Source organism: Rhinichthys klamathensis, unplaced genomic scaffold (assembly GCF_029890125.1).
Source record: "Rhinichthys klamathensis goyatoka isolate OS25496 unplaced genomic scaffold, OSU_Roscu_1.1 h1tg000197l_1, whole genome shotgun sequence".
Classification (NCBI taxonomy): Eukaryota; Metazoa; Chordata; class Actinopteri; order Cypriniformes; family Leuciscidae; genus Rhinichthys; species Rhinichthys klamathensis.
Genome location: NW_026606723.1, coordinates 863543 through 987920, shown reverse-complemented (window position 1 = coordinate 987920; position 124378 = coordinate 863543). Strand labels below are relative to the sequence as shown.

General features: G+C 38.3%; 1 protein-coding gene across 7 annotated transcripts; it reads right to left on the bottom strand.

The window, feature by feature from the left end:
- Positions 1 to 6144: 6144 nt before the first annotated feature.
- On the bottom strand, positions 6145 to 111745 carry gria4b (glutamate receptor, ionotropic, AMPA 4b). Of its 7 annotated transcripts, none has more exons than XM_056262959.1 (16): positions 111392 to 111744; positions 108855 to 109013; positions 47107 to 47346; positions 40787 to 40971; positions 39189 to 39242; positions 38485 to 38643; positions 30005 to 30172; positions 28904 to 29008; positions 26540 to 26650; positions 23441 to 23647; positions 22175 to 22548; positions 13318 to 13516; positions 12340 to 12587; positions 8115 to 8229; positions 7275 to 7412; positions 6145 to 6585 (listed from the first exon to the last, which is right to left on the bottom strand). In XM_056262959.1, the coding sequence occupies exons 1-16, from the start codon at positions 111477 to 111479 to the stop codon at positions 6421 to 6423; spliced, it is 2715 nt and encodes a 904-aa protein (XP_056118934.1). In that variant the 5' UTR covers positions 111480 to 111744; the 3' UTR covers positions 6145 to 6420. The 7 variants fall into 7 exon arrangements, with proteins under 7 accessions (XP_056118934.1, XP_056118933.1, XP_056118937.1 ...); XM_056262958.1 differs by lacking the exon at positions 8115 to 8229 and adding an exon at positions 9073 to 9187 and having other exon boundaries at positions 111392 to 111743; XM_056262961.1 differs by having other exon boundaries at positions 6494 to 6585; positions 7079 to 7412; positions 111392 to 111745.
- Positions 111746 to 124378: the final 12633 nt, after the last annotated feature.

Sequence of the window (124378 nt, the reverse complement as noted above, 5' to 3'; positions counted from 1 at the left end):
ATAGAAAATCAAAGGAGGAGAAGAAAACCGAACACAATACTGAATCGGCCAGCTGCGATGTCAGCGTCTGTTGTTTCATGTTTGCCCGCAAACGCGGCTGATATCCCCTTCACAGTTAGGTACTTCACTTGATCTTCCATAATAGATCATAGCTGTCAACATTGAACATTGAATATAAGGGAGATTTCCCGGAATCCATCCCCAAAATAAGGGAATTTTTTTACACGATTCTTACCCACCACAAACTTTAAAAATGAAGCACTAATCATTAAAAGTCTAAAGAGTTTATAACTACAAATGAGTGAGAGAGAAAGAGACAGTGTGTGTGTGTGTATTAGAGAAAGTGTGTCCTTGCATTGTGAACCTCGCATTTTTTAAACATTTTTTATCAGAGAATGTTTAAATACTGATATCAGCTTACGAGGGAAACGGTACGTGGTGCTTCGGGGGCTGCTGGAGATGATTAGGGAGAGGTCTGAGTATGGCAAGCCGTTTTAGCTTAAATTGTACCCAGCCTTACTTGTTGTAATTTCATTTTTACTAGTAAAATTTCAATTAGAGAGCTCTGTAATTGCATTCTTACTAGTAAGAATTTAATTAGAGAGCTCTCTAATTGTAATTGTTACTAGTAATAATTGGATTAGAGAGCTCTCTAATTGTAATTCTTACTAGTAATAATTGAATTAGAGAGCTCTGCAATTGCATTCTTACTAGTAAGAATTGAATTAGAGAGCTCTCTAATTGTAATTGTTACTAGTAAGAATTGAATTAGAGAGCTCTCTAATTGTAATTGTTACTAGTAAGAATTGGATTAGAGAGCTCTCTAATTGTAATTCTTACTAGTAATAATTGAATTAGAGAGCTCTCTAATTGTAATTCTTACTAGTAACAATTCAATTATAGAGCTCTCTAATTAAAAATGAATGGAAGTCAATGGAGACATATGACTAGTAAAAATTCATTTGTAGAGCTCTCTAATTGCAATTGTTACTAGTAAGAATTGAATTAGAGAGCTCTGTAATTGTAATTCTTACTAGTAATAATTGAATTAGAGAGCTCTCTAATAATAATTGTTACTAGTAAGAATTGAATTAGAGAGCTCTCTAATTGTAATTCTTACTAGTAAGAATTGAATTAGAGAGCTTTCTAATTGTAATTGTTACTAGTAATAATTGAATTAGAGAGCTCTCTAATTGTAATTGTTACTAGTAATAATCGAATTAGAGAGCTCTCTAATTGTAATTGTTACTAGTAAGAATTGAATTGTAGAGCTCTCTAATTGAATTATTACTAGTAAAAATGTAATTACGACGCGTAAGGTTGGGTACAATTAAAGCTAAAACGGCTTGCCATAGTCTGTGCTCCTTTACCGATCAAAGCGCGCGCTGACACGAGTAAGGGCCTTTACATAGTCAACGCGAGCAACGCGAGCAAGCAACGCGAGCGACGCTCCTGTGCTCCTTTACCGATCAAAGCGCGCGCTGACACGGAGTATAATTGTTTATACTTGACGCGTCCGCACGAGCGCGGCAAAGATTACGCGTTGGGTGCGCAAGACCGGCAAGACCCCATTTCGCTTGGCTGTGTGCACAGCTTTTTTTGTAACAGCGCGCGCGGCGCCGCATCCGAGGATGAACGACTTCAAGCCGAATCTGCCCGAGCATGTACGTCTCACACAATCAGAGCGTAAAAATACGGGATATTTTACGGGAAAATAATAAAACGGGAAGACAGCGGGAAAAGAGCTAAAATACGTGAGAAACCCGGAAAAAACGGGAGGGTTGACAGCTATGTAATAGATAGGAGGGGACACACAACTAGTAAAGTTGGATCTGCTGGGAATCCTTATAAATGCTGACAAAGGGTCGGCCAGGCTTGGAAAATAATACTCTTCCCAAATCCCGTCGGCAAACAGGCTAAAATATCTCTTTTTGTCTCCACTAAGTGCCTCAAACAAAACTCCTGGACATCTCTTCAAGAGTCTACGCCGTGAACCTCGCATACTTTTGAGAATCCTACGTTTAGCTGATCTTGATAAATGCTCATTGTCACTCATGTAAACACAACAGTTTTTCTTCCGCAATCACACGTCTGCGCTTTGTTTCCCGGCAGACCGAAAATAAACGCGACACTCGCACCCCCCGGAAATCCGATAAAATTCAACCAATCAGATGACGACTTCGACACTCCTGAAGTGTTTCCAGTTAAGTGTACCATATGCATCAGACGTTTAGCCAACGTTCCGTGGGCGTGACGTCTGAGGCTGAGACTATAAGTACAGTAACGAATTACATTTACTTCGTTACTGTCCACCACTGCCTTTAGCATAATAAATAATAGAAGCTCAAAGCGAGACCAGGCATTGTCATCAAATACAAAATTCACAAAACACAAATCAATCCAGAGTTGAATACAGAATTGAAGGATTTTGCATCAGTATGATGATCATTTTACATGATGACTTCACATCAGGCATATGTTTCTTCCTGTGCCATGCAATAGTAGCATGCTATGGTACTAGTATGCATTGATTGCAGTATACTGTTTGTATGCAGTAGAATAGCCTACAGCATTCCATTTAGTATTGCGACCGTCTGGTTTCCTTAGAAGAGAATTACTTCACTATTTAATGTGTAGCTACTCGGTATTGCATAGTTTCTATAAATAATAAATGGAGCACTATGGATTATAACTTTATTTAATTTAACTAATGTTTCAAAAGCCATGTCTTAAACCCTACTGCTTGCTGGAGTATGTTCTGCATACTGTACACATTATGCAAATTTTCTGTAATCACAGAATACCCAGATGCACTGTACATTTGCCTAAATTGGAATACAAATGCAAAATAACCATTTTCTTTTATTTCCAAAAAGACAACAAAATGACCGCAGGAATTATAAAAATATGTCAATATGTTCTTCTGAACATCTGTCAACAAAAAGATCTGTGTTAGCGTCAGATCAGGTAGAAGTAGTTCCAAAAGTGTTGACGTCATAGAGACCGCCACGCACACAAATCATAGGCAGGAACGGACGCGCACATCACTTAAAACAATCTGCTCGGTTTGGATTCCTGCAAGCTCCACATTTAGGTGAAGTTTGTCCTACGTGACCTTGAGGGTTTGATAATGGTAGCTCGTTGTTAAAATGTCAACATTGCGTGCATCTGCTGTGATCGCTAGCTGAATTTGTCCTAGTAAACATCTATACTTCAAATAATAAATTTGCCATGTTACGATCCTGAATCTAAAGATAATAAATAGGCATGAAATGTGGGCTCAACACTTCGTGCTCTCGCTAGATAACACAAACTGATGATGAGTATCGTGAAGAGGTGCACATTTGAGATGGTCCTAAATGACATACTCCTCAAGGTCATTAGCTTGACTGTCTGTGTTCTAACATATGTGCCAACATCTGTTATAGGAGGGCATTTAGGTTTTCAGAGCCAACGCTGTTTCCCTGCAATATTTATTTGTATTCCCATCATGCACTACTTTGCCCTTTCTGTGTGGATTGCTGTAAGGGAAGAAAATAACACAATTAAAATTAAAATCAGTACTTTGTGGTTTTTCCTCCTAACAAGGTCATTTTTTACCCTCTGCTCTGCAAAAACACAAGTGAACCTCAGAGCACTTGCACGGTTCAATACTTTGCATCTAAAATAACATTTCTAAGTATTAGATTCTGTCCCTGAAAAATAATTGAGTATCTTTTTGGTCATGCACAGTCACGACCACATATATTGAGTTTTTAATGAATGCTCTCTGCGTGGATATTGATGCAAACTACCTATAATGCCTCTCTAAGGAACAATTACTGTCTATAAAAGTTGTTTTCTCCCTGTCAAAATGCATCTGTTCCAGTGTCACTGGATCTAACTCTCTTGACCATGGTATGTTGAGTGACAGTAGAGTACAGATACATACCAGCCCATCACATTTTACAGCATACATGAATGAATGAGGCATTTATATAGCGCTTTCATATGTACAGGGAATCTCTCCTCAACCAGCACCAGTGTGCAGCATCCACTTGGATGATGTGACGGCAGCCACAGTACAACGGCGCCAGTGTGCTCACCACACTCCAGCTATAGGTGGAGAGGAGAGAGCGTGATAGAGCCAATTCAGTGGATGGGGATTATTAGGAGGCCATAATTTGCAAGGGGCCAAGGGCCAATGGGTGGAATGTGGCCAGGGCACCGGGGTTACACCCCTACTCTTTTACGAGAAGTGCCATGGGATTTTTAATTACCACAGAGAGTCAGGTCCTCGGTTTAACGTCTCATCCGAAGGACGGTGCTCTTTGACAGTATAGTGTCCCACTGTCCCCATCACTACTGGGGCGTAAGGACCCACACAGACCACAGGGTGAGCGCCCCCTGCTGGCCTCACTAACACCTCTTCCAGCAGCAACCTGGTTTTCTCAGGAGGTCTCCCATCCAGGTACTGACCAGGCTCAGCCCTGCTTAGCTTCTGTGGGCAACCAGTCTTGGGCAACAGGGTGATATGGCTGCTGGCATACATCACCAACGTGTCATACATACGATGGTGTGATGCCAACAATTGTGCTATATTTCCAAGTTTATATACATGGATTTTCTCTATAATGAGTGTAAAATAGTCCTTTTTACATTGTATTTTCAGTAAACAGTTTGAAGAGAATCTTGTCTGGATTGGATCTTGTGGAGTCTAGTCTCTATTTTGTTCTTGGGAGTTCAAATAACATTAAACCAAATAAAGACACAGAGGTGCAATTTCATGTCCATTGATATTTTACTAAAAAATGATCAAAATAAATATTTACAATTTTAACATATTAACCTAGTAAGGACACCACTTTCATCACAGCTTTAGAAACCATGGGGGGAAAAAACCTAATGCCACTCTCCAGACACTGAACTTCAATAAGCATCAGGATCATTGTGTGTGTGTGTGTGTGTGTGTGTGTGTGTGTTTGAGACAGAATGAGAGTAGAAGGCAGAGAGGAAAAAGAGGGGAGAAATACAACAAGAGACAAACATTGTGTGCTTGAGTAAAAGTACGTGTTTTTATCAAGATGTGGTGTTGTTGGAACAGGAGGAGCCATAAATTGCACTTTCAGATTAAATGCAAGTTGAACAGAACTGGGCAGAGAAAGATTGATCCGTTTTCCACGATGGTGTCCTGAAGCTTTGAAATTGTCCATGTGCTGTCCTTTCGTCCAGATGTCCATTGCTACAGTTTCTGGAGAACATGCTAAAGGCCTGAATGAGGTTACACAGTGTTTTTCATAAAAAAGGCCAAAGCTGAACTCTGACAATGGCTCTCACGATACAAACAGTGTCTTCAGAGGCGGTCAGTAGAAAGAACACTTTCTATTCTATTGTATTTCTATACACATTTGCGCGATTGAGCTTGATTGGTTTCTCGTCCAATTGAATTTCTTTATATCATTCATAAAGACGTCTGCTCTAAAATGAATGGACAAACATTTAAATACTTCTCAATATTTCATTTTTTTTTCTCAGTAATCACATAAAATCAAAAATAAAATATGCTTCTGTGGAAATAAAATAAAACAGTCTAGAGGGTACCATGGTCTATGACTGCACAGTGATTATGCAGGGCATGGCTTGGGAAAGAGCAGCGGCTGAGATGCACTGAGAGTGTGTGCCACATTCCCGAGAATCATGGGCGCATAGGTCACTGGCACTGATAACATGCCCATGTTATTAAATCCATAAAAGTTCATGTACATCTACATATATCAAATCATCTTTTGAATGTTTTCTAACCATTATTGCGATGAATCCTTTGTCTAAAGATGGTTTAAAAAGAGAATTACACTCTGTCCACTACAGAATCGACTATTTACAAATTCGTTAAAAAGCAAGCGAGTTGTACAGTCTTCTATTTACAAAACGATGTAAATAATTTATTTTAGTTATGATTTTATAGAATATATATATATATGAACTCTTCTTCACAGTTTATTTAATAAGTATTCATTAATACCATATCCATGTTAATAATACCCTCTTGGGCAAACAAATGCCCATTTTTAACTATGTTAAGATGTCGAGTTGCGGTGTTTCGGTTTGGCGAGGGTTATGGCAGAGTGTTAGAACGAGCAGCTCATTTTTTTTCCAGTTGATTCAGTTGAGTTCGCTGTTCTTTCTTCCCACCTGCTTCATCCTCAAAGGCAGCACGAGTTCTTTGAATGTACATGACAGAAACACAGAAGTCTTTGCGATAACCACCCTTCATACAGTATAGTATCTTGCGGTGGCACCTCGGGGTGTGAGAAGATCCTTTCGAAATCTACCTTGTCAGCACGATTGCTCAGCTTGGTGGCGTCATTGCTGTAGGGTCGGTTTTTCTGATGTCTGTTTTGCGGTCTTGTGGAGTTTAAGGCACTTGAACGTTTTTGGTTTTCACGGTAAGTCGGACGACACCAGAGCCAGTCCGGAGCTCTGCCGCAGAGAGGGGCCGGAGTGGACAGCCTTCGGGCAGTCGGGGGTCAGGACGCGCCCGTTCTCGCCCACGCTCCCCGTAATGGACAGGCGCGCCTTGTTCCGCATGGCTTCGGTGAAGGTGAGCTGCGTCGGGAGAGAAAAGACAAAGCGGGGACAGGGAGAATGGGAGTCAGCTGTGCGTACTTAAAAGCCAGAGCATCATTATTTGAATGAGTGCACATTATCAGCAAGCACATACAAAAACACCAGATTATGACACAGTTCAGCGATGAAGCATCTCAAATACATCTGGCATAGTCATTTGGAGCCAAAAATGACTTGAAATTGACAACTAGGGGGTTTTTAAGACTATGCCTCTGGTGAAATGATCGTCTTAAGCCTTGTTTAGCTATTCTTCTTTACACGATAAAGAGAGGTTACCGCACTGGCGTGTGATTACAAACGTGTGCAGTCCAGGTATACCTCAGTCTTCAGCATGCACAAATATGTGAATGCAAGTCTCCGACTCGGAGCACACGTGGAGGAGACAGAACAAGGACGTCACAAACACAAGAAGCTGTACCACGGGCTCACATACGGCAAGCTACGGCAGCGAAAACAGAGGAACTCCACTTACGACTGCCGGGCACCTACGTACATCTGACCTCCTACATCTCTACTCCTTCAGTGGCGTAGACGTTGTAACCCTCTCTATATGTGGCTAAACTCTGAGTGCTGTGGGTGGGACTGGGGCCTGGTGAGGGATGGGGGCTGGGGAGGGGGACAGGACTGGGGAGAGGAGAGGAAGAGGGGCGACGTTCAGACTGTTCCACCTTCATTCTCTTGGCTTCGTTTCGGGACTTGTAGCAGAACTCGATGAGGGCCACCAGCATGGCCAGGCCCAGGCCCCCGACCAGAATGTAGAAGACCCCAGCCACATTACTGAGGCTGAGGGCCTGTGAGCTCTTGTCCTGGATGCGAGAGGAAGGAAAGGAACAGGAAGACAGGAAGTTAACGGGGCGGGAGCAGAGCGCACGTACGTACACGCACACACACATTCAGAGCGCTAGTCTACGAATCTACTTGCTACCACCAAACACATTCACAAACATTTACAATTTACAGACAAATCAATTCATATCCTCCCAATCAACCTTTCGCTTGCAGGCTAATCTGAAAAAGCTGATGTTTTTGTGGCGAATTCTGACAGGCATCAGTGCTTTGACAGCAATTGAAACAATTAATTTGTAATTAAAGGAGATGTTTTTCAATTTTATTTTTTGGCTAAGCTCTCAAATGGATCGCTAGCTCAATGTGCGATTACACACTGCGAGTTCTCCGAAACAGGATTTAACTTCTCGCTGTGTTGAAGCTCATCTCCACATGTGTCGCATTTCTCGCTTCACAAAAGTCAGGCTCGCTTGGCTTGTCATGCAAAAAGAAATCAATGGTACGCTCAGCTAAATAAACTTGGGACACCTTCAAAAAGCCCAGTCACTTCCATTCCTCTCCTAAAAAACAAATATCTATTTAGACATTTAGTGTGGAGAAGCAGGGCATGCTGGAACTATCTTGGTGCACATCTGAAATCTCCCTACAGATGAGCATGCGCTAGATACTGGTGACTTTCTACCTCACTGAGCATTAGACAACAGTGATGGTCCCAGACTGACCTTACTTCCCGAGTCCTTGGGTCCACACTCGCCCTTATCGTACCACCATTTGTTTTTCAGCTTGTCTAAGATGCCTGATTCGCTCAGTTTCAAAACGGCAAGGTTTACGGGGGTTCTTCAACCGCGCAGAGGAATGTAACACAAATAACATAAATAACATCATAGGACATGTTATTTTATGTTATTCACTCATAACAGCTGACACAGCAGTTGCACTGGCAAAGTGACCGAGCCAATGGTCCCGTTGTAATACATGTCTCTGCGCTCCGTTTAGGGGAACAGTGTTTTAGGGCCTTGCGCTGGAGCCACAGACATATGAACGGGACCTTGCTCCATCGCTTTAGGTAACGGGCGCATACTGCCACGGCCTTTTCTAATAATGCTGGAGGCAATTACTGTTAAACCACAACTATTGGAATATACCACAGGCACTAACCTTTCTGCATCCCTCTAACCAGGGTCTTTATAGTTATGGTTATTTGGTTTCATTCCAATCAGTTTTAGTCGTTTCTTGTACATTATCTACATTTATTTTCGTTTAGTTTCAATTTTGCAAGTATTTTGTTAAAACTGCCTCTGACTTTAGATCATGTCTTTAATGCATAATCATAATGCGACACTGCAGCCTCTTTCAAAAGGACAAGAAATGTTCTCTGCATTCCTATTAAAAAATGCAGCGGATGCGCCTCAGGAGGAGAATAACAGCAACTGAAGAACACAACTACTTCAAAGGAGAAAAAGTTTCCTTGACGGGAAACGTGATGGATGACACGAGATCGGCGAGGGAATCTGTGCCTAGTATCCACGGCGAATATTTGTGCTCTGACAGTAATTGCGTTCCTCTCTCTCTTCAGGCTAAATAGGGTCAGGATGAAGGTCAGGTATGCGACTGCGCCCCGGCAGATGCTCCCGTTACAGAGGAAACTGTTTACCCGCGTTGGTTGACATAGTGGCTAACCTTCTCACCACCTCCTCCGCTGCCACACTCTCCTTTGTCGTACCACCACTTGTTTTTCAATTTGTCCAACAGGCCTTGTTCATTCAGTTTTAAAACTGCCAGGTTAACGGCACTTCTTGAAACGATAAAACATAGTTTGTCAGTAGCAGCAGTTTGTCATAGTTGAGCAGAATCCAATCAGGTTAAGTAAAGAAAGAAAGGGGTGGAAAGCTCTAGAGATTAGTCGCAAGTTCCCTCCCCACTTCCCCCTAGAAAACACAGAACCACGGAGGACAAACCTCTCTTTCCCTGTTTTCATGTTAATTCACACCAGCCTTATTTGTCTACCCATAATACACACCTCCAGATGGAGGAATGGAAAAATCAATATCTGTTCTTCGCTTTGAACCCCTCCTCCCCAACCCAAGCTATCCTTATTTCCCCATCCTCACTAGACTGCTTTACAATGTACTCAATATTGCTGTGAGATGCGCAGAGGGACCTCAAAATATTGAATGCCTGTTACTTTCCCTATATGCTGCTTACAGACAGTTTAAATGAGCACTGAGGGTTTAAGCCTCTGAAAGTGCTGAATGAGTTTGATCCTATTCCCCAAACCCCTGCATTCCCACCTTTGGCTCAGCCACAAGCGAGCTGGCAATGCAATTCTGCTCCTAAACACCAGATTGCACCTTTCCCTGCAGTTCTTAGAATGCTTATAGTTTCTATAGGTAATGTTTTATACATAGCCTTTTAATTAATATCATGTTACGAACTTGCTATGTCACATACAATGCCGTCCAAAAGACCAGTGAAAATGCTTTTTTTTTTCATTTTCAATTTTTTTTCATTGTAAATTAGTGTAACAATCTGAAAAATAAAAGTGCAAATTCTAACATATTTACTAAATTAATACATTTAAATAAATAATAATACATTTGTTTTAAATCAATAATAATAATTGTATTAAATGTCAAAATCCTAATACTTTAGGATAATATGAATATCAATCAACAAACAAGCAAACAAACAAATGTTTGTGAACTAGAAATAGAGCAGAATATAAAATATTCATAAATCAAATTAATTAATAATTATGTTTAATATAATCAAAATAATTTTGTTTTAAACTACACAAACCTAAAATATTATATTTTCAATAACAAAAAATAAATAATTGTTAAAATTAATAGATTTAGTCATATTAATATGAACGTTAATAAGTACATTTAAATATGTAATAATAATAATATTTAGTTTTTAACATCAAAATCCTAAAACTTTATATTTCAATAAATAAATTAATATTAACATTTTTTAGATGTGGACTTTTTGGACATCATTGTATAAGTCTGATCTAGCTAATCCATCGTCTGGTTAAGTGTCAAATGTATATGATGGGAATGATTCAAGAGAGGTTTATCCTGAATGCAGTTTATCCTGAATGCAACATTAATAAACACACAGCCCACAGGAACAAAGAACGGGACAGGGAAATAATGTAGTGAGACACATCTGAGGAGGGGAAGAGAAAGAAGAGCATTAAGGGCACTGTGCTGTACATCTGAAGCCGTGTGAATCTCCTGCACTGGTCTGACATCACAACAGCAGGAGAAAAGCTGCTACGCCATTGGATGCTCTTCCCCCCGGTATCAGGAGAAGAGTCAGACAGACCACGGTAACTCCTCAACAAAATGGCTGATCATGGGAGCTACCGTCATCTGTCATTGACTCTTCTCAGCCTTACTGTACATGCTTCATGCTATACTTTAGTGCTTTTTTAAAGGGGTCATGAACTGAGAATTTTCCTTGATCTTTTGACAGTTAAGAGGTCGTTATACTATAAAAAAATATTCTGTACGTCTCAAAACTAAAAACGTCCTTGGTTTCAATAAAAGCTGTTTTTGGAATAACAAGGCTAGAAAACGACAGGATCTCAAAAGTGGTGACTTATGACATCATAGGGCAGCGAAACGGGAAACATCACCTACGCCTACGTCTACATCACCACGTCTTTGGCGCCGCCCACTGGAGCGTTTGAATAGTTACAATCATGAGAACGAGAAAAGATCGACACAGGATCAATGCCATTACCTTCCAAAGATCCTAATGTTAGGAAAGTGTTTTTTTTTTCAACAATGCAAATGTCTCAGCAGTGCATTATTTGTTTGTATTCGGTGCATTTTACTTTAATTATTTATTTATTTGGTAGTCGCAATTTCGATGCAGGCTTTGCAAACTGACTTTTACGAAATGGATCTGACAGCAACGCAACAAACATGTAAGTAACCATGTTTATTCTAATGCCTGATCTGTGATCAGTGATTTCTGATGTGTAATTATTCAAATTCAGATAGATCATCTTTCTCTCAAAATCGTTCAATACTGTTTATGCATCAGCAAATCAAGCTAGTGACTAAACGATCAACTTTACATTGTTTCTCTTAGTAGGATGAAAATAATCTCATTTAAACTGTGATTCAATTATATACAGAAAGTGATCAAAGAACGCTCCCTTTCCAACCGCCCAAGCTGTCAATCAGACAGCTCGAGTATATCTGGACACTTGCCAAAACTCATTATGAAATCAATTATGCTTTTACACTGCACAATGAAGCTCTTACTGCATTTACATCGTGTTTGATGAGATCACTTCATTCACGCGGTCAACAGACTGCCTTTCACCTGCAACCTTTCATGAGTTGGGAATTGATCTAAAAATAAGGGTATATTCATTACTTTTCACGATTTGTTAATCTCGATAGCTGCAATAGTAAAAACAAAGTAAAAGATTTCGAGAGAGAGAGAGAGTTCCACATGTAATGCTAGCTATTTCATGTGCAAAGATGTCAGCCAATACCCAGCATCATAACCCTGTAACCACAGCAGTGGGCGTTTACACTGAAGTCTCACAGCAGTCAAATCCAGTTCATGACCCCTTTAATGTCTGTACCTCCCAGTCTACGTGGGAAAGAGATTTAGGTAGCGTCAGACTAGGCAGAATATTCACAGGCTTGTCCGAAATTCACATTCTTTGTTAAACATCCAGACATTTCATCTCAAAAAGTCAGTGGCATTAACATGCATGCATTAGTTTGAAATTACCTGCGTTAAGTATAAAAAATAAATAAAAAAACAACATATAGCACTATGTATTCAAGACCTTTAACTGCACACAAGAACACATGAGAAAAGCAAAACGAAAGAAGAGAAAAATAGAAATAGGCACGCCAGGGAAGGTGGAATACCATAACAACACGTGACATATTGTTATACTACTCCACCCACCTTAACTGTGAGCCCTTGGGCGTGGCCACCCCGTAGCCTTTGGAGTCCAGGTTGCCTCCCACTTTCATGGTGTCGCAGGGTTTGCGCTGCTCCGTGTACTCGTTCATTGTGGACTCCAGCAGGAAGGCGTACTTCCCTTTGGACTTTCTCACCCGCGCCACGCCCTCTCCCGTGGTCTTCGTGAACACCGTGGGCTCGGCTGACTTCATGTAGCTCCACATTTTCTCATAAACGGCGATCTTTGACCTCTGAAAGTTGGGGGGAAAGGTATAGAATGCCAGTGAAGTGTGCAGGGGAAGTGTGGAGGGTGCCGATTATTTAATTAGACATTGAATTACAGATCAGAGGTTCTCAGCCTTGTGGGATCGTGGGAGATTTTCATGAATATATCTCATTTAACATTTATAAATGAACAAACTCATCTATGAATTAGAAATTAATATACACTTCAATTAATATACCGTTCAAAAATTTGACATCACTAAGATTGTTTTGAATACGCTTATTCAGCAAGGACACGTTAAATTGATCAAAAGTGAGAGTAAAACATTTATAATAATAATATTACAAAATATTTTAAATTTTAAAATAAATGCTGCTCTTAAACTTTCTATTCATCAAACAATCCTTTTCAACATTGATAAATATTTCTTGAGCAGAAAATCAGCATATTAGAAGGATCATGTGACACTGAAGATCACAGGAATAAATTACATTTATTTTAAATTGAAATAATATTTTCCTGTATTTGTTGATGTAATACAAGCAGCCTTGGTGAGCATAAGAGACTTCTTTAAAACACCAAAAAATGACATATTTTCTAAGCTTGGTTTATTAATCTGTGGGTTTTCACTGAATCTCTTTTTTTCTTCTTATACAGCACTTGAAGTCGTCTTGTTTTGGAGTAATTTATTCCTTTCACCCCCCTTAACAAAACACTGCCGCCCTCCCCTCAACCCATTAGCTTTGCCCACTCACCCTGAAGAACTCTTTGGTGGAGCCTGAGTCAAGAGTACCATACGCTATGTCAGTCTGCTTGGCCAGGTCCTCAGCGCTCTCAATGGGCGACACCATCCTCTCCACAGTGAGGAAAGCAGCCAGGTTGGCTGTGTAGGAGGAGATGATGATGAGGGTGAAAAACCACCACACTCCACCCACGATGCGTCCAGATAGAGACCTACACCGCCGGAAAGGGAGAGAGTGGAGAGGAAAATGACCATTCAAGGAGAGTTTGAAGGAGCGGTGAATGGCAGTGCAATGAAAGAAAGGATAACAATGGGAAAAAAAGAAGGTTAAAGGAGAAAAACATGTTGAGGGCGAGGACATTGAGGAAAGGAGGAGGAGAAAAGGAGAGAAATGTTTTGTCAGAAACATTTGTTAACTTTTAACCATTTAACAATTATTAAAAATAAATAAATATTGAATTAAAAATAAAATGCAAAGCAATTGTTTGTTCAAAAAACATGTGTGGGGTTATTTCTTCCATGTACACTATTGTTCAAAAGGCAATGTTTTTTTAAAAAGAAATTCAAACTTTTATTCAGTAGATATTAAATTGACCAAGGGCACGTTTACACGACAACGATGTACTGTAAACTGAGTTTTTTTTTCTTTGTACAGATGACAACGTTATCAAAATTATCCCCATTCCCACGGATACGCGAAAACGACTAAAAAGGCTGTATTATGCATGCCAGACGCCAAGTAGTTGGCGATGTCACTTTGTAAAGAAAGACTACGCGCCTGTACACACACGCATTCAAACACGCACGACTAAATACGTAACACGCATGTGCATGCCGTCACCGTTTTCACAGATTCACATTTTTGTAACGGTATCGTTTTCAAAAACGTGTACTTTGAAACCTGTTTTCTATTTGAAATAAATGCTGTTATTCTTTATCCATAAAAAAATCCTAAAAAAAAAATTTAAGACATGATGGTGAGTTAATAAATAACAAAAACATTTTGCTGAACTTTTCTTTTCAAAATCTATGGAAGCTTGTTTTCGCCACAGAATAAAAAAAAAGGTAATTGCGCAATTCTTTGCTTTTTATCTCGCAGTTCAGTCTTTTTTCCCCCAATTGGACTTTATAACTCGCAATTCTGAGAAAAGATGTCAGAATTGTGAGATATAAAGTCGCAATTGCATATTATAAAGTCAGAATTGCGAGTTTATTTCTTGCAATTCTGACTTTATAACATGCAATTGCGTTTTTATATCATGCAATTCTGACTTTATATCTAGCAATTCTGAGTAATAAAGTCATCTTTTAATCTTTTAATTGACTCTGCGTAGGTGAGGGTCTCCTCCACTAAAAGGGAGATCTCTCCGACCGGTTGCCATGAAGACAGATTGGCTATTTAGAGTGGGCTGGCAGGAACGTCAACCATGATGGGGGCGAAGTGCTAAATCCCAACGCTGTTTAAATTCTCACCTCACCCTGATCATGCATATCAGTTTACAGGATTTCATTGTGAATTTATGCAGGCCTGTGCTTCTTTTTCCACTGTCAATGAAACATTCCTGTGTTAAGACCCAGTGGTTATAATAATTCGCTTTTAAGAATGGACTCAAGGTGGGCCGTCACCCTCCTGAGGATTGAATCAGAGAACATCGTGTACCTCAAAATCCAAGAGAATTAGTCACTGCTAAACACCAACCTGCATGCAGACGCACCATTCAGGCCCGGTGACGTCCGGGTATCAGATGCGCCGGGGCTCGCGCTAACAGTGGCTAATCGATTTGACTTCATGAGACAAAGGCAATTTAATAAGAGCCTAAATTGAGTGGACGCGAAACCAGTGAGTCACCCCTCAGCCCGCTCTGATGCCCTGCCGCTTGGCATACAGTATCATTCATAAAGACATATGATCCATGAACAAATAGGAATTCTCTCTGGTCCTCATAATGTCATTTCTTGTAATACAGACCCTCTGATCACAGCTCAATGATAAGAATCAAACCGTCTCTGTGGATTTCACACATACTCACAAGCACAAAATAAGCAAACTATTACCAGTGTATCCCTCAAAGCAGTGCCATTAGAGCTGTGAAACGGGATGTGTTACTGTCAGTGAGACTCACTACGCCGCTTTCATGCAGATTTCTCGTCGAGAACAACACATCAGCATGTGTGTATTTGAGCAAAAGAATGCTTGGAGAATTTAAATTACATTCTGAAAGGTTTGTAGAGGTGTACCCGGGTAGACTCGTGGAGGGAGTCAAAGAGAGAGAGAGTCGGGAGAGAAAGGAGAGACCTTGACATGCCGTAGATAAATGGAAAGGTCACTGCCCGCAGCCACAGTGAGCCTCCAGCATTTTATTTATTCATGGCTTCCTCTCTACTGCTCTGATTAAGATTTAATACCTGCAAATCAATTTCTCCACGCATGAGACTAGAGTCATTCACAATCATACTCCACATTACTGATCTCCGCTTCCACTGGCAAATTGGAAAAATAAAAAAGCAAGCTCTTACATTAGCTCATTAAAAATACATCCATTCCTATTTGGGAGCAATTTCTGTCTCTTGGCATCGTCATATACAGCATGTGGCGTCTTCAAACACCTGGATGTCTCAGTATGGCCTAAACATTACAGAAACTATAACGTGTTACTTGTAAATTGCGCTATGCCGAAATGGTTTCTCATTGAGAATAGAAGGTATTTTTTTACATTGGAAGTGGTCAAGTGTTTATCCGCATAGTTTGTATGCATTTACAAACGTTTTGATGTCAAGAATCCTCGAATATGATGATCCACTTTCAAAAAAAAAAAAAAAAGTATCTACACCACTGTTCAAAAACTTGGGGTCTTTTAATGTTTTTAAAAGGAATATCTTATGCTCACATAGGCTGCATTTTTCAAAATAATAGGACAACATTATGAAATATTACTGTAATATAATATATTTATATATTTTATATGTTATTTATTCCTGTGATAGCATAGCTGAATTTTCAGCCTCATTCATTACTCTAGTTTTCAGTGTCACATGATCCTTCAAAAATCATTCTAATATGCTGATTTACTGCTCACGATACTTTTCTTATTATTATCAATGTTGAAAACAGTTGTGCTGCTTAACAGATTTTTTTCAGAATTCTTTAATGAATATAAAGTTCAAAAGAACAGTATTTATTTTAAATCAATTTAATACATCCTTGCTGAATAAAAGTATTAATTTCCTTTTAAAAACATTCTTACTGACCCCAAACTTTTGAATGTTAGTGTATATATTTTTATATGCCTAACCCATTTACACGTATCTGTATGAGAAATTATAATTTGAACTTTATATAATATTTAATTTCAATATTAATACAATAATAAAAATGCACTTTGTAAAATCTTTTTCTTTTCCTTAAATATTTCCGTGGAACTTCTAGCATTCCCTTTGTGTCAGCCTGGGGCCACTAGGCTATATCACTCACTTTTGCATTCCATGACTTTTTAATGTGGAATCAGTGTATTTACTCAAGAATCAAAACCGCTGGAAACAATGCTTCTCTCCATTTCGGACAAAAATTGTCGGTAACACTTTAGTTTAGGATCATATTCTCACTAGTTGCTTATTAGCATGCATATTACTAGGATATTGGCTGTTTATTAGTGCTTATAAAGCACATATTAATTCCTTATTCTGCATGACCTTATTCTACATCCCTTATCCAACCCAATTTCTAAACTTAACAACTACCTTACTAACTATTAATAAGCAGTAATTAGAAGTTTATTGTGGCAAAAGTCGTAGTTAATAGTTAGTTAATAGTGAGAATTGGACTCTAAACTAAAGTGTGACCAAACTGTCTTAACAGCTGTCATTTTTATTCTCAATCTAATGCACAACAAACAAAAAAAACAAGACTCACACTAATGGACCCTTTTCACAGACTGCGATGACGCGTTTTAACGGTCATCAGCATCGTAAATCCTGCAAAGTTTTTTATATTTAATTTTTTTTATGTACATTTATAACCATATACTTTGTATTATATTACCTTTGCATCAAATTACAAAAAAAGTTAACGCTGCGGTGAGGGTGTTTCTAATACAGCGGCTGTGGGAGTGAAGGTCAAACTGACATCTTTCTCTCTTCTGACTGCCATTATCAATATCTCTCTATTGTTTTTCCCTCTTTTTGAAAGTTGTGAAAACACTATTGTGGAGTTTTACTTTACCTATTTAAAGCAAATGGGAACACAAAAAAATATATTTCATGTGTTCTCTCATTCACCGCTATAAAAGTTTACCCAACTATGATGACTTCCGCTTCTGAGAAACCCATACATGTGAAAAGGGTCTATTACCATGACAACAGCTGAATTTAGGGCGGTTGCACCTGTGAGTTTAAGGGCAGAGAAATCCACCGCTGCTCTGAGACAACAGACAAATTATTGTCCACTACAAATACCTAGTTTGACTGGATTCCACTAAAGCATTAATAGCTTGTAGAAAATAAATCCAAACGTCACTGATAACCATGACACACATTCTCTAGTCTAGAACAATACCCATCATAGCCTGCTCCTACAATGCATGTCATGCGCACAATACCCCTATTGCTTCTAACATGGAGAAAAGAGAGGTATTCAACTGCACTTGTCTGTAAAAAAATTAATTATGCAAAAAATAACGTTATCTAGTTTGAAAAGGTCAGATTTAATGGCATTACTTGTGGCATCATCTGACTACGTCACATTACTTGTAATGCAACACATATCATATGCTATTTCAGGGATGCGTTTCATCTGTATATAGTCATAAATCTAAAAAGGAAATTACAGTTCAAGGGTATCAACTTTTATCCCAGAGTGTCTTATGTAGATAAATGATTTGTGGGCTGAAACGATCATTTTGGCATGGAGAAATCCTGGGGCAAAGCTTCCTCTGCTGTAGCGTAATCTCCTTTCTCTCATTTCCGTCACTGTTACAGCACTGGCCTGGTGAGTCAATCATATCCTTACATCACTCCCATGATCTCTCTTTCCTTCTAGCCCTACAATCGTTCCCAAGCCATCTGAGGAATAAAAGAAGTCACTGAATAGAGGCAATTACTGGAGCAAGATCGACCATAAAACACAAAAGTAGGGACAGAAGAAGAAAGCAAGAGAGAGAGGGGGATAGAGAGAGACAAAGAAGGAAAAAAAGGAAAAAGAAAAGTGTTATTTGACATATCAGGGAAAAAAAACATGTTTGTAAAACGAGAGATGAAATCCTGTCATAGAAAATATTGTTTTTTGACCAACAGCAACCTCACATTTCCCATACATCCCATCCTTTTATATACAGTACTACACCTGCATACACAAGCATTCTTAAAAACATTCGTCAGCTTCACACACACTTCAATAAATATTGCCCAGCCAGTGCAACCGAAGCACTTCAAGGACTTGACACTTCAAGAAAAGGCTTATCGAAAGGTTTTATAACTCGCGACACAATCTTACAAGCAGCATACCGAACCTATGACTATCATTAGCATATCTTAATTCCCCGCTCATCCCGCGATGCAATTCCATTCACTGAGGCTGCATGTGTTTGAATCTGAAAATTAGTTTTTTTTAATCTTCCCATGTCTGATAGGGTCCGCTGCCCACATGCATTACAACTACAAAATCACTGCAATAGCGCACACGCCAGATGCTGGCTGTTTCCGAGGCCCAGGAAGATGCTCTACCTGTCTGCTGATGACACCTGCCAGCCCGCCTGAGCCAAAAACACGACAGGGAAAACAGGCAAGAGTTATGACCCTGTCCGGCCCCATCACACAACACGCCCCTCAGCATTTTCATACCCCATCATTCCCACATCATCCTCATCAATCATCTCCCCTACAAACTGTGAACAAGAAGTATCCATGTAATAGAGTGGCGCTGAATGAAACTGAATTAATTACATGCGGATTGACTATAAAAAATTATTATGATAAAATAAAATGCCTCAAAATGACAAAATCAATGCCTCAATCCTTTAAAATCAAGTGCAGTGAATCAATATTTCAATGGTAAATGATTCAAGCTCAAACTGTGCACTGGCTTATCACACCACCAAAGCTGAAGTGGATCATTTCTAGCATCACAAAAATAGAATATAATAACGTATAACAAACTTTTCTTAAACCAAATATGATGATCCACTTGCTAAAATATAAAGGCAGCAATACAGTATCTTCCTGTATAAAGATTAATTAATACTGTGAGAACATTTTCTAAGTGTGATATTATGATGACAGACAGCATGATTGCAACATTTTATCAATGGTTTGTCATTCTACTAAATCCAAAACAAATAACAATAACAACAACAAAATAGTATTATTATTATTAGTAGTAGCAGTATTATTATTACTAAATCTGAAACGAATAATAATATTAATATTAGTAATAGAGTGATAATAATAGTAATAACAACAACAACAATTAAACATTATTATTTTCCTATATAAAACTACTTAACATATTAACTAAAATATTAATTGTGGTATTATGAAGACAACATCTTGACTACAAAACTGACTCTGTAAAACATGTACTTTTCATTATATTAAATGTGTATCGTTTTTCTCCACTAAAAGGATGGTGAAAAACGTTTTTCACAAAAAATATGTGCTACATTGGTTTTTATTTCTTACGGTTAAAAACTTGCCCTCCTAGCAACTGCTTGGAAAGTTCACAGAGCCCAGTTTGAAAAGCCCTGTCTTAGACTATAAACTGTCCTGTGACAGATGGGTTTGGCTCCATTATGCTCCAAGAGAATGGAATGTGAAAATGAATATGAATATCAAATCAATCAGTACAGTGCTGTGGGATTATAGGACAAAGTATTTTACCATCAAAAAATTACACACTTTAGCTGTTAAATATGCATAAAGCTATAAAGTGCTTAAGAAAAAGAAAAGCAAATCTGCACATTTGAATAACCAGTAGGCTATTAGACAGGGAAGAGGAGGAGGAGAAGGAAAGGACAAGTACCGGCACCCGGGTAACGCTGCTGTGCAACTGCGTCATCTTGTCTAAATCAAGAACGCTGAGGTAAAGGTACATGCTGGCTAAAGAGAATTAATGGCATGTACTAAAGAAAATGAATGGAAGTGCTGTTTTTCACCGCTTATTGGCTCCTATCCAATTCATGAATCCTTATTAGTTGTATGCAAAAACGATGAAGTGCATGATTCTTATAAGTCCTAAATGGGTCCTCTTAAGCCAAATCTAAAACCATAGGCCCTCTACAGCACTGTGATGTTCAGGCTATAGAGCAGTGAAGATAGACACTATGGTTTTGACGGCTCTCTAAGTACCTGCTGTCTTCCTCCATGTGCTGTGCTTTTTACTGCTCTTCTCTTCCCCTTGGCCTGTCATGAGTGATTTCTTATCTGGTGGGGGCTGAAAAATAAAGCCTGTTTTTTTTTTCTCTCTTCTCTTGATAACACTTCTTAAAGAGCTCTATCGTGGTCATGCAGGTGCTTATTACACAGAGAAAAGAGTGTGTGTGAGTGAGAGCCAGCACCGCAGCGAGCCCAATGTTTTAAACCCGCAGGCGAAGGAAGGAGCAAGAGACAAATAACAAAAACAAACTGCCACACAGAGTAACGATGAATGACTAGCACATTTCCCGTGAGATTTGAGAAGTAGCCGGAAGGACAGACAGGCGATATGTGGACATCAACGGGACATAGCAATGGGGCAATGAACGATCGCATTGTTCCGGAGCACACCGGACCGCCCACTGGCTTCACTAACGGTGAAATTCATCAAGGTGCAAAGTGGGATGACACCTCAATAACTTACTGAGGAACGGGTGAGACAAGGGTGATGTATTCAGTAAATACAGAGTAAGTTTCAAGGGATAATTCACCCAAAAATGATATTCAAAACCTGTTTGACTTTCTTCTGTGGAACACAAAAGAAGATATTTCGAGGAATGTTTCAACTGATTTTGTCCATACAATGAAAGTCAAAGGGGTCCAAAACAATATTGAACTTATTATCAATATTCAAACAATATTGAACTTCACTAACTTTCTTTAAATGGATAATGGATATTCCCAAAAATATATTGTTTTAGAACATAACATAATTTTTGGGTGAACTGCCCTTTTTAGACTGACACTTGCTAAATACAAATGGATATATGACCACATCAGTAAACACGTTTACATGCACTCTTTTCGATTTCAGTTGAAGTACAACAACAATAATTTGTCATGTATGTAATCCTTCAAATATTGTGTCATGTACACTACCAATCAAATATTTACACTACCATCCACTTAATATTTTTTTTTGTGGAAACCGACACTTTTGTTTTGCATTCTTTGATGAATAAAAATCTTTGTTTTTAAATAGAAATCTTTTGAAACATTATAAAAGTCTTTGTCACTTTTGATCAATTTAATGCATCCTTGCTGAATAAAAGTATTCATTTCAATAAAAAGTCAAATCTTTTTGAATGGTAGTGCATACTTGGAAAGACAGCAGCTCAACTACAAAAAACACAGTAGCATTATAATTATAATTGTGCATGTAAATGTTCTTAGTGATGCCGGTTGTGATTGGTTGTTTTCCCGCTCCCCAAAGATCCAAAGCAGATACAATGAATAAACACTGAGTGTTAATGCAAGTTCTCCCACTTGGCTTGCCTGTATGTTCTTTAATTCAGACTCGGACAAAATTCGTCATCAAATCACTATGGAAACTGCAGCAATGACTCTATTTCAGGTATCAGATATGACCATATCAGAGACATTAATTGTGTTCATTTCCACTGCAATATATGTTTTTTATTTTGTCCTCTCAAGTAATTTTTCTTTGGTGTTTTAAGTTTGCTGACCTGGGTGAGATGTCACAACCCTGCTGCATGAAGGCTCCCAGGGAGAACCAGAGACTGTTGAAGATCCCAAACTCATTGGGGGGCTGGTCGCTAGGCAGACCGTCAGTGCCCTCCTCGGGCTCCTCGGTGTGCCACTCGTACGGGCTGAAGCGGCTGACCAGGAAGAGCACTACGCTCACGCCTATGTAGGCGAACACAATGCACATCCAGATCTCGTAGGCCAGCGGGTCCAGGAAGGAGAAGACGCCTGGCTTGGATTTCTGGGGCTTTTTAATCATGATGGAGATGCCCAAGCTCATGAAGGGTTTCGAGAAGTCTATGACCTCCTCCCGGACCAAAGTGATAGTCAATGGGGCCACAGCGATTTCCGCTTTCTAGAACAAAAGAAAAGCATGTTTCATATCAATCTTTGTCTTTAATCACTTCCACTTTATTAACTAAGCCATTTGACTGGATAAGCTGATGCTCAACTAAATATTTGCCGTTTTTATATTCAAAGCTGAGATATCATATTTGAAAATTATATTCAGAGGAGAAAGGAGTGAATAAAAAGAGAAAATAAAGCATAATCTACTGATTTCCACTTCTTCTTGCATCACATTTTACAACTTCTCTAATTGAACAAGGCTTTGCATATTAATGTCAAAAATTCCAAGCAGTTAATCCAAGAGGCTTAATACTGAGGTTTAGTTTTTGGGGAGAGGGATAAACTAATCAATGCAAAGAAAAAAAAAAATGCTTACAGGACTAGAGAGAAAAAACTGTAGAGTTTAAAGTCTGGCTGCACGTTTTGCTGCATGGTAAATCCAAAAACTAGATTATTGTTGGTGACTTAGTGACACTTTAGACCTTGGCAGGGCTGCGTAAGACTAATCCAAAAAAGAAATTAAAGTTTCTCATAACTGCCCGACGCTTTCAAGAGGAAGAAAAAAAAAACTTCTGGGTTGCTTTTTCCAGGGCTCAGCAAAAACCGACAAGACGACAAGCATTGGCTGTATGCAGTGTTCATTAATAAACATCAGCCTCTGAAAGATTGTTGTCTTTCTTATTTTTTCCTCTTCACCAGACACAGAACTTAACGTTTACTCAAAAATTGACTTCCATAGTAGGAAAAAAAAATACTATAAAAGTCAATGAGTATCGTCAACTGTCTGGCTACCAACACTCTTTAAAATATCTTCTTTTGTGTTCAACAGAAGAAAGAAACTCATACAGGTTTGTATGCTGAAGTCAGAAGATTGCAAAAATAAGAGATAAATAATTTACCCCGTACACCAGCTCCCCAACCATCCCGTTCCAGATCTTTGTCTCTGGGTCCCGAGCTCCATACTTTCCATCAGGCACGATGGAGATCTTGTACTTGAAACCAATGTGTTTAGCAATTTCAAATGCCAGATCCACGCAGTATCCCTCATATTGCTCGTTCCCCTCGTACAACTCCCAGTTCTTCTTCAGCATTACATACGGCCCTTCCTGAACAAACAAAACAACAAAGTACTTTCAATGGGCAACATGTTACACTTTTGTAAACCAGCAAAATGTTTAAAGTGCTGAAAATTAGCCATGCCGTTATATTTCATTAGCATTCTATATTCTAAATATTCTATATTGTGGAGTTATAGACAAATTTAGCTGTTTTAGAAGAGTTATTAAAGATAATTACAGCCATTATGTTTGCATGTAGATGATTGATTTACTAATCAAATGTTAGCCATACAGAAACTATTGAAATAAGGACATATTGCTTTTTTAAATGAACATGAGTCAATATTCTCCACATTACTTAATAAAAACAATAAAGATTTTTATCTTGTGTATTATCTTCAGAGGAGAAAGGAGTGAATAAAAAGTAAATGTGTATAAAACCATAACAATAGGGTTCATAAAAGCATTAAGATATCATAAAAAAGCACACCAAATGTGCACTATGTACTGTACATGATTCAAAGCAATGATAACTGACCCATACAATTCATGACTACAATTTATTACAATTGCATTGCATGCCTTCAGACATTTTAACAGGAAACTGCTATTGCAAATCTGTTACACACAATGATGCAGAACTTTGCTCATAACTTTAAAATTTACATTGCTGAAGCCTATAAAGGATTACAGTTCAGATAAAAAAGGAACATCTGGGCAAATAAAAGCAACACCACGAACACAAACAGTCATTCTTAGTCATCAGTATGATGTACTGTCATACCAAACAATATCTAAAACAATACAGCAGCAAATAGAAATGTTTACTCGCAAGGAAACAGCAGAACATTTACATAAAAATCCTGAAAACCTGCTTCCCTTTTTACAAATATTTTCTAAGCCATATGGCTAGCCTAAAATGATGAAAGGCAGAAAGCCCAGTAGGGAGAATTAAATATTTCACACACAGCAAATTGAGCTCTCCGAACTGAATGTCAACGGAAGATCCGTTTCATCTCAAATTTGTTTGATGTATGAGAATGCAGCCTTCTCTTCAAATCTTTTTTCACAAGCACAGGGCAGTGATGTTCCTGGGCAGTGTTTTTCTACAGGTACATTTTTTTGTTGAAAAAAAGAATCTAGCGTTTGTCGCTGGTAACGCCTCAAGCATGGGCGATCTGTATTCTTGCGTCATGAAGTGGTGTATAGGCAAGTATACAAAACCATGTTCTTATAAAGACTACATAAAAATCCTTCATCACGCACAACCTCCAACCTTAAGGAACAATTCTGCCTAAAATGAAAACCATTTATTCACCATCTGAGTTTCGAAACCCTTGACTTTCTCTCCTCTGTGGAACACAAAAGGAGATAGTTAGGTAGAATAGCAAGCTGCTCTTTTTCACACAATGAAAGTGAATGGTGACCAAGTTAAATTTCATTCTATTGTTTTTAAGTCATTTTGAAGGCCTTTATGATGCTTTCATTTTATTCACCTTATTTTCCCACCTTTATTGTATGTCCAAGCTGAACTTTTCCACACAACGACGGTGAATGGTGACCACGGCTGTCTACCAAGATTTTCAAGGCAAGATATTCCATTGAATACAAATAGCGATTTAAATTTCATTGTATAACTTCAAAAGACTTTCAGATAGCACATATACTTTCATGGTGCTTTTTTTGGTCCCCATCCACATTCATTCTATAGAAAATGAGCAGCATGAACATTCTTCAAAGCTTCTTTTGAATTCCACAGACGAAAGCCATACAGGTTTGGAAAGACATGAGGATCATGATCATTTTCCTTTTTTGAGTGAACAGTACCTTTAATATCTAAGGCTATTATAAATCCGAAGTATATAGCACAATGGGAAAATGAGAATTCCTGATGAATATCCATTATATGCTTAATAAATGCAAATGGACAGTAATGATGATTTTATGTACAGTTTGCTATACATACAAAACCTACATGCTCTAAAAACCTGGTTCTTCTTTTTCGATACACGTGATATAAATGCTAAAGAAAAGACTTCATTTGGCTTCCATGTGTCCATCCAGTTTTCCAATTCTGGCATCACATCTTCTCCATTCATGATTGAGTTGCTTATTAGAGCTTGTCTTTGTCTTCGTCCACAGCTCGATTTCTCATTGTTCCTTTCATTTTGCCTCAGGTAGTAGAATCCATGTTTTTGCCCTCAGTCCTGATTTTTCTCTCTGCCTGTCCGTGCTTCAGTAAGTGCTTGATTTCACCTCTGCAGAGTCCATCATCTGTTCAGTTTCTTAATAAGGGGTTCCTCACCAGGGGCTGAAAAGAGGAGGATTTGGCTTCAGGTGCTACACTCCAAAACCTTAGCATTTACCAATTATGTGTCTGAACGTCCACTACATCCTTGAATCAGTGCATAAACATTGACAATACTGTAATTTACGATCTCCAAAATGTATAGGAAACACAAAATACAGAATGCATCCCATTCATGCAGTGTTTTGACTCACACATAAGATTACAGTCGACAAAAGTAACAAAACAAAATACAGTCCAAGACACCAGTTCTGGTAACTTTTTGACAGTGCGTGAGAAGGCACATGATGCACACGGCGTATTCACAATGCCATGGCACACATTTACACAGCAATGTTGAGAGATGCTATTCAGCACACGTAAAAACATTTGGGTTATCTAGATGGACAGCAGTATGACTGACAGGTCACAGAGAGAAAATGTGCTTTGATGAACAGCGCAGCGCGGCTGTGAATTTCTGCAGTGTTTGCAGATCATAATCTTTGTGTGTGCATGTTATGAAGAAATTAATCGCCGAAATTCATTTTTTCACCATGAGTATGAGAGGGACTTTTGGTATATGGAAGCTTTCAGATGAAGGACAAACAAAAATTGTAAAATGCGTCAAAGTCTCAGGAAATGCTGCTACTCACCATAATAGTCGTCACAATCACGGTTCTGTTCTCCATGCCAGATGTTTCATTGGGAAGTAAGGCTTGATCCTGGGTCAGAACCAACTTATCAGCATCATTCCAATATCCGATCTGGAGATGGGACAGTGATGAGAATGAGACTCCAGACCCAACAGAGAGCGAGTGAATACATTCAAGCCTGCCCATATGTGGAAGTGTGTGTAAATGAGCAGAAATAATTTGATGTCTAAACCGGGCTAACTATTCATCCTTTATCTCACGATAAAAGTAAATGGGGTCCAAAAAACCCCCCAAAAAACCTTAAACTTAAAATACATTTTTAAATTTTTATTTTGTGTTTCACAGAAGAAAAAAAGTCATATAGGTTTTTGAACTATCATTTTTGGCCGAACTATCCTTTAAGACTTTCAGAGCAGTAAAGACATTTGTAATTTTCCAAAATTTATTTTTTAAATAAATGCTGTTCTTTTAAACTTTAATTCATCAAAGAATAAAAAAAATAATAAAAAAAACTCAACATTGATAATAATAATATTTCTTGAGCACCAAATCAGCATACTAGAATGATTTTGCCATTAAATGAATAAATTACATTTTAAAATATATTAAAATAGTTGATATCTTTAATCAAATAAATCACTTTTTTCAAAAACCTTTGACCGGTAGTTCAAATTTATACTGTAAGTGATTATGTAGATGCTAAATATGAATGTTTTTATTTTGGTGGCTTAAGAAAACATTTTGCTGTGGGATGAAAAACTGCCATGCAGAAGAGACACGAGCAGCGGCGTGTGCCCGTGTCCTTACGAAACCCAGATGAACGGGAGAAAGAAGAGCCAGGCTCCAGCATCCGCCTAAAGCGGGGCTCACGACTGCCTGATAAATGACTGCCAAGCCCTGGCGGCTCGTTCCTGTGCTCCCCTCCTTCTTCTTTTCCCATCACTCTTCCCCCGGTGCACTGCTCAACAGCAGCCAGGAGCCGCCACACTCCATAAAGCACGCCAGAGGCAGAGGGCTCCTCATAACTTTAGAAGAAGGTGTGTGACACGAGACCTTATGGTACGTACATAGCTCTGCTGCTAAAACCACCAGACCATTCAAGGCAGACATTTGTGTATTATTTTAAAAACTGTACATTTGGTTGTAAATGACTGGAAACTTCTCCGACAATTTTGTCACAATTTAATAGCATTCAATCAATTTAAATTAGCAATATAAAATTTGAGTCCAGTTGGGACTTATTTACTTTTTTTTTTTTAAATACAAATTATCGTTCTGTGAGTGTATTGGAACACGACTCACTCCCAAAGCTGACATATATCAATGATCTGGCATCTCGCGTGTTTGGAATCTGCTATTCTGACCAAAGTAAGACAAAAGACTCGTTGTGTTTAGTAAAGTTAACTTGTGTTTTGTTTATGCTTGTAAAGGCTGCTTCACAGAGCACGCTCTTGCAGTGTTGCCATGTCCACTTATTATAAGCGTTTTGGGGCTTGTTGTTTAAGCTTGGCTCACAAAGCGATCTTTAATTATGAAGTTATTAAAGTGAGCAGTTACGCGTCGTGATATTTCGGTATTATTTTCAGCACAGCAATTCGATTTATTATGGGCTTGTTCTTGTTCGCCATTTTTCTAGCAAGATCTGGCAACAAGAATGAGTCAAGGCTCATGCTGCTTTCCCTGGGATTTCTTGCACCGCACACACAGAAGAGAGAAACATCTCAGACAGTTGTTTAGTTTGATTCCGTACACACTGCATAGAATTTTTGTAAATGCGGATTTCAGTACCTGCTTTTTCCGGTGGTTAATTTGGTTGTAGATACTGAAAATTACTGAAGTGTGTGTGTACAGAACAGGATTAAACACTAAAAGGTGAATTGACAACCGAATTTAACTGCAGTGTGTACATATGGGTTTATAAGGCATCTAAAATGGCTGTTTTCACCGTTTAAAGAGATGCATATACAGTATGCGTGAAATGAGTATGCGTTGAAGTATTGTAAGAGAAGTAAAAGTAAAATGTTACATTGTACAGAAAGAAAACGCTGACTATAAAATAATGAAGACTCATCAGGGTCTCCTGGGATTGTTCTCACAGAAACAGCTGCATCAAGTGAAGCACAGAGCGTTAAGCACATCGAGAAAGACAATGAATTAGACTGAAATGACACTCGACAGATGTAGAGAGACGGAGCAAAAGCAAAGCATGGTTACACTTTCTCAGAATCAAAGATGAATACAGACAGAAACACCCTAACAAGCACATTTCTAAGTCAGATATACAATATCAAAGTGGACGTATTACAAAAAAATGTTTTGTCTGCGGTGACCTCTGCAATGCTCACGACAAGAATGAGATCTTACCCTTCTGGGGCCGTTACTTTTTAATTCGAAAACATCCATTGTGTAGTTGACTCTGCGCCCGTAGTGGTCGAATTGGACATTTCCTGTTAATCCTTGGAGGCGCACCTGGATTACAGTGATAAACAATGTCATTACAGCTTATCCAACCACTGCAAAGCACCTCGAAACACTTTCATTTACACATTCGCTTACTTTCTTGAACTTTAACATCACTTTCTTCTGGAAGTATTACCCCACATCAGTGTTTCTCAAACGGGGATCCATCTAACATAACCAGAAAATTCTTTGAACTGTGAATAAAAATCTGAAAATCTGAAAACCACTGCAAGCGATACAGAGCCAAATCATCAGCGACATTATTCTCTAAATTGTTGAGCTCACATCAGGACTAAGTATAAATATACTAAAGGCTCATACGTTCTGCCCGGACTCTTTTAGTAATGAAAATGTTGTAGAGACAAATTCAAATTTATTTCTTATTAATCTGTGTATAATTAAAAGCAATTTCCTGCTGATAAAACACTCAAGATTCAGTTATTCATAGTATTTTACATGTTTGACATGCACGTCGTGATTAAGCGATAAATAAGCGACCGTATTCATAAAGTACTGCAAACAGCTAGTTTTAATTACTCAGCGAGATAAACAATTGCTTTTTTTTTTTTTACATTGTTTTATATGTATATATATTTGTTTGGGTGTTGGGGTCTGAGAACAGTTTGGTGTTACAAAAAGGGGTCCTTGGATTAAAACAAGTTTGAGAAACCCTGCCCTACACAACATCACACTTTTCTCTCTTGCTCTCACTGTTTCACTATCCATCTTGTTTTCTGCTATGGTTCTCGCTCTCTCCATCCTTATAGTTTCCTTTCCATTTCTCCTGTCATTTTCCACTTTCCATCAGTTAAAATTTGGACATTTCGCATTTTTCAGATCGCCGATTACTGTTCTGTTCAGCCTTGGCCCTCTATCACCTCACTGCCTTGTTTTTTTCATAAGACATTTATTTCAGCTGTCTGTCTTCCTCCCATGGAAATACTACACGAAGCACTTCTTTCCCATCTAATATAAAGCCTGGATTTGCTCATCTGTGCATGTGACCTGTTTGAGTGTGCGCTCCATGTCGATGCCCTGGTTCCAGGGTGCAGCGGGGTTGGCGAGGCAGTCTCCGGCGTTGCCCCTGCGGGAGATGTCCACCTTCTGCCTGCGAAGGTTCCGGAAGGCTTCTGCCATCACCATCACTCCATCGTACGTCAGAGCGGAAGTGTACTACAGAAACAGAGGGTCATGGAAAGGTCAACATATACTGTACATACACAGTAATGGTTTAATGGGGTTTTAAGGGTTCAGTTTGTTAACATTAGTAAGTGCATTAGGTCTCATGAAATAACAACACATTTTACAGCATTTATTTAATCTAGTTAAAGCTGCAGTCCGCAAGTTTTTCCTCTTTGTCGCCATCTCTGTTCGAAATCTGCAATTGCAGTTATTCGCGGAAATATCAACTTTACGTGAGTTGTACTTCGACACAGCACAGCGTGGATGAACACAATGTTTGAGGAGACTGACCAACATAAAAATTTTCACCAGAAAATGTCATCTGAACAAGTAAGAAACATCCACTTTTGTTCTGGTTCTGACATTGCAGTAAATCGCGCTGATTAAATCTAACAATGGCTTATAAGTTATCATATCACGCAAAACCGTGCAAATTATACTTTGTTCTCAAATTGTTAATGTTAACAACGTCAGCATTGCGTGACTACATGTAATGTCCTTCCGATATTATCCTTGTTTTCGCATAGGTCCGGTTGCAGTGTCTTTTTTTCTGTAGCCACTCCGAAGTCCGAACAAAGTCTTTTGCATTTTACAGCGGGTGAATCTGTTGCCACTGGTGATTGTCGTTTGAACCTTTCTGGATTCGCCATCAAATTGATAAGTTTAATTATATCAAGTGCTGTGAGAAAAGGCTATAAATCTCCACCTCCAACATCCTCACGCAATATCGCCTACTAGCCGAGACTCCTTCTTTATGTACAGATGTGACGTAATGACGCAAAGACATGCTCGAATCTCCCGCGGAAATCCACCAGTACCACTGGAATTAAAAACATTATTACAAGCTTACCGCTTTGAATCGAGGTAAGGCAAGCAAATAGTTTTGAACACTGGCTGGTTATGTATTTTCTCAAACATGTATTTTGGATAATTTTTAACCCAAAAAAAGCTATGGACTGCAGCTTTAATTCCAGTGGTACTGGTGGATTTCCGCGGGAGATTCGAGCAAGTCTTTGCGTCATTACGTCACATCTGTACATAAAGAAGGAGTCTCGGCTAGTAGGCGATATTGCGTGTGAGGATGTTGGAGGTGGAGATTTATAGCCTTTTCTCACTGCACTTGATATAATTAAACTTATCAATTTGATGGCGGATCCAGAAAGGTTCAAACGACAATCACCAGTGACAACAGATTCACCCGCTGTAAAATGCAAAAGACTTTGTTCGGACTTCGGAGTGGCTACAGAAAAAAAGAGACTGCAACCGGAGCCATGCGAAAACAAGGATAATATCGGAAGGACATTACATGTAGTCACGCAATGCTGACGTTGTTAACATTAACAATTTGAGAACAAAGTATAATTTGCACGGTTTTGCGTGATATGATAACTTATAAGCGATTGTTATATTTAATCAGCGCGATTTACTGCAATGTCAGAACCAGAACAAAGGTGGATGTTTCTTACTAGTTCAGATGACATTTTCCGGTGAAAATTCTTATATTGGTCATACTTCCAAGAAGAATAATCTGTGATTCTGAATGCCAGTATCCACATCGGCGCGGTGACTGACAGCTTCACAGTCTCCTCAAACATTGTGTTCTTCCGTGCTGTGCCGTGTCGAGGCTGTTGAAGTACATCTCACGTAAAGTTGATAATTCCGCGAATGACTGCAATTGCAGATTTCGAACAGAGATGGCGACAAAGAGGAAAAACGCCGGACTGCAGCTTTAAGGTTGATCTCTAAATTTAAAGTTAGTTAATCTACAAATAAATATTATTAATCTTTGTTATTTCCTGTTTGTTCATAAAACATTAAATAATGTTAATTGATCAAATTTGAAATGATAAAAATATTTTAGTGTATGATTAATTTAACTATTAGCTTTCGCTGATGTTGTTAACATATAACATTATTGTAAGATGTTACCATATATACCATAACATGTATACATATATGTAATGGCATATATATAATATATTATTAGCTTAATTACTACCTTTCAGGATTTTAAGTTTGGGGTCAGAAGGATTAAAAAAATTAAATAAAATATTCAGCAAGGACACATTACATTTATCAAAAGTCACAGTAAAGACATTTATAATGTTTTCTATTTCAAATAAACGCTGTTGTTTTGAACTTTCAAAGAATCCTGAAAAAAATTAAGCAACACTATTTTCAACATTGTTAATAATATTTAAATGTTTATTGAGCACCAAATCAGAATATTATAATGTTTTCTGAAGGATCATGTGACACTGAAGACTGAAGTATTGATGCTGAAAACTCAGCTCTGCCTTTAAAGAAATATAAAGAAATATTCAAATAATTTTTTTTTAATTTGTAATATTTTACAATAGGACAGTTTTTACTGTATTTTTGGGTCAAATAAATACAGCCTTGGTGAGCAGAAGAGACTTCTTTCAAAAACATTTAAAAGTCTTACCAACCATAAACTTTTTTATACATATCCAGGAAAGCGCTTACCTGTCAATTATTTTATTTTATTAAAAAAAAGAAAAGAACAAAAAGACTGCAGAATGCTGCGATTGACCAATCAGAATCAAGTATTCATGTGCAAGTGCCTTGCATATTCACTTCAGTGTCTGTACTATGACAAAATGCTGTTTATTTAATATCAGTCAGTGAGTCAACATGATTACATTAGGTTTACACCAATGAAAGCCATTTGTAAGGGTTGGGTTAGGTGTCCTCATGAGCAGAGGACAACCAAGGTCTGTGTTTTGCAGCTGCATCAAGGGGGGTAAAAAAAAAAAAGAAGAGAGCAAGGGACAAACCAAAAACAGAAACGCACATGCTTGTCCTTGCACATATTAGGAGCGGGCAGAGGATGTGAAATCAGTGAGCTCTGACACAGTAGTGTTCAGACTCTGGTGGGTGGGAGTTGGGGGAGTGGGGGAGGGCCCGTCAGCTGCTATCGGAGGCTGGCCTGATTGCACCAATAAGTGGCTTGTGCTCTTTCTCTCTGCCTCGCTGAGATAAAACGCCACAGAATGAATCACTGCAGGCAACGCACGGTATTTTAACAAAGGAAACAAACCGCAGCTCTGCACGCGCATTTGTCCTTTAGAGGCATGGCGCTTCATGCCCTTGTTTTTAGTCTACTGTTGTGTTTACCATTGCTATTTTAGAGAGTGTGACGTGGTTTGAGTCAGACGAGTTATGTTAAAGAAAAAGCACCCCTGTGTGTTCAGACTGTCCTGCTTGCTTTATGGTTGAAAGAAGCCACTCTTGCAGTGCTGAGATGGTTTTTGGTATTCCATCAGATCTCTAGTACAAGAGCTGAGACTTTTTAGACCGTTACAAACACAATACAAAACACACAGAAAGACCCCTGGGCTACAACTGCATACAAGGAGCAAAAGATGGAATGACAGAGCGAGATAGAAAGAGATTGAAGAATGTATTTAAAGAGATAGTTCATCTAAAAATTTAAATTCGGTCATTTACCCACCCTCATGTCATTCCAAACCTGCATGCTATTGTTCTTCCGAATAAGCACCACCGTTCAAAAGTTTAGGGTCGGTAACATTTTTTTATGTATTTAAAAGAAGTCTCTTATGTTCAACCAGGCTGGATTTATTCAATCAAAAACACAGTAAAACAGTAATACAGTTTAAAATATTGAAATAGATTGCAATAATATTTCAAAGTAATTTATTCCTGTGATGGTAAAGCTGTATTCTCAGCATCATTACTCCAGTCTTCAGTGTCCCATGGTCCTTCAGAAATCATTCTAATATGCTGATTAGGTGCTCAAGAAACATTTCAAAGAATGACTTTAACAAAGACACATAAATAATTACAAGATTTTCATTTTTGAGTGAACTATCCCTTTAAGACAATGTGTTTATATTTAGTCTACCTTTCATGGTCCAACATTAATTATCAAAGAAGGTGTTAGGTTACTGACTCCCGCAGGACAGAAAGGAAGTATTACAATAGGTGCAGTTTTAATCACATCGGCTAAAGCCCTAAAACACCTGGATTGATCCCTGGAGAAAGTGTGTCCTCACTAGATGGTGCCTTCAGGACGTTTCCAATCGCCTCAGCAGGAAAGGCTAACAGCTCAGAGATTTTATAAGGTTTTGGGGTGTCAGTCGTGCTGCTGTCTGAGAAGGGCTTATGGGAGTAGCTTGTATTTGGGATGAAAGAGATGGACCAGCCCAGTCTAAATACCACAGGGCGGTCTGTGAGAGCATATATGTGGATCCGTGCGTGTGTTGACATGGTTGGACCACAGAATCTCATTTGCTAGTCCATGGATGTCGCTCCCCATCATCCTGCTCTTGCTAGCGGTGTGCAGTGAGGAGCAGCCGCCTGTTAAAGCGATGTCCCCTCAGGCCACGCCAAAGGGATTGCCTTTACCGCGCCGCATCACCAGGAGGGGATCAATGTAACCGCCCTCCAAAGAATGTCATCCTCATCAGGCCCCAAGGGGAAAGTGAGTCCCAGTGAAAATGGATCAACAAAAACCTTGCTTTCAGGGCGCAGACATGAACAGGCATATCAAATCACGAGCAGGATTCGGCTGGTGAGACTAGAATGAATGAAACAGCTTATGATGATGTAGGTGTATTATTTACAACACCGATTGAGTCGTTTCACTGTGTTTTCTAAGTAAGAATGCATATTATAATACATCGGCACAATTTCTTGAGGTTCTGTCTTTGAGATTTATTCCAGTTATGGTATAAAATGTGCAATTCATACTTCTTTTGACCACTGTGTATAATGTTATTACATTTTTTATTCTTTTCTAATTGTATCTATCCATCTTTTGCTCCTTACTCCATCAACCCTTCCTTCCTTCCACCCTTCCATCTTTTCATTCATTCATTCATTCATTCATTCATTCATTCATTCATTCATTCATTCATTCATTCATCTAACCATCCATCATCCCCGCCTTTTCCCCATCCATGCGACCCCCCTTCCACAAAACCAACCAACCACCTATTCATCCAACCTTCCATTCATTCATTCATCCTTTCTTTCTTCTTTCATCTATCATTCTATCCATTCTTTCTTCCTTCCTTACAACCATCTATCTTTCCTTTCTTCCACCCAATCATCTTTCCTTCCTTCATTCCATCCATCCATACTCCCTTCTTTTCTTCCCTTTTCCTATTTTTTTCCTTCCTTCCTAAACACCCACCCAGCCTTTCTTTCTTCATTCCCTCATTTATCGTCTATCTATCTATCCTTTCTTCCTTTCTTATATCCATCCTTTCATCCTTCCTACCTCCCATCCTCTTCTCTTCCAACTCTTAAACTTTCCATCTATCCATCCATCCATCCAATCATCAATCCATCCTCCCTTCCTTCTACCCACCCACCTATCCATTCATCCATCCTTACTTACACCCACCCATCCAACACATCCACCCATCCATCCTCACTTTCTTCCACCCACCCTCTCACCCATCCACCCATCCATCAATGTTTCCTTTCTTCCATCCATCCATCCATCCATCCATCCTTTCATCCATCCATGTTTCCTTTCTTCCTTCCATCCATCCATCCATCCATCCATCCATCCATCCATCCATGTTTCCTTTCTTCCATCCATCCATCTTTTTCTAACCAACCACCCACCCACCCATCCATCCATCCATCCATCCATCCATCCATCCATCCATCCATCCATCCATCCATCCATCCATCCATCCACCCTTTCATCCATCCATTCATCCATGTTTCCTTTCTCCCATCCATCCATCCATCTTTCCCTTCTGCCACCCACCAATTCATCCATCCATCCATCTATCTTTCCTTTCTTCCACACACCCATTCTCCTATCATCCAAAATGAAAATTAAATCTTTCTGCTAGGGGTGGGCGATATGAGCAAATAATCATATCAAGATATTTTTCACTGGCTGGACGATATCGATATTATATTGCGATATGAGAAAAAAAATTGGAATCACATTTTAGTACACCTTAGTTAAATTACAGGCAAAATATGTATTTTAACCCTATAACTAAAAAAAGGTGAGGGATTTAATTGGACATAGACCTGAAAAATATTTTTTTATTGTCCCATTGTTTTTCTCAAAATGTGCAAACGTGCAACATGAGGTAGGCTTGAATTCACTTATTATCTCTTTCCACTTTTTATTTTGCGGGGGTCAAAATAATTCCTTCGTTAATAATTCGTAAGATGAGTAACACTGGAGTTTGGTTTATTGAATACGTTATAATCAATAAATATGAAATAGTGTGATTTCAGAGAGGTTTGACACTTAGGCCTAATTGAAGACAACATTATGTTAACCGAGAAGTTTTTGTATACTGACCAAAAGAGAGAAGTAGGCTACATACTGCTAATTCAGTGGTGAGAATTTAATTGTTTTTTATTTATATTGTTGTCCATTTATCGAACTTCCATACCTCTTATATAGTAATTATATATTGCTATGTATCAATTTACTAATGCTCGGACACACGCGGTCTCTCGCTGTCACTCGCGGAGTTTGCTTCGCTTTTGTCCAGTCCGGCGCCTTATAGACAGTCGCTGTGTGTGTGTGCGTGCGCGAGAGACGCGTGAGTGACAGAGACGGAGTCACACTCTGTCACAGTGAAAGAGTGACAGAGAACGAATACACGGTGTTTGATCATTAAAGGTATTGTAGGTAGGAATTTTATAAAAAAACTTTTTTCCAAATTTGTTTAAACTTTCTGTATATATCAATGCATAATTAAAATGTAAGTTCTCTGATAAAAAGAGTATAAAAATCGAGTGACTCTAGACCGTTTAATCTGCACTAAACACAGCTCATTATTTTCTTCCGGGACGAAACAAAGGATTGGCTTAGGCGACTGTCACTCTCTCGCAACCATGGCAACCACCCTTTTGCCACACATGACCTGCCCACTTGCGCGTATCCGTTTGATTTGAGAAATTCAAGAGGCACGGAACCTAGGAATAGCAAAACAATGGCAGAGAAAGACCAATCAAAATTCACATATGCAGTTCGCGAAGGCAAACCTTAACCAGGCAAAAAAAGGAAGACAGTAACGTTACTAGAAAAGGTAATGAACAAAAAGTCTTTGGATAAACAACGAAATAAAACACGTGTCAATATCGGCGTGGCTTTCCAGCGATGGCGAGAACTGAGAGACCTCAAGGGGATGAAAAGTGACGCCTTGTGACGACCTCCTCTGCTTCGCCCTCGACCCCGGATCTGTCCTCGAGCTGACGATGCGGTACTTGTCTCTGGAGTGTAGTCCTCATCAGAGTCAACAATGCTTTCATCATGGAAACTCTTACATGCAGAACACCATACGGTATGTTATGAATGTTACACGAAATTCATCTTCATCACAGTGTAAATGATGGCAATGGAAAAACGTGTATCATGCAACCTGTTTTTAGCTTTGCCTTATAGATAACTAGCTCGTTAGCGAATCAATATATATTTTAAACTTTACCAATATCAATATTGCTAGCTTGATAGTGAGTACTAAAATACATCTTATTTGTTTATCTTCATAATGATAAAGTTAGATTTTTTTATTACATGTGATTCTGACATGATGTCACTACATGCACTGCGCTCCTTCCTCTCCGCTCGTCTCAGGTAAATAATGCGTCTTCAGCTCAGTGGTCGGAGTCGCGCGTTCATGTGTTTTTGGGGCGTGGCTTTGGAAGGAGCCCAGAAGGGAGGGGGTGGAGTGAATGGAAATAATGAGCTGTCTTTAAAACAGTCGTGAGAGGTCTACAGACACTTGATTTTTATACATTCTTTTTCAGAGTACTTACATTTTAATTATGCATTGATATATACAGAAAGTTTAAACAAATTTGGAAAAAAGTTTTTTTATAAAATTCCTACCTACAATACCTTTAATGCCTGTGCATCACGCGAGTTGGACACAATAGAGGAAAAGGTTAAACGTTCAGTTCAGCCTCGATTTTGTATCGTCATTAGTAGTGTTAAAAGTTGTAAAGAGTACCAAATTGAACAAAACAATATAACTGCAAAATTTGAATTTATGAATATCTAACGGTATTCTCGGTATCGCAAAATCCATATCATGGTACAACATAATACCGGTAGTCACATTCATACCGGTATAGCGCCCACCCCTACTTTCTGCCTTACTCAACCATGACAAACGCATATAAAAGCATTGGGTGTGATCATCAGACTCTTTCTGGAGATTTGAGAGTTCTCTCAAAGTGTCTGGAGGGATTCAAATGGGACGTTTATGCATTTATGCTAATGTATCTAGTTTCAAAGTGGTTCCATACTGGACTGGGCCATGCAAGAGTACCTTGGGAGGTGCGTCAGAGCCGGGGTACTCGCGCTGGTCCAACTTGTTCCAGCGCTGCATGAGTTTAATAACCATGGGATTGCTGAAGTCCACCAGCTGAAAGCCTGTCACATTGGCTCCCCCATGCATGAAACGCTCCAGATTGATGTCCTTAAAACCCTGCCAGAGCAAAGAAGGGGAAATGGTAAGAAATACAGATAGAGAGAGAGGGAGGGAGAGAGAGAGAGAGAGAAAGATTATTAAAATGTAGTTGGCAATGCAGCGCTACGATAAGAGAAATTCCACAAACATTCATATCCAGCTCGCCTCTGTGAACCAATTCCGTGCACAGCCAGAGAGAGAGAGAGAGAGAGAGAGAGAGAGAGAGAGCATGCTCTGCAGCTCCCAGCATCATTAAAACACTGTCACAACCGCTCACTGGAATACGAATTAGTCTCTCAAATTGATGTATCTTGCTTAAAGAAAAGCGGGGATTAAGAAAGAAGAAGAATGAGGGAGGGCAGGAGACAGCAAGGCCAAGACAGCTAGAGAGAGAGAGAGAGAGAGAGAGAGAGAGAGAGAGAGAGAGAGAGAGAGAGAGAGAGAGAGAGAGAAGGAGAGACCAGTAGAGTGGAATATGTAGAAAGTAAGAGATAAAACAGAATATGAAAGGCAGACAAGCTGACAGGGAGAATAAGGCGATAAAGGAATAAAATTTAGCTCACCAAATTTGCCATGATGTAATGGTAGCCTTTGACATGCTTGCCGACACTCACAATCTGTGGAGATAAACCAGACATTTGTAGTGAGGGCAAATTCTAAAAGCAAATACATTTGTCAGCATTCACCCAGCATATGAATGTACAGCAGAGCTGTAAGCCGTTGGGAAAGCAGAATTCCGCTGTTATTAATTATTTCTAATCAAACACGCTGCCTTTTCCAATACCATGCTGAAATTTGATGAATATTAACGCAAACACCAGCTAGAATATCTTAAAATGACTTTGACAGCTACAAAATAAAATATCAAGGGATCAGTTTGTAGGGAATAAAGAAATATGCCTGTCTAATGTGCCATTTCTGCAACAGAGTTACTTGAGGAAATGTGTTCTTTGTTCCCTCAGGACCTTGAGCATATTTAATTATCTTTAGTGAACTCTGATGGACAGTGTTCAGTACAGTGTACAGACCTTCAAAAACATTTTTAACCATTCAGGGTATAGTGTTGCATTACCTTTACCTCTTCCTTACAATTCTCTCTGACTGTGCTTTTTAGGTAGCATTGCGCTATTTTTATAATGAAATTTAAAACACAAATTTTAAATAAAATAAAATGTACATCAATAATGTTGTCAACCCCAAATTATTTTAAAGGAGATTAAAAGAAAGACTTTCATCCAGGAATTAGCATACTTTTGTAGCTTACCCATAAGTGAAAATACATATGTCCACTAATTATATAAAGTAAAAAAATAATAAAAAAATAATAATCAAATTAAATATAGTATATATATATATATATATATAACACAGTCAAACCAAAATTTATTCAGACACTTTCCACATTTCTCAGATTATCTCAGTTTATTTGCTATAGTTTAGAAAATGCTAATAAAATATGACAAGAGCTCAGTTATCAAATCAGTTGATATTCACTGGTTTTGGCCACCCTTCTGTTAGAGATTCACAAATGAATTAGGTTGAATAGCTGTCAGCTGTTAAATTTAAGTTCACAATTAGATAATAACTATTTAGGTCAACCAATTACCAAGCAAAGCAATGCTTAATTTTGTTCAGTATGTGGAGTAAAAAGGTTGCATTAGCAAATATTGTAATGCGATATGCAACTCCAATCGCTCATTTCCTTGGACTGGGCAAATGTCCATTTATGTGTTAACTGATTGTTTGTTCTTTACTGTTTACTGTTATTGTGAAGCATCCTTGAGTTTGTGAAAGGCGCTATATAAATTAAACGTATTATTATTAAATAAAATAAAAAACTTAAGCAAAACATGGTCAGGTCAAAGTTTCTGAATAATTTTTGGTCCCAAATTTTTGTAAATGTTACTGGTAGTCCACTGTATGAAGAATTTTTGAGTATAATATGTCACAGTTTACTTTATTTTGCTATCCTCACTTACACAAATGACCTAAAGTGTCCTGCACCCACTGGAAAAAAATATCACATCTGGTGTCTGAATAATTTTTGGTTTGACAATATATATAACATTAATATATTTCAAGTTATTTTACAATGCTGCATGCATCAGAGGGCAAAACGGGACACTTTTTATATCGGCCTGAAAACATCCCCTTATCTCACCTGTTCCAGCATGTTGTTCAGTCTCTCTGCCTCCAGGTCTATGACAAACGTCTTTTCCTGCCTACGGTCCAGGTCTTCGAGAAGCTGTCGGTAACTGGCATCATTAAAGTTCTCAACACATATAGCGCTGACCTGCCAACCGTTCTGGCCAGCCTTTTCCATGATGGCCTGTAGTATAGAATAACCTAAAGGGACAAAAAAGGGACAGTGAGGCATTTGATCAGCATGTGCATCAAACCACCGAAGGCTTGAACCATTGAGCCACGGCTCCAACTTATCAGAAAGAATGTGATTTGTGGCATTGTCAGTGAGTCATTCCTGCACCAGTGCGGTACTCTCATCTGCAACTGCAGGCCTGTGAGCGATCACGTGGCACAGATCGTAGGGCGCTGATACCAACCTCCTGTCCTTTCATGCAGACTCATTTTAGGCCTCAATCCCCATCCATGGAAGCTTACAGTCCCAGAAGCCTCAACAGTGCTCAGAGAAATGGACAAAAACACCCTTCTTCATGAAACTAATCTCCTGCATCCCTAAAATAGAAGCCAACATCATGCAGGCGTGCCGGTAAAATTGGAAGTCAGAAAGAGCTGCTTTTTGTCACCTTCTCCAAGGTGTGATTGAGGCTTCCTGAGAGCTCCATTACAGTGCTTGTGATTCCAGCTACAGTCCTCAGTGCTGCTTGTACTAATCAGACAGGGATGGTGTTGGATATGTTAATCTAGCTGTTTGAAATAGGCACTCGGAGCCGCTGAGGCCCACTTGACTCCAAGATGAGCAGATGTCCCTGTAAAACGGACCCTTATGGTCACAATCAGAATTTGGCAACGCAGCTCACTCGGTTCCACTATTTAATAGATTAACCTGTGCTTGATCTGGCAACTCATTAGCTCATTCGGGTGCCGTGTCTGTTTGTAGCCTAAATGTTAAATGGGGAGGTATTTATTTTAGTATATGGGTCAATCACAGATGACAATAAAGAAAAAAAAAAATCTTTTTTAATCTTACCCACTAAAAATGTAAATATTTTCCTTACACCTATATACATTTTCACACATCTCAAAGTGATAGTTCACCCAAAAATGAAAATTCTGTCATAATTTATTCACCCTCACATTGTTTCAAACCTGCATGACTTTCCTTATTCTGTGGAACACCAAATAACATCATTTGAAAAAGTCTGAAAAGTGTTTCCCCCCATTTTTCTTCAATTTAGTGTTATTTTGGGCCAAACTGACTTTCATTGTATAGACAAAAAAAAATGTTTTAATTTTTTTTTTTTTATTATCTTTGTTTTGCGTTCTGCAGAAGGAAGAAAGAAATACAGATTAGGAATGACATGAGGGTGAGTAAATGATGACAGAATGAATCATTATTTTATAAGGTAAAAAAGTATATTTGCAAATTTTATGAAATGCATTAGTTGCATTACAACCTGAACTAACAAACAAACAAACAAACACATAAATATATTTATAATAATAATAATAATAATATATATACAATTTTATTTCAGAAATTAAAAACATGCACTTTTAATGCAAGTAAAAATAGAGGCACTAGGACGTGTTAAAACTGTGTATTTACTCCATTCATGCAACTGGCAGATGCTTTTATCCATAGCATTTCAAGGTATGCGTTTTATCGGCATGTGTGAAAATCAAATCCACAACCCTGGTGTTGCAGCATCATGCTTGTTCCAGTTAAGCTTCAGGAACATTATGCATTAAAATGCTGGTTGAGCAACCATGGTGTTTACCAATGCCTTGATGCTCTCGGGACACGTGTAACACAAATAGTCATGAATTAACATATCAAAGCACTGTACATGATGGCTGATGTGGACATTTTAACATGCCAGTGTGTTAAACAAACAGCAATCAGTCAAGTAGCCTGATTACATACACATTCACAAGCAACACACTAAACCTGCTCTGCACTCAATATCTGCAGACACCTGCAGTATCGACCACGAACTCGGAGCTAAAATTCATCTGCCATCTATTTCAGATCTCAGCCTCTGCTGCTAATAATTCAAGCCCCCAGTGAAGAATCGAGCTCTGATTAATAGCTGATAAATCAGTAGCTCGGGGTGTCATGTGCATATGTGAAATATCCATGTGTGTGCAAAAACCAACGAGATCCAAAATCATCTGCCAGCGTCCACCCTTCCCCCCAAATCTTCCATGCAGCCCAGCAGGGGGAAGCAGCCGTGTGTGTGTGTGCGCGCATGTGGGGTAGGCAAAGACAGAGAGAGAAGAGAAGGACAACAGACCATGAAAATATAGTGAAGTGCCAACCTTTTACACTAAACCATTCATCATGTCCACATCCCAGTCAGATTGTGTCTGCTCAGAAGCACTCACAGCAGACTGAATCTAAAGCAACTCAGCCAGTAGTCTAAACAAGGGCCATCAGGACAAATATGTGCTTTTCAAGACCACAAAAGTACTAATATCTAATATTGGCCGACCGGTAGGACATATGAATGTCTTTTCTGACAGTTGTCGCACTCATTTCAGAAGTGACGGGGGCACTGACCAGTCTTGGGTTTATGCCTCACTCAAATGTACCCTTTTATAAGTATAGTTCTCTGTCTCTAAATTATGATTGAATAAGCTGTTATAAGCTTATAAACTGTTTTCAATGCTTGCCATTTTTAAACATTGAAAATATAAATGATTATTATTTTTTTATGTTATAAAAAAAAATAAAAAAAATAAAAGCACATAAGAATAACAAAATTGTTAATAATAATATTAATTTACAATAATAAATGATTGTAAATATTAATACAAATAAAATAATAATATATATAATTATTATTATAAATATACACTCACCGGCCACTTTATTAGGTACCCCATGCTAGTAACGGGTTGGACCCCCTTTTGCCTTCAGAACTGCCTCAATTCTTCGTGGCATAGATTCAACAAGGTGCTGGAAGCATTCCTCAGGGAGTTTGGTCCATATTGACATGATGGCATCACACAGTTGCCGCAGATTTGTCGGCTGCACATCCATGATGCGAATCTCCCGTTCCACCACATCCCAAAGATGCTCTATTGGGTTGAGATCTGGTGACTGTGGAGGCCATTTTAGTACAGTGAACTCATTGTCATGTTCAAGAAACCAATTTGAAATGATTAGAGCTTTGTGACATGGTGGAAGTAGCCATCAGAGGATGGGTACATGGTGGCCATAAAGGGATGGACATGGTCAGAAACAATGCTCAGGTAGGCCGTGGCATTTAAACGATGCCCAATTGGCACTAAGGGGCCTAAAGTGTGCCAGGAAAACATCCCCCACACCATTACACCACCACCAGCAGCCTGCACAGTGGTAACAAGGCATGATGGTTCCATGTTCTCATTCTGTTTACGCCAAATTCTGACTCTAACATCTGAATGTCTCAACAGAAATCGAGACTCATCAGACCAGGCAACATTTTTCCAGTCTTCAACTGTTCAATTTTGGTGAGCTCTTGCAAATTGTAGCCTCTTTTTCCTATTTGTAGTGGAGATGAGTGGTACCCGGTGGAGTCTTCTGCTGTAGTAGCCCATCCGCCTCAAGGTTGTGCGTGTTGTGGCTTCACAAATGCTTTGCTGCATACCTCGGTTGTAACGAGTGGTTATTTCAGTCACTGTTGCCCTTCTATCAGCTCGAACCAGTCTGGCCATTCTCCTCTGACCTCTGGCATCAACAAGGCATTTCCGCCCACAGAACTGCCGCTCACTGGATGTTTTTTCTTTTTCGGACCATTCTCTGTAAACCCTAGAGATGGTTGTGCGTGAAAATCCCAGTAGATTAGCAGTTTCTGAATTACTCAGACCAGCCCTTCTGGCACCAACAATCATGCCACGTTCAAAGTCACTCAAATCACCTTTCTTCCCCATACTGATGCTCGGTTTGAACTGCAGGAGATTGTCTTGACCATGTCTACATGCCTAAATGCACTGAGTTGCCGCCATGTGATTGGCTGCTTAGAAATTAAGTGTTAACGAGCAGTTGGACAGGTGTACCTAATAAAGTGGCCGGTGAGTGTATGTATTTGTTTGTTATTTCAGGACAGGTTGTAATTTGTGTGTGTGTAATTATTTATAAATAAGAATAACAATAATACTTTTTAAATTATTATTACAAACAACAACAATGTATTAATAATAATCAAAATGATAATAATAATAAATTTTTGCCTTCTTTTATAATATTGCTGTAGTTGCAATAGTGCAATAAGCCGCTCAAGGCTGTGCATTACAGTAAGTATCACCAATAACTTGAACGGAATGCATTTTTCGAGATGACACAAAATCTATGTTAAACATGTTTTTAAAAGAAATAAAGTATATGGATGTGTGGAGGAGGCCATAAACTGCAATCTGCAGTTGGTCCATCCTCCAACTATAGATTTTACAGTGTTTACAGGTACAACATAAAAGTGGATGGGTAAACATCACTAAGGCCTATCTGTCTCTCTTGTGGCTTTATTGCTTTATGTAAAAATGTTTCTTATTTACTGTATAAACACTTGATGAAGTAGATACAAGGATCTTGAATGCTCTGATTTTGCTAACATTTAAAAAAAAACTTGATTTAGCTCACCATATGGAAACTTTGCAAATAATTGACATATGGGATGTGAAAGAAAAAAAAAAACATGCCTGTGGCAGATGTGAGAGGACCAATCTTAGAAACTCCAAGAAATCTGCATGTCAGGAACACCCGTGATATGACAGAGAACAGCGCATCTTATACTTGCACGGGACAACACAGATCAGTTGTGTTATTTATAGGATATTTTGCAATAAGCCCTCATGAATTACAGTCTCAGGTGACAGTAGGAAATTGTGCTCATCTTTGAAAGGAAGTCGGTGCATGCATTTCAGAAGTGTTTCAGACCTAAAGTCACAGCTCACCTCCGAGGCTCCTGGGATAGTCTCAGTCTAACACAGCAGAACAAGACGAGAAAAGAAAAGACATTGATGGAGAGGATAGGGGAGAGAGACATGCAAGCAAAAAAGAGAGTGGCTGTTTCTGGCCAACAAACTGCTCATTAGAGTATCTGTGAGTTTAAGACCTGGCCCCATCTCCAGAGAATAAGGCTCTCTTTTAATAACAAGCTCCCTGGAAATAAAAAATCTGATCATTCCTAGTCACCTGACTCCACGAGACAACCAATAAAGTAGTAGTTACATTGATTTAGGTGACAAATGCTCCTAAACATAGCTGACAACTTCTACATTTACATTGCATATTCAATATGCTCACTTACACATTGATCCAAACCTCCATGACTTTCTTTCTTCTGTGAAAAAACATCACATATCATAAAATGGATTTATTTAAACACTAAATTCAAAGTTCTCTGAAGTCAAATGACAGCTTTTTGTGAGGAACAGGCCAACATTTTCTTTAAGAACATCGTGCCCTATATGTTTTTATAAAGTTCAAGACTTTAGAGACCTAGCAATGACTGATTTAAGGAAAAAAAAAATCATTCTTTTGAGTCATCTTTTTAATGAATCATTTACTCCAGTTTTGAATGAATCCTCCATGATTCTGTTCTCAAATTCAGCGTAACTGACTCACTTATCCGTTCGCAACAACTAACAGCTGTTGGAGAGGAAGATTATCAGTAAATAAGTACTTACATTTTGGTCTGTTCATCACATATATTATTGTATGGAACTAGAAGACTTTGAACATAGTGGATGATTCATATGGACCACATTTAGGATAACTTTACGATGCTTTTGTATCAAAGCTTGAAATCTCCAGTCCTTATTCATTGTAACATCATGAAAAAAGTGACCAGATAGATTTGTAAACCAGATCAACTGGTTCATTAAAAGAACGATTTGGTCTCAAAAGAGATTGATTCGCCTTTGAAGTATGGCTCACTAACTAAAAAATAAATACATTTCAGGCTGTTGTATACAAAAATTGTATAGCTGCAGACTTGTATAGCAGTTTTTTATAGTGCTTTATGTCCATTTTTGGAGCTTGACAGACGTTTTCACTATGAACCGCTGCTGTATGTAAAATAGGTCTGTAAAGATTCTTTCAAATTTATCTTAATGTGTTTTATAGAAGATAGAAAGTCAAGCAAGATTGGAACAACATGAGATTAACATATTCATTTTTGGGAAAACCATTCCTTCAAGACATTATGCAGAATATTTAGTCATTTAACATTCAAAGCCAGTATAGACACATATTAAACCACCACTGGCACTTAATAACATTTTTCTGATCTAACTAGCAAATGGCCATGTGTATTAGCATGAGTAGGTGTGTTTCTAAACGTTTTATTGTCTTACCCCTGTCGGTATCGTAGAGAAAGACGAAGCGATTCCAGTCGTAGTGGTCTAGCAGGCTGAGAAGGGCTCCTCGTATGGATGGCCGCAGCTGTAAGACGAACTGGCTCTCGCCCTCGGTGGGGAAACTGGGCGTGATGAGGGAGATGTGCAGTGCGCCGCAGAAGGAAGTTAGCGTGTGAACCGACCTCTTGTCGTACAGTCCGAAAATGGCGAACACGCCCCGTGAGTACTGCGAGCAGACTGCAAAGCACAACAACAAAGAGGAAGAGAAAGAGTTAGATGCTTAAAACATTAATTACACAAAACCTGAGGGAGTACTGAACATTTAATTGACTTTAGAGCATTAGGACCCAGCTGACGTTAGTGTTCTGGTACAGGGCTTTTCCGTGGGTGTTTGAAACATTAATGAAACGGCCTGGGAGACCCTTCCACCACCTGAACAAGTACATTTATTGTCTACATGAATTCTATTACCAGATCAGCTCATTTGTGCATCATAGTTTTGAACGTTACACAAGAATGACTAATTAAGAAAACAAAATACAAAAGCCATTGTTTAACACAAGGAGGGCAATGATCTCTGGAGAAAGTTATTTGTTAGCATTTTGCCTCATCTCAAAGGCAGTTTCTCAGGTGGCATTGTAGCCCTGGAAGTTTGTGATTTGAAATCTGCTATCTTTATTGGGACAATAAGACCAAGGTTATTTTTGAGCCAATCACATGAGCTGTAAATATCATGTGAGTAATTACTCTGGGGTAATTAATGACAACACTGATTATATTAATTAGATATTAAAAACCTGGCCAATACAATAACCCAATAATTATTTTCATCTTATAGCTGACAACCAGTAACGGCCAATATTCAATTTCTATACTTTTTTTTAATAAATACAATACAAAAATGTATATGTATAAATAAATAAATACGTTAAAAAGGTTCAATCGTTAAATACGTTTTTGCTCCAAGTATATTTAGACATCAAAACATTATGATATAAAGTATGAAAAATGAATATTCATTTTGAGAATGGCTAAAGATTACATTAAAAGTATTATTAAATTATTATATTTTTTAAAGATTAACTTTAAAAGAGCATTACAGGACAGAAAAAGATCTCTAATATCTAAATACAATTGTATAAGTATGTAATATTGGCCAATATAAATCCAATATATACTGATCAAATAAAATTCTGCAATATTGGTCAATAACCTGTATGGTAGGTAAATATTTTATAAATATTTCTTTTTTACACACAAACACACACATACTGTTCAAAGGTTTGAGGTCAGTGAATTTTTTTAAAGACATTAATAGGCAAGAATGCATAAAAAAGACAAAATATTTCCATTTCAAATAAATGCTGTGTCCTTTTGAACTTTAATGGTTTTCACAAAGATATTAAGCAGTGCATTTTATCAATTTTGATAAAAAAGTTTCTTGAGCATCAAATCAGGATGTTAGAATTATTTCTGAAGGATAATGTGACACTGAAGACTCGTGTGATGGCTGCTGAAAAAATCACAGGAATAAATTACATACAATATATTCCAATAGAAAGCAGTTATTTTAAATTGTAATAATATTTCCCCAAATTACTGCTTCACTGTATTTTTGATCAAGCAAACGCAGTTAGCATAAGAGACTTCGTTCAAAAACATTAAAAAAAAAATCTTACCAACCCCATATACTGTATATATCTGCTAACGGGACCATGCTAAACAGCTAAACCTTGCCCCTTGATTTAACATTGGAAAAGCTACAGGGTGCCTGCTTTCTAAATGAACTTTTCACAAAAAAAAGAAAAAGAAAAATTGGATCAGTTCTATGTGGAGCTTCAGCTGTAAGTGCCAGCAGTTTTCTATATACACTTTATATGCTGTATGATAATGAGCTCCACGCTGCTTCTCCTTGTGTTTTTGCAATGCTGAGAAACTTAAGTCGCTGCTGAACGAAACGTCTGATCTACTGTCTCAGTCTGAAGTGAGTAGTTAAGCAGGCCCTTCTCTGAAAATGTCTCTCATGTCTGACAGTCTTGCAGTCTTGCAGTTATTGTCGGTTTTTCCCTTTTCATATTTCTTTCTTGCACCGAGTCCGACTTCTCAGCTTTGAAGCTTAACTGCGTTACGCTAAATGGAAAAACCAATTGGCTTTGATGATTTTTGCTTTCCTGTTTCTGTTCCGAACAAACAGCCAAAAAGACAACTGCATGTCAAAACTAACAACACGTTTTGTACGCTCACGGCAATGAGGGCATTTTTGTCATTGTACACAAGTAGGTTTATCTAATCGATGGTATCATAATTACGTATTACTGAAGTGCTTTGTTGTAGTTAGTTATTTTTGTATGATTCTGATTGGCACTCGCATGTGTCTGAAAGTAATTGTGGATTATTAGCAGGAACTTATTGTGCCATAAGTATAGGTTCTTTGATCATGGATGTGCTAAAAGCACTATCTCCATGACTGCACAGACTACATCTGCCTCGGACTGGGGGAAGGGAACAGTCTCTCTCTCTCACACACACACACAGAGAGAGAGAGAGAGAGAGAGAGAGAGAGAGAGAGAGAGAGAGAGAGAGAGAGAGAGAGAGAGAGAGAGAGAGAGAGAGAGAGAGAAAGAGAGAGAGAGAGAGAGAGAGAGCTAGACAAGAACATACAGTGTTTCTGAACCTTTTTTGTCTTAGGCACATGTAAAGCCCCATTATTAAGGCACAAGAACCTCTTCATTGACCAAAAAAATAAAAATACAGTAATCCAAATACCGTTCTTTGAGATTCGAAGCTTCGGTAATAATCAACACCGAATATTCGAAGCTTCAGAGGGAGGGGCTGAACATATTCTTCTCTCTAATAAAGGCAGGAATCTCTGTGTGTCTGTCTGTGTGTTTGCATTTTTATCATGCCGAGAACCGTTCATCCAATCGACTTCACACGTGTCGGGTGTGTTGCTGCGGACCCAAGTGCAGTGTCGCATTTGGTGCAATACGAACACGCAACACGTTCAGAATTAATAAACTGCAGAACAGTGCGAGCCGGAAGCGGCACGCCTCACGCGGGCAGGGCTTATATGCTCCAAGAACGGACACTGCACTAGTGATACAAAACACACAGGTCTGTTAAGAGCAATACTTTTAATAAGGTAGCCTAACATTTTTCCGACAAACAAATCACTCCCAAATCTGAAATTAGCAGTAATTACTGACACAGTAAAGCAGGGTTCCTCAAACTCGGTCCTGGAGGGCCACTGTCATGCAGAGTTTAGTTCCAACCCTGATCAAACACACCTACCTGTGAGTTTCTAGTGATCCTGAAGACCTTGATTAGCTTGCTCAGGTGTGTTTGATCAGGGTTGGAGCTAAACTCTGCAGGACAGTGGCCCTCCAGGACCGAGTTTGAGGAACCCTGCAGTAAAGGGTAGGCTATTTAAATAAAAGACGAACGAAAAATAAATGAACAAACTGTAATAAATAAAGAACACGGTAGCGTACTTTCAATAACAGCATCTCACATTTCAATTAACGAACAGTTTAAATACAATTAAATGAATTCCCTTATATAGAATAAAACAAAAATAAAACTAACAATAAAACGTTAGGTTGGCTAGCGCAATTAGCGCAGCTCAAGTTGCAAGCTATACTTAGTCTACCTACACTCTCTTCATGTTGTGTGCGAGGAAGAGGAGTTTGTTGACATTTTCAGGTAAAAGGGAACTTCGGGTCTTATTAACGATGTAGCCAGCTTTTGAGAAAATGTGCTCTGACGGAGTTGAAGAGGCCGGAACGCAAAGGAGGTGTTTGGCTGCAAATGCCAGTTTAGGGTAGCGGTTACTGTTTTGCCTCCACCATTCAAGTGACTGTACTTTAGTAGTGTCTCTCAAATATTGCTGCATCTCTTTCTTTGCGCTGTCTCCTCCTCCTGTGGCGCGGCAGTCTCCTCTTCTCCACCCTAATGGCTAGGCTATATAAGATAATTGTAAAAAAGAGTATTGTATTTTGCCAGATTTTATAGTGTAAACATATTCAAGCGCGGATGAGAACCGTTTTGAGAGGGATGCCAGGAGGTGTGCGAAAAAACAACAACGAATATTCGAATCCCAAAATTGAAAATCGAATACCAACCCACTGAACGAATATTCGGATATTTGGGTCCAGCCCTAGTTCATATGGCACTATAGGCCTACTTGATATAATTTAATATCATCGACAATATTGTTAAATAAGACCTTTTAAACAACAGCAACAAAAACATTGTGAGAGAAAAAACTCAAAGTAGCATAATAGCCTACACTTTTGTTCAAAAGTTTGGGGTCTGTAAGATTTTTAAAATCTTTTTAAAAGAAGTCTGCAAAGCAGCATTTATTTGATTAAAAAATGCAGTAAAGACAGTAATATTATTACAATTTAAAATAACTGTTTTCTATTTTAATATATTTTAAAATATCATTTATTTCTGTGAAGGTGAAGCTGAATTTTCAGCATCATTACTTCAGTGTCACACGATCCTTCAGAAATCATTCTAATCAATCATTCTTATTTTTATCAATGTTGAAAACAGTCGAGCTGCATAATATTTTTGTGGAAATAAAAATGTATTCTGCCACAAATGCTATACAAACAAGTTTTAAAATACATTTGTACATTATTTTCTCTTTCCTCAAAAAAGAACAGAAAAATCATTCAATTAATATTATTTTAATCTATTACCATTCAGGTTTAAATAATTCAATTTATTGTTTCTTACTTATATATTATTATTGTTATTTGGGAATCACCGCTTTAAGAACAGTGATGTTTGGTCTCCTTATTATATTTACCCACCAGTGGAAACCACACACTCACACAATCAGCTCACACATCGTCATGCCCTTCAACATCTGAACTCCACTTAAGCAATTTTGTCTGAGACCTGCATACCAAGTCACAACGCCATAGGCTAGATGTTTATCCAATCAGGGAGAGAAACCAGATTGCGGCAGATTTTTCACACTGCAGTCATTCTGTTCCACCTGATTTGCACAGTTAACCCTCTTTTGAATACATTCTCTCACAGCGCATGTCACACCACACATCCCAAATGAATATCTGCCACAAAATTGAGCACAAAGAGAACAGAATTGTCAGCTTCCCCAATTTTATTGTCGGTTTCCTGTCTTCCTATAATCCACACAGCACTAGAACACAGAAACTGTATTCCAGCATTCACATCACTGAATTGATCGTTTTTTTTTAAATGTATGTGTATAAGCCAACCCTATTTCTGAAATTAAATATAATTCTGTGGCCAACATATAATTGAAAGGTCTATTGTTGTTATCTATGAATGAAAAAAGTCTGTGTATTTTGACCATTATGAACGTAGAACTGTGATTAAGTATTGTATATAATAGTGTCAGACTACACTAAAATACTTCACACTTCTTAATTGGCACCCTTGTTGCCTTAAATTAATGCTTGTCGACGGATCATGACATTACGTGCATTCAAAACAATGCAGTAGCGCTGACAGTTGCTACACTGAATTGCTATCTAACACATATTTGAAATTGCTTATCTTTATAGGGACATAAAGATTTGCCATAAAACTAATTAATCTGGAAAATGACATGGTGACAACATCGATTATAAAAAATAAGATATTAAAATCCTGGCCAATACAATAACCCGATAATTATTTTCACGATATGGTTGATGAGCAATAAATGCAAAGTTTTAAAACTCTATAACTTAAGAAATAAAATGTTTTAAATAAATGTAGGCTTCAAAACATTACGATGTAAAGTATTAAAACTGATATTCATTTTCACATTCTGGATATTCATTTTGACATTTGCTAAAGAGTACATTTAGCAGAGTTAAGAATTTTTTTTTTTTTTTTTTAAAGATTAACTTTAAGAGAGCATTGGATTATGGCAAAAGTATCTCTAATATCTAAATACAAACAATACTAAAATTATCTGATATTATCTAATATCTACCTATAAAATAAGTTTCAGATTCTGAAATTCTATGATATTAGTTGATAATTCATATCATTCAAAATACACCTGTATAAAATTAATGCTCAAACTAAATCTTATTGACCGATCGAGACATGAGCACACATCCAAAACAATGCATGACCGCTTACAGCTGCTCCACTGAACTGCTTTATAAAGCCACTAAATGCAATCAATAACAATAATCAAATAAACAAAAGATAAACAGAGACTGGTAAATAATAAATATGAGACCTTTTGTAGAATTATAGCACAAATAGAATAGTTTTGTCATTTCTAAGCCTAATAGGTTTTTGGATATTCCTGTTTTTAAAAGCACAAAAAAAAAAAACCCAGAGGAATTTCCAAGGACAGCTCCAGCCAAGGGAAAGGCCACCAAAAATAGGGATGTCTTCTCACCCTAGTGTCAAGTGTATCATCAACGACAATGGGAATTCAATGTTTTTGTAAAGTAGGAGTTTCGTGACCAGACAGGCCTTTGGAGAAAACCACAGTTAGATTTTCGATCTCGTCTTAGTTTTGAGACTACATTAAAGTGTTACAGTCACACTTCTTCTTTCTGCAGGGCTGGATATCTTCCAAAGTCATCACATATATGCCTGGGGGGAAAGGAAGTGGGGGTGGGGTGGAGGTAGTTGCGCTAAAGGGAACATGGAGACTGCTTGTAGCAATCAAGCGGTTGCACCAAACGCTCCTCCAATCCAGCAACCCCCTCGAAACAACCGAAACTCCAGCTTAGTTGTTTTCTCTGTCAGCCCGACCTTTTTAAAGAGACCACGTCTGTTTAGGAAAACAACCCAAGGAAGGTTTTATTTGACATTTTCAAAAAGCCACAGCTCAGATGCCCTTTGTGTGTACTCAGGATACTGTAAACACACAGCGTTTCAAGCAGAGCCGTATGTTTCCCCTTAGGAGTGAAAAGAAGGGTTGGTATTTAATAGGCTAGATTTTATCAACTGTTCTATTAGAGTTCCGTTTGTGATGATGCAGCTCGGTGATTGGCAGTTTCCCCATTGCAACGGTCCATTTCGCTACAGCCCACGCTAACAATGACCCCTAAAGCGCCTCTACCAACATTCCACACAAATGAACAAGCAGGTCAGTGCAGTTATCCCGCACTTCTATAATCGATGCATGTCTCTGTGTGTGTGGATAGCACAATCTCCATTCTGTTTTATATAACATCAAGCACATTTAAAGGGGAGGTTCACCCAATAGTCATAATTATTATGTCATCAATTTTTTTACCATCATGTCATTCCAAACCTGTATAACTTACTTTCTTCTGCAGAGAACAAAAGAACAGATTCAGAAGAATGTTTTTGTCCACACAGTGAAGAGTCAATGGGGTCCAAAACAACATTGGACTTTTATTGTATGGTCTGAAAAAAAGCATTTTCAAAATATCTATTCTTTATGTTCCACAGAAGAAGAAAAAAAAAACATATAGGTATAGAACGACATGAAGGTGAGTAAATAATGACCATTTTTGAATTGTCCCTTTAATTTGACCTTGCCGCCTTTTTCCATAACATTATTATTATTATTTTTTTAAACGACCCAACCAGAAAGAGCATTTAGGACTCTGTTCAGACTTTTAGACAGATTCTTGACATCACCAATAGCTAGCTTGGATATTTTATAGGAAGTTTTCAGGTTAACATCTGTACATCTGTGAAATGAATGTTCCCCAAAGGCGAAATAAACCCGAAATAAATTCATTTGATCTATACAGGATTCTCAAACGAAGGGATTTATGACGCAATAACGGCTTGCAGGTCTTGCCTTCTGACCCCCCTAGTTGGACACCTAAAAGCCTAGCATACATAAGTGGGCGAGGGGCGGGGAATAAGTAAGGCTCGACTGGCTCCTGATTCTATGTAAACCATGAACTGCAGAAAAACAGATCCCGCTTTCCGCTTCACGCATCACCGCCGCTGACAGCTTCACTCGCAGTGCGCTTGACTTCATCTCCCACAATGCCTCTGGGACAGAAAAGATGGATTAATTGTCCCTGTCTGCCCGGTCTCTCTTCTTCAGACCAGAACCTTAAAGATTATGACAAAAATGTGGGAAAGTATGGCAAAATAGAAGCAACCATTCAATAATGGAGAAGACTGTAGAAAGGTGAGGGAGGTGAGGGAGGATCTTGATTTCATACCATTTTAAAGGTGCTTTAGTTTGAGGGTAATGGCTCTTATTTCGGTGTGGGAGGCCATGGAGAGCATCCTTCAGTGCATGAGTCCTTTATCAATACTAATAGCCTAACCCATCCTCTGGTCACATAAGGAAAACGAACCTTTCTAAGGGCTAAATGCTGCCTGTCACTACATAAGAGATATCGATATTCCCACTACAGAATCTGTTCTTTTCGCCCTTATTTTATTGTCGGATGACATGGGATTTATGTAACATGGGATGACTTGTAATATTATCAGTTTAACAAATTAAATTCAAAACTTCTAAACTATCAAATTAAGGAAGTTTTGTGGGCAAAAATGATCCATTGTCTTTTGTCAACAGCGTAGCAATGTATAAAGCAAACTAAGTTCACACAGAAGTCACTTTCTGTCTTTTTAGAAATGAGCCACAGGAGTGAAATCACATGACAGTAGAAGGTGAAAGTCTGTGTAAATAAACATTTTGATGAAAGAAAATGTATTTTCATGCTTATAAATGGATGTTTAAAGTCAGAACAATAGTCATTTGAATAATAAGAGTCTCTTGTTTGATTTGATATAAAACATCCACATAAGCTTTCATGTATGCTGAAAATCCAAGTTGAATAGAAATCATATCTTCTGTTACTTAGTTGCATCGACCTGGTAAAAAAAGATAAATTTCTCTCCCGAGATTGGCGTGTTCTATATTTATAGAAAGAAATGATTTTTTTTAATGGGAGACGTTGAAGCACAACTGTACAGACAGAGACAAGAGAGAGTGTCGGCGTCACTCACGCACTGAAATGCGCACTGTGACTAATGCTGGGTGGCAAATGAATAAACTAACACTTGTCAGTGACATTTACAAAATTCGTCATCACAGGCATTAATGGTGAGAGGCGAAAGAGAGAGAAAACCTTTGTGCAGTTTGTTCTGGAAGCAAAGGAATCACATCAATGAAGCTTGAGGTGTACACCTGTAACATTAAGCATTGCGTTTTATTCCTCACATTTATGACCTCACATCCTGTTGATGTCACACTCACTGCTGCTATTTGTAAAAAACACACAAAACACAAGTGTGATGAAGCTACTATGCAAGATACCTTGTTTTAGACTAATTCCTAGGGGGGGAACACAATCCCTTGCAATGCTACATTAGATGCTAGTTACAAGGCAGTTGTACTATACATTTATATATATATATATATATACATGCATCTGCAGTCCTCATGCCTCCTGCAGCAGGTCTATGGCATGTTCACATAGGTGATCAAAGACCCAGAGCATCTTTCTTCTGGTGATTTTCAGAGTCAGTGGAAAGGTCTCTTTAGTGTCTATTAGGGGTTGTAACTATTCTCAGTAAAAAATGTAACCGTACCGTTCTCCACCCAATGTTCGGCACACACTTGCACCGCGGTTCATCTTAAATCTGACGACGCATCTATAATATGGTTTGTTGAAAATAACAACGCGTAAAACAGACGGAGTTAGGCTAATGTATGTTTCTGTCGATGGATACGCATTCTGTCTCTCCCTAACTGGGTTCAGGAGGGCCGTATGCTCTAATATGACCAGTCATTTACGCCGTCATCGCCCGGGTGTTGATAGCGCGCGAGCGCAGGTGAGACCTGGACAGCACATGTTGCTATCTGTGTTTAAACTAAACTCATTTAAGCCTTGCCAATTTAAACATTCAAGTGCAACAAGACGCGAAAGAGAACTCGCACATGCTGTGAGAAGATTTGTGTGCGCTCATCCCAAGCGCACACGGACAACACGCAAATATTGATTTCTCTTTCAAGTCTTGCACTTTTTGTGTCAAAAAGTTGTGTCAACATGCCTGTCTTGGCAAGTATCCTATAGGCTTGCTGCGATAGCTGGTGTTGCCGGTGTTACATGGTGTTCCGTCACCCCCCCTCATAGTAATAAAAAATCAAACAGACAGAATGTTAAAAATAATAAACATTTTGCAGATTTTGCAAGGTATATGTAAACTTTTGAGCACGACTGTATATATATAACTGTATAAGCCTAAAATACAATTCAGCAACCATCTACCCTACTAAAAGAGAGACTGGCTGTCCCATAATTCAGTCTGTTTTATGGTAGCATACGCCAGAAAAACAGCTGTGAATACTTTTGGAACTGTGTGTGCTTGTGCTGCACAATATAGTGCATCCTCTGTTCCGCCAGATCTAGACATCAGTAAATCATTGGCACGCTGATGTTTATCTAAGCAATCAGACGATACAAATTCATATCCTTGCAATGATGACATAACACAAGCAAATGCGGCTGAGATGATAGCAAAGGTTGGCATCTACATATCACAGCTTATTCCTAAAAGTCACTTCCTGTACAGAGTCTCTGAGACGTGTCGTCTCTCTGTCTCTTTTCCTGACACTGCACAGACGCTGTTTCCTCAGTTCTTGACAAATACAGTTCTCTCTCTTTCAACATTTCTCCTGCTCTCCTCTACGGCTGAATGCCAGGGTGTGCCTTGGAGGGGAGAGCTGGCCCATTTCTCTCTCTCTCTTTTCCTCTTCTATCCCTCGCTCTGGTCTCCGCCGTGGTTGACGCCTCTCTTGTTCCTTCTGTTGCCTGTCTTGTGTCTCTATCCTTCACTCCTATTCTTTTGTTGTAACTCTCTATCCTTTGTGACTCCATTTTTCATCTGCTATCTTTGTGTTCTTTCTATCTTTTCTTTTGTGCCAGACTGCTCCTCCTCCTCCTCTCCCTTTTTTGCTCTCATGTTCGCATTCACATGCACTTCCTCAGAGAATTCTCTCTCTTTATTTACTCATTCATACAGCCTTAAACTGTACGCTGAGCTTAAGAGAGAGCAAAGAAGCAGTCGACAAAAAGAGTCTGGCCTCTATTTTAACCTTGAGTCCATTTACAAACACAAAACACAATATCAGTGTGCGGCACCTAAACCAGATGCAGGATTATCTGTCAATGAATGAAAGAAAAAACCCAGAGCAGATACTGTTATAATGAAAAAGGAAACTTTACCCCAGATAATACTACTTTTCTAGGAACAGGTCAAATCAAAAGCTAGTTAGCTGATGCATAAAAAAAATCCATGGACATGTTATGTGTCAGCTACTTAACATTAACTTAAAGATTTGATATGCATTAAATATTAAAATTGAAATTAAAAATGGAATTATGTTCATTTTAAATTTAGATTAAAAATTAAATGTAAAAATTAAATTCCCGATCAGATGTATGAATGAATGAATGAATGAATGAATGAATGAGGCATTTATATAGCGCTTTCATATGTACACCCAAAGCGCTTTACAATCATAGCAGGGGTTCTCTCCTCAACCAGCACCAGTGTGCAGCATCCACTTGGATGATGCGATGGCAGCCACAGTACAACGGCGCCAGTGCGCTCACCACACACCAGCTCATGTATCAGCTCATGTATTTGGAAAGATTTCAATTCGCTTAATTCTCTCTATAAAACAGATTTATTTTAAAGTGCATCCATTATGCTATTTTAAAGGTTCCTAATTTGGTATTGGAGGTATTAATTTTCTCATAATATACATTGCACATGACCTTAGTTCTCAAAGAGTCTAACAACGGTTTGTTCGAAAATTCAGTCTCTCTAAACCCCTCCTTTCCAAGAGCCTACTCTGCTCTGATTGGTCAGATGGCCCAGTCTGTTGTGATTGGTCTACCGCTTACAGCACGTTTTAGTAACGAAAGGCCTATTACATAAGGAATAATTGATGATGGGCCGCTGAATTATTAGAAAGAAAAATAATGCATACCCGAGGTGGTAATGCAGCCATGACGCAAACAGCCAACACACCTCAGGTGTGCATTATTTTTCAATAATTGAACAATAATTCACCAGTGATATGAACATGAAAGATGGCATCGATTTTTCCGTATCTATTCCACCGCAAGTCATGAAGTGGATTTGCCGTCCTGAAAATGGCATCTTGAACTGTCGACAACACAAACCAAAATCTAAGTTACAATACAGTGCTTGAGGATGTAGTAGACGTTGTTTATAGGCAGCCAATGAAGACCAATGAAGTTTTTTTCTTTTAGGAAACAATAACTTTTAATCTTTAAAACTTTGCAGACCGTTTACATTCATAAAAGGTTAAAAAATCCTGAATAATCGAATTTTTTCCTTAGTTTGTACGTAATAAAGATTAAATTGACATTAATAATATTGTTTTGTTGGCCAATGACAGCGGTCATGGATATATATTGCCACCTCACGCAATAGAAAGTTCGGGTACTGACGCCATTGTAAAAATATTTGCTTTGTCACTCACAAATAATTTAATCAACAACTGAAATTGTCCGAATGGTCCTGCAATGTAAGTAACAAATGAAATTTTACAAAAACAGATGTAAAGATTCCATGTAATAAAGCTACATGCATAATAATTATAAAATAATTCACAAATTGCTTTCAAAAAAAAGTGTGCTCCAAAGTATCATGACGTCTCAGTTCCAGTTAAATCACAAAACAAAAAGAAAACAATTGAGACATAAATCCACTGAGATGGAGCGTAAATTCTGAACTATTTAAATTATTATAATTAAATTAGAAAGGAGATAGATGTTTCAATACATCACCTACTATTTACTACCGACCATTTAGTTATCAAAATGGTCAAATATCATGTTAAATGATTTATGCATGACTTAATTCATATTTATAAGACACGCCCACTTTTAAAACAAAGTGACAACTATGATGTTAACTTCTCAATATTATTTAAACTACGCCGCTCCTTAAAAAGGTGCATGTTGCAGTGATTGACAAGACACAGGAGGGATGTAAAAGATCTGCATATGAATATTATTGGTGGGTAAATATGAGAAAGGCTCTTTTAGGATGCCCTGTGCGCCTTTGGGACGTTAGTAATTCAACCCACTCTTAAATTAAATCAGCACAAAAGAGTGGAGGAGGAGGATGTTAGTCTGCAATGCTCTGGGATTTGGGTCTAGACACACACACACACACACACACACACACACACACACACACACACACACACACACACTCCTCTGTCCGAGGACGTTGGGTTTTTACAACACAAACTGTCAGACCCATTCACCCTCAAAGGTGCAACTCCTCTTACACACACACACACACACTTTCCCAGAGCACTGTATAGGAGAAACATCTCCAAATAAAACATCAGAGTTAAACTAGTGCATATCAATTAATATACATATGTTGATTTTCTACTAATTTCCAGCCAGTTTATTTATGCCTAGGAAGTAATATGTTAGCATTATGTTAACATATACAGTATATGTTAATCTCTGTCAGTGTTCCAAGACAGCCAAAGTGACAATCAAAATGGAATAGATGGTTTAAAAGCATTCAATTACACCAGCTACTGCAGTATAAGTAGCTGCTTTTCAGAAGAAACATGGAGAGCTTTAGGCTTCAGTGGCACAAATCAGATCTAGTGTGATAATCTTTTAACCTCATACACGGGCAGTGTTCCATGACAGCGATCAGAGAGTGAAGAACAAATTATACCAGCCATCATGATTCACAGCCCTCCTCCACCAGCCAATCACTTACCCTCATTCCCCTGAGTCACACGCTGTCATTCTTCTCAACCTATCAATCAGAACTGCAGTCTGATGCTGCATATACAGTCAGGACCTTGCTATTTTACAGAGGCAAACGTGAAACACGCAGACATTCAGACTTTCAGAGACCCAACCCAATCAGAATGACATGGTGAAGGAATCAAACCTTCAGATCACATCGTTTTGCTAAACTGTCTGAAAACTAAAAACATTTTGGTGCACAAATATAAAACTAGTATTTAGGTGAGTGTATATATAGCTAATACGTTATTTAAAAAAATCCCTTCTAACAGTTTAAAAGAAAAAATGACAATAAACTGCAACCAAATATCCCAACATAAGTGATAGGCTACATGTCTAAAAAAAGAAACAAAAAAAAAGTCAGTCATGCAAGATTCAAACATGTTACATCTTAAGGCAAGAAATATTCCTCTGAGCTACATAAACTCATGATCAGGAAGCGGACTGAAAATATTTTTATTATTATTAGGTTAAATTCAATCAAAGGCTTTGTTTGATTCAATTAGTGCAAACGTCTGAGCAAAACCTTACTTCATAATAAGAAAGATGAATATTTTAGGATTATTTCAGTCATTAGAGAAAAAAAACAGCAGGTTATGTCTCACCCATTTTTAATCGTGAATAGCTTGTGTCACTAATTCAAATAAATCCATGATATTTTATTTCAATCCTTGCTAATTACAGTCACAGTAATTAGCTCGGAATACAAACAGCACAAGGCTGCGATATTTACAAAGCCACAGAAAGGAGAACAAAGGGACGCATGGCATTTTTTGACACTGGCACACAGCCACGCTGCTTTCCTCAGCTATCAGGGTGAATTTCTGGCCTATTTCTGTCCAGTCTGCTAGTCTTCTATAAAACATTTCTGAGACTGTATATATTTCCTTTCACATCTATCTCAGTGCTTCCTCTTGGCCTTGCCTGAGTTGCCTCCCTCTATATTCTCTTTTTTTTTTTCTGTCATCTTTTCTCTTTCGGCACTCTCCCTCTCTTGTTTTCCATTTCTGCCTCTCAAGTTTAGATAAACGTGACAATCCATGTCAGCGCTCGCTATCAACCCTCTTATAAACTTCAACCATTCAATGGTCCTCTCAGAGAGAACATCGTAATGGCAGTGGAAACAGAGAGATCCAGGCCTGTCTCGCTCTGTGTGGATCATTAAGGCCCCATTGACACACACCATCCCGACCTACTGATGTACAGAGGCACACAGCCACTCAACGCAGTCGGTCGCACTTAGCTTGATTAGAACTGCCTGTTCTAATTAGCGCAGGAAGAGGGGCAGCGATACACCTCCTGCCTCAGTTTATCCAGCTCAAACTGTAAACTGTGATGCGTCACAATCAAGTGCCAGGGATTACACGACTGATCCAGATATTATTTAGCAGGAGATGACTGTTACTGCACTGTGCCAACACTTACAGATACATATGAGAGTTGAGCGTCATTTACAATTGGATTTCAATTGAGTAAGCATTGCAACAAGACACAACAGCAGAATTCAAATGAAATCCGATTCAAAGAAACTCACATAACTGCTGTATGTGTAATTTGTAACTGGAAAAGAGGTCGAGACGGAATAATGTCTGAGAGTTTACAGATATTTACAGTAAAAAGTCTTGAAGTATATGCCTTGCAGACAGACAGAATGGTGGACAGAATGATAGAATGATTAAGAGAGACAGACAGATAGACGATAGACAGACAGATACAATAATGATGGATAGAACGAAAGAATCAAGAATGATAGATTGAATGAAAGAATGATAAAACCATAGAATGATACATAGAACATTAGATAGAATGATAGATAGAATAATAGATTAAACATTAGACAGAATGATAAAATGATGGAACGATAAAACAATAGATATAATGTTAGAAAGAATAATATAACAATACACTAGATTTACAGACATAAAGACGGATATGACGTTACGACAGACAGATAGACAGACACAAGTAGGGTCATTTGTCAAAATAAAACAGTAATGAGCAACAGAGAATCAATGTTCGCTTAGAAGGAAACGCAAATTCAAATTTGCGTTTCCTTGCAAAGTTGCAAATTTAGACCAATCAAATCACTCCCACAGTGGGCCCGATTTAGACCAATCAAATCACTCCCACAGTGGGCCCTAGCTATATTTTGATACCGGTTTGCACTTTGCAGTCATTGATCAATTTGATTGGGCTTCAAATTTGATCAATGAGATTGTGTAATATTTAAAGAAAGTGGAAAGGGACTAAATAATGCTACTTCTTGGTGTCAAAATTTTACGTAATGGGAAAAGCTAAATATTTTGTAAGAAGCTATATGTATAATGTATTAAATGTATATTCAAATATTCAAATAAGTAAATACATAATTTCTGAAGTGGGAGAAAGAAGAGCTAATGTTCGGACTGAGCAGAATGACTAAAGAACTGTGACCACAGCCTGACACCAGCCCTCTGATACTGCACAGACATTAGTGCTAGTACTGACTGAACAGACTCCCACATCATTTGATCCCAGTCAGTGAGGGAACATTGAATGAAGCCTATTGAATGAGCATGACCAATAACACATCGTACACAGACACAAGAGAGAGAGTGAGAGAGAGCTGCATCCCTTGACAGCTCTCTCTCTGATTCATAGGAGCCTTTGTAGAACAATGTGCACTCCTGCATTCACCAGATTACCACATTAGACAGAGGTATTGTCGAGGATGTTTTGAATACATTTAAAGCAGAAAACCCCTCTGTGTTTCAATAAAGAGCCAAACAGGCTCCAATCTCTAACATTTCCTTTCCTGACTCGATGCCTGATTTAATACCTGACTCCAATATGTTATGCTCTGTAAAATTGTTGAAGGAACAAAATGTTAAAGAAAGATATGGCTGTATCATGTTTGTTATTACATCAAAGTGGTGGGAACTTCTCTCAGTCAGCGCAGAGATAAAGGTTTGAGTTTCGGTTACAAGCACAGGGGTGCACTCAAGGTTTGCAGGCGGGGAACAAAAGCTTCAAATGAAAAACCAGAAAAGAGTGCATCATTTATGAGATGAATCTGGATTTCTTGCCCTGTCAACATTTTATATACACTCACTGGCCACATTATTAGGTACACCTTGCTAGTACCGAGTTGGACCCACTTTTGCCTTCAGAACTGCCTTAATTCTTTGTGGCATGGATTCAACAAGGAGCTGAAAACATTCCTGAGAGATTTTGGTCCACATTGACATGATCGCATCACGCAGTTGCTGCAGATTTGTCGGCTGCACATCCATGATGCGAATCTCCTGTTCCACCACCACATCCCAAAGGAGCTCTATTGGATTGAGATCTGGTGACTGGAGGTCTTTTAAATATAGTTTACTCATTGTCATGTTCAAGAAACCAGACTGAGATGATTTGAGCTTTGTGACATGGCGTGTTATCCTGCTGGAAGTATTCATCAGAAGATGATACACTGTGGTCATAAAGGGATGGACATGGCCAGCAACAATACTGAGGCTGTGGCGTTTAAATGATGCTCAATTGGTACTAAGACTTCAAAGTGTGCCAAGAAAATATCCCCCACCCACACCATTACACCACCAGCCTGAACCGTTTATACAAGGCAGGATTGAGCCATGCTGTTGTTACACGGAATTCTGACCCTACCATCTGAATGTCGCAGCAGAAATTGAGACTCATCAGACCAGGCAACATTTTTCAAATCTTCTATTGTCCAATTTTGGTGAGTTTTTGCAAATTGTATCGTCAGTATCCTGTTCTTAGCTGACTGGTGTGACACCAGTGTGGTCTTCTGCTGCTGTAGGCCGTCTGCTTCAAGGTTTGACGTGTTGAGCGTTCAGAGATGCTCTTCTTCATACCTCGGTACGGTAGTAATTAGTTTTTATTTGATTTAATGTTGCCTTTCTATCAGTTCAAACCAGTCTGGCCATTCTCAACAAGGCATTTTTTCCCACAGAACTGTTGCTCACTGAATATTTTCTCTTTTTCTGACCATTCTCTGTAAACCCTAGAAATGGTTGAGCGAGAAAATCCCAGTAGATCATCAGTTTCTGAAATACTCAGCCACGTTCAAAGTTGCTTAAATCACATTTCTTCCCCATTCTGATGCTCCGTTTGAAATCTAGCAGATCATATTGACCAGATCTACATGCCTAACTACATGAGTTGATGCCATGTGATTGGCTGATGAGTAAGAACACCACAGACACAGTACAATCAACATGGGGAAATCTCACAGTAAAACAAGCAGCTGTAAAAAAATATGATACACCGGTGTTTTGCCAGATGAGAAGTTTATCTAAGTATCATCTTTTTACTCTTTTAATTCCTTTTATAACTGTATCATCTTTATATCTCTTTTAATTTCTTTTATAACTGTTTTAATTTTCCTTGCTTTTATTTTGTGATTATTTGAATTCCTTTCTGTGTAAAGCACTTTGAAATATAAAAGTGTATGCTATATAAATAAACTTACCTTGCCTATATATATATGCTGAAAAAACTCAAGCTTCAAAAGTCGCAATTTCGAGAAAAAAAAAAGTTACTCATTTATAACCATTTATATTGTATGTTAGCAATTTATTTCGGCAAAAACATTTAGCTAGATTTACCTTGACAACAAGTTTAAATCATCAGAATTAGTAACAAGTTTAATAAATATCAACAGAGCAAGTCACAATCAACTGGCCTCAAACTGACCTGGTAACCATCCATACAGTTTAGTCTTCTTAATATTAGTGGTACATTAGACTCTATCACTCCATATACTAAAATAAAAAGCTCCTAAACACATGAATTTAAACTAAAATAGTCGTTGCCCTGATTGTTCCTCTCATCATTCAGTTAAACACACTGCATGTGTGTCTAATTATCTACATGATCTCCACAGGATTTAATTATGTAGCAGCTCTGCAGGAGAAAACAGAGATATTTCGTTTGTCTGTGGCACCACAGCATAACTAAAGTCGATGTGGGGCTCCTAGCTACTGGCAATCTGAGGCGAAGAATGAGAATAAATCAGGTGTGTCTGGAACACCAAATTAGGCCACAGCAATGACCTAATGAGAGCAACATCTCCCAAAAACAGGCATGAAAACGGGTCAGGGGTAAAAAAGGTGAGAAGGATATACACATATATACACCCCCCCCCCCCCCTTACAATATACCGCTCGTTTTATAACATTGATAGCCTGGGAAAAGACAACTTCCGGCAAATTTAGATTTGCTCTGAAAGTTAGTCTGGCAAAGAGCTCAATCAAGCTCAATTCCAATCCGCCGAAATCGAGGCACCAATCAGAAACGTTGGGGCGGGCTTTACACGATGACGACAGCGCTGGGATTTTGAACATGATTTTGAAGCATATTTTGTAGCCTACATTACAAAGATGGATGCCGCCGTCGAACATCACTCGTTCGAATCAGCTATCGCGTCTGTTTTAAGCGATTTGAACGTTTCCTTTTAGTTAAAAACCGAGCAAAGAACAACACTCGATGTTTTTTCCGCCACTCTGCATACGTCATCTCCTTCATCGCTCTGATTGGGTTTAGGTCTATCCGCGACGTCCGTTGGTGACACCCCTCTGGAAATGATTTGTCTATGACGCTTTGCCAGACCATAACTCAGTTACAACTGAGAATGGTCTGGTTTTACTTTTAACCAGGCTATAACATTGAGGAAATGCAGAAATGATTTAGAAACACAACAGCAGCTACATATAGAAAATACCCAAACATTTTTTTAACCATCACTTTTGATCTAAAATTCGTCAAAATCATTGTCTGTATCTGACAGGACAGTTAACATTGTAACCTAACTTACTCAGGCTTGCTTTCCACGTGCCGTTCTTTGTTCGTCGGCATTGAATCCAGTTGTCAGACTCGCGGTGTAAAATACTTTGAAAACAATTCTGCCCCACTCTGACTCGGATTGGCTGTCAGGTATCGGCATTAGAAATTATGATTGTTTTTTTGTTTTGTTTTTAAAGCTGCGAAGTTTATAGAGATATAGCGGGTAAATGTTGACCACGACCTCTCCCCCCCCAAAAGGTGAGGAGTTTTCATGCCTGCAAAAACATTTTACTTCATTGTTTCTCTTTTTTAAATCTTAAAATAAGAAGTCCTCATGGGTTTGGTTTGTATTTTAGGGTGTATTCACACCAGGAAAGTCCGATAGTTCACTTGCTTAAATTTTTTTTACCAAATAAATTGTTTTTTTTTGTTTTTTTTGGTACGGTTCACACTGCTCTTTTTGCAAGTGAACCAAAATTTGTAAACAAAACCACACGTGTGCTAAGGTCGTCCATTCATTGGACAAGGATTCTCAAGTAGGGAAATCAGGAAGTGCAAAAAAGGCTTAACGTACATTAACGCAGCATCATCCTTGTTTTGTAACTATCGTTACATTATATGAACTGCAAATGTTTGTTTTTTTGCATCTATGCGCGATTAGACTAAAGAGAACGCTCTGTATGTGAATGTCCTGATGCACACACTCATTCATTCATTCCATTCCAATGATGCACACACGACGCGCAGAAAGACGCGCAACAGATGTAATGTAGTAGGCTACAACAGATCACTTTCCCATAACGCAACTCCGACTACGGAAGCCTGTTAACTCAAAGGCGCAGTGTTTCCTTGGAATTGGGTCGGTTCATGTTCACACCGTAAACGAACCGTACCAGAGTTCGTTTGGAACCGTACCGAGACCAACTCTTCAGCTGGGTCTCGGTTCGGTTGTTTGGTCCGCACCCGAGTTCGATTGCTGTATTCACACCTGCCCAAAAGGTCCGCACCAAGGGGGGAAACGAACTAGAGTTCGATTCAATCGAACCAAACAAGGCAGGTGTGAATACACCCTTAGTATTTGCTTATATGTGTGTACTGTGCACTGTGTGTAAATAATAGGCTGTGTAGTACACTTGTGTTTATGCGAGTCTGAGGATATGGCATTAATATGATTGATTATAGCACGCGCCAACAGGTTTGCCCCATGGCTGAATAACTATGTGTGTTTCCTCCTGCTGATCTTGGCCCTGTGTGTAGTACATGTGCAGGAGAAGGTGGGGAGCAGCAGCATCTCCTGGCAGTGTACACTGCTGATCACCTCTAAAAGAAGCGCTCAGGGCATTTCCTACATAAAACAAAGCATTTGCACAAACATGAATACGTCCCACTGCAAAAATGTCTGAGAAGGAAATCACACTGGCTTGATGTTAATCCTGCAGCTTTTATTCCAAGCATAATGAGGAAAAGCAATTTATCTTATAGGATCCAATAATATTAGCAGAAGTGCAATACTGAAAATAAAGAATAAACACGAGAAATTCAAAAGCTAGAGCAGAAAATAGAAATGTACAGCTACAAAGCCGTATTTTTATTTACCATATTTACAATTGGTTGTTGAAATCAAAATTAAGAATGAATTAAGAATGTTTGACAGAAACTAAAAAGACACTGGGCTGGCGCACTGACAAGCTGTTCAGATACTTGCGACAGATTTCATACAGACACATTGTTCCATCACATCTCTCTCTGTGTGTCACAGATAAGGAATGAACCTTGTGCAGGTTTTGTACAGATCGCTAGCTGAAAACATTTCATGGTCAAGGACAGCTGTCTCAACCAAGCAAACAGCACTCTTACACTACAACTCAGTGGTGGATATTTTCAACATTTTCCACGAATAGGGTATAAATAGGTCCTGAAACTTATGTTTTCAAATTGTCAGTGAAAGGAGGCCCTTAACCTTCAGAAAATCTTGATAATCAACCACAGGAGGTCAAACTAAATATTACATGAGCTGTTTTCATATGAATTTTATATGATGTTTGCCATTTCTGAAACCTTTGTGAGATGTCAACATACACATTTCTACATACAGATTCCAATTTCTAGCAATATACATTAATATAAAAAATAATTATAACAATTATATAATAATTATTATAAAATTAAAAAGACACAAGTTGTATAACATAAATCTATTATATATTATATTTGAACAATATATATACAGTATATATACACTCACCTAAAGGATTATTAGGAACACCTGTTCAATTTCTCATTAATCTAATCAACCAATCACATGGCAGTTGCTTCAATGCATTTAGGGGTGTGGTCCTGGTCAAGACAATCTCCTGAACTCCAAACTGAATGTCAGAATGAGAAAGAAAGGTGATTTAAGCAATTTTGAGCGTGGCATGGTTGTTGGTGCCAGACGGGCCGGTCTGAGTATTTCACAATCTGCTCAGTTACTGGGATTTTCACGCACAAGTTCACAACCATTTCTAGGGTTTACAAAGAATGGTGTGAAAAGGGAAAAACATCCAGTATGCGGCAGTCCTGTGGGCGAAAATGCCTTGTTGATGCTAGAGGTCAGAGGAGAATGGGCCGACTGATTCAAGCTGATAGAAGAGCAACTTTGACTGAAATAACCACTCGTTACAACCGAGGTATTCAGCAAAGCATTTGTGAAGCCACAACACGCACAACCTTGAGGCGGATGGGCTACAACAGCAGAAGACCCCACCTGGTACCACTCATCTCCACTACAAATAGGAAAAAGAGGCTACAATTTGCAAGAGCTCACCAAGAAGACTGGAAAAATGTTGCCTGGTCTGATGAGTTTCGATTTCTGTTGAGACATTCAGATGGTAGAGTCAGAATTTGGCGTAAACAGAATGAGAACATGGATCCATCATGCCTTGTTACCACTGTGCAGGCTGGTGGTGGTGGTGTAATGTTGTGGGGGATGTTTTCTTGGCACACTTTAGGCCCCTTAGTGCCAATTGGGCATCGTTTAAATGCCCCGGCCTACCTGAGAATTGTTTCTGACCATGTCCATGATGGCTACTTCCAGCAGGATAATGCACCATGTCACAAAGCTCGAATCATTTCAAATTGGTTTCCTGAACATGACATTGAGTTCACTGTACTAAAATGGCCCCCACAGTCACCAGATCTCAACCCAATAGAGCATCTTTGGGATGTGGTGGAACGGGAGCTTCGTGCCCTGGATGTGCATCCCACAAATCTCCATCAACTGCAAGATGCTATCCTATCAATATGGGCCAACATTTCTAAAGAATGCTTTCAGCACCTTGTTGAATCAATGCCACGTAGAATTAAGGCAGTTCTGAAGGCGAAAGGGGGTCAAACACAGTATTAGTATGGTGTTCCTAATAATCCTTTAGGTGAGTGTATATATATTTATATTTATAAAACGGTTAGTTCCAATCCTTGATTCTGATTGGTCAATAGCTGTGCTTTATTCACGATAAAACACGGCTATGACCGCTTCACCCAACGGTTCTATGTATCACTACACAACACCCCTAGCAACCACTCTTAGCAACTTAAACAGATGTTTCATCTCATTGATATTGTTCATTTAAAGCTAGAGCAGAGCATTGTGAGAGATCGAGTAAGCGAGTGTACCTGCATTTACAGTAGACGTAGCATTTTCCTTCAGGTCAGTCCTATATTCATAATAAAAAAATGCGTTTGAATGTCCGCTGCATATTTTGTCCTTTTAACAGTCATGGGGTTTTCCGTGCATAACGTTAGTCATCTGTCAGTTGCGTCTGTCTTCTCCGTGATCACAAGTTCGAGTCCTTTCAAAAGCCTTCTCTACAGACTCACTCACTCACTCACTCACTCATAAAGACAGTCTTTGCCGCCATCTATTGGCGAAATAATATATGTAACTTCTGTTGCTGTTCACGTTCCGGGACTATTTTTTCCAGCGGAAGGCAGGCTTTTAGTGATTTTACTTCATGAAAGTTGCATAGATACATATTTTTCGGCTTTAATATTTTTATTGTGTGGCAACCGTTTTATAAAAGCAATAAGGTACTCGAGGCAAGTGCTGTATCGTGAATAAGTAACGGCTGAAGGGGTTGCAGGCACTCCGCTTCGCGTCGTGCCTAACAACGCCCTCCAGCCGTTACTTATTCACGATACAGCACAGCCTCTCGTACCTTATTGCTTACATATATATATATATATATATATATATATATATATATATCAAAATTTTGAAGTTCTATTTCAAATAAATGCCTACTTTCTATTTATCGGACATCCTGAAAAAAGTCACTTTTTTGCAGCATAATGGTTTTCAACGTTGACTATAATAAAAAATATTATTCCAGCATATTATATTTCTGAAGGATCATGTGACATGAAGACTGGAGTAATGATGATGAAAATTCAGCTTCACCTTCACAGGAAAAAAACATTACATTTTAAAATGTATTGACAGAAAACAATTATTTTACATTGTAATAATATTTGACAATATTACTGTTTTTACTGTATTTTTAATCAAATAGATGCAGCCTTGGTGAGCAGAAGAGACTTCTTAATTTTTTTATTATTATTATTTTACCACATCCAAACTTTTGAACAATTTACATTATAATAATAATTTATATAAATGAATGTTCAAAACAAGCTACATTTCATGCTTGGTTAATTTTTTGTTATATAATATATCTAGCAAAATTCTTAAACAAATAAATAAAATGTGATTTCTGCCTCTAGGCTAATGCTTTTAAAAAAGTAAAGGGACACTAATTTGTACCCTCTTCGTGGAAAGTGGCAGCAATAGCACACGAGTTCAATTCCAGCGAAAGCAGCAGGGCGCCCACATGTCTCAGCGAGCACTTCCTGTGTCCAGCGGTGGCAGTGCTGCACAGCACGGGCCCGGATACAGAGGGACTCCAATGAGTCGCAGCCTCTATAAATCTTTATCAGGGCCAGACAGTGCGCCTGTGACCTCATTATGGACTGTAACGAGCATTATCGACACCGTTTGGGCCCGGAATTTATCTCTCTCTGTACCGCTGGCCTAAGCTCATAAACACACACAACGCCAGGGCTTTACAAAGACCGAGGAGTGTAAGTCAGCCTTTACTGGAACTCCACTGAGCCAGTAAAGCACTATGTCAACCCCTAACTGTGCGACGACCATTCACGGACCCAGCACAATGAGACTAGCCCTGCTGTTGCCTATTCTTTTGTCTGTGACTAATGATAAAAAACCCATTTATCCGAATGGCCTTTTCTCTTTCGAAAACCGAGCGAGCTGGGCTAAAAATATACATTGATTACATGAAGCATGGCGAGACTCCTGCCGCTCTGGAATGGAAGAAACGGGAGGCTACGCGCAGCATCTCCACTTCCCCTTAGTTTCGAGTCATGCTTTACAACAACTGGGGTTCAAAGAAGACAAGAAAGAGTGAAAATCACATTCATACAGAGATGCAATACCTAGGGATCCTCTTGTCTTAACACCTGCACTTTACCCCCCAGGCTGGCGAGAGGTGACCGACTCAAACTATTAAGAGTTCTCCTCCCTCTTTGGTCCTGACGGGATGACCCCATCACCATGGAAACACTCTTTTACGGCTCTAAAAGGAGTGCTTTTTGTACCTGTAATTGCCCCGCGTGTATGCGACCGACCCACAGCAACACACAACACACAGATTCACACTTGTACACTCACATCATTATTCACGTTCAGCTGCTCTCTCTCACACATACACATAACACTGTCTTAATATAGAAAAATCACTCTCCTTGCCGTACGTTTTCCACCGCATTTTTGCCAAATGAGCTCCTACATGCACATCTAACAAGAAGCAACATCTGTGTAGCGAAGGCTGAGTTTGAGTAATTGAGAGAGGCAGGCAATGATCTTTGTTTGGAAATTGTTTTAAAAAATCTGCAAGAATAGATCAAATTTCAAGTGTAATTGTTTGGAATTCTTTTTATATAAAGAAAAACTGTTGCTAATAAATGTCATGAAAAACAGAACATTGCGATCTGTCATAAAATGATATCTTCTTCCCTTAAAGGCCCCCTGAAATTCTTTTTTTTTTTTTAGCTTTTAGTATGAATATGTTAGCCTTAAGGTTATGAGAAAGCTGGTGTGTTCCAAAACAATGACAAAATTCGCGTTTAGGAGATTAGCATTCAAAACTCAATCTCTCACTTCCGCTAAAATGGATCACGGATTTTTATGACATCACCGCGGACTTCAGCTTCTCATCACATCTTCTGTCCAATCAAATGCTCTCTAGAATCTAAAGCGTCCCGCGACTCCCGCCCCCTTATGCTATAAATACCACCTGGCCAAAGCGTTGACACTTCACGGAGCAATATGGGTTGGAGATGTGTGTTCGGTTGCCCAAACGCTCAAGTTTTATTCCTTACGTACGTTGGTTAAGAATGAAATAGCTAGAATTTATTCACACCTCTACTATTAAATCCAACGTATCATCAGCGCTCGGATTCGCTTCCATGGTGCTGTCAAGTACGAGTTGCAGTCTGTGACGTAAACTAAACGATATTGGCTATTTGAAAAGGGGGAGGAGCAAATCAATATGTCCCGCCTTAGCTTCCTGTTTCAGTAGAAATTACGTCAACGCATCATACAAAGCTGCGCGTTCCAAGGCACTTCAGGGGGCCTTTAAATTTGAAGGGTTTGTTCCTTGCTGTGATCCGTGGGTCAACACTTACAAGCAGGAGAATGGCTGTGAGTCATACAGCGATCTGTCAGGGTCATTTGTCCCACAGGTCGAGTCTTTTTGTACAAATGTGTGTCAGGGAGGCTTTGATTGACAGCTCTTTTCTAAGTGCAGAATGGAACAGAATACTGAAATAGAATGAAGCCCGATTATGACCTCACTGTGTTCTGAATAACCAGAAGCGTCATGTCCGTTCAAACTGAAGGATGTGAACCACATGCCCCCACAGATTTCTGAGACAAATACACTGTTTGAAAGCAAATTTATTTTTTAAAAAGTGTCTTTGATAATTATGTTTAATTAAGCTCAATTATAGTAATTTAAATGGTGTTTTCTAAAATGTTGTGAAATAATTTAAGTTCATGTGTTTAGATTTGGCTTGTCCAATTGAGTTGTCCCATCTAGCAACCCTCTGATTATCCAATAGGGGTGTCGAAATTAATCGTTTCTACGATTCATGCAGACGAGGACGATGCGGTATTGGTTCAGTAAGAGACCATAACCGATTATAATGTACTGAACAACCGGCAACCTCCCTGTCTCTCTCTTGAAACCAACACGGACGTGAATTAAACTGCAATTCATCGACTGGCCGCTTGAGGCTGGCAGCAAAAGTGAGTCAAATCTGTATCTCCCCCATGTTAAAATGCCCAACTTGGTCCATATAGCTAATTTTGCCCTTCATAACTATGAGGCGGGTGAATTTTTTTACAATTCATCCGTTTAAATTATATTAAACCTTACAGTTCTGCATAACTCATAACTCCTAGACCGTTTGACTTGGAATCTTGCACCACTGTGAAAAAATTTGACTTTTTGCACCACTGTGTTCCTTGGCTCAAGACGGACAAGATGTATATCTCGGATTCTCGATTTGAGCAAAAAAAAAATTGTTATGGCCAATTTTGTCCAAAACCTACTTTCATACTTTCAAAAATTGATGAATCATGGTAAAACTATGGTAAATCATGCTAGATTCATGGTAAATCATACCAGAGTGTGGTAAATCATGGTAAAACTATGGTAAATCATGCTAGTATCATGGTAAATCATGGTAAACGGTTTTCCATCTATTATGTCAGTGGTTACATGCTTGCTAAATGTCTTTCATGCTTATGTGCTAAAAGGGCTTAACTGCTTAAACACCGCTAAATGCTGCTTGCAGCTTTAATTCCAGTTGTTTTCCTCGCATGCACTAATCTGGATGTCTGACAGTTTCGTTGCTTTTTGGAGTTTAGATTTAAAAACGTCTATAGATATAGAGACCACACTCGTTATGCGGAACAGACATGCTTATTTAACTTTTTAGTGTTAAATAAAAAGTACCGTCAGATGAAATCCTGCAAGTGACCGTGCTTTCTCTCCGTCCAAGCAATAAATGCACACCCTTGAATGAGCGTGGATTTCTAGTGCATTTACTTGAACTTCTGAGGTAAAATCTTTGGTTTAACCCATTTGAGAAATTGGCGGCCAAAATCAGATTTTAAAATGGACTGAATAAAGCTCTTTACGAACTTGACGTGCGATGCCATGCTGACTGACATGTATGCGCATGAATCACACGCACAAGCTCAGAGCAATATTGTAAGTTACTGGATAATACATTTTTAACTAGCAGAGTAATAATGGATCACGAGATTGTAACGGAAATAAACGTTACTTGTGGTATTATTGCATTTTAGCCAATTTACTGTTGTTGATGCTTTAGTGTTATGTATTTGGAATTGAGTGTAGTATCAACAGGAGCTGCTTGAGGGTGCTATTGCCTGGAGGTGACCGGATATACAGTACCGTTCAAAAGTTTGGGGTCGGTACGATTTTAAGTACTTTTAAAAGAATTCTCTTCTGCTAACCATGGCTGCGCTTATTTGATTAAAAATACAACAAAAATCAGTTATAGTATTAAATATTATTCCAGTGTAAATAAGCTGTTTTCTGTGTGAATATATAGTAAAGTGTAATTTATTCCTGTGATCAAAGCTGAATTTTCAGCATCACCAGTGTCAGTGTCTTCAGTGTCAAATGATCCTTCCAAAATCAGTATAATATGAGGATTTGATGCTCAAGAAACATTTATTATTATTATCAATGTTGAAACAGTTGTTGGTCTGTCAGTTGTACAGTTTTTTTTTTTTTTTTAGGATTCTTTGATGAATAGGAAGTTCAAAAGAACAGCATTTGTTTGAAATAGAATCTTTTGTAACATTATAAATGTCTTTACTGTCCTTGATAAATAAAAGTATTGATTTCTTTCCTCCAAAAAATAAAAATAAAATTCTCACTGACCCCAAACTTTTGAACGGTAGTCTATAAACTCATCTACCATAGAGTAAGTCAGTTCGTTTGGTAGAGAGAAATCAATTGGTTGAACTCATGCTACCTTCTTGCTCCTCTAAAGTCCTTTGTTGAGAACTCTTTGAGTTTCTGCTTAACTGTGAGTATGGATTGACTTATATACTTGATGTTGTCTTTGTTTCATAAGATCATTGATGTTAGCTATTTGCTTTCTTTCTAGAAACGACTTTTAATTTCCACATGTTCTTTTGTGAACACTGATGGGATACTAGAGACAGTGGCCCTCATTTATCATTCTTGCATAGAAACGGGCGTATATGTTGGCGTAAGATTATGCTTACACTCCTCTCACCGCCTGATTTATGAAGCTGTGCGTACCTTTGAAATCCAGGTGTACGCAATACCTGCCCTTGATAAATCCCACGGCTGAAAACGATCGTCATTAGAATAACACGCCCAAGTCTCCGCTTCCCCCACGCCCTCATTTTACGCCATGGACACACGGAAGACGGCAAAGAAGAGAAACTTCTCTGACGTGGAGCCGAAATGACCTATCACAATGCAATATTTTACAGCACGTCTTCTGAATTAGCATTCAATTTCGAATCACGTTACATGTATTGGGGTGTACAATAGTGATGATGATGATGTGATGTGGAGTAGGCCTACCATTCATTCACATTAATAATTGCATGACAATTTGTAATATGCTTCTTATTATTAGTATGATTTGTATTATTAATGACGCTTATTGTTATTTAGAAGAAGAATGTCATTATTATTATTTGTATTATTATTATTATTTAAAAGAAGAAGAATGTATTTTTTATTATTTTGTCAGTCTGAATTATTTGTTGGTCATTGAAAGCCTTTCGTTACCGAACCCAGTCCGTGCGCACCTGCCGGGGATAGGCCTAACCATGAAACGTCAGGGTAAAGCGCACAGGCTCGCAACTGAAGGAATACATATGCTTATAAATCAAATGCTTTGGTAAAGTCACACAAATTAAACATTGAAGTCCATGTTGCACAAAAATAAACACTGAAGTAAATAATTACTGTGTTTTTGTTTTTTTGTTTTACAGTGGGTCATAATATATCATATCTTTTAGTTTGTCAGTGCATTTTATGGTGTTAGGAGTTGTTTTTCTGCGCATTTCCGCACTAACTCAAAACGTGCGTACATGTACAGCACCTCCTGAGCTGGCGTAGGATTTGAGCGTGCCATACGCCAACGTCCATATTGATAAATTTCAAAGTCACCGTGGTTTTGGGTGTACGCCAGGTGTATGCTGGAAATTTGGTGTACGCACTTTTGATAAATGAGGGCCAGTGAATCTAAGTGCAATCCACGCTGGCAACAAGGCTACAGCACATGGCCTTGCACATGCCCAGCAACATAGCGCTGAGGACAACATTTCACTGAACACCGTGCTGTGATCTTTTCTCACATTGTGGACTATAGGATTACAACCATTGCATCGCACTCAAATAGCTTTGTGGATTTGAAGATCATTTCATCATCATCATCACTTCAACTTATCAAAAGACAGGACATTCGAACGATAAGTTTATTTCATCTCCTTGACTCATTGAAGAGACAAAGACTTTTAAAGGTGCTTTGCGGCTTATTTATTATCTGTTTGGCACATGTATTAAGCACTGGTGAGGAATTTTTTTTTTTTTTTTTTTTTTTTTTTTTTTGAAGAGATTTGTTTTTCAGTACATGTCCAAAATCTGTTGAATAATATCTTTGAATAATATCATCTAATATCAGAGTAATATCTTTAAAAGAAAGGAGGTGTTACAATATACATAGTCTCACTTTTAGTTACGTCTTTTAACTATTATAGTATTTCGAAGGGCAAAAACATGAACTTTAACTATTGGCTTTACTTCTTCAATCAGCTGTCACTTTAGCGCGAGGCCAGTAGCATATAGCATTATCACCTAAGCTCCACCCACGTCCCACCTCTTTGCCCATTTTCTTTTATCCGGGAGTGACGAGAGGTGACGTGCTGCCAAGATGGCGACGGCCGGCCCCACCCACTTTAGGCTTCAAAAAACGTCTATGTCAAGGGGGTAATCCACCAGCCGGAAACTGAAGCTTCGCTTGGGGGCCGCCATTGTAGCAGAACTTCACCTGCTGTTAGCATTCCATTGACTCCCATTCCTTTTGGCGTCACTTTGACAGCGAATAACTTTACATCTGAGGTGTCCAAAGACTCCATTTGTCCATTATTTATTTCTTAAGAAACAGGAAAATGTATAAAAGGCTCCATTACTTTGTATCTTACATTATGGCCCTGTAGAAGCCGTTTTTGTAAAAATAGGCTAACGACTGCATCATAACCACGGGACTCTCTGTCGCACAGTAGAGAAATTACCGTATAGACAGGAGGAGAAGCTCGCAGGCAATCTTTTACTGTCTATGAGGCAATCGGGTGGACATGGAGGCATAAAGTCAAGGGAGAAGCCCATAGATAGAGAGTTTATAAAAGCAACAGGACAAAATATTTCAACAACAGATTTGTTTCAGATTTCAATTCAGATTTGTCTCGGCACAGCTACTAGAAGACTTACAACTGTCAGACAGGTTGCTCACGGCACATCTACGTCGTCAAGCTCAGTTTGAGCCTGCGCAGTACACTTGGCTATCAGGAAGTGAGTGCTTCTAATGGGCTTCCACTTTCTCCGTTGAAATCTATGGGGTCGCTGTGTCCATTTCTTTTACTGTCTATGGTCTATGTCAAAAACGCTCTTCAGAAATCTACGGGTGACGTCACAGACACTACGTCCATATTGTTTTATAGTCTATGGTACTGACGCTTTTCTGACGTCATTTGTCGCGTGTGTGCTTTGTCGCGGTAGCATACAATGGCAGACGGAGGCGAGTAATTAAAAATGCTTTAAAAGCCTACATCTGGGCACATTTCGGCTTTTATGAACAACCTGGTTAGCACGACCTGGAGAAGACACACGCTGTGTGCGCTCATGTCACGCACAAATAGAATATGGAGGAGGTAATACCACTAACTTGATAAAACATTGCAACGTTCAACGCAAAGTACCTCACACGGGAAACACTTAACGTAACGCGTACATGCGCGTAACTAACGTAAATCAAGCAAGCTAGTATACATACAGTAGGACACAAAGTGTTCGTGAAATAACACATTAGCGGACCGGGGGGAATAATATGGATTTTTTTTTTTCTTGCACAAAAGAACCTGTATCTATGTATGTTTATTTTAAAAAACTTTCCAGGGCCTTGAATTTTTTTTTCCAGATTCACAAACTTTCCAGGATTTCAAGGACCCATGTGAACCCTGAATATAATTTTATTTTTATATACAATACTATACGAAGGTTTGGGGTCGGTTTGATAAAAAAAAAAAGAAAAAAAAAAGGGGTGGTTGATTATGCTTTCACTTTTCTAACTTAGTTAGTGTGTAATGTTGCTGTTTGAGCATAAACAACATCTGCAAACTTATGACGCTCAAAGCAAAGGGAGATATTTCCTTTTAAAGAAATTGCTTTTTAAGGACTACAACAAACGGCTGATAGGGACTACACGACATTCCTCCTGGGTTAGTGACATCACAAACCCTAAAATTAAAATAAACCCCGCCCCCGGGAACACGACTTATAGATTATCATGACAGAATATGCTAATCAATGTCTAGAAGATAACTACACATAAGCTACCTAACCATTCAGAAATGTCCTGTTGCATTCTACGTTGTCACTTCTTGCGTCTCTCCATCATTGTCTGACTCCGGTTTGAACATAAAAGGCTAAAAGGTTTTGAAATTTTCAGTGCATGTCTGTGTGAGGTAAAAGCACGCAAGCTGTTGAAGCTCAGCCCTCTGTGCCAGGAGCAGCAGCTCATTTACATTTAAAGGGACAGACACAAAAACGGTGCGTTTTTGCTCACCCTCAAAGAGTGACAACTTTAACATGCTATATAAAAATATCTGTGGGCAGTGGCGTCATGCCCATTCAAAGTGAGGGGCACGTGCCCCCTCAGATTTTTCCTCCCTAGGGTGACCAGAAGTCCCGAAAAATTCGGGACAGTCCCCAAATCTAAGCTGTTGTCCCGAATCCCGAAACCGGCCTTAATTGTCCCGAAAATTATACTAAAGCAAAATCTTGATATACAATATTAAAAACTGTCCGTGGAAGTTGAGTCGTCCTGCAGCCAGCCCCCTTAAATTGCAGCAGCCGCAGCCGCGAGGACAGTGAATGTGCAGGCAGCCAGTCTAAACTTTAGTTTTTTTACGCGCGTCATTTGCTCTTGACGCGCGAATGGATTCAAAGTGTTCACGCGTAGGCTATAACTAGACGCGGTAGGTGCGAATTTGACGCGCTATAAAGGAGTGATTGATTGGTCGCGTCTCTGTGTGCAAAAAAAAAAAACTTCGTCCGGGCCCAAGCGGCAACCTCCCCGTCTCTCTCTTGAAACCAACACGGAAGTGAAATAAACTGCAGTTCATCGAGTGGCCGCTTGAGGCTGACTGCAAAAGCGAGTCAAATCTGCATCTTCCCCATGTTAAAATGCCTCACTTCACAGCAGAAAAAAACATGTTTACAGCCTGGTGGCAAATAGTTGTTTTGGTCTATATCGCTAATTTTGCCCTTCATGACGACTGTGAGGGGGGTGAATTTTTTTTACAACTCATCCGTTGAAATTATATTAAGCCTTAAAGTTCTGCATAATTAAGGGCGTGGCCACTTGAGTGACAGGTGGATTGCCGCTGCTTTCACTGCTAGTCGTTTGTCTGCAGTGTTTGTGCTTTTTTCGGGATTATTTCATACAATTTAATACACGTATTATACCTTCGCCCATGCACGCCGTTGGATTCCGTCGTTGTCGAGGATGGAGAGAACAACCAGCGCTGTATTTCCAGTTGTTTTCCTCGCATGCACTAATCTGGATGTCTGACAATTTCATTGCTTTTTTGAGTTTAGATTTAAAAACGTCTGTAGATATAGAGACCACACTCATTATGCGGTACTGTTGCTCTCACGGAACAGATATGCTTATTTAACTTTGTAGTGTAAAATAAAAAGTACCGTCAGATGAAATCCTGCAGGTGTCAGAGCTTTCTCTTCGTCCATGCACACTTAAATGAGCGCGGATTTCTAGTGCATTTACTTGAACTTCTGAGGTAAAATCTTTAATTGCTGGTTTAAAAGCTGGTTTAACCCATCTGATAAATTGAGAGGCGGCCAAAATCAGATGATATCAAACTGAATAAAGCTCTTTTACGAACTTGAACTTGACGTGCGATGCCATGCTGACTGACATGTGCATGAATCACTGTCACACGCACAAGCTCAGAGCAATATTGTAAGCTACTGTCTGCATGGTAATACATTTTTCACTAGCAGAATAATAATGCATCAGGACGATACACATAGTTGACTCCTTGTATGTTGTGAGAAATGTGTGTGATCTTTATTATGTACGGTTGAATAGCCTACATGCTCTTAACTAATTGCCCCTTTTGGGATTAATAAAGTTGATAAAAAAGGTAAAGTAAATAGTCTCACTTTTAGTTACGTCTTTTAACTATTATAATATTTCGAAAGGCAAAAAAAATGAACTTTAACTATTGGCTTTAATTCTTCAATCAGCTGTCACTTTAGCGCGAGGCCAGTAGCATATAGCATTAGCACCTCTGCTCCACCCACGACCCGCCTCTTTGCCACTGATCTATATAATGACTGGATAGCTCATGACGTTCTAAACTGCCACCAGGCAGTGAAGCCACCGGAAGTGTTCGAGCGGCCATCTTACGATTCCCTACCAGCAGAGGGCTCCAACGGCTGTTATACAGAGATAGGTAGCTCCGACGGCACTTTTAAGATGACCCGCTGCGCATCAACAAGTGTAAAACGAAGATCACAGAAGGATCTTGAAAAACTGCTCACAGGTTGTACTTTAAGCCCATATATAGTAATTTATATGCACAATTGTCGCTATTTCCGTGTTGTTTAAAAAAAATGTATAGCCTACTATGCATTCTTTCACAGACGTATTCAAGTTTAAACCCAATAAACGTATTATTCAATGCATTACTTCTTATAAATTTAATTAAATGCATATATTTAATATTTTCATGTCAATCTGTGTTCAGTTTGACCACGAACCATGCGCTGTCACTTTAATTCAGCGCCTGCAGCACAAACGGGCATCCGCGTGCAGTGAAAGCTCCAACCTGTTGACATGGGTATGGTAAAAAATATGCACTGCAAACGGAGTAGGCCTATGTGTAAACCCCTTATTTACACTGCACACATCTGCGGCGCATTATGGCTCCGACAATGTTTTATTCCTACCTTCACGCGGTGTCAACTCACACCGGGAGCATTTCCACGTGATTTGCCGATTTGTGGGCGCGATCAGCTCCGGGCGCCGCAGACGTGTGCAGTGTAAATAAGGGGTAAATAATAGGTGAAACAGGTGTACATTAACCCATACAATTTGTATTATGCATTTCCTGGACATGTTCTTGCTAACTAATCAAATACTTGAACAGACTACTGATCTATCTGTAAAACACAATCAGAAAGAGCTAAATTTTAAGTTCACAATTCACATATACTTAATTTTTAGTAAGCAGGAATAATTTCCGACTTTAAACAAATACCCATTTAAATGCTTAGGATGTTTGCGTTGTAAGACTGTTCAGGGAGACTTTAGATTTAAAGACGGTGTCTCGTTATGCAATGTTTTCTCAGTCAAATCATACAATTTCCTATTGATTCAATAGAACGCGTGAGCTCACTAGGGAATCACAATATGGCGGCGCGGTGGCTTCACTGTTTATGACGTCATGAGCTATCCAGTCATTCTATAGACGGTTTCATCGAACGCACGCGCGTTGCCGGGGTTACGCGCTGGCCCGAAGTTAACTTCCGGTCTGTGTTTGTTAACCGGTAATATCATAATATCATTCTCTGGTAATATGGCGCCGACTACAAACGCAGTGAAAATTAAGGTGATGAGTAGACTGAAGTTGGGCTCAGGTTGTTGTGTTGTGGGATGCAACCTGAGCAGGGATGTAGTGGAGGCTAAACGCACGTAAACGCCGTTTACGCACCTCCCAATATTCGGAAATAGCGTTTACCCACCTCCAAAGTGCGTTTATCCACCTCTAAATTGCGTTTATCCTCCTCTAAATAGCTATAAATTAAGCTTATGTCGTTTTAGTTTTATATTGTTCATTACTAGTTTCATAGGTTGTTAAACCTAAGACGAACTCTTTCATATTGCGCTGCATTACTGTCAGTGTTGTTGACTTTTACTGACGGTAAGGTTGCGCTGTTGACGCTCGCGCAGCCTCTCGAGGAGAAATCTACACAAATGAGCGCACACACACACACTCAGTTAACAATATACTGCCTATAAAAAATCTAAATGTGGAGTTTTTATATTTTTTTACATATGTTAAGCAACCTCAATTATTTTTCCTGAACACCATCACGATTGAAAATGTGACATTGATTTCCTACAACATTTCAATAAACAGTTAAAATTAAGTCACTTACATTTTAGATGCAATATTGGCTGTTTTTGTTCTATTTCAGCAGCGAAAATAGTTCCAAACAAAAATCACAGCAGAACCACGGCGCATCTCACAGGAACACTCAACCTGTTTTCATTACTGAATGATTCAGCATTTTGAAGGAATCGATTGAGTCAAAGATTCAATGACCCATTCGTAAACATCTGTCTCATTCTTGAATGAATCAACCGTTTGAACAAATCGTTTGAATGAATGAATCAATGACTCGCTCATTAAGACGGTCGCCTGACGCCACCTACTGGCGGTTTCGTGTTATGTTTAAAAGTAGATCATTCTGTCCAACGTTTCTTATTTGTAAATTTAAATCAATTTCATAACATTATTTTATGCAATTGGAATTTTTCAGTGTAAATGATTTAATTTGATCAGCCCTATAGTGTCTTATTAATCGAAATAATTGAATTTATTGATCAAATTTAGGAATTTAAAATGAAAGATGAAGCATAAATTTAATAAGATTGGGGGAGGGGATGCCCTTTAAAGGTGCAGATATTATAATATGCCGATTTAAATATCAAAGGTGATTGAACACTGATGAGAATATATTGTTTCAGAATAAAAAAAATAATAATAAAAAATCCGGACGAGAAACTTTTTTACTCGGACAAGTGAATGACAGATTAAGCGTATGAAAAGGCTTAATGTCGAGCCCTGCCTATAGCAATGTCATCAGGATACACATACACCGGTAGGCAGTGGCCCACCTTACCGGGTGACCACGTCGTGGTCCACCAGAATTTATAGTTTACCCACCTCTTTTTTTACCACTACACCTCTGAACCTGAGGCTCTGGGACAAATACCTTATCAAAAAAAAAAAATGTCGGTTTCCTAAAAACGAAGGGAGACGGCGAGCGTGGATCACCGCTGTGCGATGAGAGGCTTGGCAGCCAGGCAAGAATTCAAGGATCTGTAGCACTCACTTCGTTACAGGTAACAAACTCATGATAAGCAACAGATAATTATGGAAGCTTGTTTCCGCCACTGAAGAAATAATAATAATAATTGCGACTTTTTATCTCACAATTGCGAGATAAGAAGTCAGAATTGTGAGAAATAAAGTTGCAATTCTGAGAAATAAAGTCGCAATTGCGAGGAAAAAAAGACAGAATTAACTTTTTATCTCACAATTCTGACTTTTTACTCACAAAAAGTCTATGATGAACTCTGTTGTTATTGACTCTACCGGAAGTTAAGTTTGGGCCACAAAAGCGCGCATGCGCAGTAACGTTTGTTTATGTTGTTGCCGTTGAAACCGTCTATATAGATCAGTGCTCTTTGCCCATTTTATTTTATCCGGTAGTGACGAGAGGTGACGCGCTCCCAAGATGGCGACGACCGGCCCCGCCCACTTTAGGCTTCAAAAACGCTCTTCAGAAACCTACGGGTGACGTCACGGATACTACGTCCATTTTTTTACAGTCTATGTCCGGGCCTTATAATGTCTGATGTCGGGTTAGGCCTACACAAAGCAAATCATCTACAAAATTATTTAGTTTTCCTATTTAATGACTGACAATTTAGTTGTAATAATAATTTTGCCATAAGGCTTATTAGCGTTAGGCTATAGCCTGAAAGGTCTGATTTAGCCTACACACTGTTACAACAGTAACACATTTTTTTTTCACAATAACATTTGAGTTCATGATTTTAATGGGTTTTTTTTTTTGGCAGACTAAAGACTAATGACAGACTTTGATCTTTGAATTAAAAAATATGTTTGGTTCAGGTTTGAAATTCATTATCTTTTAATGTAGTCTAATATCATAGGACTACCCCCCAAATCCCTACAGCATAGTTGTTATACAGATCGCTATACATATTGCATTTGATTTGATTACTTTTTTACATTTCTGTCAAATATTAACCATTTTCAAATAAACGGGGTAGTGTTAACCTTATTCAGCACTGAAATCTGTCAAACTTCTTTCAAAGTCCTTCATCACATATTAATATTAAAATAACTTAATTTCAGAGCACCACAAAGTCAGACCTCAGCACCTTTATGTAGGCTACCTTTAATGTAAGATCGTTCTTAGGTCACATACCAATTTAAAATCATAACATAAAAACTGCAATGGTACTGTTTTTAAAATCATGTGTAGTAGGCCTAAGTGTACATAAGTGTGTGTGTAAACATGCTTTAATGAAGTAGACTTCAAACGCTTTTGAATTTGAGCTTACAGTTCTTTCATCAACCTGTCTTTTACATAAACTTACAAAATAGGTACTTTAACTTAGTCCTCAGATAGAGGAGGGTTGCTGCTAGCTCCGTTAAGGTATTTCTGTCCCTCCCAAACTGCATTGAAATGGTATGTTTAGCAGCCAGAATTAAAAAAAAATTCAGGGGGAGAAACCCTCTGACCCCTCCTAACATGATCCATATCACCCGTCAGAAAACAATTGCAACGTCTCAGATTGTGCCCCCCCAGAATTTTGGCTTGCATGACGCCCCTGTCTGTGGGGTATTTTGAGCTAAAACTTCACATACACACTCTGGGGACATCAGAGACTTATTTTACATCTTGTGAAAATGGCATTATACCACCCCTTTAATACTTCTATTCAGCAAGGACGCATTCAATTAAACAAAACTGACAATAAAGAAATATATAAAGTCGTAAAAGTTTTATTTCAAATAGGCTAAATATTTTTTAAACTGTGCTTTATCAATAAATAAATGTGAAATATATGAACTTTCTATACATCAAATAATCCTGAAAAAAATATATCACAGTTTCCACAAAAGTATTAGGCAGCACAACCGTTTTCAGCATTGATAATAAATAGAAATGTATCAAATAAATGCAGTCGTTACTCACTTTCGGTGATATATTCAATGGTAGCGGACTGCGCACATTTCAGGATATTCAAATAGACTACTACTTGTCAGGTACCTTCTTTTTTATATTTGAAGTTAAGGTCTGCAGTGAAAGTGTATGGTGTGCCCTGGAATTCTGGCTTGGATGATCACCCATTGTTAAAGTGGATCAAACACACTAGAAACTTTCGTGGCTTTGATCTAGAAACTTTGATCTATAAGCAACTACTAGGCCTAGTACTTGTTCAGGTACTAGCTGTATGGGAGACAGAACTCTCCTGGTTGGGTTATAGTCCTGATTGGAATAGTTTGGTTAAATCTCTGCCTCACCTTCAAAAACCCCTCGCACATTCGTATGCATTTCAAAACTGCACACAAAATGTATTGTACCCCATATAGGTGATAGCTGATGAAACTCTCATCAAATCCTAATCTAGACAATGTAATACTTATTCTAAAGGTACCTTTTTGCATATGTTTTGGGATTGTTTGGTCATATCCCATATCTGGAAACATGTAGTTCAAGTGCTAAACTACTTCACAAAGTTGCAGTTTGACCTTGGTCCTTGTCTTTTGTTGCTCAATGATGATGATGATTCTTATAAGTTTACATTAGTTCAGAGAAGACCGTGAATATCTGGCTTCACTGCTGCTAAAAAAAAAAAACAATATTAAAAGCAATGATTTATACCTGACATGGACCTTAAAAGATTCTGTCTGCTTTCATTTTATAACCCTTTCACACGTAAGTTTAAAATATTCTAACTGACCCCCCAGCGTGAGTTTTTCAAGGCGACCGTTATTTAGAACCTGTCACTTTAATGTTTCCATGGTGACGCGTCATTTCTTGTCACGTGACACAGCGCAATCACAACACAGAGCTGAATGAACGACACCTGTGAGACGCACCGGTCTCGCATCTCTCGGCCTCGTCCTGCTCGCCACAGTAATCATTTGCTGCCATGGTTTATTTTTATGCTGCTTTTAATTTACCCTGAAGTATTATTTACTGTAGCCTACTTATGTGTGTGTGTGTGTAATCTATTATTGTATAATCCCCCAAAAATGCAGCCTTGGTGAGCATAAGAGACTTATTTCAAAAAATTTTTTTTTTTTTTTTTTTTTTATCTTACCGTTCCCCAAAGTTTTGAATAGTAGTGTATATTTCAAATATACTGTATAAAAATATTTTAAATATAAGGTCAGAAAGTAAGCCCACTTACATGCAAAACAAAATACTGTATGTAACAACAAATTATAGATTATATATAAATGCAACAAATAATTTTCTATCTTTTGGGCCATATTTTATCTCACCTAGTGCACAAAATACATACAAAAAAAGATTTAAAAAAAGAAAGCATGACGCCCCCATTAATAACCTTTTTAATTCTGACAAAACGAGTAACCAGTGCTAAGTCGACTTTTAAAATCCATTAAAACCACCGGATTAGATCTCCTGTAATTTTCTCCTTTCATAGAATGCAGGGAGCAAGAACCTTGCGTTAAACTAATCAATAAGCACTCTATAAAGTTTCTCCCTAGGCAGGCTAACAAACCTCAGTAGAGAAACATAACGGCTTTAAAATTCTCAAACACAAACCATCATTTGACACATACACTTCATTAGCTGAGAAAGTGATTTATTACACTGAAAGCTATTCCTGATGTTAAACACATCCCTATAAAGTCAGTTGTGCGATTGGTCACGGCACCCTTGCATGCAAGCCTGTGTGTGGGCTAAAAACGTAAGCGTGTCTGTGTATTCGGCCGCAGCTCATTCACTTTGCAGCCGAGTCCTGCCGTGTAATTGGAAAGCACCCATCTCTACACAGCCTGGCGCCCTGCCCACGGCCCATATAATTGAAAGTGTGCTGTGCGTCGTAAGTCCAGCATGGCTGTGGAACACAGGCCTCTCACAGCAGCTGTTCGTCTGCCTGCACCGTAATGACAAAGCATTGTGGACCTGGAGCGCATGCCGTTCCTCTTCCTTTTGATGTGTGGACTCATAAAGTCAGCAGTCTAGAGTTATATAGTTCTGCCGTATATACACACATTACATACTGAAGTGTAAAGAATATAAAATTATTATCTTTATACTTAAGTCCTCATAACAACCTCATAACACTGTACCTATTAAACAGATCATAAAAACAAGGCATACTTTACAAAGTAATGCAATTGTTCAAAAGCCCTAATTGTCTGATAACAAATGCAGCTTAATTATGACATGCAGATTAATTGTTGAAGTTGCTTTTATCAATATTTGCTTGAAAATGAAGATAGCCGTTATATGATTGTGGCAGATAAAACATTTTTACATTTAGACGTAACATTTCATAATATAAAATATTATATTTTTCTTTTCCACTTTCCAGTCAAGTTTGCAATAGTTTTTAATTGTTGCATTGCATTTTTGTTTTTCAGCGTCATATTTTTAAAATGCTGTGTGACCTTTTTTTTGTGCTTATTTTACCACATAAAAAACAAACAAAAAAACATTGCATTACATTATGCCCTGAAAAACCCCCAATGATAAATTAGTTGTAATAAAAGGCCAAGGGTAGAAAATGGCTGCACAGGGACCGAGGTCAAAGTTCAGACCTCACACTCATTTACTACAGTGCCTCTATTTATTGGCTGGATTTAGAGAGAGAAGTACACTTGGGATCGCAGCAGGCCACTGAAGACATCCCGTCAGTCATTCGGAATGTCATGAGATTAAACCATAGACTGTGGTCGTTTATCAATGTAGCGCAATGATTTAGGAGTGCAATTTGTGGGATCTTCAAATGAACAAATAAATTCATATCGCTCAATAAAAGGACATACCGCAATGACTGCGGAATGGATTAGGAAACATCTGAGTTTTCCTCTGCAGAAGGTCCAATAGAAATCATAAATAAAAGAGACAGACGATGCCTTAATATGCTTATATTTAGGATTGCCAATGCAGCATTATAATAGAAGTGATTACCGTGCAGAAGATACGGTTGCTTTGTGTACAGGATGACACAGCAAAACAAGCTTCTCCCCTGATAGCTTATTTAGCCATCTCTTGAGCGTAGACTATAAATGTCCATCCTCCTAAGGTCTATTTGAGCTAATCTAGTGTATTTTAAGTTATAATAAGCCAAGATGGATAATTAGGAACCACAGTTCCCTGAAGACGCCAGAGGAATAACCCTGGCTGGCCTTATAATGTTTACAGGGTGTGTATACTGTATAAATGCCTTGATCAATACAGCCAAAGCTTGGATAAAAGACAACTTGGTGGATGGACTGAAATAACTATATTATAATGTCCTCAAACCCAAATCAATGAGCCACATTTGCCTGTTTTTAAGCAATATGATATTGCTTTTATATAACAAATAATTAACCCTCTGGGGACGGATTGGGCGGTACCGCCCAAAATGGCATACTTTTACAAATGCGTAAATATCTTAAAAACTATTAATGATAGAGAGGTGCAGTCTTTTTTACCGTCTTCCTCAGATTCCGCTGAAAACAGTGATACCCGGCTTGTAAATATACACACTTCCTTGTTGCGCAATACCACTATGTAAAGGGCCAATGAAATCGATGTTGTTTGGCAGATTCCGCAAGCAACAACCAATGGAAAAATTGCCGAGGGCGAAATATTTTTCTTATTCAATCAGAGGAAGGTTACCATGACGTATCTAGCAAATCAGAGGACTCTGTAGCCTTGCAAGGGGTGGTACTATATAGTTAGGGATATGACACAAACAGCGTTGAATGGAGAGAAGGAGAGAGAGCGAACAGAGGCTTACGGAGCGGATTATCAGGGAAATATGAGAGAGAGACAGAACAATTATAATATATATTTATATACATACAATTATAACATTATTAATTGTTTTAGCACTTTTATGATGGCAAGCAGTAAAGATTTACGGTGGAACAAGCTCTGGAACAATTACTGGAGAGTGACGAGGAGAAAGCATTGCTTAGAAAATTCTAAGCATTCCTCAGAAAAACGCCTAGGACTATTTGTAAATAAAGTTACAATTTTCATTGTTCTTTACACATTTTATTTAAAGCTACACTGTGTGATTTTTACCTCCATCTAGCGGTGAAAAGGTATATGACCATCCAGTGAATATTAGTTTCTGTTCCTCTCAACTCCTACGGTGGCCAATGTAGTCCAAGATTAACATGGCTTCCAGTTCGACCTCGTCCATGAGTGTTCCTTCAAGTGATGAGGTTATTTTAGAAAACTATTATAATTTGCAGTAATTTAATTTGTCAGGTAACATATAGGTTATGACATCTATGTAAAATGAATAATAGTTTTATGTTTTTGTTATTTTTTTACCATTTCATTGCTAACATCAGTTATCAGGTTCCCAGACGAATGCAAGCTAATCTTAGTAAAGTAACTTTTATCAGTGCTATCGTTATTCTGTATGTTGTACGACATCACTAGCGTAAGGCAAAGTTTATATTGTAGGCTATATTATACTTTCAAAAAGGCTTTCAGGTTTTTATATATCAGTCTCAAGCAATCCCCCTCTTGACATTCGACACGGTGCCATCGAGTGTTAAAACGCGAAAGGCGAAGCTTGAATTAACAGGTATGTCCCTCTTTGGCTAATGTACTTTCAAGATGGAGGGGCAACATGGCGACCGACATTAGAACCCCTTACCCGTATGTATTTTCAATGGCATATTATACACTCACGAGAATACTTTATTACTTGAACGAAGTAAATATACATTAATGAGCACATATATTTTTGAAAGAACTAAGTGTTTTTAGCTAAGAATAAACTAAAAAAGTTACACAGTGTAGCTTTAACAATTACACATGTCTGTCAAGCAAAGGCTTTGATAAATATATTTTTTGTTCAAAAACTGTTCACTATTGTTGTGTGATATGTGATTTTCAGAAATAAATGACAAAAATCTAATTTCCATTTTTGAAATTCTCTAGTTTATTGTACATTTTTCACTCATACTTCCTTTATAAACACATTACATGCATGCTTGTGTTAGCTTAGGGTCTTCTGAATCCATAGATACCAAACACATAGTGTTCCATCTCCATTACATATGGTTTATAAGCCCAAATGTAAAAATAGAGAAAACGGACCAAAAAGGGCTTAGTCCCCAGAGGGTTAAACAAGAAGTTAATTCTGACTTACGGGCTATTCAGCTAATACTTTACTACAGAAATTGAAAGTTATTCAGTCAAGAGCAAAGAGTAATTTTCTCTTGTTCTTTTTTTAATTAACATTATTGACAGAGACTGCAGCAAGTATATTTGGCTGCCATCACTTTAAGATCTAAAGTACTAATCTAATATACTGACACACATTCAATTTTCCCAACTATTTATGTTCATTTAAGACGTGAAAACTCGCCAAGCTGGACCTTATTTTTTGTGTTTGTGTTTAACTGACTGTTTAGGTGCGCACCCGAAGTTCAAAGTAGCCTTGCTTGTTTCTCTGTCTCAGACTGCGCACACAGAAAACCGCCTAGGAACAGCGTGAGAACTCTTTCGCAGCTTTAAGGGGCAATAAGCCATTTCTGAGAAACACTGTTGAAAGTGGATCGGACCTTGCACACAACACACTTGTAGGCAATCAGAAATACTCATGACTCACTCATGATGGGGGTGCAGAGAGAGTAAGCAAGAGGGAGATTTGAAGAAAGACTGTAGAAAAAGAGATGAGATACATTACAAAAGGGAAAAGGTCAGAGGAATATCACTGGAAAAAGCAGGGTTAAAGAGCTATAAGGCTTTACTTTAATTATAGGTGCAGTAAGCAATTTTTCAAAAACGCTAAGGAAAAGTTGTCAGATCAAGCACCACAACAAACGTGTAGCCAATCAGCATTAGAGGGCGTATGATGGTGGAGGAGAAAGAGTGAGCAAAAGGAAGATTTGTGATTTTGGTGTTAACCCTCTGGGGTTCTTCGGACCAAATGGACCCGAAGAATTTAAATAAAAAAATGTGTAAAATCATAGCTTCATCGGAATGGTCCGAAATTTGGTGACTTTGTTGGTACTTGGTATATGAACACCCAAAAAAATTGGGGACAGGATTTGAATAGTCTAAGTGGTTGTAAAAAAAATGGTCACACTCAGGGTCTTCGGGTCCAAATGGACCCGCCATAGGAAATGAATGGGAAATTGACAAAAATGTGACAATACAGAGTTGTTTTGTGCGTACAATCAACAAATCAGCCACGATCCAGAAAAAAAGCACACAACAGTGAAGGGGTGAATCTATAAAACATCAAGAGTGCAAAACAGACACATCCACACACACACACACACACACACACACACACACACACTTTTATACACAAACACACTAATAAATTCAGATTACATAAATATGTTTTGAATTTTTAAAAATCACAGCTTCATCGGAATGTTACGAAACTAGGTGACTTTTATGGTATTAGGTATGTGAACAAACAAAAAATATTGAGGTCATGATCCAAGCATGCTAAGTGGTCGTCACACTTCTGCTCTTTGGTCAAAAATGACCCCCATAGGAAATGAATGGGAAATTGTCAGAGTTTTTTTTTTTTTGCATACAATCTACAAATCAGCCAGGATGCAGAAAAAAGGACTCAACAGTGAAGGGGTGAATCTCTAAAACATCAAGAGTGCAAAACAGACACACACACATACACACACACACACACACACACACACTGTATTATATATTTATAATAATCTGTATTATAAAGTAAAACTGGCACTTCAAATTACCATTTAAACCAAACAAACAAACAAAAAACAAGGCAAAAATAGTCTTTGAGAATCTGTTATTATATTTTAAAATCAACAACCTGAAAAAAATTGTCAAAGATGTGCAAAACTCACAAGAATTCTGAACCCTTTCTACAGAGAGCTGTAAATCCACTAGTGGTAAAAATGTGCTATTGCGTGATAAAAATGCTCAGTGTGTCCAGCAGATGGCATCCATCTCATTTCAAAAATTGTTTTCATGAGGCCTAGGCTTGACTCTAAAATGAAATACAGCTTTAAAAAAAAAAAAAAAAAAAATACATATTTATAAAAAATTTATATTATATTCAATGGGAAAAAATGGGTCATAATTATTGCATAAATATTCATTATAAATCATAAAATTTTCTCAAAACACCAAAAAATAAAAGAATTTTTTTTATAAAACACAAGTAAAAAAAAAAAAATATGATTTTCTTTTAATAAATATGAATCAAACCCTTCCAGACCATTTGGTCCCGAAGACCCTGAGTGTGACCCTGAAATGAAGGACCCCAGAGGGTTAAGCGTCCTTGTTAGCGCATGGGGGTTCGAGACCGACTCAAGGCGGAGCAATTAAGAGAGGGGTTGGTTTGTTTGGGTTGATTTCAAATATCAACAGTGTTCAACAATGATTTTGGGAGATCGCATACTGCACCTTTAATATTAGAAAAGCTTAATTTTTCACAAAGCATTATTTTGGTTTGGTTCAGCTATTATAGAGACATCCACTTTTGCATTGTGTGTTTGTGCATTTGGGGGCGGAGCAATGTAGGGAGGGGTGTGTTTGTTTGGGTTGATTTCAAATATCAACTGTGTTTCTCAGAAATCGCTTACTGTTCTTTTAATGCACTTTTACTAACTATTTTGTAATACCAAGCACGACTGATTTGGACATTAAGCGCACCGCTTTAAGGGAAAGGAACTTCGTTTATCATTATCGTTGGAAGGCGAATTCGATTCGAAATTCATTCAATCACACAGCCTTAAGCCCAATTTATATTTCTGCGTCGAACTCACGCCGCAGCCTCTACGCTATAGACTATGCGTTGGTTTTCATTTATACTTCTGCGTCGCTGTCCGCGTTGACGCACAATTACACATGCAGAGGGAGCTTGTGAAACCCGAGGGGGCGGTTCTGACAGGCCAATCACAGCACTTGCGTCCGCGTAGAATTGACGCATTTTTACATTTTTGGAGAGGTGCACATCAGGGTACGCCGAAGGGTACGCGCGCTACACACAGCCTACGACGTAGCTACGGCGGAAGGTCGACGCAGAAGTATAAATTGGGCTTTATTATTTAAATCATGTTCATTAATTTCAGAAACATTGCACTTTTAAATTCCTTTTTAAACACTGAATTCAAATTAAAGCTGCAGTCCGTAGCTTTTTTTGGGTTAAAAATTATCCAAAATACATATTTGAGAAAATACATAACCAGCCAGTGTTCAAAACTCTCTGCTTGCCTTAGCTCGATTCAAAACGGTAAGACTGTAATAATGTTTTTAATTCCAGTGGTACTGGTGGATTTCCACGGGAGATTCGAGCATGTCTTTGCGTCATTACGTCACATCTGTACATAAAGGAGTCTCGGCTAGTAGGCGATATTGCATGTGAGGATGCTGGAGGTGGAGATTTATAGCCTTTTCTCACTGCACTTGATATAATTAAACTTGTCAATTTGATGGCGGATCCAGAAAGGTTCAAACGACAATCACCAGTGACAACTGGAGACTCACCCCACCCGCTGTAAAATGCAAAAGACTTTGTTCGGACTTCGGAGTGGCTACAGAAAAAAAGACACTGCAATCGGACCCATGCGAAAACAAGGATACATATCGGAAGGACATTACATGTAGTCACGCAATGCTGACGTTGTTAACATTAACAATTTGAGAACAAAGTATAATTTGCACGGTTTTGCGTGATATGATAACTTATAAGCCATTGTTAGATTTAATCAGCGCGATTTACTGCAATGTCAGAACCAGAACAAACATGGATGTTTCTTACTAGTTCAGATGACATTTTCCGGTGAAAATTCTTATGTTGGTCATACTTCCAAAAAGAATAATCTGTGATTCTAAATGACAGTATCCACACCGGCGTGGTGACTGACAGCTTCACAGTCTCCTCAAACATTGTGTTCTTCCGTGCTGTGCCGTGTCGAGGCTGTTGAAGTACAACTCACGTAAAGTTGATAATTCCGCGAATGACTGCAATTGCAGATTTCGAACAGAGATGGCGACAAAGAGGAAAAACGCCGGACTGCAGCTTTAAGCTTGGTCCACAAGTTTGTGCACATGCTGTGGATACGATACAAAAGCAGCTGTATCAATATTCATATCGGCAAGGAGTATGCGACGATACATCGTCATATCGAGATTTTTAAAACAGCCCTAATAACGACAGGATAGGAACGATACCATTTGAATTACTTTCAGAAATAATTTTTTCCAGCCAATAAATGATAAAAACATTGACAGCCAATCAGAATCCACCCAGCTCAACCATTTAAATAGGCAGATGACATAATTGAAGCATGCGCTTAGCCACTTACAAAAAACAGAACGTTAGTTTGCATTGGTGTGGAAGCTAATATGGTTATCGTTATAGTTATCTTTATAGATTTCGTTCTTGGTGTGAACGAGCCTTAACTCACAATTGAGCACAGAAACATACTTGAATGCATGCGAACAGAATGCAGTAGGTAATGTGCAAACAGACAAGTGGAGTGAAACAAACAGTGAAACATCCCAGTGCTGTTGGATTGTTATATCAGATCTTTTGGAAAGCTGCTCAAACAATCAGATTTGAGGACTGGAACTAATAGATTATTTTTCAATAGCAATTCAGAAAGGGCCATGTTCAATGAGGTACAGAGAGCCGACAGGAACAGGAACTTCTGTTCAGCCTGATCTGTGAACACGAAAATTCACTAACAGCATTGCTGATCAAATCCCATCTTGCATCTCTATTGCTACGCTCCTTTCAATTAAAAGCACCAAATTATGTGTCAACCTCTTTGTACCCCCTTTTAGATTACTGTTTCATTGCATCTTCCTGTCTAATTTTAGTCAAGAAATGATGCTGCCAAGGGGGGGAAAATGAGAAACAGCAATAAGAAAGATTGGGGCAGTACACAAGAGAGGCTTCTAGTCTAACTATCCAAGTAATTAACAGTAAGCAACAGAGTTCACACAAGTCCTCCTCCCGTCTACACCTCCTCCATTAAGAGTGTCAAGGGAAAGGGTAGTTACATAACCAACTCAGCAATAAAAAAATACAGCATAAAAAAATTAAATAAACACTTCTTCCCTAAAATAAACACAGAGTTAATAATAAACAGTTTAACATTTAATCAAAATGCCTAAAAATGTGCAAGTCAAAATTGGAGTTAAAATGGTTAATAGAAGCAGAGAGAAGTGCACAGGCAAAAGCAATCGATAAAATGGAAAAAATAATATGCAAATTATTTTAAAGGTTATAAAAAAAAGTACAAAAATCTGTTTTCTATTTTTTAAATCACATTACCGTAACACTTACTATAATAAAATATAAGCATTAGATGAAAAACTTAAACTAGAAATGTATAAAATTAGAAATGCTGTCCTGTCAACTAACTGAAATAAGATGAACTAATAAAATAAAAATAAAACTGAAATAAAAAATAAATAAATAAATTTGTTTTTAATGACCCAAGTTTGATTAAACCCTCAAAATAATAGAAAAATATTTTGTATTTTTAAAATCCTTTAAATATTAGAGGGAAACAAAACACTAAACTTGGTTATGGTATTTATCTGACAAAGAAAAAAGAAAAAGAAAAACGAGTAAACTACAGCTACAGGCTTCATTTTGCTATATGCAAAAACAAATGCATAGGAAAAACAAAAAATTCACAGGAAAAGCATACATTGACTAGCCTAACTTCGTCATACTCATATTCTAGTCAGAATGTGAGTCTGATACTGCTCCATAGGGCTTTGATTATGAGGCGTGTCTTAACCGAACCAGGAAGAAAAAAAACTCTGCACTCAATTGGATAGACCTACAACCAATCAGAGCAACGCAGTAAGTGTTTTTTTTTTATGAGCTACGCAAATTGTCAACAGAACTCAACTACGCTGGAAGAAGTAGTAAAATAATGTGTTGCTTCTTTTACTTGGTCCTCCATGAGTGCGACCAAAGGAGAAACCACAACGACCACAGGGTTTTCATTGCGTCCCATCTTCTTAGCGACCATCGGAGCCAGCTGATAAAATAAACTTTTGCCGAATCCCGTAGGAAGGACGGCAAACACATCTTTCCGATTGACAAATGCCTTGATTGCAGTTCTCTGTTCGTCTTTTAAAATTAATGCGCTGTCGATTACTTTTACAACAGACGCAATAGCGGAATCTATACATCTCAATTCTCCAGCTGCAGTCATCTTTGCGGGAAACCAGTTCAACCCAAGCGCTCTTTGATAACGTGATGATTACGTAACTGCAGATCATCTGTCCATCATTGTATAAAGCCCGCCCTGGCAATTTGATTGGCCCGACTAATTCTGAACCGATCATAATTACTCCTCAATGGATCGAGTCCAGACCGAACTTCCTGACCAAAAATGTTGTGGGCGGGGTTCGGGCTGGCATCCAGGCTATACATTGACTACAACATAATCAGAAATCAATCATTTATTTGTTCTCTCTTGTTTTTGCATGTGTTCATAGTTTCTTTCTGTGGCAGCCTGGCTATGTGTGGACAATTTGGCACGTTTCATTGCATTATTATCACAAATAAAACAATTGACTCCAAGCGCAACTACACAATATGCTTACAAATTCTTTAAAATGTTTTGAATAACTTGAATAAAGTTGTACATTTTCTCCAGAAATCACTTTTGGCCACTACTGTAAATAGAAATAAAAACCAAATAAAAATGACAAAAGCACATACAATTAATAAAACAAAATTAAAAAATTAAAATAAAAAATAATGAACTGATTCAAAATATTAATAAATACTACACTGATCTTGACCAAAAATTAATGCAACTCTTGATTGAAATAAATGTTGTGATGTTATACATCAAGAGGTGCATCAATTTTTGGTCAAGATCTTGTATTGACGATGCAATAGTCAAGCACTCCAGTGACTCGACACATTCCAAAGACTTTCAATGAATTTAAGGTATGGACTCAGAGGTGCCAATACATGTGTGAAAATGATTCTTCATTTTAAGTCTGATGAATCTTGGCTTTGTCATCCTGGAATATGGCCATGATGTGTCTTCCATGGTTGTTTAAGAAATGAAAAGCTACACACTCCATCGATTAGGGTTAGAAGAACTGTTGCCAAACATAGAACATGCTAGAAACATAATAATCACTGCAATAATGATCCAATCATAAACTCTTAAGCATTTGCCAATTTAAATCCAAACAGTGACTTTTTTTGGCTGGGCAGGGCAGTGTATAATAGTTTACAGTATAAATAAATAACACTGTATTCCTATAGCCGACACATTGAGCGTTACGGCTTCTCCCATTCAAATTTCTACATTTTCTCCTTCCATATTTACACTCATTAGAAGTCAATGTCACATCCTTGTTTGTTGTTACTCTTTGTTGGTCAAGTTCAAAGGGAAAATATAAAAATTCCAGTGTACATATCAGGGAAATCTAAACAATTCCTGGAATAATAAACCTGTCTGGTCTTGTACTCTGGGCCATTCCTCACCACCAGGCACTTCATCTTTTCTCCTGTGTCAGCTCTTTGTTGCATTATCCATCCTTCCATAGCTTTTCATTTCGCTGTCTACACCTCTCCATCATTCTGACTCGCTCATACGCAGAGGTGGCTGACTGACTTATCAAGATGGAGGTGTGTAGTGCTGATACAGGCATTGCAGACGAGGTTGGGGCTACAGGCCATGACCGATCAAACGTTTTGGCTGTGCCATATGGCAAATTCAAATAAAAGCGATCTTGCTTCACAGCAAAAATTGCTGCATATGTGTCAAGCTGTTATCTCATTACCCGAGAAATGTGATTCAGCGCTAAAAAATAATCAGATATGATACATATATCTTACTTATCAATTGCTGCTATCAGAAGCACAAGGCAAATCGGGACAGCTGGGAATAAGGAGATCATATTCTTTTCCTAATCCTTTAAAGAAAAGTGACTCAAATGGAGATAAGCCAGCAGAGGCCATATTTTGTATACATTTTTGACTCAATCTTTGTGACTCCATCTTGTTCAAAGTCATCTTTAGTCATGGAAAATGTATTCATAATCAGAATTCTTAATTGCATTGATGACAATCCAGAGACCTCATCAAACATGATTTTACCAATCTTATTGGACTGATTCTGCCAAGCTTCCTGGTGTATAACATGCAAGGAAGGACAAAGACTCATTAAGGAGCTAATGACTAAGGAAGCGTCACTTTAGCTACTTTTATCCAGCATCACCAAAATTACACTCTTTATATTGTGTTATGTAGGATTCCATTGCGTATAAAGGCCTGTTCACATTAAGGATGATAACTGTAACTATAAAGTTGTAATAATCTGCAGTTGGTTATTATTGCATGAGACTGTCCTGGCCCCTCCTAACATCCACAACCACGTCTGTATTTCCCATGTAGCGGTGGTCTGATCCACTGGCAAAAAATTATGAAAGAAGGCTGACAAATCACTGGACCTGCCAGAGGAGAGTTGAGGGACAGCCACCCCTTCCCCAGCATCAGCCCATCCCTCCCTGCCTGCATGTCATCCTTGTGCGTGGGTCTAAGGTGATCCATCATTCCAGCCCCGTCGTGCTTCTGAAGCACAGCTTGAAGGACAGAGGAAGACGCCATAGGTAAGAATCCCACGGGGAGAGAAAGGGACTTTGAAAGAGGTTCAGAGGATTTCCAATCTATCGGCTCTACCTGGCCTCGACGGAGACAGTTGCTCAGTGAAGTGAACACTTTGAGGCAGATACAAAGGCTCTAATCTGTGGAGATATTGGCGCAGCGTTAAGATAGATGCAGCAGAGCCTATTGAAAAGAATCCATAGAAAATATCTGGCCTCTGCACTAGTTAAAGAATTTCTCGAGAACTCTTTGGTGGATAACAAAGCATTTTTTTTCAAACATGGGGAAAATAGAATTTTGATAAAAGCAACTGCTCTGTGAAATCCAAGTACAAGAAAAAAGGACTAATAATAGTATAAATGTGAAGACATACTGTCCAAATAATTTTTTGTATCAAAGCTGATAAAACCTAAATATCTAAAACCTAAACTTTATTATTGCCAATGGCAAAGCTGAATTGTCAGCATCATTACTTCAGTCTTTAGTGCCACATGATCCTGTAGAAATCATTCTAATATGCTGATTTGCGGCTCAGGAATAATTTCTAATTATTATAACAGTTGTGCTGCTTCATATTTGTGTGGAAACAGTGTGTGGTGAGCAGGACGAGGCCGAGGGCCGTGAGAGAATGGCGCGAGGCCGGTGGCGTGATTACTGATGACGCGACACCTACGCGACGCACAGGTCTCGTATCTCTCACGGAGGAGTGGAAGCATAATAGGAGGAGCGAAGATCGTAAAGATCGAGAGAGGAACTAGCCTGATTTTATGTGATGTTTTGTTTTATTGTGTGTGACAGCAGTAGTCTGTGAGGGGCTGCTGTTTTTTACTTTCGTTTTCGTTTTATTTTGTTATTAAAACTGTGAAATGTTCGCCGGTTCCCGCCTCCTCCTTCCCACAACAACGAACCTCGTTGCACAGTGATACTGGAAACAGATATACTTTATTATATTGTAAATGTCTTTCCTCTCACTTTTGAACAATTAAATGTCGCCTTGCTGAATAAAAGCATACATTAAAAAAAAAAAAAAAGTATTTATATAGAGCCAAGAAGTCCTATTCACTGTACTGAACCAGTTCATGTGCATAGTCTGTGTAAATAAACAACTCAATCATCTAAATTTACTGATCAAATAAATTATTCACTGACTCATTTAAGTTTTTGCATCTTCTTTTTGTGACAAAATATATAAAAAATCTGCCGTTCATCACTTTTTGAGTGTTTTAGTTTCATTGTATTTTTTTTTAATAATCAATCTTATTTAAATCACAATATCTTCATTAATAAATATTTAGATATTGTGCCATTAAATAGCTTCAGTATAGTTAGCATTTTTTGTTAGTAGTTTGTGATGTTTTGGACATCCCTGTGTGTTCTCTGCACTGTCTGACCATATTAATGTCTTGTTCAAGGAAACCCTGCACCACTACACACCCCTCCATCCCAATAGCCCAAACAGTCCCCTCCATCCCTTCATGATTTACAGATCCTAACCGGAACTCATTCAGAGGCAGGAGGATCGAACCGAACCCAAAAATACACCCCAAGATCCTCAGAGAGCCAGCCGCCCGAGACTTTCAATCAAAAGGTGAATCCCAACCACTCAAAGGGTGTCCAGAGCCCTGCCTCCAGGGGAGAAGAGAGGAAATGGCTCAGCAGAGTGCAAAAAGACATTCTGCCACGCATTTACTAAAACATGTCGGCACACTGCAGACTTTTGATGAGGACAAAATAAGTCATGAATACACAATGTAGATATTCTGTCTAAACAACAACATAGACCAAAGGTTTTCAAACTGGGGTTCAGGACCCCCAGAGGGGGCAGCAAATGGGTACAAATTGGATACATTTATTTTATTTATACATCTTTTCTCTAAATAAGTTTGCATTACATCAAATTTGACATTATGTTTTCAAATGACTGCTTGGATATCATAGGATTAAATCACAATTATTTTATTCTACTGACAGCGAAAATGTTGTTTCATTTCAGGTTTATACTGTACATGTACACTAATGGAGGGTACTGGGTAGAAAAACATACAGTGTCATCATAATAAAAAGTAAATATTTTTCAGATAATATTGTATAGATTTATAATATTAAAATATTCATAAACACATATTTTGACAGTATAAACGAGCCTTTATATATACAAACACATATGCCTTCATATTTTAGTAAAGAGGTCCCTCACCAGGAGATCCTCATATTTGGGGCTCCATAGCATCACAAAGTTTGAAAACCCCAAATATAGACAAAAGGAGATTTTCTTATTTTGTCACAGCTTCAAATTATTGACGAATCTTTGTCAATATAGATATCATTGTCAATAAAAGGAGAACTGGAGCTGCAAGTAGGAAGCATGACTCTCCATTAAAACAACTCGAGATCACTGGAGATTTTCACTCTCTTTTCACTCTCACTGCAGATGGCTGCCGGAAACAACTATTGATTCAGGAATTACAGCGAGACTTAGGCAAACATCAGACCCACGCATTAATGAGCAAGTTGGAAGAAAGACAGATAGAAAGTTACCGTGTTGAAATACTCTATCCATGAGATAGAAAGAGCGAGGCAGAGGGAGAAACAGCGATACGGGATGGATTCTGTTCACAGAGGGATCCAATCTGGAGAAACAGTCCCTACAAGCCCCTGGCTATTTTCGTCACCGCTTGGCTTGTGCGGTTTTCTCTCTCTCTCTTTTTTTTTTCTTTTTGGATAGCCAAACCCCTTGGAAGAGAAAGCCTTCTGAGAGAATGATGGGGACAGAGGGACATTGTGGCTTTAAACACACATATGGACACAGCCCTATCTGTTTGCCACATAATCTTCTCTGTTGACAGACCAAACAAAGCAAAGAGACTCTTGCGGTGTTCATAGGGGCCTGATTGAAAGCTTCATACATTTGAAAACCAGATGGAACAGAACAAAGGCACTAGCTGAAGACATTATTTTGCACACTGTTTCCATACAGCATAATTCTCTCAAACAATCTGTTCTGAGCATCCTGTCTCTGATCCATGCTAATAAAAATTAAAGAGTACAGTGAATGAAAGAGCATAAGCTTGAACACAGTATTTTAAAAGTGCAGTTTAAAGTACATTGTGCCACTAGCAACACCAAACAGAACTGCAAATATAATAAGTATATCCTGGGCAAAAGGGTGAATCAAGGGCACACAGAGGCTGTCACGGGGGTCTGAAAAATAGTGTCATAAATTCATTATTTGTGCCGTTTCAGATCACTAGTTTACAAATTACAGAATCAGTCTTAATTCAAACCACTAAGTCACTCACGAACCTGAACCAGTTTATAAAAGTCAATTGTCGCATTTGTGAAAATTTTACTCCGAGCCCTGCTCTAGTGGCACAACAATATTTCAGACATATTTAAGATATCGGATACAACAAGAGACTTTCTGGGGCTAGAACAACTGGAAAAGTAAACATCACAAATGTTTTGTTTGCTGACCTCTTAAAAAAACGGTTTAAAAGCACCAATAACACTTCATCCAGCTGCCGTGCTCCTATTATAAAGCAGCGTTCACTCATGTGGCGCTGTGTGTAAATAGGTTGAGTGTAGCTCTGTGGAGAGGGGCATATGCCCATGTGGCGATGCTATCATGCACACTGATACGACAGTAGGAAACAAACTTGTCTCGGCTATGACTGAATTACACAAAAAGAGGCTTGTATCAGCACTATGCTGCTGAGTTGACATACCCACTGCTGAGAAGCTGAAAACATGCCCACTTGCACGACTGTCCTAGAGGTCACACAAATCCCTGCTATTCAAAATTGCCCTTCACCCTTGCCAAAAACACGCATTTGTCATTCCCCGCTTAATTTAACCATTGACTGTGTAAAATAACACTGCAGAACTGAGAGGATGGAGGGAAAGAAACAGCCGGCTGAAAGCAGAAAGATCATTGGGAGCGAATAATCTGTCCTCTACTCATCCTCCCGTGGCAGCGATGGCTCCCCAGCGAGGAATAAAAGCCATCATGTGCAACACACTGCAAACAGAGCTGCAGACAGCCACAGAGGAAGGAAGGAAAGGATGAGATGCCGAGGATGTGGCACACCACGTCAGATCGCTGGTAGCCTGACTACTATACAAGCAGGGCTGCCGCTCCTCTGCAGTGATTTACACTGCACTCAAAATGGCGAGTGACGGACCAGGCGATTAATCTGTTTAACTGAAACCGATTGTTCATACACAGTAATAGGACAGGAATTTATCAGGCTGGCTCAAATTACCACGACCATGCTGCGTTAATCTGCTGAGAAGGTTAAACGGGCTATATAAATTTCAGACAAATTCATCATTATCATTCAAGGGGCCAACTCCATCATCAGGGAACAGGGACTATCATCAGTGTAGAGAACACAGCCTGTTATGATATCGGATAAGGAGTACAAGTGTACGTTTATACGACAATGATGTACTAAAAACTGAAAAGTTCTTCCTTTGCGTTATTCGCGTATAGATGACAACGTTGTCAAAACGATCGCCATTCACACGGATCCGCAAAAACGACTAGAACCGCTGTATTATGCATGCCAGGCCAGTAGTTGGCGATGTCACTTTGTAAAGAAACTACGTGTCTATAGATTGAACACGTAATACACATGCGCATGACGTCACCATTTTCACAAATTTGTGTTTTTGTAGCTAACACGGAGACAATAACGTAAGCAGTACGTTTTTTTCTTCAGGCCCAGTTGGATATATATATATATATATATATATATATATATGACATACAGGGGCGGACTGGCCATCTGGAGCACCGGGACTTTTCCCGGTGGGCCGCTGACCAATGTGGGCCGGCCCACCTGGTACACAAATATAAAAAAAAAAAAAAAACCGAAAATCAAAAGGCCTATATCTCTTTTCTACGCAAATGGATGAGCGAGTCGATCGCGCGGGCGCAGCCGACAAAGAGTGTGTTTTGTGTGCATGTGAGTGTGTTGCCCTCCCTGTTAATTAGTTTGGTCTACTCTATTGCGTATCTTGAAACACACCCCCTTTCACGTCTGATTTACAGAGAGAGAGATTGATCCGTTACAGCGAATTTCTCTGAGCAGATAATTACAAATAATTGTCCATGGATAAATTGGGGAAGAAAAGAAAAGGTGGAGCTGAAAAGTTGTTCCGAGCATTAAAACAAAAAATTAAAACAATCCAATATTGTTTTCTTCCAAAAACGAGTTCCTTGTTTTATGTTTTAAAACTTTAACTTAATAATTACATAATTTAAGATTTTGATGATCCTCTAATGTTTAAAATTGGATGATTTGCATGTTATAGTGTTTGAGAGAAATTTAAATTAGCTACTAACCTTTAGATTTTGTAGCTATGTTCATTGCAGATAGGACCAACTTACTCAATAAGTTTGCACCTTTTTGTCAATGTGGCTTTCTGGGCAGGTTTTATGAGTATTAATATTATTTGTCTTTGGCTATTTGCTTTGTACTTTACACTAACAGATATTTATTACAGATAGTGCTGAATAATCTGTTTTGTCTCCTTTAAAGGAATCATTTCATCTCTTATACACATAAACTCTGTTTCTCATACAGACAAGCTCATTCAAATGTACACACACACACACAAGCCATCTCCTCCTCCTCCTCATAAAACTCTGCTGAATATATTTTCAAAAATATAAATATTTTCAATCTTGATTCAGGAGTTGTACAGCTGAGTGGTGCAGCACTGGTGTATCTTACACTGCACTCAAGATGATACCCCCTGATTTGCTGTCTTGATAGTTTTATATTAATAATGTTTTATGTCTTAATGTTATTCGGTTTGTTTCCCTTTGTTTTACATATATGACCTAATATATGTTGCGTTACTTAAAATAAATGTTTAAATAGCATTTATTTTTGTATTGTGTTATATTTTTATGCTATAAGTGGTGTTAAAAACTATTCTGCAGATTAATGAGCCAATATATTATGTGGTGGGCTGCTGTGGGCCAGAAAGTCCAGGGCCACTTTTTGGTCCCAGTCCGCCCCTGATGACATATATGACACAAAAAAAAAATATATATATATATACATTTTTATACAGTTGTAATCAAAATTATTCAACCACCCTTGCAAATCAGGTTTATTGGCAAATTTACAGACTTTTAGCTGTTTGCAATGAACAGATCAAACAAAAGTAATTGAAATAGCTCAACACAACTAATGTTTCAAGTGGAAAATGCAACTTTTAATGACTTCTGCAGTCTCAAAATGATTCAACCCCTTCATGGCAAGCATCTTTAATACTTAGTAAAACAACATTTTGCTGTTATGACCTGCTGCAAACGAGATGTATGACCAGACACCAGCTTCTGGCAGTGTTTCTGAGGAATCTTTAGCCCATTCCTCATGAGCGATGCCCACTAGTTCAGTAATATTCTTGGGTTTGCGTGCTGCAACCGCGTTCAGATCCCACCAGAGATTTTCTATGGGGTTCAAGTCAGGTGACTATGATGGCCACTGTAGAATCTTCCAAGACTTCTTCTGAAACCAGACCCTGGTTGAATTTGAGGTATGCTTGGGATCATTGTCCTTTTGGAAGGTCCAATGATGCCCAAGCTTCAGCTTCCTCACTGACTGCGTTGGCGCTGTTTACTGTATGAATCACTAAACTGGTTGCAACCTAAATCAAGAAGGCAATTTCACTGGGTTCAGTTTATCTTTAAATGTGTTTATTTTAACTGTCCCTCCTATCTAAAACAGTATCTAATTCCATGCAGATCTTCATATCCTGTCAGACACATGCAATACCCCTTTTTCTTTGTACCCAGAATTTATAAAGAAGTGGGACGTAGAACGTTTCAATATAAAGCTCCAAGTGACTGGAATAATCTCCCTCTTTCCTTGAGATCTTTAACGTCTTTTCGCTTTTTCAGATCATCCCTATCTCTATACCTCAAAACAACTTGTCTATGCTTTTAACTTCTAAGTTAAATGCAATCCTTGTTTCATTTGTTTATCTGGTCAAATTTTTTCTCATTTTGTAATTTTGTTATTACTTTTTCTTATTTCATTCAATTTAATTTAAATTTATTAATTTACTGGTGATATTATTATTATTATTTTTACAACCTGTATTATTTAACTTGGAATAAAATATAAGTTAATGTGAGGGATCGGTGTGAGTGGATGAGAGAGCTTGTGTATAAATGAGTTGTGTATGAATGAGTTTTGTATGTGTATTTGTAAAGTATGTTATGTAATGTTTTTCTTATTATTTGTTTTTTGTATTTGTGTTTATAGGACACTCTTGAAAATGAGATGTTGCATCTCAAGAGGCTATCCTCGAATAAATAAATTGAAATTGATCCTTTAACTTTGAACTTGCGAACTATGCTTCCAAAGGTGCCTCTATGAACATTCAGTGCCTTCGCTATCTTTTTGTATCATGTTCCTTGTTTGTGAAGGGCGATGATATCTTCTCTTAACTTTTTGGACAATTCTTTTGACTTTGCCATATTTCTAACGTGCAGTTAAATAGGACACTCAATAAACCGAGCTAGTTCAAGTATTTCATGTGTTCTAGCTCAAGCAAACCTGGTGCAACTAATGAAGCCCTTGATTAGCTGCATGAGATGTGCTTGAGACAACACCTGTTTTGCAGATTTGGGCTGTTGTGAGGGATTCTATTCAGGGGGTTGAATAATTTTGAGACTGTAGAAGTCATTAAAAGTTGCATTTTCAGTTGAATTTGGGGAAATCACTTACCAGCTATTTCAATTACTTTTGTTTGATTTGTTCATTGCAAACAGCTGAATGTCTGTAAATATTGCCAATAAACCTGATTTGCAATGGGGGTTGAATAATTTTGATTACAATTATACAGCATTATACAAAATTATACAGCAAAAACCTTAACTTCATATTTTTATCCAACTGAAAAACAGAGGCATACAGTTTAAAACACTTCCGACATCCTTATTGTTGAGCTCTGCAGGTGATATTCGAGGGAGGGTCATTTTCTCTACAGATAATTTAATTGGACAAAAACTGTGTATTGAAATAGGAGTCATCAAAATATTCCTCCAATTTCCCTGAAAGACACCATCAATTTTAAATGTGTGCATCTGCTTCAATCAGTTTTTAAAAGGCTTTGAAAGTAACAGGAAAGCTGCAATTCTCCAATTTTGATTTCATGGGGTTTATGATGCTGTCTCTGCAAGAAGTTAAAGAGAAACATTTCTTCTGTCGCATATTTTCAAACTTTCCACAAAGCACAAATACCTGGGAAGCACAGGTCGTCATTTCACTTCATCACAGCACAGTAGATAAGGAACAAGAAAATAAGGAACACTGTATGCTGTAGAGCCGAGCACGAAAAATTACGTGAAGGAAATAACAAGTAAACTGGGCACAAACAAGGAAGTACCAAGTCCAGGGAAAACGTGGCTGAGCTGCATGTTTACCCTCTGACCCTATGTCAAAAAATCCTGAGCATGAAAAAAAATTCTGAAAGTATGGAGCACCTCAATGTGACATAACCTTATTGTTACTGGTTTAAAGCACAACCACCACTCTGGCCCACAGGCCTAAACATGGCACCACACAGAAGAAATACCAGAAGGGGTTTATAAACCAACTATGGCAGACCTATACTGTATTATTGCAAAATCCAAACACAAACACAATTTATGCAATGCCAGCACATATGTCAGCAGATTGCACACAAATGCATTCAAACATTCACACACATGAACACACAGTGAGAATACCCGGCTCATGGCATTGGGGGAAGGGTGCATACACAAATATACCGTACACTCCCTACATGCACTTAGCCTGTATTTGTGCCAGTTGAGAGCCGGAGGACAGATTTCACAAAGACACACCAGTGCTGACTGGATGGAAGGCCTTTAGTGCTTCTGTTCAGTTTATGTAGCCAGTATGATTCTCATTAGCCGAAATTGTTTACTATTCATATTGGAAGTGGGACTTGATCTCTGATCTGAATGAACCAACTGTATTTCCATCAACATAAGCAATCACCCACTATCCTCTCGCAACCCTGTTTCTGTTGCTAATTAAGCAGCATTCATGTAAATAGCCAGTTTAAGCAGGTTGAACTCACAGGCATTGGTCACGGCAAAGCTGTTGGCTGTCTCAATGTTGTCCACGTGGGGTACCAGGTTAAAAGGGGCCTCGGATGCATTAGGGCTTGTGTTGTGAAGAAAAATGGCCAACCGAAAGGCAGTGTACTCCTGATCTGTGTTCCTGATGAACAGCCCGCCTGCAGGAAAGAGGGAGAGCCGTAGCGAGAAAGAAAGAAGTCAGGAGAAGAAAAATAACACATTGCACCAAAGACGTCAAATAGGAAACCGGCTATTTGATTAAGAGGAAAAAGAGATATATGGGTAACGTACAAAAATACACATGGTTCAAGGATATTGAGATTCATGTAACATGCCACATCACATCAGATGAGTCAAGTGCACACTCTAGTGAGCTTTCACAGGCGAATAACCTCATTATGCACATATGACGTCTCTCTGGAATATTAAAATTTATGTTTTGGACTATAAAAATACTTGTAATTTTGACAACAATAAAAATGTATATAACAATATGCACTTAACAATAATCAATGGCAGAAAAAGCCGCAAAGCAAGCAAACCGCTGTGTGGCAGGCGCACGACCTGTTATCCAAAAGCACGAGAGAACTTTATATTAAACGATTTCAATGAGCTCATAAACACAGGATGATGTAGCAAGTGCAGATATGGATATGCAGACTTGACTATACCTAGCTTACCAATTCAGGCTAATATTAGCTAAATCATTTCCATGGTTTTATATCTTGCTAAATCACCAACATGCATCATAAATATTTTAGACCTGGACAAATTTGCTTTGATGTAACAGCCATTACATCTACTATGCTCACATTTTACTTTGACAAGCCAAAAACAGTTTTTAAAGTAAATGGGTGCCCATGTGCTTCTCATTTTCAGTCTGGCAGAAATAATGGGTGGATCCAAAATATATGGTCACATGACAATAAAAGTGTACAGTTGTCAAGATACAGGCTCAACCCACTGGCTCATCTTACCCCACTCCCCCCACACAGTCCCTCCTCTGAACCTTGTAACGCTCTAACCGTTTTCCTGGGGGTAAAATGGTTAGAGCGTTACAAGGTTCAGAGAAGGGACTGTGTGAGTTCCACTTCCTGCAAAACATTTTACCTTTTTTCTAGCCTTATAGTGTTCACTGTCCTGCTTTTAAACATTGAATAAGCAGTAGTTGTTTTATGGTGTATTGTTTATATTTTTAAGCTTTTTCTAAAATGCAACATAGGCAACATTTATATATTATTTGAAGGAGAACATTGGGCAGTATGCGAAATACAAAAAAATTAAATGTAGCTAATGGGGGCATTCTAAAACGCCAAATTGAAAATGTGTTACCCTGATACTATAGTGTGTGTCTATATCTATATCTATATTTGTTTGTTTGTGTTGATAACACTGCACGGTTTCTACATGTTTCAGGATGGAAAGTCCAACTATAATTTTTTTGACTTTCTGTTGACTTTTATAGTTTCTGGTGCAATAAATAAAATAAAAAGATTTGTATTATACAACATTTGTGGGGTTCTCTCACTAGTGGGCGGGAAGCGTGAAATGTAAAACCCAGAGTGGAGCTAGCTAGTGATTACAGAATGCTTTGAGCGAGGAAATATCTATTGCTCCATTCCATAGGCAGCTCCATTCTGGATTTTAGTCTGTGCATTGCTTGGTGACACGCAAGACTTGACACTTTGGCTACTTTTGGAACTATTTTTGTTGGCTAAAAAGAAATATATGTAGACAGCTAACTGTCTATTTTCTTTCCAATCTACTCAATATTAATTAAATAGTTTCAATAATAACTTAATAATAAAGCCTATACAAAATGTAAAGGACAACAAAACTCCTCCCTTAATGCCTGAAACGTCACCATATTGAATTCACAAAATCACAGCTGCTAGTTGTTGCTTTTTTTTACTGTAAATTTTATGGAATTTTGACAGTGTTATTAAGGCATTACATTCCTTAGACAACGGTACACTTTACATTATTTCAGTAAAATAATAGGCTAAGAGTGAGAGATCATGTATCTCACAGGCACCATGAGTCTCAGAGCTTGACACAGGGCTTGATGCAGTATTGGAATAAATTAAGCCACTTTCTATTCACGGGGTGGTGAATTAATATTTAAGTCGTTTTGTGATCATTTATCCGTACTATTTTGATTTCACAAAGCATTCATTAATAAATAAATAAACTTTCATTGCGTTTGTGCCCTTGTTCAGAATGATTCATCTTTAGAACAACATCCCGTTAGAGCCACGGAGAGCACTGCAGTGGTGCCATAACCAAAACGTGGCACACTGATCTGTTTGACAGCTAAAAACAAACAATCAAAAAGTAGGCTATACCAAAAAAAAAAAAAAAAACTATTTCCCTCTAAAATTATCCTTTACTGTCATACAACAAATCTACTTCCAACCGCATTATTTGCGCACTGACATTCGCAGTTGACCCCCACTGCAGACGGTCTTATTTTTGTCATTCATTTGACACTGTTTAACGTGAAGCTCGTGTCTTTGACAAGCATCGCCGTACTTACCGATTTGAACGCTGCTCGGAAAAGCACCCATAGTGAGTCCCCAAACGCAAGAGAATAGCAGTAAGAGCTGATTACAAGAAATCCTCATTTTGTTAGTTCAAATTTGTGAGAGACATTGAGGATGACGTCAGTTGGGTAAAGGACAGAAAGGAGAAACGTTGTTAGAAATCCATTCTTGCCGGGTTTTTCCCCTGCAGTGGCACGAACCCTGGTGCGACTCCGTCCGGCGGTAGACGGTCCACATGCAAGATGGGGGGAGCGCGACAGCGGTGGGCAGTGTCTGCATACACATACACACTCATCACACATGCGCCTTCTCTACACCATCACACACACTCTTTCTCGCCGGGGTTCGTGTGTTCTTTCTCTTTCAATGCCGTATTCCGAGACAGCATACTTCCCCTCAGCCGAGTGGAGGCTCATTTATAACGCGACCACCCTTTCGATTGGACTATCCCATTGAAACAAAAGCTAAGTTGGACTAGTTGCGACTAGTGTGGTGCACACAGGTGAATGATACGTAGTGTTTTTGCTGTCATATGTGCAGTCCAGAATGTTTAACTGCGTTATTTTGCCTTGAAATTTGCAAACAAGTTGGCTAATGATATTAACAGGAGAAAAAACACCATCAGTTAAACAAATTGGGGGAAACACTATCATACAACCTCATGAGATAGTTGAGAGATTTTGCAAAACAGGATTTATGGAACAAAAAAACTATTCTGTGGTAAGATAGTAGCCAGCCTATCATGTCACATTGATTTGTGATCATGTTGATGTATGTTATTAAATAATCTGAATTAGGAGGTTCTTTTTAATTTTGTTATCCCAACTTCCACACAAGCTTTTCATTTACATGTTAAAAAAACTATTAAAATCATGGCTGACCATAAAGGAGGGGTGTGACACTTTCCAGTGTATTTCTACTAGTAGACAATATATCAACGTTTGAGACACAAATCCTAAATGTGCACTGAAACAAAATTGTAAAGGGGAATAAAGCAAATGGCAGACATGAGTCTTTGAAAGAGACCAAAGACATTTAACACATTTTGTTGACATTTAATGAATGGCCGCTGAGTTTTCATTTTCTGGTCTTTAACTCCCATTCTGTTCAGCCCCATTAATCATACTGTTCATCACAATCTCAATTTCCTCCTTTTCTATATCACTCTACGGCTTCAGTATCTAGTCTTTAAGTTTAAGGAATGTTGTGAAAAATGAGCAGTGGGTTAGTGACATTTGGTTTTGTACAAAGGTATTGATTGTACTGCGGTCAACAAGTGACACTTTAAAAAAATAAAGATTACAATTAAAACAAAAAGGAGTTTAATGTCACAACTTAGAGTTCTTTAGAACACGATGTATTTACTGATGCTTTAGAGAACCCAGAAGCCAATATGCTAATCTGGAGAACAAAAAAATATGAACTCTTTTTTTACAAGTGAATGTTGTTGACCCAATGACCCTCTGATTGTACTCTCTCAAATATTGTCTTCTATGATGGCTTTAAATGAGTAAATACTTGCAAAAGTGACTTTTAAATGTCACTTTGTTGTTTGTCCTCTATCAGATTTGAATGGCTGAATCAATTACGTAGCTTTAACCAACCATGGCATTCACTGCGTGAGCAGACATGAGAGGCGTCAAATGCAGTGTCTCTGTCCAAGGTCCTGAATCTATGCAGCCCCATTGAAATTCAACAGAGCATGTGCAAAAAATACTTCAACTTCAACCTCTATGTTATCTCTATAAAGAAGCTTACGTGTTTACATTTTTGACATGCTTTTATGTTTTAAAATAATATGCTCCAAATAACATTTCACAACATTTAATTAGCAATTATGGAGTGACTCTGTCAAAATTGACTTAACTGGAGCACAGCAAAACAGGGCATCTCATTAACAGACACACATTTTCCCAAACAGGGAAAATATACACACACATGTATGTATGTATGTATTTTGACTATCCCTGCAGGTCATCATAATATTTTTTTCCCATAATAGGTTAAATTATATTTGTTCGCAGTTAAAGATCATGGACACAACATTTTTTCTTTATCAGACTGGTGGTAAATGAGGTGTCCAAAATCATTAGTCTCTCTGCTTTTTTCATATACCCAGATGCTGGTATCTCAGCAACTCTCAGGAAGTCAATTGCATCGCCTGTTTGGTTGAAGTACAAAATTAAATTGGCTCGACTGGGTCGTGAGATTGGGTCAATGCAACATCACAGAGACTGCTGAAGGTTCATATTATATTCCTCATGCAGTTTTGTTGACTAACTGGCATCCCATTGGCTTCCTCTGGACTGAGGAGTCTGTTCCATTTTGGAGCTATTCGTATTGATACAGTGCATTATCTTTTGAGCTCTGTAATTGCTTAGCCTCACGATTCCGTTTGATCTTGACACTGACTCTTTCACGAAAGCTGCGCTGCGACACAAAGACAAAGAATCCAAACAATTGATGCATTATGAATCACTGTTTTTAAGGACTTACATCTTTGTCTGAAAATCAAGGCATTTAGAGTGCAAAGCCAGATCAAGTTACACTGAGCGCAATGAGTCTTCCTATCTTAAACATCCTCATATTCATAATATTTAGCCTGCGGACAAACCCAGAACTGAAATGAGATCAGTCAGTTTGCACTGAGAAGGATGGATCAATGATTAATTGAATTTCCTTGCATTTTTGAGGAATGCCTTTAAAAATTCAGGGGTAATTCTATTGACGGCACCCTATTGTGAATGCATGATCGGTTGGGAGCTTGTTATGGGCATATGTGCAATGTCAAGTGTGCTTTAGTCTGAAACAAGGACTTCTGGTGCTGAAGGGAGAATGGAAAAGTCAGCCTGCTCGATCTCAAATAAATCCTTTTGCTGCAGAAAGTGTTGATGCAGAAATAGTTACCGCACAACAGAAGGCACAAGCCTTATGGACTCGAGATGGATAATACAAATGGATTTGTACCAACCTGCAACTGATAGGTGCAAAAAAAACAAAAAACGCAATGTTAGTAAGCTGATGTAAATTCATATCCGTCAACATATTCTTTGGAATTACCGTCACTAAAGTAAATCAATGATTGTTGTGGGCCTCATGAGGGTTTTCTCAGTGCAGATGGCTTGAATGAGAAATGCTGCGGTTGGTCGGGTGCGGCCCCTCGGGGGCCTGTGGGGGAGCGAGGGGCTTTTGATCAGCAATCGGTGCTCAGGGGTCTTTTCTCGGACATAGGATTATTATAGGGAAAAGGGCAAACGCTCTCATTTCATGCATTGATCCACTGTAGCCCACTTCTGATTCTCACACAGGGTCAAAAATGTACTTTTCCCCACAATCATTTTTTTTTTTTTTTTGCTGCATCATATACCATAAGCCAATCTATCAGTGAACCAGCACCTGATTTCCATGTCTATAAAAATGTGTGTATATGCATGTGGGTGTGTTCACAATTCACATCTGCTCTTTCTCCCCTTTTCATAAACAATAACTCCACGTATCCCTTCTGTTTAGAGAGCCAGGCTGGCCAAGCAGTATTTCAAACACATGACATTTTCCCTGGGAATGTGTTATTGTACCAGTGTCGTCACTCTTCCATTTTCTCGCTCATTTTTGCTAGTTACTCCAAGGGACGAGCTGAGTCAGACGAGGAAAGGGGAGGGATTGGGGGGTGGGGTATTTTTAGATGGCATTTACCATTTTCCCACCCCACTCAGATCAGCACCTGCATGCTAGGAAATGCAAACAGTGATGTATCTGAAAGGAGGAGCAGTAATCAGTCAAATAAACAAAGAAAGGAATAATGTGCAGGCAAGGGGAAAAAAAAGTTAGTTGAAAATGAGTAGTACAGCCAATTTGATTATACTTAAAAAATGTAAGGAAGCAGCTGAACTTAAATATTTAGTTGAATTAGGTGGATTTTTTTTTACAGTGCATAAAAACATATTGAGAAATTTCTTAAAACGAAATAAAAACTAAATGTATAAATAATATTCATCAATAAACAATTAATCATTATTTATTTTATTTATTAAATAATAAAATGTGTTTTATTTCATAAATACAAAAAAAAACATTTTTTACACAGTCCTACATGTAGGCTAATATTTGTTTTTTAAATAACACAATATTTCCATATAATGAATATTACAAAGTGCATATAATTAACTATTTATTCATGTATTTATTATATAAAATACATAAAAATGTTTCAGGTATGAACATTATAAAAGGAAACCATTGAAGAAACTTATATTAAAGCAGTCTTTTTTGCAGCTAAAATGATTTCGGCATTCATGCCTAAATTAATTTCTTCTGCAGAAATATGTGTTTTGAAACATGACAATTTCTTGTCAGTATGAAACATCTCGTTCATCTTCATTGTACTGATGTCTAACCCCTTCTCATCTCTGGATCTCGGAGTGAGTGTATGAGGAGAGTTAACGTAGAACTTGCTTGGCACACTTAACGATTTATTGACTGACTGATTGATTGCTTCTGTCTTGCACCCACAGGCTAACACCTGCTATACAGGCAGTGTTCTTCTGTGAAGCGTAACATTTTAATTGAAGTCTTAGTGTGTGTCTTTTAGACTCTTGCACTCTCTTTCTCACACTAACTACAGGAAGCCACTGTTGTCCGTCAGCTCCCGAGTTCCTCATTCACAGATTTCCATTTGCAGACAAATCTGTGGCCTTGTTTTTACAATGAAAGGAAATCGGGCCTTACCTTTGCTGCCTGTCAGAGAAGCTTACTAGCTTTGTCGCCTCTGAAGACAGGAGATAATGCGCAAGAGAGAATGAGGCAGCCGTGTGTCAGAACGCAGCAGAGACGCATTAACCTCTGCAAGTCACGGGCGCAGCAAAGGCAAGCCTCCTTTTCTCTCCCTCTCCTTGTCACGTTTTCTCTTATTTCCTTTCTAACAAATCAGCACTTCTTGCAAGACTAAAAAGTATCTCCATTGGCACACTGCAATACTTTACAATTCCAAAATGACCTTCAAAGGGTGAGACTACATAATCAGCAAGCATGGGCAGGACTGTGTTTCACATGATGGGATTCTCGAATCAGTTCCCTTCCTTCAAACATGTCTTTCTGTTGTCATATCTCCCAAGACTGCCAGACACAACGCAGGGTGGATGAAGATGAGAATAATCGTGATATCTGCTGGCACTACTTCACTTCCATGTTTTTAAGAGTTTTTCTTATCAGCGGACAGCTGGCTCGCCGACTCTCTGCTGCCAGGTTAGTAGACAGTTCAGTGGGGGTTTCTGTTCGCCTCAACCTTCTCTTATCTGACTGAACCTTCTATGTTTTCTGTTACAACTTATTTTGATTACTGTGGCCGTGTTAACCAGTGACAGACTGGGCAAAAAATGGATAAAGTGTAATGAAAATTTTAAGAAACAAAAGAAAACTGATGGAAAATGGACAGATTGTTCATGATGATTTTTATTTATTTAATTAAAAGGCTTTTTTTTAAATGTAGAATCTATCCGCTTTTCAAGCCTGATGTCACGAGTCACAGTTTCCGGGTTTAAACGCTCTATCAGAAGCCAAAAGCAAATAAATGGTTTTAATATCTCACGGTGTTCTGCAAAACAACAAAAAAAAAAAAAAATCATGATCCTACCCAGTGCTGGGAAAACTAATTGTGTTACTCAGTTACTTTTTATGGAAAGTAATGCGTTACTCTTTGTCACCTGGACTGGGCTTGTTTGTTTTTTATTAATACCCCAGTAGGGCGCAGCTCAAACCTTTCTGGATTTGCACAAATGTAATGTTTGGTCATGTGAAGTCATTTTTGCTCATTGGTATGGTTGAATTGGATCATCGAATGTGAGCAGCAAAGACATTGGTTTATAAAGTGAGATTAAATCCATAAAATATATTTGTATCATTTAATTATTGCAGGTTTTAATAATCTGTAATAATCTGAGTTTGCGTTTCACTGTTTTTATTCATTTTGAGGAATACTGAATGTTTTTGTGCAAGTGAAATGAGAAAATGCATGCTCACAGTTAGTCTAGAACTACGATAACTAACATGTTTACACCGTGCACACAACACCTCTGCACCTCTCTCCCGATCTCTCCTCTCAACATGAGGACAGGAAAGCTGTCAGTCAATAAAAGAGAACACAAAGTGGGCTAACTTGCGCTACTTATTTGAAAAAGTAACTCAGATATTTTGTTGTAAATTTAAAAGTAAAGCATTACTATAGTTCCTTGAAAAAAATAACCTGATTACTGCATTACTTGTATGTTTTCCCCACCACTGATTCTAACCTTTATCTCCATAGTCCATAGCGATATCAGATGGCCAATGATTCATCTTTTGTGAAAGACCCCTAAACCTAACTGTCAGTAGGGAGTAGATCGTACGAAAATGTACAAATGAGTTGAATATAATATTGAATATTGTTGAATATTTCTGTCATACTGACTTGAAGAATAACAGGGCTATGTGCGTACACAGCACTCACATACTCTCACAAATATACGCTAGTAAGCTCAAAAACCAAAGTATACTTTGAACACTACTTTCTCTACTAACACACTTGCTCTTTGACTTGCTCTTGTTTCAACTGCTGTCATCTTGCATCTCAATTATTGTATGTATTGATAATGACCTCAGAGTACTTTGGTATTCATATTACTGTAAAAATGTTGCAGTATTTTGACTTTGTCTGTGCGTTATAGTGTGGATATAAGATAATATAAATAATTTCAACATAATTCAACTAACCATGAAATATGATTAATAATGTACACACAGATGGTCATTACCGCAAAATAACCCCCTTTAGGGCGATAGAAGACCATTCATTATCCAGACATTATCCACCAGTGGTTTGACTGGCTGCTTAGTTGGTCAGCATCCATTAAAGTTCTCCTATTGTTATCATTAGTGTCTTTTTCTTACATTCTCTTTCGCACCTTGTATTCCTGACCTCAATACCCTCTATGCTTTCTCTTTTTTAATCACTCATTGCTATTCACTCACTCTATTAACATTGTACACTCAAAAGTGCTTGCAAAGACATTTTGTCTTCCCTTTCATGCTCAAAACATGAACTACAGTCATATGGAAATACATTGTGGATGCACACAGGGAGAAATGCAGTAAAATTGAGGCGGATTTGTCGTGTTCATTTCAAATTCAAAGGAATTTTGCTGATTCAATCAAATCCCTGTGAAGGCGGCGAACACAGTTTTAGCTTATGTCTTCCAGATCTGCATTGGTATTACAAAATGCTAAAAAAAATTATGAAAAAGAACATATAAGGCACTCATCCTAAAATAGTCGATAGGCAGAATTAACACTCAGCACTTATTACAATGCCATCTGCTGACTGTTAAAAACTAATTTTGAAAAATTGCTCATTTATGACCTAACAATTGGGACTAGATGAGGTCATTTCATTTAAGATGAAATACAGTAAGAAATGACTCAGAGGAGATGCAGAAACAAGCCCTTTATCCTACCAAAATGTTTTATTCTACATTATCCTCTGCATGTTCCCTGCACAGGGGGTGGTCCTGCTCAGAGGGAATTCAGCCCTGCACTCATTCTTTCTCTTGTCTCTTTCTTAGGCCAAAGATGGGAAGTATGAGATCCAAATAGGTCAATAAAGGACGGGTTTATGCTCCCCACCACCACTGTATTAATATTCAGACCATCTGCACAGCTAAACGCGCAAACACACAAACGTATATATCCCTTTCCCTCAGTTAATTCGCTCCTTCTTGACTGAATAATAAATGGGCAGATTCAAACGAAAGCTAATTACTTTTCGTCTTTTCACTGAAGGAAGAGTGCTTGACTACACCAATGATCTTTCAATGCTTTTGTAACATCTATTTCAATTGTTACTCGGTTACTTAAGTAACTCAATATATTAATTTGGACCAGTGTGGTTCGGCTAAGGAGATGCAGTGTTATGTCAAAAATCACAGAAATGGGATGATAAAAGAAATTTAGCCAGCTTTCCTCTTAAATTAACAAATGTTATTATCACATTTTCATCACACTCTCTACCGATCCAACTCGTGCAGGGGCGGAGCTTAATTTAACTACCGCTCTAATTAGATAGATACCAGCGCTCTCTTAACTCTTATAAACGACAATGACCGATGGAAGCTAAGGGTTTGTAACACAGTCTTTTTTGTTTAAAACATATAATATATATTCCAAGAAAATTAAAGCATTAAAATCACAGACAACAGCAGGAATATTAGGCTGATGTCACTTTAATGCTAATGCGCGGATCCAATATAATGGTACACATGTTGTCTTTCTCGGTTTACGTTCAATTAAGCCATAACCGACTATGGTTACTAGGATACTCGCCAAGGCAGGCATTTTGAGATAAATTTGTGTGAATTTGTTTGTTTGAAGGGCAAGGAAACGTGAAAGAGAATACATCTTATAATTTGCACACTGTCTGACTGAGACTCACAGCTTTCTAGGTGCGCTTCGGATGTGTGTGCACACAAAACTTCTCACACAGCACAAGCGAGTTCTCTTTTGCGTCTTGCGCTTAAATGTTTAAATTGGCAAGGCTTGAAAACATGTTCAAATGATAAACTTGCGTGACTATGCATGCAGTAGCCTACTGGCCCGATCGGGACAGTGACAGTTCCCTTAACTGTCTGTCTGGAACGTTTGTCACGCTGAAAGGCGCACCATCTTCCATGTTAAGCACTGAATGAATGACAGGGTCCCCACTGTAACATCGTGCAAGGTAAATAAGAGGATTACATCTAGTGGAGAAGACTAGTGATATGATTAACGTCAATCAGATAATATGTTTAATGTTTGCGGAAATAAATACGGAAAAAAGAGCGATTCATGGCTTTTGAGATATCGAATCAACCACATTTAAAAAAACAACAACAATGATTAATAGAAAAATAAAATATTTTGCCCAGCCCTAATATATATATAATATATGGTTATGGAGGTTTTGCGAATGTAGGTTCGGGTTGATCAACTATAGTTCTTTCAATGTTTCATTATCGGACTGAATTGATATGTTAAAATTGACGCCATCGGTACTGTCCTTACAGTGTGTACAGTAGTTTAGAAATGAGGAGGTCTCCGGAGCTGAAATTCAGATATACATGTAGTAATGGTCGTTTCGTTTCTGACACATGCTGTAAGCGACCAATCACAACAGACTGGGCCATCTGACCAATCAGAGCAGAGTAGGCTCTCAGAAAGGAGAGGTTTAGAGAGACTGAATCTTCCAATGAATCATTTCAGTCTCTTTGAGAAATGAGGTGATGTACAATGTATATTATGAGAAAATTAAAGTGTTTTGCATGTAAACCTATTGTAGGAGACATCTAAAACCAAATCAGAAACCTTTAAAATAGCATAATAGAAGTTACATTTTTAGAGTGATACATTGATGTAAGCCATGTTGGGTCTCCTTGGCTAAAAAATATGGGAGCTGTCACACACTGCAGGGGTTTATATGCGTGTCTGTGTCTGGAACGAAGCTGAGGGGACAAAATGAGTCTTGCGGATCTATAGTGGACTACTACTGCAAAAAAAGGAGAAGCCATCCATTTAACACTAGAGCCTCTTTTTCAGTTTGTGTTTGTGTTCCTCTCTTTTCTGTATTAAAATACCTATTTCAACTCGACAATAACACTGCTTTAAAATATGCAAACATCCCTAGACATTTGTTAGACGCAGTGTCGCTAAAGCATAGAGTGTCCATTTGTAATTTTCCATAAACCTCCTTTAAGAGGAGCTTCGATTTGCATTGAAATAGAATTGTTCACTCTCAATGCATTCTAAATGCAATTCAGAAGATAAATATGTATGGCGTGAATTGTGTGGATTGACAGTCTTTGTAAGTCATAAATAACATTTTCTTTAGGTTTTCTCTCCTAAGGATTTACGCATCCTGTTTGCATAGGAAAATTCATACGTGTATGTATCGAGTACACATTTCACATTCACATAAAATGAAAGAGGAAAACAGTGAGCCTGAATCTAAATATTCATGGCAATATTTAATTTTATTTTTTCAAAAACCTAAAAAGATCACTATAGCTGGATTCCTGTTGAAAAGCAGAAGCGTAGACAAAAAACATCAACTGGTCTGAGGATCTAGTTCGGTCAACTTAAAAAAAAAAGTATTAAATGCACATTCACTTGTGTATTAGTGCTGTGACACAATTCTGTGAATAACAAAAGGTAAGGAATAACATTGCAGACTTTTTCGTGTGTGTGTGTGTGTGTTAAGTGTGAGAGAGAGAGCTACTGTATGAGAGAGTGTCTGGTCTGGCTGAATTGGACAGGGTTGGCAAAATTGACTACACTGAGTAAATGATGGATGGAACAGAGAGAGGAGAACCTATGAGCTAGACATATGGCGTTGGACAAACAGTGAAGGAAAAGCCAATAAAGAGAAGTATCTATTGGCCACGGCAGGAAATATTATTGACCTGGGTGACCTCTTTATAAAGTTCCCTGCACTTTTGCAACAAGAACAGAAAGATTAGTACAGAGCCATGGTAGATGGTAAAATGCTTATGGTACAGAAATTTAGATTTTATTGATCTTTCACAATATCTTTGATTTACACAGCTCTATCTTAATAAAACTTAAGCTATCTTTTGATAATATAAATCTTAAATCAGCTGACCTTAAAGCAGTGCACATTTCTCTGAGAATAAGAAATGAGAATATTGTTTACTTTCTCTATACTGATGTGCAAGCATGCAGGGAGGAGTTGCGTTGTTCCACAGAATCATTTATTAGGGATTTAATGGAGTTCTGTTCTGCTTCGGGGATTTGCGTGAATAGTTTGGACTCTTATTAGGTTTTATTTTTCATTTTCTGGAATACGTTTTATGGGAAAAATATGAAAACAGATAGGGCACGGTATGCCTAATTTAATTTCCATTGTATTTCCCGTTTAGGTTGCTATACAGTGTCCAACACTGGTCTGAAAGTGCTTGAGTGGTAGACTGTTAGTGGACCTCTATTTATTGCATTGACAAACCTTTTACATACATTTTGTGGTTACTAAAATATTTCTACATCTACACCCAGTACCGAGACCCACTTATCAAGTAATGAACTTACATTTTGGCACTTTTTGAAAATAGAATGTTTTCATTCTGACTTGCTGCACCAGCTGTACCAGACCTTTTACCAGGTCTTTTTAATTTGCCTGGAGGTAATTATGATTGTACAGTTAAGAAGCCTGGGAACCCTCTTAATTATTAAGACAAAGTATTAAAGTGGGAAAGCTAAATGTGCATTGTTTAATATTTCATTGTCACTTAAATTGCTCTCTACCCATAAGATATTCCCCTCTTGCAGCTAAAATGCAAGACTTTACACCCCTTGTATCACATAATTATTTTTTGCCTTAAAATGGATAAAACCCCTAAGCCTTGTCCTTAGAGAGAATAACAACAGAGAGAGAGAGAGAGAGAGAGAGAGAGAGAGAGAGAGAGAGAGAGAGAGAGAGAGAGAGAGAGAGAGAGAGAGAGAGAGAGAGAGAGAGAGAGAGAGAGAGAGAGAGAGAGAGAGAGAGAGAGAGAGAGAGAGAGAGAGAGAGAGAGATACCTCAGCTCTTTTCATTGGAGCCTTTGGTAGAACAAACAGGGCCCAGATCTGCTGAGGTGTTACATCTAAAGGTGCTACATCTTGGTGCTACATCAGAAAAAAAAAAAATCAAAATAATATAAAACTGTTGAAAACTAGAATGCGACATTATCTTTTCCTGCCTTTTATTTTTGTATACTTCTGAAAGGGCCTTCATTAAAAAAGATAGTGGTTTAAGTTTTTCCTCTGTTGCTTTGGAAGCGGTAAATGCATAAATCCGCAATGCACTGGGATTAGAGCTTGGCAAGAGTAGTCGAATAATTGTCTTTCTTAAGAACTCAAGGAACAAACATGCAGAAGTGCAGCATTACTCAAAATCGATGTGCTATTAGAGCGGCTATAACGTGATTTATTTTTCTGTTTTTGTCTCTGCTTTGTTGTTGTAATTGTTCTGGAGATCTGCTTTATAAAATTCTCTGGAGAAGGTGAAATGATGAGAGCGATGCCTCATTAAATGAACAAAACTGTTTTCTGTTGTCCCAAACAGCTGTCCCCAAAGACCTTATTGATCGTAATAAGATTATAAAAACACTGCAGTATAGTTTCATAAACTGTGATATCTCACAAGTTATAAAAAACAGGCAAATCTTGTTTGGTGGAGAATATAGTTTTAGGTCTTTTGATGTCTTATTGCCAATCCTTGTTAATCAGCTAAGAACAAAAAAAAAAAAGGCAATCATTCAATATGACTTTCAAAAACATAAAAAAAAATCTTCCTGATCCCAAACCTTTGAATTGTAGTCTATTTCACAAAAAACACAATACAGGACTTGTGTACTGTGATAAAAGACTGAGTTTCCATTAGCACACAATTCTCATTGTGAGAAAATCACTTTGCCGTGTGCTCCGTACTACATTCAAATACATAAACCAAAATGTAATACACGGCTATCCTGTGTTACATAATGAAACACATTTTTTTAGTCACTGCACAAAAGGATATGTCTGTGTCCTTTGTTGAACCCCTTCAGTTTCACAATGACCATCTGAACATGTGACATAAAATGAACAAAGACTGTTTATTGGTTACATCACACAATCTAGGACATAACACATAAACTGCAGATCCTTCTTCTCTCTAAACTAAAAAAGGATAAGCACTTTTCCAGTGACCACAACTAAAGTCAATAACAGTTGTGCTATCACTTGCTTGAGGATAAGGTGTTGGAGAATGGCATGAGTGTAATGAAGAACAGCTTTCTTAAGGTGCAGTTACACTATCTTCAAACAGAATCAAAAGTCTCTAATAACTTAAAGGCTCTGAGACCTGTGCCTTTCCATTCTGAGGACCGATATCAGCTTATCAGGGGACTTCGGTGTCTTTGCTGTTGCCTTCTCTTCTGTTTATC

Bases quoted from the DNA above. Each gene is read 5' to 3' on its own strand.
- gria4b (XM_056262961.1), bottom strand. From the start codon at position 111,479: ATGAGGATTTCTTGTAATCAGCTCTTACTGCTATTCTCTTGCGTTTGG. The intron at 40,972-47,106 runs GTAAGACAATAA...TTGTCCCTTTAG, and splicing joins TCTCTACGATACCGACAGGG to GTTATTCTATACTACAGGCC. The intron at 26,651-28,903 runs GTAAGATCTCAT...TCCCATCTCCAG, and splicing joins AAAGTAACGGCCCCAGAAGG to ATCGGATATTGGAATGATGC.